Raw genomic sequence first — 136,861 nt, 5'->3', positions numbered from 1 at the left:
AGTAAGCATGTATCGTTTTGCCAACTTTGACTTTACCTGCATTGCCAGTATATACATAAGACCTGAGACAGTGTTTAATGGGTAGGGCGAATATATGATTCTATGATTTATGCAAATACTGGGCACAGTATTTGTTGGATTTTGAACAAATGGCTGACGACATTAATTGTGAGAACGGGCGAGAGTCTATCCATGCGACTGAATGAGACGCTCGTTAAAGGTGTAAACCTTATCTTCATATTAAAAATTATAGCGACCAAAACGTGATGAATTATCTGAATTTCACACAAATAGGAGTCAGAATTCTTGTCACGACGCGAGTTTTTTCAACCTGTAGGTCTGACTAAACTAGTGGCCAGTCAGTGTCTCCAGTTACGTCTGGTTCATGCACTGAACCAATGATAATAAAGACACAGGGCTTGGTTGGTTACAAACTGCATATTTAATATAAGGCTAACAAATGCCAGAGACTGCACAATTGCCGTCAATGTTTTCAATGTTTGTTATGTGTATATATTTGAAATAAACAACTTTACAGTAACTACACTGAGTGGCATTTAGAAGTTGGTGTGATGGATCATGAGGAGAGTTCTATGTGTAGCGGCACAAAAAAAATATATTCCCGTGCTGGGATTCGAACCGCATATCTGATCCTACAGTCGGACGCCTTGTCCACATGACCAATACATGGCATGCCATCTGTGGGATGACTCCTGATACATACTCTCAATATCAACAAAAGACACATCCCGGGCCGCATAGTAGGATACTGAGACTTATTTTGCTCAAATTTTATTTAAACGTGTTCAGCCCCACGTTGGGCGCCAATGTAGCGACATAAAAAGTCCGAGTCCCCTATTGGGATTCGAACCACGGATCTTCCGAAGTCGGATGCCTTGTCCACACAACATGCAAGGAGGTTATAACCCCGTCAGCAAGCTGAGACGGTAAGGATGTCATCTGCGTCAAGGGCGTCCTGCTACGTTTGGATATACAAAGTTTTTATCATTAACATGTGAGCGACGTTTCGGCGTATAGGCAGGTGTCTGGTAGGTGTCTGGTAGGTGTCTGGCAGGTGATAATGTAACTCATATTAATAATACAGAATTTCTATTACCATAGAACTCTCTCCGTTGAACAATTACAGTTTGGACGAATTTGATAAGGCTCACATACTTTTTTATAAGCCCGTGAACCATGTTAAAATAACTTATCACCACGTGGCTTTCAAGGTTTCAATTAAGTCAAGGATACGTTTGTGCGATTGTTTGTTCGATTGTTTGTTCAACGCTCACTCCGCAATATTACATCTATATGACAGCGGTCTCTAAATATTTTAATCTGGACTGGATAGTCCAGTGATCAACAGAATGAGCATCAACCATCGTCAGTTAGTCGCATCTTACGAGATGTACAGGTTGCAAGAAGACCATGGTATGTACATGTTCTTTCGGGTATTCAAGGCGATAAACATCTACTATCTGGGTGAAGTTTCCTAACACACGCCTTGCTAAAACGCCGGCTCTGTTGGGAGAGCCTGTGAATCCTTCCCACACACTTGTTTACGGATCAAGAGCATTTCAATGCTCATCTACAGCCCATACGTTTTCAATACTCAACTTCAGTCCATGTTTCAGGATTGAGAAGGTATGATCCACAGACGAAAAAACACCTGCTCAAAGGCAAATGTAAAATGAAATGAAAGTATTTTATGAAAACGGATGTAGTATAATTGTATTCATTTACAACACCGAAATATAGCAAACGTGTAAACGTGAGGCAGTAATGGTATGAGACATTGCAAATTTATTATATGAATAACTGACAAATACAGATTCATTGCTTGGTCATTTGACTTATAATAATGGAGGGTTTGTTTTGGGGGTTTTTTTTGTTTTGTTTTGTTTTGTTTTGTTTTTGTTAGTGTTAGGGGCGGGGGGGGGGGGGTAGGACTCGGGAGTAGTTCCTTTGAAGGATGAGATTTTATGTAATTACTTGGTCAAATTCTCCGCCCAAATGACAATAAATTCGTCGCAAACTTAACGCTTGAAGGGAGATAACTGCTGCTCCAGCGTGAACAGGTGCTGGAAGTGTAGAGGAAAGTGTGTCACATCTACAGTTGATGTTTGCAAATTAGCAGGATCGTACCTGAAAGGATATCATCTGATACACTTCCTGCAGACTTTCACCGAAGTATCGACACACGACATCAGCACCATGTCGACGGCTGGCAGCAAAAAGTTAATCAATGACGTTGGTGCAATATTCCTGCTGAAAACCATAAAATATGGCGCTGGTCGGTCAGGACAATCCAGTGATCAACAGCATGAGCATCGATCTACACAATTGGGATATGACAGGTAAGGGAGACAACCACCCATTCCAGTTATTCAACTCTAATGACAACCATAAGTTGATGTTCAAGACAATTCTAATAGTGGTATTTGGGAAGCTCATGAACATGCTGAACATCGTATACCCACCTAACTTACATGTGCAAAATATCGGAATTCCAACATTGAAGTTGAAATTAAATCTCCAGCAACATACAATATATGATGGGTCAGGTTAGGATACCTGGTTGATTGCACTGTCTAGATAGAGTGAAAGGTGTTCATGGTTTCAATCACTGGATTGTCTAAGTCTAAGAATTAGTCTACCAGAAGTTTTAGGAGAGCAGTATTAAGTAAAGAAACAAAACAAAAACCAAATGCTTGTTAGTGTAATTAATGTCAACACATGAAAGTTATGGAGAATGCCTTAGGTTAGGCCTTAGATTTATCATTCACATCCCATTTGAATCCAATTTGGTAAATGATTACTTCAACCAAGTTTATTAGTCCAGGTAATTCCACACGATCAACATGAGACTTCACATGTAAATCCAAGGTGATCACCAGGTAGAATCCATGTCATGATTTCTATTTACTGAAGTCTTTCATAATTAATAACTGTCTAATAATTTCGTGTAATGCAACATTCTGCATAGTACCCTGCCAAATTTGATCTCTCACCGAAATTTTGGAAGATTGTGCACTAAACAGATTTCAAAATGCTAAATATAGGATTCAGTAGTAATACATACTTCAGTAAAATGTGTGCATGATGTCGTTGTTTCAGGATACATCGGTGAAGGAATGCTGAGTACTGCTATTGCTGGTGCTGTGTTTACATCCCCACCCCCCAACAGCATCCAAGCTGCAGTGAGAGCTGTCGGCAAAAACAACCCAGGTGAGACACCAGGTGTAATGTGTTGAAACCTAACCATTTGACTCATCCCTTGATTATTGTAACAAATAACACCTGAACCAGTAGGTATTGACAAGAATTGTAGATTCAAAGCCAAATAAGGAACAATGGCAAAAAAGTCACTTTTAGTGACTAGTAGCTGATTGCTTAAGGCACAAATATATGAGAGCACAATGCTCACAGCCCACATCCCATCACTGGTTAGGAAAACTGAAAGTAGTGCAAGGATACCTGTCATGCCTGTTTGCCTACCTTTAACTTTGAGAAGATAGACAAAATATGAAGTTGTCTATCTGAGGGTGAAATAAGTTGTACATGATTCAAAATCTAGAAATTATAGTTGCTTGAATTGTACTCCAAAGGTATCTGGTTGGGACCAGTAACTAATAGCGCTGCAAAAATTCTTTTGAATTAAACAAAAATCGTATCTGACTCCTTCGTTTCGAATTTTTATAACGATTATCACTATTTGGATATTTGAGTGGTGTTCTTTGTTTTGACTTCGTATTTCATTCGTTTGAGAAAGGTTACATCATTTACGTTCCTGATTTCCAAATCAGATATTGGAAAAAGGTTTCAATGTGATATGTTTTGTTTAATAAACCTTTAAGAGTTAAATAAAATCTGATTTTTTTACCCACATGAAAAATTGATTTAAAAATGACCAAATGAAGGGTCCAATATCAAAAACTCAATCGAATCGAGGTTTGGGTGAAGTTTTGCAGCATTTGAACTTATATGACAATGTTTTAGTTGTCTGTAGCTAATCACACACATCATGTGACAGGGGGAGTACTGATGATTGTGAAGAACTACACAGGGGATCGACTCAACTTCGGACTAGCTGCCGAGAGGGCTAAGGCAGAGGGCATCAGTGTTGACATGGTGGTGGTGGCAGAAGACTGTGCCCTCACATCCACGGATAAGACAGCTGGTAGGAGGGGTCTGTGTGGGACAGTCCTCATGCACAAGGTAGGAAGTTTCTTATCAACCATTGTTAGTGCTGACTGTTTGGAAATCACTGATAGGAAGAATATGTGGAACTGAACACAGACCTGTAGGTGTGACAAGTAAACACTGTAATCACCACACTGTAATCACAGTTGAATGCAGAGTGATCTCCCTTGATAGTTTTCCTTGGTTATTCTGAATTATTGATGCTTCTATTTTATCCTATCTACATAGTCTGTCTCACAGTCCCTCAGCTGCTAAATTTTACATTCCTCTAAACTCTCTCTGCAATGCTTAAGATGTAAATGAAGCTAATCTAATTTTCCTCAGGTCCTGAATCATCCATCTCATTGCCGCTCCTATTCAGTTTAAAAGAAATTATGTGTTTCAATCAAAATCTCTCTCTTTCTCTCTCTATATATATCTTCAGAGATTAAGCATCAGTCAACCATTTACTTAGTAATACAGACCCTAAAACAAGTATATCCAAGAAATCCCATGCATATTTAGAATATGTGGCAAGTCTAGATTTCCATAGTCTCTGAAAACAAAGAAAGTCTCTGGCTCCTGTTCATAATGTTTGTTCTTGTCATATGCATGGACTCATATGACTATTTTATATGAACCATTTTTTCTGTTAAATATGTTCACTTCAAAGACTACTTTGTGAATGGTTTTATCTGAACCAGGTTTGACCTTGAAGCCTTCATATTTATGTGATCATAAATTGTTCCGAGTAGATTGTGTATTCTCTGTTGTAGATTGCAGGTGCTCTAGCTGAAGAAGGGAAGACATTGCCAGAAATTGTCACCATTGCCAGAGATACTGCCACCAAAATGGGTGTGATAATTAACCTGTGTTTACATATTTGCATCACTGAACTCATTCTTTCAAGGGATTATTTTTTTGTGGATTTTCTTTTATTCAGTATTCAGATTTGATATTCATGCATTTAGCCAGACCAGTTTAATTGTAAAATGTTTGTTTGTTAAGAAATTCAAAGAGAAAAATAATTAATTTCAAGAATAAACTAATAAATTGATAGATTGTTAATGTCAGTATGATCATGATAAATGTTTTCTCACTCAAGAACACATACTGCATAATTTTTGTAGCTAAATAGTAGCATTTAAGCAGATCTGACATAGTCCTGTCAATGGTGACTTGATACTCCTCTGTGGTTGTGACATGTCACATGTCACATGTCACATGTTTCTGTAGGGACTATTGGGGTGTGCCTGTCCCCCTGCAGTGTACCTGGCTCTGGACCTTCCTTCTGCATCCAGGATGACGAGATGGAACTCGGCCTGGGTGAGTACTGTCCTGTCATTTCCTTTGCTTATGCCTCAGTTAGCCTAGTGGAGCTGCAACATGCTGTATAGTTGTGTCCCTTTATTGTACTTTGATTTTGTCACCCTTGGGCGGATCTGCTGATCTGTTTGGATCCATTCCCTGTAATCGTGTTTTAGCTTCTATGAGCACTCCAGCATTAATTTTCACCCAAGACTGTGACCTCATTCCTAGACTTGTATAGATGGTGTCCTATTGAAAAACATTTGTTACCTAATTATTATCTGCAACGTTCAAGATGTTTTTGTAATGTAGAGCAAATATGCAAGCTTGAACAAAATTGTTGCATTTTCCAATCTTTTTCTACCCTGTTTAACACTGGTGGAGTCAAATATTTAAGGTTGTCTTATATGTTGACTAAGTTGACTGTATGTCATCACACCCAAATTGCTTATATCAACCACTGGTTGTCTGATCAATTTGATTATTTAGATGGTGTTTTATAATACTATTTGAATATTGTTGTGGTGTAGAACTACAAACAAACAAAACATCAGTACCAAGTTACTCCAAGTATGTTGTTGTATGTGTCTGTTTTCTCAGGTATCCATGGGGAGGCTGGAGTGAAGAGGACCAAGGTAGGGATCCCTTCATTCACTTTGTTACAAAAAACATATTTTGTTGATCTTAGTAGCATACATATAAGATAAACGTACAGTGTTAGAAAATCAGAGGTATATAGTGAAATTATTATGGCTCAAAATTTCATTTAAAACCAAGCGCTTAGTATGAGGTTTTAAATTAAATATTTTAGAGCTATTATGATTTTGTTACATACCTCTGATTTTCCAACACAGTGCGTTTAGCTACATACTACCATAACCGTGTAGTAAAGGTTTAAAAGAAATATATGCTGTGTTGAAAAATCAGTGTTATGTAAAGTGATGATATACCTCTGAATGACTTTAATTATCCAGTCACAATCCTGTATTTACTGAAGTAGAATCTGATATGTACAAAGTATAAACAGCTGAATAGACTTACACTAAGTATACAATACACTGCATATCCTGATCAGATTACAAGAATCTGCAATCCCTGCATAAATGAACCATGATCTGAAGCGTTGTGATCATTATTGCTTACAAACATTTTCACAGACCTCTCATAGCTTTTAGATAATACAATGAAAGAAGTTTCACTTTTTTGTTGGTATAAATCTATTATTATTGTCTTACATATCTTGGCTAGTGGATAATTGTGATGGATTTGAACCTGGAATTCTGACATAACTCCACACAGTAATATACAACTGGGCCACCTCAGTACATGGTCTGGTGTACATGTATGTTTCACGAATCTGGTATTTTCAATATGCTTGGTACAGCTGGTGAGTGCTAAGGAGGCAGTCAAGATGATGCTGGATCACATGACCAACCCAAAGACCACCACACATCTCAGCGTGTCTGCAGGTAAACCATGATTCTGGCCCCAGTTGTAAGTTTTTCTTTGTTCTTTACACCACACTCAGCAGTCTTAAAGCAATATATTGTGATGATTTGAAAATAATCAAGTCTGGACCAGACAACCCCATGACCAACAGAGTGAACGTTGATCTATGCTGTTTGGATATGATGACATGTCTGAACCAAGTCAGGGAGCCTGACTTGCTGTCATTGTCAGAAACAGTGTTACAAAAATATGTAATCGTTTGAGAATTAATTGACTAAGATTCCTTAAGCTGTCCCACCATTGATCATTGATTGACTCTGGCCTACATTTTACCTGCCTGTCATCTGCATTATACAGGTGATCGTGTGGCATGTATGGTGAACAACCTCGGAGGAACATCAGTCTTGGAGCTCAACATCGTTGCACGAGAGGCAGTCTGCTACCTAGGTAGGGTTGATAAATAAAATCTCACCTCACTGGATTTTTAGATTGAATTACAGCAAAATACTTTGAATCCTGTAATGTATATAGATATCATATAATGTTTCACTTCTGTCATTGTGCCATTGTGTTTCTGTTGCAGAGGGTCGAGGACTGAAAGTTGATCGCATGTACTGTGGAACGTTCATGACATCGCTGCAGATGGCAGGCGTGTCCATCACCTTGCTCAAGCTGGATGACACATTGTGTCGCTGTCTAGGTATGTGACACAATGTCTCCATGTACACTGACACAATGTCTCCATGTACAGTGACACAATGTCTCCATGTTCAGTGACACAGTGTCTCCATGTGTTAGTATATTTTAACACCCGAAGGTCATGAGCGGCTGTATATGGGAATCTCAATCCAAATTTAAAAATAGCAGTCATATTGAAAGAGCTATTTACATAACATAATCAGGGGTTCAAAGTTTATTTAAGAGCGACTTGCCACAGGGCAAGTGACTTCAAGAAAGTAACTTGTCTAGACTAATTTCCCATTTGCCCTGATTTTTATGATATAATCATGATGATGTAATTATGAAAGAATAAATCAACATGGTATTTGATTTTAATGTTTAGTGGACTATTTATTGAGGAATGATAAATAGTAAAGAAAGATAACTGTCATTGTGAATACAATAGCTTCATTTTGAGTAGATATGACCTGAAATCCAAGCCTATTCGCAGTGTGAAAGCGTAAGCAGAAATGTTCTAGTAGTCCACATATAAGTACGATACCATTATTTGATTGACAAAAATGAAAACTTACTTGTCCCACTCATCAGTCGATGGGATTTTTGAACCCCTATAATGTGTGATTCTTAGGAGTTGTATCAATCCAAGAAAAATAAGGTGAGGACAGATTCTCAAATCCACAGATGCAGATTACGCTAACTCTGAGTCTAAAAACAGATTTTCCTGAATGCCCATCAATGATGTATTACACATAGATGTGACTAGTTAAAATAATTGTGTTTGCCAGATGCTCCAACATCTGCTCCTGGGTGGTCAAAGCCGTACCTGCCTCGAGGAGTGACAGACAGACAGACACCAGGACAGATGACCATTGATGATTCAAGCACAGATACAGTGGTCAGTGGAGATGGGTCAGTCACCTTGTCACAAGGTATGTACACTGAGGGAGAAAGAATTTCACGCTATCCATTATAAATATGTTCTTATTAATCATCAAATGTGCTATTGTGTGATATGTACTTGAAATAATTGGATGAAATGTTTTCAACACATTTTGGTCAACAAGAATTACTGCATTTGAATGAATAAATCAATGAATGAATGAAATATGAATGAATGAATGAATGAATGAATGAATGAATGAATGAATGCATGAATGCTTTATGCTGCCTAAGCAATGTTAAAGCTGCTCAAGTGTTTGTTGATAATGGGTCCAACTTGTTGAAAGGAAATATTTTAATCGATTGACAGAAAATGCAACAGAGCATCTTGTCATATATTATATAAAATCCCTTATTTGGAATAAATTTTATATCATGCCATTAAAGTGCATTCTTCCAAGAATGCAGGAATCTTGTTGCCTTGAAACTGTGTAGAGAGTGTGTTCATTGCAGGAGCATTTAAGTATTTATGAGGCACTGAAGCTGTATTAAAACAGTCTTAAGGAATGTGTTTCATGATAATCTGACATTGACAAGAAATGGATATTAGTACATGAATGTGAGAGAAAAGTGTTAAACTTTGTCATGACAGTTGATAATACATATCATGTCAATGAACCATATATCCTTTAAACTCTTAAATTGTCACCATATCCCTAGATACATGGTATTGGTTTGCATGCAGGATTAGCAACAAAGTCGTTATGTTTCAGTCATAATTTATAGGTTATTGAACTGGATCAGAAAGTAGAAAGGGTATTGTGCTCTGACCTGCTTTGGATCATTTTGAAACATCTTACTGTATGTGGAAGTCTATGAATAATGAATGTTATTTTCTCTAACAGTAATGTGTTAACATGGTGATTGTTGCTTTTTGGCACATCTAGCCGTAGGTCCCTGTTCAGATCCCAGCTGTGTGTGATACCACGTCCAGGGGTTCACATAATGATGTAGTGGACCTAACCCTTCTTGCTGGCTGGTTTCAGAGGACAGTGTCCGGCTGTACAATGTACTGTCTGCAGTGTGTCTTTCTCTGGTGGCAGCGGAGGGTCAACTCAACTCTCTGGACCGTGAGGCAGGAGATGGAGACTGTGGAACAACAGTCAGCCGTGGAGCTAAGTGTGAGCCTTAAGAAGTCTTGAGATGTGATTTAAGTTGTAGGTTAAAGATAATCCAGGTGCGAAGGGTGGGTTTTGGAGTTCATTACAGCTACTTGTGGGTCCGATGGTGAGTCTAGGAAGGGATTTTGATTCTGAGACTGTTTATCAGTCACAGGTGGATTCTCTAGGAGGAGATGTAGGATGCGAGTCAGTCTATGAGCTGAAGGTGATTCCTGTAGAAGACAGAGAATGCTGGACAGGGTCTGTCTCACATCGTCAGATGAGTTTAGGAAGTGCATGGAGTGAATTAGCCAAGGTCAGTTGAAGTCCTTGGGACCAAGACTTTGGGACAGGGATTCTTGGAGGTGATGAATATATATGATTGGACCATAGTCAGTTGGGGGCAAGCAGGATGGGCAAATGTTGTGTTAGAGGGGACAAGGGGATGGGATGGGGAAATTAGTCTCTAGTGAGTTCTGCAGGGGAGGTCTCTAGTGAGTTCTGAAGGGGAGGTCTCTAGTGAGTTCTGAAGGGGGAGGTTTCTAATGAGTTCTGAAGGGGAGGTTTCTAGTGAGTTCTGAAGGGGGAGGTTTCTAGTGAGTTCTGAAGGGGGTGGAGATTTTTGGACATAATTGGTGAATGTTAGAGGTGTGGATGTGCATTAAGAACTGAACATAACACATCAATACATGTGAATGTATTATTAAGACACCACGATGTGTATCTATTTCCAGCCATCCTTTCTAAACTTGGTACAAAGGACAACACAGGCTTACCAGTGACGAACCCATCTTCCGTGGCCCTGTCTCTGGCCAACATAGTAGAGACAGACATGGGGGGCTCATCAGGAGCTGTAAGTGGAACCAGTTCCCAGATAATTGTTTGATCAGCATTCTTGTATTCCATCCCCAGATATCATTCCAACGTTGGACAAACAATGGGACAGCCTTATCATGTACCTCTTATCACCTCTTGTTACTCTTGATCTGAGTCAGTCTCATTATATTCTTGCTCTGAGCTACCATGATCAGAACATTAGGAACCAGACCTGATTACACTACAATTATATAGTGGTGCTGTTCAGTGTGCTTTCACTTAAGCTTCAGCTTAATATTATTTGCTCTCTCACACCCTGTTGTTGTTGATGAAAATATCATTATTTTACTCACATTGGTTAGTAAAATACATGTCATCTCCTTGAAGTTGAAAGGGAATAAAAAGGGAATTTTTTTATTCCAATTTGGGAATTTTTACAGGCATTTGCTTCAGACTTTGGGACAATTTACTTCCTCACTGCAGATCTTGATAAGTCCCAATATACCTTTTAAGCTGTGGTTTTAGTTTAGGTATATTTTATGTTGATATAATACACATAAGCCTGAACAGTCTCAGTCTCTTAAAATCAATTTGGAAAGATGGTTTTGTTTCACTGAAATAACGGAAGATTATCTATGTGAAAACATTTAAGACCTTGATACATCCATCTGATAATGTTGATTAGAAAGTGACATTGTGGTTTGAAACCTGATGGGCCCAATCATGAATGAGTCAGTTTGTTCAGTGTGATGGATAACACTATCCTGTTGCAGTTGTACAGCCTGTTCTTGACTGCAGCAGCAAAGTGCCTGAAGACATCAACGGCAGCTGCAGCATGGAGCATGGCCCTGCAACAGGGCATTCAGGCTGTCACCAGGTCAGTTTACCTGGGAGATTTCATGGCAGGATAGGAATAAACCCACTACTCTCTCATGCTAGCAGCTTGCTTGGACATTGCTTGAATATTGCTTACAAAGGTGAAATATCTCACTGTAAATTGTTAGCACATCAATGAATAAGTGACAAACTTAATTGATTTGTTTGGTCTGTAAATATACTGATTCAGAACCACTGACCAAATGTAGTTTCAGGATTGTATGTACTTCTGGTTTGTTAGCTTCCACTAACAAAGTATATTTCTGGAAATCTGCATACCTATATATATGTCCTGTTGTCGTCTGTGGCAGATATGGAGGAGCAGAACCAGGAGACAGAACCATGGTAGGTCCAAACATTCACCTCAATCCTGATGTTAAAAGCCTTTTGATGCTTGTCTGTCTGTCTGTCTCTCCGTCTGTGTTTACAAGCATGTCTGTGTTGTAAAATGGTTAGACTTGTGACCCATCAGTGTAAGGTGAAATCTGTGACCATGAAGGGAATGAATGCTGCAATAACAATTATTGTATAGATAGTGTTTTCTGTATGAAGATATAATAAGCTGGCTTGGTTACTCTTGGAACACGAAAAGAAGAGGGACTGTACTTGATGGTCCTGTCTTTATATTGCAGGGTATGAAATAATCTAGCCACACATCTGGGCTGGTAACTTCAAAAACCTCTAACATTTTTATCAGATTATCAAGATGGCTACCTGTAAATCTAGACCGTGTGAGAGAAATGTGATGTAGCATGATGATATACCGGCTAAATGTCAAGTTAGTGATGAAAAGGCATTCTAGGATTGCCAGTGGACCTGTTCTTTGTTCCCTCTTGAGGCATGTGCATGGGAAAATGTTATAACACGTTATTTTGTTTGGCTCCAGCTTGATGCCCTCTACCCTGCCAGTGCCACCTTGGAAAAAGAGCTGTCTCGGTTACCACCCCTGGAAGCGTTTGCAAAGGCTGTGGAGGTGATGTTTTAGCTGAATGATAGGGGTTTCTCAAAAATCAAGATAGTCTAGCAATTCACATCAGGAACCACAGTTTGGATACGATGACACGTGTCCCAGCCGATGAACTGAGTCTGACTACCCGAAATCTGTTAGTTGCCTCATACGACAAACGTGGGTCATAGGAGACCAATTCGAACCGGCATCATGATGACTCAGTGGGGATGGGTCACATTTTGTAGAGTGTTGTTATTGCACACACTGTTGTAGCAAGGTGGTACCGATGGGGTAGCCTAGTGGTTAAAGAACCCTCTTGATACAGGTTCTAATCCCTACGTGGGTACAATGTTTGAAGCCCATTTCCTGTGTCCCCCTGCTGTGATGTTGATAGAATATTGCTAAAAGCAGTGTAAAGCCATACTCACACACTTACTCACTCACTCACTCACTCACTCACTCACTCACTCACCCACCCACTCACTCTCTCTCTCACTCACTCACTCACTCACTCACTCACTTTTGTAGTAGAGTCAAGGGATGTACTTACCCGAAGATCAGTGTTGTGATGCATACATTTATTGTAAACATTTACATTTTGGACATCTACTGGTTTCCTAATTTTGACAATGTCTTTTGCCTATTCATGTGAAATGTTCATGCTGAAGACATAGACCCTTTCTTTAGTGATTCCATACACTACTGTTGACAATCAGCCTGATGTTGTTACAGGAGGCACAGAAAGGTGCAGATGCTACAGCTGGTATGAAGGCTGGGGCTGGGAGGGCCAGCTACGTTGGGGCGGTGAAGCTCAACCAGCCTGACCCTGGAGCTGTTGCTGTCACCATTTGGATGAAGGCAGCACTCGCCTCGCTCAAATCATAATCACACACACTGCACATTCTTGACTGAAGACTTGTGATATCAGATCCAGGATGTTTTTATCCAACAGTTAAAAAAGGGCTCAGTGCTTATTATTTCAATATTTTGGGACCCCTTGTATTTCTTGTTTTCATACCAAGGAGAAATCTGTACCAGGGTGCAATATGCCCAGTGCTTATCTGAGATTTAAAGAAGCACCAGATAGTGATCAGGCATCTATTGTCTTCACACTTGCATTTATTGGAGGAAATATGGTATGTTGCTTTTGATGCAATTGTCTATGTAATCAGTGGCATATTTTATCGAGCAGATCAATAATGGTCCAGTGCTTATTATATTGACATTTTGGGATCCTTGTATTTTCTGTGTTTCGTACCAAGGAAAATCTGTTCCATGGTATAATATATACAGTGCTTATTTGAAGGTTAAGAATTTATTTAATGGACTATCATTTACTGGAGGAAATATGGTATGTTATTTCTGAGGTTGGTGTCTTTAATCAGTATTGCTAGCCATGAGATACACAAGCAGTTACACAGATTACCATTTTACCATTTTTCAGAAAGTTGACATTTTCAAGTGTATTTTGAATATCAGTGACTTTAATGTACAATATTTTCCTTGTTTGTTTGTTTGTTTGTTTTGTGTAATGCAGTGCTGAGCAATATTCCTACGGAAGCCTATTAGGGCCACACTCTGCTATTTTTCGGCATCTTGTATCTTGAAAATTCAACTTAGTATGTTGAAAATTCAACTTGCTGTCTTGAAAATCCAACATAGTATTTTGAAAATTCAACATCCTCTCTTGAAAATTCAACATCCTATCTTGAAAATTCAACATCCCATCTTGAAAATTCAACTTAACATCATGAAAATTCAACATCCCATCTTGAAAATTAAACTTAACTTTGTTGAATATTCAAGGAAATGTCTTGAAAATTCAACTCGGTTTCTAGAAGATTCAACTTAATATCTTGAAAATTCAACCTACCTTTGTTGAATATTCAAGTAAGAATATTGAGCATTCAACTTAGTATCTTGAAAGTTCAAGATAATTAGTATTTAAGTGAAATGTTCTATGTTCACCATGTGCATTTCAATCTTTCCTTTACATGAACTATGCCGAAGTTGCCGATGACAATGGACCAAAGCAGCGATAGTATCATCTCCATGTAATTTTCTTTAGGATTATGTAACACTGAGATTTTATGCTTTCTTGCACAGTATCATGGCATGACGATAAGTATAAGGACATTGAAAAGGATTTCTTCCAAATGCAAACTTCACACTAGAAAAGGCTATTCTGATATCATGGAAGTGGCTTTGTTCATTTTGCAACAGTGTGACACATCCGGAAATTGTAATGGTTACAGGTGGATGCATCGTAAATGTCAGGAGAAGGGACTCGTAGTTTCAAAGGAAACCATTTTGATACTTATGAACCTAACTGACCCAGAAGTATTTCAGCTGGCCAAAATGCACTTGGCACGTGGACGGATATGTCCATTTTCGGCATTTTCGGCACAGTTCCGACTTTGATTGATATGCAGCAGAGAGGGTTTGAAATTTCAAGATAGCAAGTTGAATTTTCAACATACTAAGTTGAATTTTCAAGATACAAGATGCCGAAAAATAGCGGAGCGTGGCCCTAATAGGCTTCCGTATATTCCAGCAATATGGTGGTAGTCTGTAGATAATCCAGTCTGGACCAGACAATCCAGTGATCTTACATCATAAACATCGATCTACACAACTGTGATATATGACATGCGTCAACCATGTCGGCGAGCCTTGCCACCCAATGGATTACTGAAGATCAATTCTAAACTGGATCTTCATGAGTGCCTTAGTCTGCAAAGATGATGATCTAGATTTACTATTAAATATTGAAGTTAAGGATCTTTCTGTAGACATGTAACAGTTTTGCCAGATTGCAGTTTTATTTTTTTAGGGTGGCCTGTTCTTGTTGAACAGTTGTCTAACTTCATGTCTTTTCCGTACCTCAAGTGGATGGAAATTTGTATCAAGGACACGTTTCTTAAAACCTGAGAAAAGTGTTGTCATTTTCTACTTTTTTACTGAATATATAACTGATAATTATTCACTGAATATAAAGGCTGAATGAATCCATGTTCTGATTCAGGGTGTGAGAAGGAATCATGCTGCAAGATACTCTCGATGAATGAATGTGCTGGCCATCTTCTGATGCAATTATGGAAGAAGGATGGATGCATCAATTTTCTTTTGATTCATTGTACAATATAGTTGACCATCTCCTGATATGACTTTCAAAGTATGAAAACTGTCAAAATTCACATAATTGAATGTGTAAGAAGGATGAATGTGTTGGTCATGTTGCAGTTTAAAATATCTAAAGGATGCATTAGGATGCATGTGTTAGACTTCTTTTGATTTTCAATATGAGAAGTATATAATTATACATTTGCTGTCAGTTCACAAGTAGAGGGCATGAGTTTATGGAAAGGATGACTCCACCTTCTGATTCCATATTTTGAGATGGTTGTGTCCAATTGCATGCTGATTCAACATTTTATTTGTTTGTTTATTGTTTGAGGCTGTTCGCAGCAGTTGTGTCACAGTAGTTTGTGAATACTCAAGTCTGGACGAGATAATCCAGTGATCAACATCATGTGCATCAATCAACAGCAATAAGGATACATGATACATGTCCCAAATTGTTTGTGATTTTTAGGACAAATGTATCAATCTGTGGTTAATTCAGTATTAAAAATGGCAGTGGCGTGTAGTGGGCAGGAATGCAGTACATATGTGGTATTTTTTAATTTGCTTTTTTAAAATGATGGTTATTGGTAATATATAGTGGTTATTTTTGGATGCTTTGTGTTTTTTGTCAAATACTGCAGTCAGCAATATTCCAGGTGCTTGCACTAGACAGAGAGCTGAAAACGATAGAGTTTGTATCTGACAATCCTCTGATTTGCATCTTGAGAACATGCTATACAGCTTGGATACAAGGGTATGCATCAACTAAGTCAGCAAGCCTGACCAGATCTCATTTGACCACCTTTGTGACAAACACAAGATGGTGATCTTCAGAGATTTGTTTTCTTTCAGTGCTACACAAACGTTATCAGAAGAGTACACAAAGCCTAGTCTCCCAGTTGTCCCACTTCCATTTTTGTGGAAGTCGAGGTGGCTGAGCGAGTTAGGCAGCTGATCCTTGTGTGCTGGCAATTTGGTGCCTGACTCCGAAGGTGTAGGTTTGAATCCCAAACCAACAAAAAGTACTAGAATCTGTACTCTGCTGGGAAGTGTAAAGGAATTGAGTTCTCTTCCATGATAATAAAACTTCAATGACGTATTTTTGCCAATTTTGCAAGCTGAAATAGATATGTTCATGACAAAATAATGGGTTGGTTGTGAATGTTGAGATTGTAAGTTGTTATCAGCATTACAAAGCTATTCTTAAATAATCAGGTCAAGATCAGACCATCTGTGGCGCATAGCCTGACCAGTTTACTATGGTTCTGAGTTACAATCAGTCTGTCACGTAAGAGGTAGAATGTGTTTGTTGTTTTAAACTCGTGTATTCCTGCCATATGATGGCTACCCCCATATAACAGTATAATTACTGCTTGACAAGTATTAGATGAGCCAGCGCAGTGAACGCGTTTGTGGTAAGCAAGCTTGGCAGGTAATCTGGACGAATACACTTGGTTGCTACGGGTAGATTGGTAATTAAGCACGTGAAATACAAGCTGACCGTGGAATGAAATCAATACCGCTACTGTTTAACACGGGTCTCGTAGAGCGATTTAGTTCAGCAAAACACGATTCGCACAAGGAAATTGAACTTTTCAATATTTAGACGACAACCTGTTTCCCTATTGTTTCAAATGGGATGTTCTGGAGGGCGTCCCCATGTATGCAAAATGGGGTCATTTGTCAGGTCATGGTTCATCTTATATTTGTCAAGGAGTGAGACCAGAAAAGCCAGTGATTGATATTATGAACAAGGATGCAAGGTATCAGGGTATGACTACATGCAACACGCCACACTCCAGCCTGACCACCAAGGCGATTTAATCACATTTATTGATTGCTTTTAACCCCAAAGTCCTCCCAGATAGTATATTACAACAAACATGAGGTCTTGTTGGACCTAACCATTAACTCTGTTTGCTTCCTCTATTGAGGAACACTAATTTCACACATTGTTCTAGCTGGAATATCAAACAACAGACAAACCAGCTGGCACTCATGATATATATATATTGTTATGTAACAACCAGACAGAATACATGACAGTGTTATATAAATCATATGCTTTGTATATACTTGTGTCTTTGTTTTCCTTGTTGAACATCACACTCAGCAATACAACAGTCTTGCTGTATAACATCAATCTGTATGCATTCCCATCTGGAACAGATAATATGGTGATCGACAGCATGAGCATTCATCTTTGCATGTCGACTATGAAGTCATGACATGAATCAGATAAGTCTCTCGAATTTTAACCAGCATCTTCAACATATCAAGGTGTTTCCACAACATCAAGTTGTGTTTTACACACATCTTGGAGTGTTGAATTGATTGTCCAGCTGACTACAGCCTCTAAATGGCCAGGTATGAACAATTCAGTGATTGATAATATGAGCAATGACCCACTGTGGGTAGCTTCCGCCACGATGACAAACAGCATGGCCATCAGTATAAAGTTAGGCTCAGTATTATTCGTTAGACTGCTAAACAGTGGTAGAGTAATGCCCACGAGAATTCATGGAACGCTGAAGGGTTGACCTTGTTCTCCCTGAAGATTTACTGTTGTGTTCGTTTGTATACTAAATATCACTGAGACAGCTTGTAATCATAAGGTGTCATGTGTATAAGAGAAAAATAAACCTTTTCACTCATAATTTCATTCGTGAAATTATCGGTCTCTGATATTTTTTCTTGTCATTTCTCATGTTATTAACTAATATTTCCAACATTTTCTCATTATTTCAACTATTTTCTGAAACTTTTGTGTATATTTTCGTTGCATTAACCATTCTTTAAAGTAACTGTAAAATAAATAGTCGTAATCGGTAAAATAATAGAAGAGACGAGGAATATTGATTGAACAAACAGTGTAAGGTGCGGAAGTGGCTTTTGGCTTCAATATGGTCATTTCCTGAATGGTCCGCTTATTTTTTGTGATGAGCTTGAGCAGCCATTCCAGAACCCTGACTCAAGGAATGGCATCGTCTCATCCTCGTCCAGGGATGACCATCTCTTTCCTCTGCATGTCAGCAAGTTTATACAGGTTGGGATGGTGGTGTAGAAGACTGCGGTGACATACGTATAAAAGACATCCAACCACCTGCAAGGTGATGTCTCCGAAAGGGTTAGTCCAAAACTGGCCTTATCGTCACCATCGTTGAAAGGTTTAGACCTGGTGCTTAAAATTACCCCCTTCGGCTTCTTGTACCTCAGGAACAGATCTCTGCACCTGGGGATCTTGCTTGTACCGGTCAGCTAAGACGCAATCTTGAGTCTTTCTCCATATTGCCGCACTGTGGTGGAAGAAACGCCAAAGCATCGATGTCTGCTGCGAGTAGTCACCTTCCATTTCTCAAATGGCTGCTATTTCAAAGTTTGCCTGTAACTTAGCTGGTGACAACGGTCTTTAGTAAGTCAGCTATAATATATCTGTACGGCAAAGTGAAGATTCTGGCTTACATTGTTCGTTGGGTAGCAGGACAGTCTAAGTAAACTTAGACTCAGCATATTTGTTACGCTGCTATTCTGGGGTTAACAAGCCCTCGTAGAAGGTCGTATCAGCTCAACTTTTGGACTGACCAATCAGAACACAGTTTACCAAATCACGAAATTTAACATCCGCACGTACCTTTTGAACCTATACCTCAACCTTTACTGGGTAGCAGGGCGAAGACAAGAGCGTCCATGGTGTATCCACTACGGTCATATACAATATACAACTAGTTCTACACGTGACTAGAGCAGGGAAACAAGACATCCTTGTAGATAACACCAACAAGACTTCTCATCAGAGGAAAAGATCAGAATCTTGTCTTCTTTATCGTCCGCGCAGAGGAAGAATGTTTTGCCGCCTTTGGGCAGGCCAGGAAATTCCTTGTGTTGGGGGTAAGCATGGCCTGGTTGACCGGAACCACCCATCATTAATACAGTTTGCATAAACATTTGTTTCCTAACACCTTATCCAGAAATACTGTTGGAGTCCGCTGTGTGCATGTGTACAACTACAGAAAAGCAGTATCACCTACTTTTATCAGGAGGTATCCATGACTACCACCTCGACTGGACGTAGACATGCCTGGATAGCTACAGCCTTGGTGGAACACAACCTCAGAGTAACAACGTACACGCTCTAGCGACTCCTACACGCTTTCAGGTGTCGTTATAATCAAATTTCGGAGGAGAATAGGTCAGTACTTTGTGAATGCTCTGATATCGTTCACTTAAGAAATAATTTTCTCAGGGTAATAAAGAAGAAGCGCGAGGAAGGTTCGACCAAGTGTACTTGGACGAGACCTGGGTCAATGTCTTGCACACTGCCAGCAGTCAGTGGGTACCCGGTAGGGGTGATAAGGGGTTACATAGAAAGCTGCCTCTAGTGAAAAGAGAGAGACTAATCATTTTCTGTTGGTTGCTCCAGCAAAGGCTTTCTCCCAGGCTGCGACTTGGTATTCAGGGCAAAATCCACAGATAACAGAGACTATCATTCCGAGATAAATGGTTTTCCTCGATTGGGTTAAAACAAGTTGGTACCAGCTCTACCAGAGAAGTCTTTTATCATAATGGACAATGCCTCATACCACAACGTGCAGGACCCCGACAGTAAAGCCCCGACATCGAACAGTCGAAAAGGTGATATGATATCATGGCTCGACAAATTTCACATCGCACGACCTTCAAAGGCAACGAAGCCTCAGTTGTATGAGATCATGAAAACCTGGTGAACCTGATGGTGAACCTGTCTACAAAGTTGACAGTTACATAAAATGTAAGGGTCACGATATTTTGCGACTTTCACACTATCAATGTGACCTTAACCCCATTGAAATGATATGGATATTGTCAAAGGAGACGTTGCAAGGTCAAACACAACTTTTACATTACATGACGTAGAGGTTTTGGTTAAAGAATCACGACTGAAACTAAAGTTTTCACATATCAGAGAGCTGTTAGGTATTAGTTAATGATAAACATGTGTACTATTTATATTTATGTGGCAATTTTGTACAATGATAAAATGTGCAATTCATCGGTCCGTTTCTGACTCAAACGGTCTGTAATTATATTTAATTATACGTTAATTGGTTACTTATAGGTTAACGCTTTGGTCCCGTCGTTTCCGACGAGACGATTTGCTGTCCAAGGGGTCGAGGATTCGCATCCCATATTCGTTGTTATGTTTTCAGCGCCAGTGGTAAACGTCAACGCTTCAAAACTCGACGTTAACCCTATAACAAACTCACTCACTCATCAAGCTAGCACGAGCGCAAACAAGGAACTGTGCAGTATGAGCGGACAGGGCAGCAAGAAGTTGATCAACTCCGTGGAGCGATGCGTGGACGACATGCTGGAGGGCTACGTGGCCCTCAACCCTGGGGTGCGTCTACTACAGGGTCATCGCATCGTGATCAGGGCCGACGTTGAGGACTACGTGAAGTCCGGCAAGGTGGCTGTGTTGTGTGGAGGCGGGTCTGGGCACGAGCCAGCACAGTCAGGTAAGAACAATGGGAAGTATACTACCCAAATCAAGTTAAAGAACACCCGGAGTTGAATGGCTGTGTCTTGCAACAATTTTGTGGTTTTGTGGCACTCAACAATATTCCAGCTATATGGCGGAGGTCTTACCTCGAACCAGACGTAGGACACCTAGTGATCACCACTATGAGCATCGATCTACGCAGTGGGGATGCCGTTGGTCGCCTCTTACAAGTATCGGTTGTTAAAAATCAGATCTAACTTGCATCCCCACGGCTATCTGACGATAAAAGTCATATGAAATCGCGTCCGACGTTATTTAACTTTTTAAGTTCATGATATATAATAAACTTTTTTAAATCAAACAAGACAGCAAATAGCACACAGTGCAGTGGTAAACCAGGTAAAATGTAAGTACGAAACCGAAAGTGGCTTCTTCTCATTCTTAATGAAGGTGATACAATAATTTTGATTGATTTGTCTGTACAAGGGTATGTCGGGAGGGGTTACCTGACGGCATTTGTGGCTGGAGCGGTGTTCGCCTCTCCCCCTCCACAGGAAATACTTCCGGCAATAAGAGCTGTGGCCAAACGGAACAAGGGTACGTGTGGCGCTCTATCTTTGAAATTAATCACTGAAGTCGTTGTTGTAGGAGTTATTACTTTTAAAAGTAAAACCATCCGATATGGTTATTAGAATATTTACTTAGGATCTGTCTCTGTACTGCTTTTGATTCTACTTCTGAAAGTTCATGGAAGATGTTGCTATCACTTACAGTCATGTCTGGAGACTGGGATGAATCGGTTTTCTCTAAGTGATGGAGTAAAATAGTTTCTGTGCATGACTTGTAGGGAAACTGGGGGTTTACAACTATCGGAAGTCAGTGTTGGAATATCAAAATTACGCTAAGATCGACTTAGGACCCTAGCTGATCGTGGGAACGTTGATCTTTGTTCGAACAACCAACAACTAATTCAGAACCAGTAACACAAGGGAGACCGTCTTTCGAGTTGGAAATTAGATGTGACAGAATCACATAAGTTCCTGAGAAGGTAACTCCCATTCTCCATGTGTTGTGACTGTGTCTGTACAGGCGGATGTCTGTTGTCTGTGGCCAACTACACAGGAGATCGACTCAACTTCGGACTGGCCTACGAGAAGGCCCGACAAGAGGGGATCAAAATCGCCATGATAGTTGTGGGCGAGGACTGCGCCGTGACGACCAACGACCGCACTGCGGGTCGAAGAGGACTTGTTGGATATGCCGTTACAAATAAAGTAATTTAACGTTTTGATTTTAACATTCTGACCAACGTCAAAATATTCGAGATCACTATTCGTGGTATTTGCTTACAAAAGGAATCTTGCATCGAAATCGAATCGATTTTTTTGTCTTTTTACCCTTAATGCGTTCAGGAACACGAAGCCTCTGTGTCGACATTGGGCGGTGGGATAGCCTAATGGTTACAGAATTCATTCATCACGCCGAATACCCGGGTTCGATTCCCCACATGGGTACAATGTGTGGGACTCGTTTCTGGTGTCCCCAACCGTGATTTTGCTGGAATATTGTTTAAAACGTCGTAAAGCTAAACTTCATCACTATGACGGGGTCTGTGGTATAAGCGGTTCCGGTACCCGCGGTAACTTCCAGTCTCCCACTGCTGGTGCCTGTACAAAATTCGTTCACTGTTCGTTAGATTGCTGGAGCTTTGGCCGAGATGGGCCGGAGTCTGGAGGATATCGTTGAGATTACTACAGCTGCCACCAAACAGATGGGTAAGTCAAGTGTGAGGACATCCCCTGTCGTTTCTAAATAGGTTTTCACAGCGAAATAAACTATCTGGGGAAAAAACAAAACATCATACTGTTGAAACTTGGATTTTATGACATTTTCATATTTTATAACATTGTCGCTGATATGATGCTTGTCAAGATACCCGCATCATTGTTTCAACATTGAATCACCATCTGCTGTTTGCTTCATCTAAACATCGATGGATACATTTTTCTGGTGTTTTATACCAAACATTTCGCTGCCGTGCTCCACGCCCTGTAAGTGATCTCGGAGTTACGACTGACGTTATGTTTGTCTTAAGTCGACCTTAAAGTATGGGAGATAATACCGTTTTATCTCTAAGATCGCCGGTTCGCGTCCTAGATTTCTAGGCCTAGTGTTTCGAAGTTCTCTCAGTCTAAGTAAACTTATCATCAGTACTTTTCGTTACACTCCACTACTGAGTCTAACAAAACCTTATGGGAGTTCGCGTCAGGTAGGATTCTTAACAATCAGAACACAGCTTACCAAATCGCGAAAGTGCACATTCGCACATCCCTTATGAACCTTTCATCTCGAAAAGGTTCGTACCCAACGATTCCGAATGCTATTTAGCGTACGATCGCTTCCGGGTGATGCACACGGCTTACGTATAGCCATGACAACGGTGAGTAAACAGTCGCTGAAAATAATGTTTTGGACAGTATTCAAGGATCTTATCTTGCGGAAATATTAGCTAATGGTAACCATGTCATCAGAAACCCCAAAGCGTATATACTGCAGGTCAAATAGCTGTGTTATATGCAGATTTTTGTTTGTGGAGAGATCTGTGTCGGTGACCTGAATATTTTGAAAGTCCCTCCAATCCCTAAATATATAGTAGGTGTTGTCTGATTGGTTAAATCTATTTAACCGTCTCGCATTTGATTGGACTGTCATTGGTTGCTCAAAGGTTACCTGACGCGACCTTCTACTAGGTTTTGTTAGACTCAGTGGTGGAGTGTAACGAAATACACTGAGACGAAGTCCTGGGCATAGATTATCGAAGTTCTCTCAGCGCTAAAATAGACTAAGTTACTGTCAATGCATGGCACATACGCCTGTCTTAGCGCTAAAAGAGATCCTAAAAGCTAGGCCCTGGTGATTATGGTGTTTGGTCTGTCAGAGAGGTTTAAACTTCAGAGAGATGCGTCTCCTTGGGTATTATCCCTATTAAAATTATGACCAAATCCCTGTAAATTCCCGCTCCACCACTCCCCACTTCAGGGACTATCGGCTTGAGCTGGAGTGCGTGTTCTGCGCCAGGATCTGGACCGACGTTCAGCCTCGGGGACGATGAGATGGAGTTGGGTCTGGGGGCACACGGAGAGGCTGGCGTCAAGCGCATGAAGGTCTGGGTCCTTTTCGTTAACTGTATACGCTCAACAATTAGATGTCAAACTGACAGGAAACCTTTGTGCAATTACATGATCATTACGTGCCCACTTCATATACAACCTTGGTTAGTGGATGTGCAGCGTCTGCCCGAGGAGGGAATATCGTTGTTCGATCACCAAGCAGAGCCAAAACGAAAATAAGTTACTTGTTGCTACCTTGCCTGCTGCTTGGCGTTAAGGTGGAAAATCAAGTCCAGGTCCTCCTTTCACACAACACAAAGGTGATCGTGAATCACTAAGGTAAGGTTAAAGAATTGACGTTAAGGTTGACCTTGAAAGGAACCCCTGGTCGGCTTGAGGGCGGTATGCTGTGACTCGGTAGGGCATCTCCGTATCCTAGCACTATTAAACCTTCATAAAAGGCTGTACAGTCAGTCACACACCTACACAACATCATACGCTAATTTACCTTATGAGGTACGTTATTGTCCATGCCGTCAAATAGCATTCACTCTGTAGCATTAAATGCGGTTCCTGTTGGCAGATGACGAGTGCCAGGGAAGCAGTGAAGATCATGATAGACCACATCACCAACCCAGACAACCCAACATATCTCAAGGTCACAAAAGGTGAGGGTCACGACGACCTTTTTCCCATCCGTTACATAAAGGCATAAATACGTCTTGACTTTCCATAATTATTACTCGGACATTACCGTGATTACAATAAAACGTTTCGCGTCTGGGACACCTTTCATTTTAGAACTGCTGAAAATATAGCTACCTTTACAATGCTTATATGCATTATAATGCTTATGGGACTCTTCAACAAGATGGTGGTTCTCGTCTTTTAGGTATACAGCAGAAAACATACATAAATATTTCCGGAATCTTGTTTACAGGTGACCATGTTGCCATCTTCATCAACAACCTCGGCGCAACCACCGTCATGGAAATGAACATCGTCGTGGGAGAAGCTATATCGTACCTTGGTGAGACCCAATACTGGAACATGTCACTTAACGGGAGTTAGTGAGCTTAACGCCGAACTCAGCAATATTCCAGCTTCATGTCGGCGCTCTGTAAATATTGGAGTCTGGACCAGATAGTGTTGTGATCTACAGCATGAACAACAATCTACACATTTGGTATACGATGAAATGTGTCAACCAAGTCAGTGGCCTGACATGGGCGGTCCCAGAGGGAAGGGGGGGGGGGGGGGTCATGGGGTTCGACATACACACACACACACACACACACACACACACACACACACACACACACACACACACACACACACACACACACACACACACACACACACACACACACACTTTTTTAGATCACTTTTTCAAAAGGTTTATTGCGTTGGCGGAGCCAAGGGGGATCCAGAGGGTTCAAACCCCCAGGATACACACACCCTTTCCAAATTCCTGGATCCGCCCATATCTGACCACCCGATCCCGTTAGTTGCCTCTTACGACAAGCATGGGTTGCTGAAGACCAATTCTTCGCCGGGTCTTTAGCAATTTGAAAGAAGTGGATTGCCCTTAACGTGTTTCTACGAGGATGAAGATTATTATTTTTACTTTGACCTATATGCATGTGGTGTTTGAGACGACGTCCGTAAAACTTTGATCTTTGTCTTCAGTCAAATATGATGATCTATCAGTAAGAAAAACATTTTTTTATGAATGAACATCTTCCTGATCAAACATATTGCAGAACACATTGGGGAGTCGGTTGAGCGATATTACTGCCAGTGTTTCTTGACGTCCATGGAGATGGCGGGAGTTTCCATCATGCTGATGCTTCTGAATGACACTCTCACTCAGTGTCTGGGTGAGCTCGGGTGCATGGCAGCAGCATGACATCAGCATGTCACAAACATGATGCCTCTGAATGACGCTCTCACTCAGTGTCTGGGTGAGCTCGGGTGCATGGCAGCAGCATGACATCAGCATGTCACAAACATACAGTATTCATGCATTCCTGACAACCCCTATTACAACCTTTCTCGGTGGCTAAATGAATATTCCAGCCATGCCACGACGGTATCATCCTTCGGGGACAGACTATATATTGCTGACTGTAATATTAAACTAAATGCAGCCAGTATTCCTCCCGCCATGAACGGACGCAGGCTCGATTTCGTGTAAAGGCGCTTTGTCTGTCGAGAGCCCAGTCTCCAACAATGATCGACAACTTAGCCCACGTCAACGAAGTGATCTCAGCGCACGAATTACTTTAAGTCTGTGTTAATGTATGTGAATAACCATCGTCTTAGCGTATGACAAGCCGTTTTCACAATACTGATATCTTACATTATTTAGAGATCTCTTGAATGAAATTATAGGTATCTTGCATTGAAGATAACTCCTATTGAATTGAAGATAATAGAAAACAGAAAATTAATAAATCTACAATGACATCCATTATGCCGAGAAATGCAATTAAGATGTTAAGAAGCATAATAATGATATTTTGAAAAGTATGAAGGATGTCTTCAATTGAAATGGAGATATCTTGTCATATTAACTCACCCTGGTGCTTTCTTTGAGCGTTACAAGCTCCTGTGGTGTAAAAAACAGGACTGGTTATGTTCTCTGGTCACGATGGGTATACGAGAAGACACAGGTGCATATCTTGTGTTGCAGAAAGCATGGGTATGCATGTAGCTCGCGCCTACAGCAGCCGCTTTATAACCTCCATGGAGATGGCTGGCATCTCTATCACTTTGCTCCGCCTGGACAAGACACTAACACAGGCTCTCGGTAAGTCCGCATCTCACATCCTTGCTAATGCAGCGTATATTATTGTGCGATATGTAGCCAGTCTACCTTCGTCCCATCACCCCAACAACTTCATGTTGAACGCTGTTTAAAAATACTCAATTGAAAACAACTGTCCAATCAAATTGCTCCCATGAGCGAAAGAAAGGGTGAGTTGGTTTAGACAAGAACACGAAGCTTTGGTGATGAGGTTGAGAGTCTTTTAGAATAGTGCGAGAACATAATATACTGGGTAACAGTCAATGAAATTTGAGAGCAGATCAAAATCCTTCATGTAACATGATGGCATACCAACTGTAGGTTTCATTTCACGCACGCATTTGTAGGGGCACGATATATAATCTTTGTTGTAATACCTGCACCGTTCCCTTAGTGATATACATGTACTTTCTCATGTGTTAAAAAGAAAACTTAGATACTTCGAAAGCAGAATACGTAATGCGCTACTGGTTTTTTTTGTGTGTGTGTTTTGTGAGTTACGTGTTTCCACGAGGGAGTTAATGACTAGTAAGAGTATTTCTGTCAGTGCTGATAACAGCACTGATTTATATTGTTTCACTCATGTAACCGACCGTGACCTTCAAACATTCTCTCGTGCAGATTATCCAACTGATTCTCCACACTGGCCACGCCCACTTCTACCACATGGAGTGACTGACAGGCAGACCCCGCCTCGTTTAGTGCTGCATTATATTGAGGACACACCTAGTGCTACACTGGAGGGCGGTGCGAAGGTAGAATCAGGTACGTGATTGTATGATAATCGCAGTGTTCCAAATGTCATGACTTTTCAAAAGTGTTCAATATGATGCTCCAATAAGTCTTGAGTCGGGTCGGGTCCCTTTAGAAGTGATTGTGAAATCTCCAAGATCAGTATTTGTGGACATAATGGTTTCCCTATTCCAAAGAAAACTGCCGTCATTGAAAACCAGAATCCTAACACTATAAAGCTGGTGAAGGTCTAGTTCAGAATATTTTTTTAAGCTTTATTAAATAGTTTAAGATGTTATCTACGTTAGCTGAGATTCAGTATGGAAAACACTGTGGTTCAGGGACTGTGAGACAGACTAGACGAATGTCACTTCTCCACATTTCAGATTATGCAGGCAAACTGTTCGAGGTCATAGCGCACGTGTCCAAGAAACTGATTGAGAACGAGGCTCGACTGAACCAACTGGACACAGAGGGGGGAGATGGGGACACGGGCAGTACACTAGCACGAGGAGCTAGAGGTGAGCGTCTGAAACCCACAAAAAATGTTTAAAATAATACATAAAAGGTGATAATAGTTATTTTGGTCCCCTGAATTGGTGTCAATAATAAACCAGTGTCGTATAAGACAGGGTAAAGAGCGTTCCGCACCTGCAGATACAGTAGCCTTGAAATATACTGAGGGAAAAAATAAGGGATGTCTTGAAAGTGTTCCTATATTTTTTCCAAGGTTTCTTCACTACCTTTGTATCGCATAACTTGTGAAGAAACCTGCGAAAAAACACATGTGCTATTATGTGATCCCTTATTTCTGTCCATCAGTATATTTATCCCTTAAAGGTCACATGCAACCAAAAGAACAAACATAAATAAAACACAGTTATCACTTATTCATGATATATAAAATGTCTTGCCGATTACGAAAAAAATAAACAAAACTAAATGCGTATAATCGCAATACTTTATGTATAAGATCAATATTTTGTACTTTGGGGGTTTACGTCCCTCGAAACGAAACAGCCTCGATACCGAACCCAGTCAGAGTCGGTGGGTGAGCACTCAAGTGTAGCGAAGCATTTTCATTGGCAACTGGTTCATTTGAAAACGGCTCTATGTTTATGGCTTATAAGCTCGACAGGTGCTAACTTCAAATTGCATGTGGTCAATGATTGATTGTCATCAGCACACAGGAAGACAAAAAGGTGTCAATAAACAAGACACTGAGTTTTCTCTGTAACAGAGGCTGCTTATCACAATCAACATGTTTTTTTATGTAACGAGTAAATTATTCACGTGTTTGTGTACACATTCAAGCTTAGACTACAGCTCAGGACCTCATACTCCGGGCAGGCATACTGTTTGAAGCTCCGCGAACCTATTCACTGCACATGCGTTATGAGATCAGCACAGCATAACTGTTGAAACCACTAAAATTAGTGAATCGTTTGAACTCCGATTTCGCGGGCTTTTTTCATCGCAATTTTTTTCAACTTCATAGGTTGAATTGGAATTTGTGATGATTTGTTACGGTAAGTGCATACCGAAAGGTATCATAATCTACAAAGTTGTGTTTTACGTGACGTGTGACCTTTAAAGGAGGACTTGGCTGAGGCAAGTCGGCATTCCAAATAAATATGATTCAAATCATTCAAATACTTTTGTGAGTAGGTAAGTTGTCAGGTAATGCATAAAGAATTCGAAAAAAGGTATGATATTTGTCAAGCTGTACTGTTTCCTTTATTTTAGCCATTTTAAAGCAGCTTGGTAACAAAGACAACCCCGGTTTGCCTGTCGATAAGCCAAGTTCCTTAGTCCAAGCTCTGGCCACAACAGCTGAAAACCAGATGGGGGGCGCGTCGGGCGCAGTGAGTGGTTTAGTGTTGATGATTACAAATGCACCATTCCAAACGAAATCCCCGTCCATACCAAACTGGGTCCCGTTTCACAAAGCCCTCGAAGCTCTACAACTATCAGCAGTAAATATTACAGTATAGAAAGTACGAATACTACGAATGACAGACTCGAATGTCCATGACATATGTGACATGGATGGCCCATTTGTCTAAGGCGCCACTGTCACACTCTTGTAATCGTGGGTTCGAATCCTAAATCCTTATTATATATTTGGTTTGTTATTCTTAAATGTTCAAGTGAGGTTCACGAAAGTGGAATAGTTTTCATACCTCCATCACTTACTGAGAGTGAATGAGTGAGTGAGTTCAGTTTTACGCCGCCCCCAGCAATACTTCATCTATATGGTGGCGGCCTGTACATAATTAATCTTGACAAGACAATCCAGTGATCAACAGCATGAACTTCGGTCTTAGCAACTGGGAAGCGATCTGTAAATCAAGTCAACCCGATCCCGTTAGACGCATCTTACGACAAACATGGGTTACTGAAGGTCAATATTCTAATCCAGACCTTCATGGGTCTCGCTGACTGTCCTCATTCAACTTTAACCAGACGTGTCATGATGTAAACAGAGTAATGCTCACGGGGGTTTAGGGGTAGGCTAGTGGTTAAAGCTTTCGCTCGTCATGCCTAAGTCCCGGGTCCGATTTCCCATATGGGTATAACGTGTTAAGCCAATTTCTGGTGTCCCCCGCTACGATATTGCTGGAATATTGCTAAATGCGGCGTAAAACTAAGTCCACTCACAGCGTTAAAGCCAACTACCTTACTCATCCCATGACACACCTCCCTCAGCTGCACAGCCTTCTGCTGACGTCATCGTCGAGCTGTCTGAAGGACTCTGTGACGGTAACGGCATGGCGTGACGCCCTCTCACATGGGATTGACGCCGTTAGAAGGTGAGCCCTTCTTACATAACGTATTTTTCTGCTGATATAGTGGCTATGCTAAATGATGTACTTTGCTGATATTGTTTATATAGCTAAATGCTAAATGGTGCACCTTGCAGATATCCTGTGTATGGCTGAATGCTAAACGGTGTATAACATACCAATGTGGTATGTAACTAAACGCTAGATGGTGTATATTGCAGGTACGGAGGCGCTGAGCCCGGAGACAGGACGATGGTGAGTAGTGGCGCAGACATTTAAACGAAACTACTTCGTATCTGCTATATATCATCGGTCGTTCACAGTATACTTTTGTTATTTCATTTGAGCAATCGAATATCACTTTTGATTTCATTTGAATAGGAACCACATAGAGCCAAACTGTATGAACATCGGAGCATACCATAGTAGGCTTGAACAAAGTAAATATTAATTACAAAGTTCTTAAACTATCATTTTATACCTCGAAGGTTAATATATTACTAAGGATGTAGCGTCATGTTCATTTAATATATGAGACTTTGTGTGCAGTCTGACAGTGATACGACCAGCTGTACCACAGAATACAATAGTTTACCCAAACCAGAGGGAACGTGTAGCGCATCTATGCGTAAGTGAACAGCCTCTAATCCAATAACTTGTGTTGACATGTGGAAGTGATGACCGTGACTTACTGTTCACCTGACGCGTCTCTCCGCAGCTGGACCCTCTCTGTGCTGCGAGGGATGTTCTGTTATCTAGACTGTCAGAGACAACGCCCATCCAAGCCTTCACGGAGGCGGTTCAGGTACGTGACAGGGTAGCACATATCTTAATGGGGAGGCTACGTGTTGCATTCTTGACACTGCCATGCTTGTAACACAATTCAAGGTTCAGTTTCGGTCAAATAAGAAAGAAAAAACAAATATTACTCTTGACGAAAGCAGTTTTGAAAGCTACGGCTTTAGAGCCAAGCTAGTGTTGTGTTTGAGGAAAGTGTCCTGTTCCCCTTGAGTTGGAACTGCTGAAGCTAGTGCATCGTGTGGTCCTGAATCCGGTGCTCGACTTCGAATTCGTCAGAAGAACATCCACAGATCGAGATGTGTCGATTTAGGATTTGTATACTCATGACATCCACAAAACTAGTCATTTATGTTTAGGGTAACATATATATATTCGTGTGCTGTTATACCGTCCTGTCCACTGTAAGAGATATTTATCAATGGTCTGTCGCAGGCAGCACAGAAGACAGCAGAGGCGACAGCGACAATGAGGGCATACGCTGGACGGGCCAGCTACGTCAACCCAGACCGTCTAACCCAGCCTGACCCCGGGGCCACGGGGGTAGCAATTTGGCTCAGGGCCATACTTGAGAGACTGTAAGAGGCAACCAGGAATATATGAACTTTTACAGATTCACAGAAGAATGCTTGCGTCGCCAGTCAACATTTACGGAGTTCCCCAATACGGAAGATCGATCGTTCCGTTCCAAATGGACAGTATCCGCAGTGAAATATTGCAGTGTGACCTCTCTATGATGCCTCATCCTTGTTTCTGGTTGAATTATTATTGTAAATCGATTGATTTATGGTCACATATGGTCAATGCATATATATTTGTATAATAAGACACGCTAGCAATTATTCTAAAGGTTTGTTTCTTGTTTAACGCCACCCTCAGCAATTTTCCCGCTGTATACACATCAAGTCTGGGCCGGACAATCCAGTGACTGACATCAGGAGCATCTGTCTACACAATCCTGATTAAAAAAATGTGTCAACCAAGTCAGCGAGTTTGTGCACCCGATCCTGTTTGTCACCTCTTATGACAAGGATGGGTTACTGAAGTCCAATTCTAATCCTCAGGGATTCTATTCCTAAATAACCATTTTATTTTGAAATAACAGTTTTCCGGGTTATGGGTCCCACCAGAAATCGACTTTATATAAACGTAAGCCAAACTTAAATCACAAGCACACCTTAGTGCAAATGGGTTGCGCAGCATAGAGAAAATGACCAGTCTTCTTACATGTTTCGCTAGCATAGAAGAAGACTTTTCATATTCTATATGCTGCGCAACCCCATTTGCGCTTCAGTTGCCTGTAGAGAAGACGTTATCCCTGTATTATGGCTGGCGGGTATGCAGCTGTTTATCTTCCATAAACAATACTGGAATATGGTCCATGCTACATGCTACACGGAATACACCAGGAATGATGCTTGTAATAGTAAGGTTGGGTAATAAGACCTGTATAATTGTTTACTTATATTTATATTCCTGTGCCTGTGGCTGAGTGGCGTTGTCGTTGTTTGATGAAGTGTTCAATATCCGAGCAGTTTCACGGAGCAGTGTATAGAAATCCAGAATTTCTTTGTTTTGATCCGGGCCTCAAACGCTTAAATTAACTTTAATGCACTTAAGGTAACATATATTCCAAGTCAGTTTCATACCTCAATAATTAAATTTTTATTGTGTTCATTAAACTTCTGGCAATCTGATTGGTTAACTGGGAACATTTCTTTTGAGTTCATTTCCCAATTAATCTGAAAAAAAAATAAGCCACGCCCACCGAACCGGACTACTTTCGGACCTGAGGACTGTCGGGGAATACCTTTACACAGCGAGGGAATTCCCTTGTACTCGGGTACCTTAATGAACATTGGGTAAACACTGAGGTGATGCATTGTGGTTAACATAAACAAACAACTCAAAATTATCCGTGAACCTTAATAACGTTGCAACGCCTCGACAAGAGCATGCGCACGTTGGAACATCAGTTCATGGCATCGCAATCCCAGTCACATCACACCCTCTGTCAACTTGAGCAAATACTACAATCTCAGTTCCACTAACTTCATATCATCGGGCTTCATTTCCAATTCTCACTTTTCAAACTGTCTCTTTCGAATGTCACACAACAAACTAGCTGGCAAACGTTTGAACTTGAAACTTTGCCGATACCGCGACGTGTCACGTTGAGTTGTTCCACTCTGATTCGCCGACCGATGTTAGCTTGGTTGATTGACAGCTGTTCGGAGGTGCTCTATGCTGATTGGCTAATGGTTTGGTAGGCGTGTCATTTTATGTAAATGAGTCACCTGAGGCATGTCACGCCATTAAGGAATTCTGACACCGAAAATGTTAATCGGTGGTAACAAAGATATCTGTTTCGATGAATTTGATTATTTTCAAAGAAAATATTGTTGAAAGGGTATAGTATTTGTTGCTGAATTTAATTATAAGGATTGACTGTGTATTTCTTTCGTTGCATTGAAGTATGAAACTAAAAACCAATGTGCAAACTTTTGTAAGAATCCGCTACAGAATGTGAAAGGGTTCCCGTGTCTGAAAGAAATGAATCATGCATAAGCATCAGGAATCACATTTCTCGCCGATATAGCTTGGTTAAACAACAACGAGTAGGTGTGTTTTTCGGCCACTTTGGAAATATTCCAAAGACGGGCCTCAGAAGTGGGCATGAGACAGAGTATTTAACATGAACATGGCGTGCCAACACTTGAACAACTAGGCTACACTACCACTCCGTTTACATGCAGAAACCAGTATCAACCTTTCCCATCTATACCTAAATGACTGTGGCTATGCTTGTCGTAAGAGCCAACTAATGGGATCGGGTTGTTAGACTCGCTCACTTGGTTGACACATGTCATCAGTTCCCAATTGCGCAGATCGATGCTCATGCTGTTGATCACTGGATTGTCTGGTCCAGACTCGATTATTACAGACCGTCACCATATAGCTGGAATATTGCTGAGTGCGACGTAAAACTAAACTCACTCACTCACTGTTGAGGAATACTAATTTCACACATTGTTCTAACTTGAATGTCACACAACAGACAAACTAGCTGGCAAACATGATGTATATATATTGTAATGTAACAGACAGAATACATGACAGTGTTATATAAATCATATGCTTTGTATATACTTGTGTCTTCTTTCTTGAACATCACACTCAGCAATACAACAGTCTTGCTGTATAACATTAGTCTGTATGCATTCCCATCTGGAATAGATAGTATGGTGATCAACAGCATGAGCATTCATCTCTGCATGTCGAATATGAAGTCATGACATGAACCAAGTAAGTTAGCCTGGCTCTCGAATTTTAACCAACATCTTCAACATAATAAGGTGTTTCCACAACATCAAATTGTGTTCTTACACACATCTTGGAGTGTTGAATTGATTGTCCAACTGACTACAGCCTGTGAATAACCGAGTCTGGACAATTCAGTGATTGATAACGTCAGCAACGACCCACTGTGGGTCCCCTTTTGCTACGATGACAAACAGCATGGCCATCAGTATAAAGTTAGGCTCAGTATTATTCGTTAGACTGCTGTACAGAGTATAAACAGTGTAACGAATACACTGAGCCTGTGTCTACTTAGGCTGACATCACCATGTCGTGGTCGGAGAGTAATGCCCACGGGAACTCGTGGAACGTTGAAGGGTCGCCCTTGTGCTCGCTGAGGTACTGCTGTGTGTTTGTCTGTATGCTGTGATGTCGTGATCGGAGAGTAATGCCCACGAGAATTCATGGAACGCTGAAGGGTCGACCTTGTACTCCCTGAAGATTTACTGCTGTGTGTTCGTTTGTATACTAAATATTACTGAGACAGCTTGTAATCATAAGGTGTCATATGTATAAGAGAAAAATAAACTTTTTCACTCATAATTTCATTCGTGAAATTATCGGTCTCTGATATTTTTTCTTGTCACTTCAACTCTCGTGTTATTAACTAATATTTCCAATATTTTCTCATTATTTCAACTATTTTCTGAAACTTTTGAGTATATTTTCGTTGCATTAACCGTTCTTTAAAGTAACTGTAAAATAAATAGTTGTAATCGGGAAAATAATAGAAGCGACGAGGAATGTTGATTGAACAAACAGTGTAAGGTGCGGAAGTGGCTTTTGGCTTCAATATGGTCATTTCCTGAATGGTCCGCTTATTTTTTGTGATGAGCTTGAGCAGCCATTCCAGAACCCTGACTCAAGGAATGGCATCGTCTCATCCTCGTCCAGGGATGACCATCTCTTTCCTCTGCATGTCAGCAAGTTTGTACAGGTTGGGATGGTGGTGTAGAAGACTGCGGTGACATACGTATAAAAGACATCCAACCACCTGCAAGGTGATGTCTCCGAAAGGGTTAGTCCAAAACTGGCCTTATCGTCACCATCGTTGAAAGGTTTAGACCTGGTGCTTAAAATTACCCCCTTCGGCTTCTTGTACCCCAGGAAAAGATCTCTGCACCTGGGGATCTTGCTTGTACCGGTCAGCTAAGACACAATCTTGAGTCTTTCTCCATATTGCCGGACTGTGGTGGAAGAAACGCCAAAGCATCGATGTCTGCTGCGAGTAGTCACCTTCCATTTCTCAAATGGCTGCCATTTCAAAGTTTGCCTGTGCGTTAGCTGGTGACAACGGTCTTTTGTAAGTCAGCTATAATATATCTTTACGGGAAAGTGAAGATTCTGGCTTATGTTGTCTGTTGGGTAGCAAGACAGTCTAAGTAAACTTAGACTCAGCATATTTGTTACCCTCCTATTCTGGGGTTAACAAGCCCTCGTAGAAGGTCGTATCAGCTCAACTTTTGGACTGACCAATCAGAACACAGTTTACCAAATCACGAAATTTAACATCCGCACATACCATTTGAACCAATACCTCAACCTTTACTGGGTAGCAGGGCGAAGACAAGAGCGTCCATGGTGTATCCACTACGGTCATATACAATATACAGTTCTACACGTGACTACAGCAGGAAAACAAGACACCCTTGTAGATAACACCAACAAGACTTCTCATCAGAGGAAAAGATCAGGATCTTGTCTTCTTTACCGTCCGCTCAGAGGAAGAATGTTTTGCCGCCTTTGGGCAGGGCAGGAAATTCCTTGTGTTGGGGGTAAGCATGGCCTGGTTGACCGGAACCACCCATCATTAATACAGTTTGCATAAACATTTTTTTCCTAACACCTCATCCCGGAATACTGTTGGAGTCCGCTGTGTACATGCTCCTTGAAGAACTGCAGAAAAGCAGTATCACCTACTTTCATCAGGAGGTATCCATGACTACCACCACTGGACGTAGACATGCCTGGATAGCTACAGCCTTGGTGGAAGAACTACAGATGAATTACAATAGCCATGGCGATTTTCTTGAACATAAAATGCAAATGGCTGTGACCTGTTTTGACAGATACAAGTGGTTATTTCGAATTCGTTGAAGATTATATTTACAAACATTTGTGTATTGTCAATTTTATGTCCATTTACCATTTATTGCAACTCTGGATTATGCTGGATTCATTTTGAAATGTGAGGGACGTAAGTTTAAAGCGCACTTTTAACACACCCTAGTGGGCACCCTATTTTGGTCAGCAGAATACTAAAAAATACCACTTACTGATTCCGATGATTGGGCTCAGTGTCTTGGCTGATAGCGTGTCATCGTGCCCCCGATGGTTTGGACTGCTCCTCATGAGATCTATCATTGGTCAAGACTCGATTACTTCCAGGTCGCACCCATATAGTCAGAATGCAATAACATGCACACACACATTTAAGCAATGGGTCGCAAATAATAACTTAATAACTAATAAAGACGCCATCTGAATGCTACATCTTGTCAACTTTTAGCCATTTACTACCGAGGTGACGCTGACATGACAATGAATGTCAATGTTATCTGTACACAAGCTTAATTTTTTAAAACACACAACAAACTAGGACAGGCGCCTAATATGGTCTCGTTTGTCTCACTGACCTTGGACCCAGACCCGAGCTGAGACTTTGAGGTGCAGGGTACAGACACTGGGCTGCTGGAAGAGGGTACAGTGCATTGTGACTGGGCACAGACATCTAATTACAAAGTGAGTCGCCTCTCTCGATATTATGAAATATGACATTCTTTCACAACCTGAGCTCCAATGCAAGTGAGAATACGACTTAGGGTTGTCTTTTGGCAGTTGGACTGGACCTCATGCAATCTGATAGTTAGAACAACTGCTTATATATAGTATGACAGAGAAACTCACCACATTTGACAGAGAAACTCACCACATTTGACAGAGAAACCCACCACATTTGGCAGAGAAACTGGCCACATTTATCCAGTCCTGTCATCTGTTGTGCGCTTATTTGATCGACGACAGTCCAATATGGGTATCAATTCATATAGATTTCGTTTACACGTTATTGTCGCACGAAGTTATAATGCTACGACTGTCTCAAGTCTCTCCTGTACGTTAGAAGAGGAAAGAGTATCGCATTGATCAACATGCTGTTGCAATGCCGTATGAGTACACTGATTATCTCTCTAGTTAACAAACTACACGTGATACAAATGTTTACTTATTACAGTCCGTTAGAGTCAGAAACGAACCGATGAATTGCACATTTCATAATTGTACAAAATTGCCACATAAATATAAGTAGTACACACGTTTATCATTTACTTATACACAACATTTTTCTGATATGTGAAAATTTTCCTGATTCCACCAAAAAAGTTGTTTAAGAAACTATCAGCATTGAAAACGTAAAGGTTGTTCTCTGTCGCGGCGGGGTGAAACCTGAGAAACGGAACAGCCAGTATCTCGTCGTGCACGGGATACACATGCCTGATGAAAAAATGAAGTTGAATGCTGACGTGAAACAGTTGATGGTTAAAGTGTACGATTTTTTCCGTGCTAAAACCGAAAGAGTCAAACCATTTTGTGCCATTAATAACTTCCGTAAGCGGGCATCAAAAGCTTTAGGGGTATCAGCAAGGGTACTGACAGATGTTCTGGAACACTAACACTGCGAGGGTGATGCGAAGCAGGTAGGGTTCGTGTCAAAATCACACAAATTACAACATTTGGACATTCTTACAAAGAACCTTGTAAGACAGCCTATCAACGAGCTCTATTCTAAAAACAAAAAATACATGTCACTGAACATTTTTAAAAAGCATTTGAATCAAGAACACAACCTCAGAGTAACAACGTACACGCTCTGGCGACTCTTACACGCTTTCGGGTGTCGTTATAATAAAATTTCGGAGGAGAATAGGTCAGTACTTTGTGAATGCTCTGATATCGTTCACTTAAGAAATAATTTTCTCAGGGTAATAAAGAAGAAGCGCGAGGAAGGGTTCGACCAAGTGTACTTGGACCAGACCTGGGTCAATGTCTCACACACTGCCAGCAGTCACTGGGTACCCGATGGGGGTGATAAGGGGTTACGTAGAAAGCTGCCTCTAGTGAAAAGAGAGAGACTAATCATTTTCTATGCTGGTTGCTCCAGCAAATGCTTTCTACCAGGCTGCGACTTGGTATTCAGGGCAAAGTCCACAGATTACAGAGACTACAATCCCGAGATGAATGGTTTTCCTCGATTCGGTTTAAAACAAGTTGGTACCAGCTCTACCAGAGAAGTCTTTTATCACAATGCACAGTGCTTCATACCACAACGTCCAGGGCCCCGACAGTAAAGCCCCGACATCGAACAGTCGAAAAGGTGATGTGATATCATGGCTCGACAAATTTCAGATCAAAGGCAACGAAGTCTCAGCTGTATGAGATCATAAAAACCTGGTGAACCTGATGGTGAACCTGTCTACAAAGTTGACAGTTACATAAAAAGTAAGGGTCACGATATTTTGCGACTTCCATACTATCAATGTGACCTTAACCCCATTGAAATGATATGGATATTGTCAAAGGAGACGTTGCAAGGTCAAACACAACTTTTACATTACATGACGTAGAGGTTTTGGTTAAAGAATCACAACTGAAACTAAAGTTTTCACATATCAGAGAGCTGTTAGGTATTAGTTAATGATAAACATGTGTACTATTTATATTTATGTGGCAATTTTGTACAATGATAAAATGTACAATTCATCGGTCCGTTTCTGACTCAAACGGTCTGTAATTATATTTAATTATACGTTAATTGGTTATTTATAGGTTATCGCTTTGGTCCCGTCGTTTCCGACGAGACGATTTGCTGTCCAAGGGGTCGAGGATTCGCATCCCATATTCGTTGTTATGTTTTCAGCGCCAGTGGTAAACGTCAACGCTTCAAAACTCGACATTTACTCTATAACAAACTCACTCACTCATCAAGCTAGCGCGAGCTCAAACAAGGAACTGTGCAGTATGAGCGGACAGGGCAGCAAGAAGTTGATCAACTCCGTGGAGCGATGCGTGGACGACATGCTGGAGGGCTACGTGGCCCTCAACCCTGGGGTGCGTCTACTACAGGGTCATCGCATCGTGATCAGGGCCGACGTTGAGGACTACGTGAAGTCCGGCAAGGTGGCTGTGTTGTGTGGGGGCGGGTCTGGGCACGAGCCAGCACAGTCAGGTAAGAACAATGGAAGCATACTACCCAAATCAAGTTAAAGAACATCCGGAGTTGAATGGCTGTGTCTTGCAACAATTTTGTGGTTCTGTGGCTCTCAGCAATATTCCAGCTATATGGCGGAGGTCTTACCTCGAACCAGACGTAGGACACCTAGTGATCACCACTATGAGCATCGATCTACGCAGTGGGGATTCCGTTAGTCGCCTCATTCCGTTAGTCGCCTGTTACAAGTATGCGTTGTTAAAAATCAGATCTAACTTGCATCCCCACGGCTATCTTACAATAAAAGTCATATGAAAGTCTGTTATTTAAATTTTTAAGTTCATGATATATAATAAACCTTTTTAAATCAAACAAGATAGAAAATATCACGTACTGTAGCGGTAAACCAGGTAAAAATGTAACTACGAAACCGATAGTCGCCTCTTTATCATTCTTAATGAAGGTGATACAATTATTTGGATTGATTTCTCTGTACAAGGATATGTCGGGAGGGGTTACCTGACGGCATTTGTGGCTGGAGCGATGTTCGCCTCTCCCCCTCCGCAGGAAATACTTCCGGCAATAAGAGCTGTGGCCAAACGGAACAAGGGTACGTGTGGCGCTCTATCTTTGAAATTAATCACTGAAGTCGTTGTTGTAGGAGTTATTACTTTTAAAAGTAAAACCATCCGATATGGTTATTAGAATATTTACTTAGGATCTGTCTCTGTACTGCTTTTGATTCTACTTCTGAAAGTTCATGGAAGATGTTACTATCACTTACAGTCATGTCTGGAGACTGGGATGAATCGGTTTTCTCTAAGTGATGGAGTAAAATAGTTTCTGTGCATGACTTTTAGGGAAACTGGGGGTTACAGTTAGCGCTAAGCGTTTTTAATGTTACAACCATCGGAAGTCAGTGTTGGAATATCAAAATTACGCAAAGATCGACTTAGGACCCTAACTGATTGTGGGAACGTTGATCTTTGTTCGAACAACCAACAACTAATTCAGAACCAGTAACACAAGGGAGACCGTCTTTCGAGTTGGAAATTAGATGTGACAGAATCACAGAAGTTCCTGAGAAGGTAACTCCCATTCTCCATGTGTTGTGACTGTGTCTGTACAGGTGGGTGTCTGTTGTCTGTGGCCAACTACACAGGAGATCGACTCAACTTCGGACTGGCCTACGAGAAGGCTCGACAAGAGGGGATCAAAATCGCCATGATAGTTGTGGGCGAGGACTGCGCCGTGACGACCAACGACCGCACTGCGGGTCAAAGAGGACTTGTTGGATATGCCGTTACAAATAAAGTAATTTAACGTTTTGATTTTAACATTCTGACAAACGTCAAAATATTCGAGGTCACTATTCATGGTATTTGCTTAAACACGTCACAACTTAATTCTGGACTCACAAAAGTCCAGAAATTCTAAGCACTGTGGCCACTCTCTCACAAGGGATTTTTCAAAATTAAACATGTAGCTGTTATGTGTACTAGTATGTGCTAAGGATGAAAAAATGAAAAAAAGTTTTTTCGAAAACTCAAAATTCAAACTCGCTCGCCCATGGGCGAACAGTGGCCAATGTGCAGGCCCATGGGCGAGAGTGTTTAATTTCATCCAGAATGAATGTTTTGGAGGTTGTAAATGAATGAAAAAATGTTAATAAGTATCATGACACAAATTTCAGCTTGTTGTGACTTGACTCTGTTAACTGACAGCGATTTTAAAAAATCTCGCCCATGGGTGAAAAACATATTGGCCCATGGACGAGAATAATTACTTTCATTGAAAATACATGTTTTTGCCATGCTTTGCAGTTTTTAAGTAAATGAACGTGTATTTATTAGTAATTTCAAGCTTATTTTGACTTAATTCGGCTAATTTAGAGTGATTTTTCAAAAACATCTCGCCATAACATAAACAGTGTTGTGTTTAAACTGTATTAAAATATGTCTTGTCAATCCCACTGGCATTCGCCAAATGTACCTACCTAGTAGTTTTAAGTGTACCTAACCAGTTTAGCATGTTTCGTTTTAATAGTGTGGTCTCCATTTTTAGTAATTCCCGTTTGCCCGTCCCGGCTTTTCCTCGTCCGAGGTTTTATGGGGTATTCTCCTATTTGTCAGACCAGAAATAATCTACAACAGGGGTAGGTCACTCGCTTGTTTTCTTTACCATTTGTACTAATTAGTATGCGCCTCGTCATGCTCCAATGCACACAGTAACCTGGTTCGTTTCCATCGCAACTTACGCTGCGTTTAACAGTATTTCAGCCAGTTTACTGTATCAGTCGAAACCTTACAATGAATGAATGAATGAATGAAGAGCAAGAAGTATATGTGAATGAATGAAAGAAATAATAAAAGAAAGAAGTGCATGAGAAAGAAATAATAAAAGAAAGAAGTACATATGTGAATGAATGAAAGAATAAATGATACACCACGGCCATCCCTTCCAAAACATGCTAAAGAACGCAAAACTATCGTTAGATCACATGTGTTAACATCAGCTTGTTATTGTCTCCCTGGTCAGACATAACAATTGTCAGACAAGTTAAAACAACAAACTATCTGGTTGTCTGCACAGCTGCCTGTTGACGTAGTATACCCACATCACCTACTTTTCCTGCGTAACCTTCATCTACATCACCATCCTTAATATATTGAGCAGAGAGCACAGAAGGCCGTATAGCTGTAACCACTGAACCGTGGCGTCTCTCTGCTCCCAAGTTCCCAAGTGGGGGTGTCCTTTTCTACCTCTTCCATTAATCTTTAAAACATCTAACAAGTTCAACGCATGCAACTTGTTACTAAAATGTGATGTTATACATATCATAAGAGTATTTTTATGTATTATTCAGTTGATAAATTATCATTTCATGATACATATATGTACAATATTTTGCTTTGATTCTGTAACTACCCACATTATGACATTGAGACCATTCTGATTTATCGAGTAAAATACGATTGTATAGTTTTGAGTTTGAATCTTGGCATATTTTACCGGTTTGCCACTTTTAGATTAAAGGGGGCGTGCATATTTTGGTGGTTTTTAGTATTCCATCTATTCGTTTAGATTTATTAATTTATTTGATTTTGTTTTGTTTTGTTTTTTACTGCTAGTGGCCCTGTTAGTCTGCTTTGATAACTGTAAATTTATTCTGACGTTTGACGAGCGGAACATGAAGTGTTGTTATCATGTATGTTATGTAATTATATTATTGGTATGGAGTGGCATTGATATGTATGTTTATGCTTGCCAATCCAGTCCCGATTACTTGAGGAAATTAATTTAAACTATAGATTAACGTATCCATACTGTTAATGTGTAATCTTTATATCGGGCTATGAGGAATACGTAATATAATCAAGATTGATTTTGCGTTTACCTTTCTATTTTTTTGGTAAATTTTCACTATTTTTGCTACAGTCGAAAAGATTTACTTTGGCTTTCGTGATTGTGGTCTCTAAGTATTTTAGAAATTATGTTGTTGAGACAACTGTTGATCTGCAGTCTTTCAAAATTCATTTTCACGAGATACATTCTCCCTTTTTACCATTTCTCAAAAGGAACATATAACCGTTTACACAAAGGTATCTTCCCGTAAAATAGGTAAGACGAAACGTGAAGTATAGCAGCGCATTTGCCATTACTGAAGTTGTTAAAATGATAATGAAAACTGTCATTTCCAACATTCACCTTGCAAGCAAGTTTATCAAGAAACTAAATAACTCATTACTAATGGAAGGAGTGAACTGAAAGTCCATTTTATTAACTGAAGTCACTGGTTGAACTCGCTAACATCGATTCACTTACATTCTGGTACACGTGTCTTATTTCGTTTCCTGAGGACACACATTTTACTTTTTTTTATAGAAAACCCGTGTCTAATCCCATAAAACAACACCGTTGTCACTACACCAAGCGATTTTGACCTCGACCCAAAACAAAGGTTTAACTTACAGGACTACCCCGTAGACATCACTTTCTTGATAACGAGTTTAACAGCTACGCCGAAATGCTGCTTACCTTATAAGAAGTTGTATATCCATAGAACTTTCTCAGTTTTTGTTTCTCAAATTATCATGACCTGAACCAGGGAGCCTATATAGAGTATCCCTGCCTGAACAGATATTACTTTGTCAGAGACTTCATTAGTGATTTTCAAGTTCTAATCCACACACTGATTTCCACTTTTTCATCATTCTGAATTTTATCTCAGTTTGTTGAGTGAGTATCTCAGCATAACTCGCAAAGACAATGGAAACTGAGCGGAACGATGACGCTTTCTGTTTCTTCCGCGTTCACTTACGTAATTTCCGCAGAGCGCCTACGACAATCTGCGCCGAAAAAGTCGTGTCTCGTCCGCTGGTCTTCTTTATTGGAGTAAAACAGCTGCCGCTTTCAAGTGTATTTTACTTGTCATATACAAAATTCATCCATGGATCACATTAGGTCATTAGGGGACACCAGCTTTAAATGAACAGGTGTTCGTGAGTGTATATGGATGAAAAAGACTGATTGCGCAAGACGCGCAGCCAAATATCTCACATTCAAAGGAAATCACGAATTGATTGTTTTATAAGGTGTCGAGCTGACCAGTTGGTATTGGTGTTGTGTATAAACCTACTTTGCAAGAACTTTGTCAAGCATACCTGCTTTGTCCTTTTGCAAGACCTGCACATATTAGTATTTGAAAGACATTGACATTTATGCGCATGTGCTCTGGAAAATCTTGACCGGCACGATATTCCTTCCAATTTAGTTATTGTGTGCATGCTGCATTTCAATTTTGGGAATGTGCTTAAAACATATTTTGATTCTCAAAGAATGTGGTTTGTTTAGCAAGAAAAATATTGCTTTGATTAACACTTCACCAGTACTATACAATATTACAGAATACACAAAACCGGATACACAAAAACGACAAATTATAGCATTGTGATTAGGGGTATATGGGGTCATAGGAGTCCCTTTTTATCCACCGAGCCAAGTCCTACACGCCCTGGTGGGGTGTGGATTCGGGGGAGGGGGTAACGGAGGAGATGATCAAGCCCAGGAAGACACAAGTACTCCATACGCTATCATGGTCTTCCTTACTGCTTGAAGATCGACCTTTTCTCACTGTGGTCTATGATGACTTCGGTGAACGGAAAAAAAGAACTTATTCACTGTGAAAACCAGAAAATAGTTGAATCCGTTTTTATCATAAAACACAAAGCTTGATTTTTAATTTTTTAACAGGAAACTAATTAACTTTCTCACAAATGTTCAGTGTTTCTACAAAGAGCTAGTCAGACACAACAAACCATAACTCTATTTTTCATGTTTACTTATATGATAGTTGTATTTGATGTAATGATATGTATGCATATGTTATTATATGATAGTTCATATGGATGACGACACATGCTTCATTTATATTTTGTATTATATGGTGTATGGGTGAGGTACTGTAAAGCTTGTTCACCAGTCCCAATCACAGTTACAAAACACACAAAAATACAACAACATGGAGATGTGTGGAGAAAATAAAGACATATGGAGAACAGCAATATTTAATGTCATAACTGAACAGAAATAATTCCCTCTATTGGTGAAGGCCGTGTGGGATTAGTTAAACAAAGAAATCTAGTTGACCATGCCTCCTAATCCTCTTACTCCATAAACAAACAACTTGCCTGGGCAGTCTAAAATTGAATTGAAAATTTTGTAAATTTGATGTTTCGGGTATTGCGTAAGGAGGTAATCAGGTGTCAACACTATGGCGTTCGACGCTCCAGACATGAAGGAAAACAAAATACGTTATACAGTACAGTAATGTGGTCACTATGAGCGAGGTATAAAGTTCTTCTTTATTCTTTATTGTGGCCACTGTGTCACAATATGCAGTTTACATTGCCCACAGATCCTCGATTCACGATGATGCCAACTTTCTCGACTACTGTTCGTGCGACGACTATCATTCAGGAATTGGTTCCACAGCTCATTCTTTCACCGATGTCTTTGTGTATGTGTTTTAGCTCGTTAATTAGCGTAGACACGAGTCTTCTGCTATTCTCGGGCACAAGTTCTCCAAGGCAGTTGACGCTCCGGGTGTCATTAGAACAGTGTTGAGCACTGTCACACTCCACTGCTTTTCGACAGTCCTGTTGTGTATTTGATAAAACATTCGACAATCCGGGTGTGAACCAAAAGAGGATACCACCATTCTCATCGGTGGATGAAATGGGATGAAGAAACCCCGCATACTCCTCATCACATTGCTACACCGCATTTACCATAACGAATGTTTAAATATCACTTTATCTAAGTAGAGCATCAAAACATGCTGAAACCATGTATTATATTAACATGGTACTAACTATAGTCGATTCGAACCACTGCTTTACAGTTCTCTGACTGCCGTGGATGCATGCTTTTCCCACGTGGCGGGGTAAAACTTAATGATCTATTCTCCCTCGCAAGGCCACGTGAACCAATCAGAAATGGACATTCTTAAATGGGGTAAGGAGAAATGTGCCCTGTACGTTCTTATGTACCTTGACCTTTCAGGTACATTTCATCAGTTGTGTACAAATACTGGTCTAGAATAGTGTTTCAAACACTTTAGTCTTAAAATTGATGCAGGGGCTCCTTATATGTTCTTGTTTACGTCCCGCTCGTCAAACGTCAGAATAAATGTACAAGTATCAAAGCAGACTCACTAGCAGTAAAAAAAACCAAAACAAAGCAAAAACAGATAAATCAATTAATTTAAACAAATAGATGGAATACTAAAAAACACCAAAATATGCACGCCCCATTCAAAAAGATAGAGCGCTAAAGTGGCAAGATTCAAACTCAAAACTATTCAATCGTATTTTACTCGATAAATCAGAATGGTCTCAATGTCATAATGTGGGTAGTTACAGAATCAAAGCAAAATATTTTACATGTTTATGTACGATTTATTTAGCAAGGCCAGAAAAATCCCCGACAAACACGGCCGCTTCTCCTCAATATGTGGGTTTGTGAGAGTGAGGGTACTCCCTACAAGGTTCACTCCCATTAGTTAACAGGGCGTCCTCCCATTTTATGTATTTTTTATTCGATAGGTACGGAAAAATAATTAGGCGATGTGGGTATAGTATGTCATGATTGGTTGATACTTATAAATAGATCCTCATTCATTTACAACCTCCAAAGCACAGGAAAAGATGCATTTTGAGTAACAGTGATTATTCTGGCATACTTAAAAAAATCTTCCTGAATTCGCAAAATTAAGTCAAAATCAGTTGAATTTTGTGTCATGATACTCAGAATGGCACTTTCATTCATTCACACCCTCCAAAACATTACAAGAGATGTATTTGGAGTGAAAAGGAAATATTCTCGCTCATGGGCCCAATGTTTTTCGCCCATGGGCGAGATGTTTTTGAAAATCGGTCTCAATTAGCAGAATTAAGTCATAATGAGTTGGATTTTCTGCCATGATACTTATAAATATATCCTCATTCATTTACAACCTCCAAACCACAGGAAAAGATGTATTTTGAGTGAAGACAAATATTCTCGCCCATGGGCCAAAATGTCTTTCTCCCATGGGCGAGAGTTTTCAAAATCGCTCTCATTTAGAGGAATTAAGTCAAAATGAGTTGAAATTTCTGTCATGATACTCATAAATGTACTTTCATTCATTTACATCCTCCAATTATTGGAAAAGATGTGTTTGAGGTAAAAGGAAATATTCTCGCCCATGGGCCAAAATGTATTCGCCCATGGGTGAGATTTTGTTAAATAGCTGTAAATTAACGGAATTAATTCAAAATGAGTTGAAATTTGTGTCATGATACTTATGAACATACTTTCATCCATTCACAACCTCCAAAACATGGAAAAAGATGTATTTTGAGTAAAAGTAAATATTCTCACCCATGGGCCACATGGTTTTCGCCCATGGGCGAGACTTTTTGAAAAATCACTCTAAATTAGCCGAATTAAGTCAAAATAAGCTTAATTTCGTGTCACGACACTAATAAATACACGTTCATTTACTTAAAAACTGCAAAGCATGGCAAAAACATGTATTTTCAATGAAAGTAATTATTCTCGTCCATGGGCCAATATGTTTTTCACCCATGGGCGAGATTTTTTAAAATCGCTGTCAGTTAACAGAGTCAAGTCACAACAAGCTGAAATTTGTGTCATGATACTTATTAACATTTTTTCATTCATTTACAACCTCCAAAACATTCATTCTGGATGAAATTAAACACTCTCGCCCATGGGCCTGCCCATTGGCCACTGTTCGCCCATGGCCGTGCCCATGGGCGAGCGAGTATGAATTTTGAGTTTTCGAAAAAACTTTTTTTCATTTTTTCATCCTTAGCACATATACATAACAGCTGCATGTTTAATTTTGAAAAATCCCTTGTGAGAGAGTGGCCACAGTGCTTAGAATTTCTGGACTTTTGTGAGTCCAGAATTAAATTGTGACGTGTTCTTACAAAAGGAATCTTGCATCGAAATCGAATCGATTTTTTTTGTCTTTTTACCCTTAATGCGCTCAGGAACACGAAGCCTCTGTGTCGACATGGGGCGGTGGGATAGCCTAATGGTTACAGAATTCATTCATCACGTCGAATACCCGGGTTCGATTCCCAGCATGGGTACAATGTGTGGGGCTCGTTTCTGGTGTCCCCAGCCGTGATATTGCTGGAATATTGTTTAAAACGTCGTAAAGCTAAACTTCATCACTATGACGGGGTCTGTGGTATAAGCGGTTCCGGTACCCAGTCTTCCAGTCTCCAACTGCTGGTGCCTGTACAAAATTCGTTCACTGTTTGTTAGATTGCTGGAGCTTTGGCCGAGATGGGTCGGAGTCTGGAGGATATCGTTGAGATCACTACAGCTGCCACCAAACAGATGGGTAAGTCAAGTGTTGGGGACATCCCCTGTCGTTTCTAAATAGGTTTTCACAGCGAAATAAACTATCTGGCAAAAAAAAAATCATACAGTTGAAACTTGGATTTGATCTTTTATGACATACGCACTCATATGATGCTTGTCAAGGTACCCGCATCATTGTTTCAACATTGAATCACCATCTGCTGTTTGCTTCATTTAAACATCGATGGATACATTTTTCTGGTGTTTTATACCAAACATTTCGCTGCCGTGCTCCACGCCCTGTAAGTGATCTCGGAGTTACGACTGACGTTATGTTTGTCTTAAGTCGACCTTAAAGTATGGGAGATAATACCGTTTTATCTCTAAGATAGCCGGTTCGCGTCCTAGATTTCTAGGCCTAGTGTTTCGAAGTTCTCTCAGTCTATGTAAACTTATCCTCAGAACTTTTCGTTACACTCCACTACTGAGTCTAACAAAACCTTATGGGAGTTCGCGTCAGGTAGGATTCTTAACAATCAGAACACAGCTTACCAAATCGCGAAAGTGCACATTCGCACATCCCTTATGAACTTTCATCTCGAAAAGGTTCGTACCCAACGATTCCGAATGCTATTTAGCGTACGATCGCTTCCGGGTGATGCACACGGCTTACGTACAGCCATGACAACGGCGAGTAAACAGTCACTGAAAATAGTGTTTTGGACAATATTCAAGGATCTTATCTTGCGGAAACATTAGCTAATGGTAACCATGTCATCAGAAACCCCAAAGCGTATATACTGCAGGTCAAATAGCTGTGTTATATGCGGATTTTTGTTTGTGGAGAGATCTGTGTCCGTGACCTGAATATTTTGAAAGTCCCCCCAATCCCTAACTAGTAGCTGTTGTCTGATTGGTTAAATCTATTTAACCGTCTCGCATTTGATTGGACTGTCATTGGGTGCTCAAAGGTTACCTGACGCGACCTTCTACTAGGTTTTGTTAGACTCAGTGGTGGCGTGTAACGAAATACACTGAGACGAAGTTTACTTAGACTGGAAGTTCTCTTAGCGCGAAGTTAGTCAGAATTGTCATACATTTACATTAACGTCCGACAATCTTAGCGCTGGGAGAAAGTCCTGGGCATAGATTATCGACGTTCTCTCAGTGCTAAGATAGACTAAGTTACTGTCAATGCATGGGACATACGACTGTCTTAGCGCTAAAAGAGATCCGAAAAGCTAGGCCCTTCTGATTATGGTGTTTGGTCTGTCAGAGAGGTGTAAACTTCAGAGAGATGCGTCTCCTTGGGTATTATCCCGATTAAAATTATGACCAAATCCCTGTAAATTCCCGCTCCACCACTTCCCACTTCAGGGACTATCGGTTTGAGCTGGAGTGCGTGCTCTGCGCCAGGATCTGGACCGACGTTTAGACTCGGGGACGATGAGATGGAGTTGGGTCTGGGGGTACACGGAGAGGCGGGCGTCAAGCGCATGAAGGTCTGGATCCTTTTTGTTAACTGCATACGCTCAACAATTAGATGTCAAACCTTTGTGCAATTGCATGATCATTACGTGCCCACTTCATATACAACCTTGGTTGGTGGATGTGCAGCGTACGCCCGAGGAGGGAATATCGTTGTTCGATCACCTAGCAGAGCCAAAACGAAAATATGTTACTTGTTGCTACCTTGCCTGCTGCTTGGCGTTAAGATGAAAAACAAGACCAGGTCCTCCTTTCACACAACACAAAGGTGATCGTGAATCACTAAGGTAAGGTTAAAGAATGGACGTTAAGGTTGAGCTTAGAAACGCTGCCTCATGAAAGGAACCCCTGGTCGGCCTGAGGGCAGTATGCTGTGACTCGGTAGGGCATCTCCGTATCCTAGCACTGTTAAAACTTCTTAAAAATCTGCACAGTCAGTCACACACCTACACAACATCACACGCTACTTTACCTTGTGAGGTACGTTACTGTCTATGCCGTAAAATAGCGTTCACTCTGTAGCACTAAATGCGGTTCCTGTTGGCAGATGACGAGTGCCAGGGAAGCAGTGAAGATCATGATAGATCACATCACCAACCCAGGCAACCCAACATATCTCAAGGTCACAAAAGGTGATGGTCACGACGACCTTTTTCCCATCCGTTACATAAAGGCATAAATACGTCTTGACTTTCCATAATTATTACTCGGACATTACCGTGATTACAATAAAACGTTTCGCGTCTGGGACACCTTTCATTTTAGAACTGCTGAAAATATAGCTACCTTTACAATGCTTATATGCATTATAATGCTTATGGGACTCTTCAACAAGATGGTGGTTCTCGTCTTTTAGGTATACAGCAGAAAACATACATAAATATTTCCGGAATCTTGTTTACAGGTGACCATGTTGCCATCTTCATCAACAACCTCGGCGCAACCACCGTCATGGAAATGAACATCGTCGTGGGAGAATCAATATCGTACCTTGGTGAGACTCAATACTGGAACATGTCACTTTACGGGGGTTAGTGAGCTTAACGCCAAACTCAGCAATATTCCAGCTTCATGTCGGCGCTCTGTAAATATTGGAGTCTGGACCAGATAGTGTTGTGTTGTGATCAACAGCGTGAACACCAATGTACACATCTGCGATGAAACACACACACACACACACACACACACACACACACACACACACACACACACACACACACACACACACACACACACACACACACACACACACACACACACACACACACACACACACACACACACACACACACACACACACACACACACACACACACACACACACACACTTTTTGAGAATCAGTTTTTCAAAAGGTTTTAAATCTATTGCGTTGGCGGAGCCAAGGGGGATCCAGAGGGTTCAAACCCCCCGGACACACACACCCTTTCCAAATTCCTGGATCCGCCCATATCTGACCATCCGATCCCGTTAGTCGCCTCTTACTGCAAGCGTGGGTTGCTGAAGACCAATTCTACACCGGATCTTCGCGGGTCTTTAGCATTTTGAAAGAAGTGGATTGCCCTTAACGTGTTTCTACGAGGATGAAGATTATTATTTTTACTTTGACCTATATGCACGTGGCGTTTGTGACGACGTCCGCAAAACTTTGACCTTTGTCTTCAGTCAAATATGATGATCTACGTCAGTAAGAAAAACATTTTTTATGAATGAACGTCTTCCTGATCAGACATATTGCAAAGCAGATAACTTCCTTCGGGGACAGACTATATATTACTGACTGTAATATTAAATTAAATGCAGCCTGTATTCCTCCTGCCATGAACGGACGCAGGCTCGATTTCGTGTAAAGGCGCTTTGTCTGTCGAGAGCCCAGTCTCCAACAATGATCGACAACTTAGCCCACGTCAACGAAGTGATCTCAGCGCACGGATTACTTTAAGTCTGTGTTAATGTATGTGAATAACCATCGTCTTAGCGTATGACAAGCCGTTTTCACAATACTGATATCTTAAATTATATAGAGATCTCTTGAATGAAATTATAGGTATCTTGCATTGAAGATAACTCCTATTGAATTGAAAATAATAGAAAACAGAAAATTAATAAATCTACAATGACATCCATTATGCCGAGAAATGCAATTAAGATGTTAAGAAGCATAAAAATGATATTTTGAAAAGTATGAAGGGTATCTTCAATTGAAATGGAGATATCTTGTCACATTAGCTCACCCTGGTGCTTTCTTTTAGCGTTACAAGCTCCTGTGGTGTAAACAACAGGACTGGTTATGTTCTCTGGTCACGATAGGCATGAAAGAAGACACATGTGCATATCTTGTGTTGCAGAAAGCATGGGTATGCATGTAGCTCGCGCCTACAGCAGCCGCTTTAAAACCTCCATGGAGATGGCTGGCATTTCTATCACTTTGCTCCGCCTGGACACGACACTAACACAGGCTCTCGGTAAGTCCGCATCTCACATCCTTGGTAATGCAGCGTATATTATTGTGCGATATGTAGCCAATCTATTATGATAAACACCTTCGTCCCATCACCCCAACAGCTTCATGTTGAACGCTGTTTAAAAATACTCAGTTGAAAACAACTGTCCAATCAAATTGCTCCCATGAGCGAAAGAAATTGTGAGTTGGTTTAGACAAGAACACGAAGCTTTGGTGATGAGGTCCAGAGTCTATATTAGAATAGTGCGAGAATATAATATACTGGGTAACAGTCAATGAAATTTGAGAGCGAGCAGATCAGAATCCTTTATGTATCATGACGGCATACCAAATGTTAGGTTTCATTTCACGTGTGCATTTGTAGGGGCACGGTATATAATCTTTTTTGAAATACCTGTACCCTTCCCTTAGTGATATACATCTACTTTCTTAAATGTTAAAAAGAAAACTTAGATACTTCGAAAACTTAATACTTAATAGGCTACTGTTTTTGTGTTTTGTGAGTTACTTGTTTCCACGGGGAAGTTAATGACTAGTTAACAGCATTTCTGTCAGTGCTGATGACAGTGCTGATTTGTATTGTTTCACTCATGTAACCAACCGTGACCTTCTAACACTCTCTGGTGCAGATTATCCAACTGATTCTCCACACTGGCCACGCCCACTTCTACCACATGGAGTGACTGACAGGCAGACCCCGCCTCGTTTAGTGCTGGATTATATTGAGGACACGCCTAGTGCTACACTGGAGGGCTGTGCGAAGGTAGAATCAGGTACGTGATTGTATGATAATCGCAGAGTTGCAAATATCATGACTTTTCTTAAGTATTGAATATGATGCTCCAATACGTCTTGAGTCGGGTCCCTTTAGAAGTGATCGTGAAATCTCCAAGATCAGTATTTGTGGACATAATGGTTTCCCTATTCCAAAGAAAACTGCCGTCATTGTATACCAGAATCCTAACACTATAAAGCTAGTGAAGGTCTAGTTTAGAATTTTTTTTTCAGCTTTATTAAACAGTTTAAGATTTTATCTACGTTAGCTGAGATTCAGTATGGGAAACACTGTGGTTCAGGGACTGTGAGACAAACTAGACGAATGTCACTTCTCCACATTTCAGATTATGCATGCACACTGTTCGAGGTCATTGCGCACGTGTCCAAGAAACTGATTGAGAACGAGGCTCGACTGAACCAACTGGACACAGAGGGGGGAGATGGGGACACGGGCAGTACATTAGCACGAGGAGCTAGAGGTGAGCGTCTGAAACCCACAAAAAATGTTTAAAATAATACATAAAAGGTGATAATAGTTATTTTGGTCCCCTGAATTGGTGTCAATAATAAAGCAGTGTCGTTTAAGACAGGGTAAAGAACTTTCCGCACCTGCAGATACAGTAGCCTTGAAATATACTGAGGGAAAAATAAGGGATGTCTTGAAAGGACAAGTGTTCCTATATTTTTTCCAAGGTTTCTTCACTAGCTTTGTATCACATAACTTGTGAAGAATCCTGGGAAAAAACACATGTGCTATTATGTGATCCCTTATTTCTTTCCATCAGTATATTTATTTCTTAAAGGTCACATGCAACCAAAAGAACAAAATAATAAACAAAAAAAAAATAAATAAATAAACAAAACTAAACGCGTATAATCGCAATATTTTATTTATAAGATCAATATTTTGTACTTGGGTTTACGTCCCTCGAAACGAAACAGCCTCGATACCGAACCCAGTCAGAGTCAGTGGGTGAGCACTCAAGTGTAGCGAAGCATTTTCATTGGCAACTGGTTCATTTGAAAACGGCTCTATGTTTATGGCTTATAAGCTCGACAGGTGCTAACTTCAAATTGCATGTGGCCAGTGATTGATTGTCATTAGCAGACCGGAAGACAAAAAGGTGTCAATTGGAATTTTTGATGATTTGTTACGGTAAGTGCATACCGAAAGGCATCATAATCTGCAAAGTCGGCATTCCAAATAAATATGATTCAAATCATTCAAATTCTTTTGTGTGTACGTAAGTTGTCAGGTAATATATGGTAATGCATAAAGAATTCGAAAAAAGGTATGATATTTGTCAAGCTGTACTGTTTCCTTTATTTTAGCCATTTTAAAGCAGCTTGGTAACAAAGACAATCCCGGTTTGCCTGTTGATAAGCCAAGTTCCTTAGTCCAAGCTCTGGCCACAACAGCTGAAAACCAGATGGGGGGCGCGTCGGGCGCAGTGAGTGGTTTAGTGTTGATGATTACAAATGCACCATTCGAGCCGAAATCCCTGTCCATACCAAACTGGGTCCCGTTTCACAAAGTCCTCGAAGCTCTGCAACTGTCAGGATTGAATATTACAGTATAGAAAGTACGAATACTACGAGAAAAAATACGAGTTCTAAGGCTTACGGGTGGTTTGTTAAACGAAGCCTTTATCCCTAAAAGCAAATAAATTTATGACTGAGTGAGTTTACTTTTACGCCGCACTCAGCAATATTCCAGCCATATGACGGCGATCTGTAAATAATCGAGTCTGAACCAGTCAATCCAGTGATCAACAACATGAGCATCAATCTGCACATTTGGAAACCGATGACATGTGTCAACCAAGTCAGCCGTTAGTCGCCTCGTACGACAAGCATGGTAGTGGGTATGAATTACTGAAGCCAAGTGTTCGCCGAGATGAGACCCTACCCTGCTCAATAAGTGTTTCCTTTGGGAAAAGCCAATAGTTCAGCTGAATAAACCCGCTGGAGTATATGGCACAAATGAATATGGGGAATTGCATCAGACATCATTTGGGCCATTACCATAATCACATGAGATAAGCCGTGTCCCATTCTCTTCCCTGTCATATCTTACGCCTGTCATATATTCCTCCGAACCTCTGTTCTACTACGGCCCTTTCATGGCGCGAGTGTTTAGGATTCGTGATTGGTTGCAATCAGATTTAGTTATCCAATCAGCGACGTTGTTTCCAAAGTGATCATTCGCACGACATGAGTCATACCTTTAACTGCATGAGACCTCTGCACAACTGATCCTTCAATATGCAACGAACTGTCTGAAACTAATGAACGTCTTTATGGAATATCTTAATAGTTTAAAGGTCGAAGTGCAAGGACAGTGCTTTACTTGAAGGAACACGTTACAGAGTAATATATTTCAAGCTGTACTAAAAGATCGCACGAATGACACTCGATTGTCCATGACATATGTGATATGGATAGCTCACTTGTCTAAAGCGCCATTGTCACACTCTTGTAATCGAGGGTTCGAATCCTAAATCCTTATTATATATTTGGTTTGTTATTCTTAAATGTTCAAGTGAGGTTCACCAACGTGGAATAGTTTTCATACCTCCATCACTTACTGTGAGTGAGTGAGTGAGTTCAGTTTTACGCCGCCCCCAGCAATACTTCATTTATATGGTGGCGGCCTGTAAGTAATTAAATCTGGACAAGATATCCAGTGATCAGCAGCATGAGCTTCGATCTTAGCAACTGGGAACCGATGTGTAAATCAAGTCGCATCTTACAACAAGCATGGGTTACTGAAGGTCAATATTCTAACCCAGACCTTCATGGGTCTCGCTGACTGTCCTCATTCAACTTTAACCAGACATGTCATGATGTAAACAGAGTAATGCTCACGGGGGTTTAGGGGTAGGCTAGTGGTTAAAACGTTCGCTCGTCACGCCTAAGGCCCGGATCCGATTTCCCATATGGGTATAACGTGTGAAGCCAATTTCTGGTGTCCCCCGCTACGATATAGCTGGAATATTGCTAAATGCGGCGTAAAAGTCCACTCACAGCGTTAAAGCCAACTACCTTACTTATCCCATGACACACCTCCCTCAGCTGCACAGCCTTCTGCTGACGTCATCGTCGAGCTGTCTGAAGGACTCTGTGACGGTAACGGCATGGCGTGACGCCCTCTCACACGGGATTGACGCCGTTAGAAGGTGAGCCCTTCTTACATAACGTATTTTTCTGCTGATATAGTGGCTATGCTAAATGATGTACTTTGCTGATATTGTTTATATAGCTAAATGCTAAATGGTGCACCTTGCAGATATCCTGTGTATGGCTGAATGCTAAACGGTGTATAACATACCAATGTGGTATGTAACTAAACGCTAGATGGTGTATATTGCAGGTACGGAGGCGCTGAGCCCGGAGACAGGACGATGGTGAGTAGTGACGCAGACATTTAAACGAAACTACTTCGTAACTGCTATACATCTTCGGTCGTTCGCAGTATACCATTGTTATTTCATTTGAGGAATCGAATATCACTTTTGATTTCATTTGAATAGGAACCACATAGAGCCAAACTGTATGAACATCGGAGCATACCATAGTAGGTTTAAACAAAGTAAATATTCCAAAGTTCTTAAACTATCATTTTATACCTCGAAGGTTAATATATTACTAAGGATGTAGCGTCATGTTCATTTCATATATGAGACTTGGTGTGCAGTCTGACAGTGATACGACCAGCTGTACCGCAGAATACAATAGTTTACCCAAAACAGAGGGAACGTGTAGCTCATCTATGCGTAAGTGAACAGCCTCCAATCCAATAACTTGTGATGACATGTGGAAGTGATGACCGTGACTTACTGTTCCCCTGGCGCGTCTCTCCACAGCTGGACCCTCTGTGTGCTGCGAGAGATCTTCTGTTATCTAGACTGTCAGAGACAACGCCCATCCAAGCCTTCACGGAGGCGGTTCAGGTACGTGACAGGGTAGCACGTATCTTAATGGGGAGGCTACGTGTTGCATTCTTGACACTGCCATGCTTGTAACACACTTCAAGGTTCAGTTTCGGTCAAATAAGAAAGAAAACCCAAATATTACTCTTGACGAAAGCAGTTTTGAAAGCTACGGCTTTAGAGCCAAGCTAGTGTTGTGTTTGAGGAAAGTGTCCTGTTCCCCTTGAGTTGGAACTGCTGAAGCTAGTGCATCGTGTGGTCCTGAATCCGGTGCTCGACTTTGAATTCGTCAGAAGAACATCCACAGATCGAGATGTGTCGATTTAGGATTTGTATACTCATGACATCCACAAAACTAGTCATTTATGTTTAGGGCAACTAATATATACTAGTATTCGTGTGCTATTATACTGTCCTGTCCACTGTAAGAGATATTCATCAATGGTCTGTCGCAGGCAGCAGAGAAGACAGCAGAGGCGACAGCGACAATGAGGGCATACGCTGGACGGGCCAGCTACGTCAACCCAGACCGTCTAACCCAGCCTGACCCCGGGACCACGGGGGTAGCAATTTGGCTCAGGGCCATACTTGAGAAACTGTAATAGGCAACCAGGAATATATGAACTTAAACAGATTCACAGAAGAATGCTTGTGTCGCCAGTCAACATTTACGGAGTTCCCCAATACAGAAGATCGATCGTTCCGTTCCAAATGGACAGTATCCGCAGTGAAATATTGCAGTGTGACTTCTCTATGATGCCTCATTCTTGTTTCTGGTTAAATTATTATTGTAAATCGATTGATTTATGGTCACATATGGTCAATGCATATATATCTGTATAATAAGACACGCTAGTAATTATTCTAAAGGTTTGTTTCTTGTTTAACGCCGCCCTCAGCAATTTTCCCGCTGTATACAGATCAAGTCCGGCCGGACAATCCAGTGACTGACATCAGGAGCATCTTTCTACACAATCCTGATTTAAAAAATGTGTCAACCAAGTCAGCGAGTTTGAACATCCGATCCTGTTTGTCACCTCTTATGACAAGCATGGGTTACTGAAGACCAATTCTAATCCTTTGGATTCTATTCCTAAATAACTATTTTATTTTGAAATAACAGTTTTCCAGGTTATGGGTCCCACCAGAAATCGACTTTATATAAACGTAAGCCAAATTGAAATCACAAGCACACATTAGTGCAAATGGGTTGCGCAGCATAGAGAAAATGACCAGTCTTCTTGCATGCTTCGCTCGCATAGAAGAAGACTTTTCATATTCTATATGCTGCGCAACCCCATTTGCGCTTCAGTTGCCTGTAGAGAAGACGTTATCCCTGTATTATGGCTGGCGGGTATGCAGCTGTTTATCTTCCATAAACAATACTGGAATATGGTCCATGCTACATGCTACACGGAATACACCAGGAATGATGCTTGTAATAGTAAGGCTTGGTAATAAGACCTGTATAATTGTTTATTTATATTTATATTCCTGTGCCTGTGGCTGAGTGGCGTTGTCGTTGTTTGATGAAGTGTTCAATATCCGAGCAGTTTCACGGAGCAGTGTATAGAAATCCAGAATTTCTTTGTTTTGATCCGGGCCTCAAACGCTTAAATTAACTTTAATGCACCTAAGATAACATATTCCAGGTCAGTTTGATACCTCAATAAAATGTGCAGTTGTGTGCATTTGGGCCTTTTATTTCACAGAAAGTTCAACCAACATCACAACCTTCAAAACATCCTCTAGTCACCTCCTGAGAGTTATCTACCTTTCCTCTGCGGCATGCTCGCCTTGCCATACCGCTAGAGATACTGGAGTGATCTCCCTTACATCAAATGCTTGACTAAATACTATACATACTGTACAGTATCTATTACCATCTTTCACAAAAACAAAACAACAACCCACATTTGAGTAAAAAGTGGAAAAAAATCATTGAAAATATACTCTTCTCTTCTATAAATAGGCAGTATTTCACAGACATATAACCTCCTGTGAGATTCACTGAGGCAGTTTGTAAGATAAATGTATAAGAGAAAAAAAAACTTTTTCATATATTATTTCATTCGTGAAATTATCCGTCTCCGATAATTTTTCATGTCACTTCAACTCTCCTTTTATAAGCTATTATTTCCACTATTTTATGAAAATTTCGAGTATATTCTCGTTGCATTAACATTCTTTAAAGGCACTGTAACCTGCAAAATCGGGAAAATAATAGAAGCGACGAGGAATTTACATTGAACAAACAATGTATGCTACAAAAGTGGAAGGTTTTGGCTTCAATATGGTCATGATGTGGTCATTTCCTGAATGGTCCACTCCTTTTCGTGATGAGCCTGTGCAGACACTCCAGAACCCCCGACTCAAGGAATGACGTCGATCGTCTCATCCTCGACCAGGGATGAAAAAATCTCTTTCGTCTGCATTTCCGCAAACATGCTCAGGTTGGGATGGTAGTGTAGAAGATTGCGGTGACACACGTATAAAAGACGTCCATCTACCTGGTGATGACTCCAACAGGTTGAGTCTGAAACTGGCCTTGTCGTCACCACTTTCGGCCAGGCTTCTTTGACCCCAGGAACAGATCTCTCCACCTGGGGATCTTGCTTGTACCGCTCAGCTTAGCCATGAGTGTTTCTCCATATAGCCGAACGGTAGTGGAAGAACACCTAGTTCTACACGCGAGTACAGCAGGGAAACAAGACATCCTTGTAGATAACACCAACAAGACTTCTTATTAGAGGAAATGAATCTGGTCTTCTTTATCGTCTGCGCAGAGGAAGAATATTTTGCCGTCTTCGGGGTAAGCAGGGCATGGTTGACCGGAACCACGTGTACCCATCATTAATACAGTTTGCATAAACATGTGTTTCCTGATACCCCATCTAGAAAAATCGTTCGAGCCCGGTGTGTAAATACTCCTTCAAGAACATGACAGAAAAGCAGTATCACCTAGTCTTATCAGGAGGTATCCATGGCTATCAGTTCGACTGGACGTAGACATGCCTGGATAGGTACAGCCTTGGTGACAGAACTACAGATGAATCACAATAGCCATGACGGTGTTCTTGGACATAAAATACAAATGGCTGTGACCTGTTTTGACAGACACAAGTGGTAAGATTGTAGTTATAAACATTTGTGCATTGCCAGTTTTATGTACATTTACCATTTACTGCAACTCTAGATATATAGATTGTGTTAAGCTGGGTGCATTTTGAAATTTAAGGGACATAAGTTTTAAGCGCACTTCTAACACACCCCTGTTGGTAGTCTTGGTTATTTGGGTCAGCAGAATACTATACCTGTCGGAAAATACAAAAATCAGATGGCTGGGCCAAGTGTTTTGGCTGACAGCGTGTCATCGCGACTCCGATGTTTTGGACTGTTCCTGATGATGTCAATCACTGGCTCAGGCACGATTATTTCCAGGTCGCGGCCATATAGTCAGAATGGAATAACATGCACAGACGCACACGTTTAAGCAGTGGATCGCTTAATAACTAATTAAGACGCCGTCTGAATGCTACATCTTGTCAACTTTTAAGGTATATGTACTACCGAGGTGACACTTACATGACAATGAATGTCAGTGTTATCTGTACACAAACTTAATATAAGATACACAACAAACTAGGCCAGACGACTAATATGGCCTCGTTTGTCTCGCTGACCTTGACCCAGACCCGAGCTGAGACTTTGAGGTGCAGGGTACAGACACTGGGCTGCTAGAAGAGGGCACAGTGCGTTGTGACTGGGCACAGACATCTAATTACAAAGTGAGTCGCGTCTATCGATATCATGAAATATTACATTCTTTCACAACCTGAGCTCCAATGCATGTGAGAGTACGACACAGGGTTTGCCTGTTTGCAGTTGGACCGAACCTCATGTAATCTGATAGTTAGAACAACTGCTTATATATAGTCTGTTATTTAATCTGTATAGAAATGACAGAGAACTGGCCACATTTATCCAGTCCTGTCATCTGCTGTGCGCTTATTTGATCGATGACAGTCCAATATGGATATCAATTCATACAGATTTCGTTTACGCATCATTGTCGCACGAAGTTATAATGCTACGACTGTCGCAAGTCTCTCCTGTGCGTTAGAAGAGGAACGAGTATCGCATTGATCAACATGTTGGGGCAATGTCGTATGAGTACACTAATTATCTCTCTAATGTGATACAAATGTAGTCAGAAACAGACCGATGAAGTGCACATTTATCATTGTACAAAATTGCCACATAAATATAAATAGCACACTTGTTTTTGATGTACTAATACACCACAGCTCTCTGATATGTGAAAACTTTCCGGACTCCACCCAAAACAGTGTTTAAGAAACTAACAGCATTGAAAACGTAAAAGTTGGTATCTGTCGCGGCGGGGTGAAACCGCAGAAACGGAACAGCCAGTATCTCGTCGTGCACGGGATACACATGCCTGATGAAAAGTTGAATGGTGACGTGAAACAGTTGATGATTAAAGTGTACGATTTTTTCCGTGCTGAAGCCGAGAGGGTCAAACCATTTTATGCCATTAGTAAATTCCGTAAGCGGGCATCAAAAGCTTTAGGAGTGTCAGCAAACATTGCGAGGGTGATGCGAAGCAGGTAGGGTTCGTGTCAAAATCACACAAATTACAACATTTGAACATTCTTTCCAAAGAACCTGGCAAGACAGTCCATCAACGAGCTCTATTCTGAAAACAAATACATGTCACTGAAAATTTTTTTAAAGCATTTGAATCAAGAACACAACCTCAGAGTAACAACGTACACGCTCTGGCGACTCCTACACGCTTTCGGGTGTCGTTGTAAGAACATTTCGGGAGAGGATAGGTCAGTACTCTGTGAACGCTCTGATATCGTTCACTTGAGAAATAATTTTCTCAGGGTAATAAAGAAGAAGCGCGAGGAAGGGTTCGACCAAGTGTACTTGGACGAAACCTGGGTGAATGTCTCGCACACTGCCAGCAGTCAGTGGGTACCCGATGGGGGTGATAAGGGGTTACGTAGAAAATTGCCTCTAGTGAAAAGAGAGAGACTAATAATTTTCTGTTGGTTGCTCCAGCAAAGGCTTTCTACCAGGCTGCGACTTGGTATTCAGGGCAAAATCCACAGATAACAGAGACTACCATTGCGAGATAAATGGTTTTCCTCGATTCGGTTTAAAACAAGTTGGTACCAGCTCTACCAGAGAAGTCTTTTTATCATAATGGACAATGTCTCATACCACAACGTGCAGGACCCCCACAGTAAAACCCCGACATCGAACAGTCGAAAAGGTGATATGATATCATGGCTCGACAAATTTCACATCGCACGACCTTCAAAGGCAACGAAGCCTCAGCTATGTGAGATCATAAAAACCTGGTGAACCTGATGGTGAACCTTTCTACAAAGTTGACAGTTACATAAAAAGTAAGGGTCACGATATTCTGCTACTTCCACCCTATCTCAGTGACCTTAAGCCCATTCAGATGATATTGGTATTGTCAAAGGAGATGTTGCCAAATCAAACACAACTTTTGGATTACGTCACGTGGAGGTTTTGGTTAAGGAATCCCTTAACAAAATCACGACTGAAACTTAGCAAAACTGTGTCAACAAGGTAGCTAACGTCATGGAACAAAGTTTCTGCTGTCGGGATGACTTACAACGGGCAACTGTGGCACCACATGTCATCCCTTTAAATCGTGACTATGACATTACGACAGAAGAGGAGCCGACAGCTCTCCCGGAATAGATTTTGAGATGTACCCGTATTGATTAGCTGTTCCGTTTCTCAGGTTTCACCCCGCCGCGACAGATAACAACTGCGTTTTCAGAGATGATAGTTTCTTAAACAACTTTTCTGGTGGAGTCCGGAAAGTTTTCACATATCAGAGAGCTGATTGGTATTATTAAATTATAAACACGTGTACTATTTATATTTATATGGCAATTTGGTACAATGATAAAATGTGCAATTCATCTGTCCGTTTCTGGCTCAAACGGTCTGTAATCATATTTAATTATACGTTAATTGGTTATTTATGGGTTATCGCTTTGGTCCCGTCGTTTCCGACGAGACGATTTGCTGTCCAAGGGGTCGAGGATTCACATCCCATATTCGTTGTTATGTTTTCAGCGCCAGTGGTACACGTCAACGCTTCAAAATTCGACGTTAACCCTATAACAAACTCACACATTCATCAAGCTAGCACGAGCGCAAACAAGGAACTGTGCAGTATGAGCGGACAGGGCAGTAAGAAGTTGATCAACTCCGTGGAGCGATGCGTGGACGACATGCTGGAGGGCTACGTGGCCCTCAACCCTGGGGTGCGTCTACTACAGGGTCATCGCATCGTGATCAGGGCCGACGTCGAGGACTACGTGAAGTCCGGCAAGGTGGCTGTGTTGTGTGGGGGCGGATCTGGGCACGAGCCAGCACAGGCAGGTAAGAACGTTGGGAACTATACTACTCAAATTAAGTTAAAGAACACCCGGAGTTGAATGGCCCTGTCTTGCTATATGGCGGAGGTCTTTGAATAATCGAACCAGGACCAGGACACCTAGTGATCACCACCATGAGCATCTATCTATGAAGTGGGGATAGGATGTCAACCGAGTCAGCGAACTTGAACACAGTATTCTGTTAGTCGCCTCTTACGACAAGTATGTGTTGTTCAAAATTCTAACTTGCATCGCTTCGGCTATCTTGCAATATAAGTCATATGAAACAGCGTGTGTTCTTTAACTTTGTAAGTTCATAATATAATAAATATAATACATATAATAAACGTTCTGCTACAACATTCCTAAATCAAACAAGATAGAAAATATCACGTACTGTAGCGGTAAACCAGGTAAAAATGTAACTACGAAACCGAGAGTCGCCTCTTTATCATTCTTAATGAAGGTGATACAATTATTTGGATTGATTTCTCTGTGCAAGGGTATGTCGGGAGGGGTTACCTGACGGCATGTGTGGCTGGAGCGGTGTTCGCCTCTCCCCCTCCACAGGAAATACTTCCGGCAATAAGAGCTGTGGCCAAACGGAACAAGGGTACGTGTGGCGCTCTATCTTTGAAATCAATTACTGAAGTCGTTGTTGTAGGAGTTATTACTTTTAAAAATAAAACCATCCAATAAGGTTATTAGAATATTTACTTAGGATCTGTCTCTGTACTGCTTTTGATTCTACTTCTGAAAGTTCATGACAGATCACAGAAGTTCCTGAGAAGGTAACCCCCACTCTCCGTGTGTTGTGACTGTGTCTGTACAGGCGGATGTCTGTTGTCTGTGGCCAACTACACAGGAGATCGACTCAACTTCGGACTGGCCTACGAGAAGGCCCGACAAGAGGGGATCAAAATCGCCATGATAGTTGTGGGCGAGGACTGCGCCGTGACGACCAACGACCGCACTGCGGGTCGAAGAGGACTTGTTGGATATATCGTCACAAATAAAGTAATTGAACGTTTTGATTTTAACATTCTGACCAACGTCAAAATATTCGACGTCACTATTCATGGTATTTGCTTACAAAAGAAATCTTGCATCGGAATCGAATGGAATCGAAACAATTTTGATGTTTACAGTTAATGCGCTCAGGAACACGAAGCCTCTGTGTCGACATTGGGCGATAGGATAGCCTAGTGGTTAAAGAATTCGTTCATCACGCCGAATACCCGGGTTTGATTCCCCACATGGGTACAATGTGTGGAGCCCGTTTCTTGTGTCCACTGCCGTGATATTGCTGGAATATTGTTTAAAACGTCGTAAAACTCCATCACTATGACGGGGTCTGTGGTGCCTTACAAAATCGTTCACTGTTTGTTAGATTGCTGGAGCTTTGGCCGAGATGGATCGGAGTCTGGAGGATATCGTTGAGATTACTACAGCTGCCACCAAACAGATGGGTAAGTGAAGTCTGGGGACATCCCCTGTCGTAATAATTTCAAAATAGGTTTTCACAGCGAAATAAACCATCGGGCAAAGGAATCATACACTTGAAACTTGGATTTGATATTTTATGACATACTCACTGATATGATGCTTGTCAAGATACCCGCATCGTTTCAACATTGAATCACCATCTGCTGTTTGCTTCATCTAAACATTTTTCCTGGTGTTTTATACCAAACATTTCGCTGCCGTGCTCCACGCCCTGTAAGTGATCTCGGAGTTACAACTGACGTTATGTTTGTCTTAAGTCAACCTTAAAGTATGGGAGATAATACCGTTTTATCTCTAAGATCGCCGGTTCGCGTCCTAGATTTCTGGGCCTAGTGTTTCGAAGTTCTCATAGCGCGAAGTTAGTCGGAATTGTCATACATTTACATTAACGTTCGACAATCTTACCGCTTAGTCCTGGGCATAGATTATCGAAGTTCTCTCAGTGCTAAAATAGACTGCTAAAGTTACTGTCAATGCATGGCACATACGCCTGTCTTAGCGCTAAAAGAGATCCGAAAATGATCATGGTGTTTGGTCTGTCAGAGAGGTGTAAACTTCAGAGAGATGCATCTCCTTGGGTATCATCCCTATTAAAATTATGACCAAATCCCTGTAAATTCCCGCTCCACCACTCCCCACTTCAGGGACTATCGGCTTGAGCTGGAGTGCGTGCTCTGCGCCAGGATCTGGACCGACGTTCAGCCTCGGGGACAATGAGATGGAGTTGGGTCTGGGGGCACATGGAGAGGCGGGCGTCAAGCGCATGAAGGTCTGGGTCCTTTTGGTTAACTGTATACGCTCAACAATTAGATGTGAAACTGACAGGAAACCTTTGTACAATTACATGATCATTACGTGCCCACTTCATATACAACCTTGGTTAGTGGATGTGCAGCGTCTGTCCGAGGAGGGAATATCGTTGTTCGATCACCTAGCACAGTCAAAACGAAAATAAGTTACTTGTTGCTACCTTGCCTGCTGCTTGGCGTTAAGGTGGAAAATCAAGTCCAGGTCCTCCTTTCACACAACGCAAAGGTGATCGTGAATCACTAAGGTAAGGTTAAAGAATTGACTTTAAGATTGACCATAGTAACACTGCCTCATGAAAGGAGCCCCTGGTCGGCTTGAGGGCGGTATGCTGTGACTCGGTAGGGCATCTCCGTATCTTAGCACTATTAAACCTTCTTAAAATCATGTACAGTCAGTCACACACCTACACAACATCATACGCTACTTTACCTTGTGAGGTACGTTACTGTCTATGCCGTAAAATAACACTCACTCTGTAGCACTAAATGCGGTTCCTGTTGGCAGATGACGAGTGCCAGGGAAGCAGTGAAGATCATGATAGACCACATCACCAACCCAGACAACCCAACATATCTCAAGGTCACAAAAGGTGAGGGTCACGACGACCTTTTTCCCATCCGTTACATGAAGGCATAAATACGTCTTGACTTACCATAATTATTACTCGGACATTACCGTAATTACAATAAAAGGTTTGCGGCTTGCAATTGGACACCTTTCATTTTAGAACTTCTGAATACATCTTTCTTGATAAAACATATCATGATGCTTATGAGAATCTTCAACAAGATGGTGGTTCCCGTCTTTCAGGTATACAGCAGAAAACATGCATAAATAATTCCGGGGTCTTGTTTACAGGTGACCATGTTGCCATCTTCATCAACAACCTCGGCGCAACCACCGTCATGGAAATGAACATCGTCGTGGGAGAAGCAATATCGTACCTTGGTGAGACCCAATACTGGAACATGTCACTTTACGGGGGTTAAGGAGCTTAACGCCGAACTCAGCAATATTCCAGCTTCATGTCGGCGCTCTGTAAATATTGGAGTCTGGACCAGATAATGTTGTGTTGTGATCAACAGCATGAACACCAATCTACAAATCTGGGATGCGATGAAATGTGTCAACCAAGTCAGTGGCCTAACATGGGCCTACCCAGAAGTAGAGGGGGGTGGGAGGGTTCCTGGGGTTCGACAACACACACACACACACACACACACACACACACACACACACACACACACACACACACACACACACACACACACACACACACACACACACACACACACACACACACACACACACACACACACACACACACACACACACACACACACACACACACACACACACACACACACACACACACACACACACACACACACACACACACACACACACACACACACACACACACACACACACACACACACACACACACACACACACACACACACACACACACACACTTTTTGAAAATCAAGGTTTTAAATTTATTGCGTTGGCGGAGCCAAGGGGGATCCAGAGGGTTCAAACCCCCGGACACACACACCCTTTCCAAATTCCTGGATCCGCCCATATCTGACCATCCGATCCCGTTAGTCGCCTCTTACTGCAAGCGTGGGTTTCTGGAGACCAATTCTACACCGGATCTTCGCGGGTCTTTAGCAATTTGAAAGAAGTGGATTGCCCTTAACGTGTTTCTACGAGGATGAAGATTATTATTTTTACTTTGACCTATATGCACGTGGCGTTTGTGACGACGTCCGCAAAACTTTGACCTTTGTCTTCAGTCAAATATGATGATCTACGTCAGTAAGAAAAACATTTTTTATGAATGAACATCTTCCTGATCAGACATATTGCAGAGCAGATATCTTCCTTCGGGGACAGACTATATATTACTGACTGTAATATTAAATTAAATGCAGCCTGTATTCCGCCCGCCATGAACGGACGCAGGCTCGATTTCGTGTAAAGGCGCTTTGTCTGTCGAGAGCCCAGTCTCCAACAATGATCGACAACTTAGCCCACGTCAACGAAGTGATCTCAGCGCACGGATTACTTTAAGTCTGTGTTAATGTATGTGAATAACCATCGTCTTAGCGTGTGACAAGCCGTTTTCACAATACTGATATCTTAAATTATTTAGAGATCTCTTGAATGAAATTATAGGTATCTTGCATTGAAGATAACTCCTATTGAATTGAAGATAATAGAAAACAGAAAATCAATAAATCTACAATGGCATCCATTATGCCGAGAAATGCAATTAAGATGTTAAGAAGCTTAATAATGATATTTTGAAAAGTATGAAGGATATCGTCAACTGAAATGAGATATCTTGTCACATTAGCTCACCCTGGTGCTTTCTTTTAACGTTACAAGCTCCTGTGGTGTAAACAACAGGACTGGTTATGTTCTCTGGTCACGATAGGCATGAAAGAAAGACACAGGTGCATATCTTGTGTTGCAGAAACCATGGGTATGCATGTAGCTCGCGCCTACAACAGCCCCTTTAAAACCTCCCTGGAGATGGCTGGCATCTCTATCACTTTGCTCCGCCTGGACACGACACTAACACAGGCTCTCGGTAAGTCCACATCTCACATCCTTGCTAATGCAGCGTATATTATTGTGCGATATGTAGCCAATCTATTATGATAAACACCTTTGTCCCATCACCCCAACAGCTTCATGTTGAACGCTGTTGAAATAGCACTCAGTTGAAAACAGCTGTCCAATCAAATTGCTCCCATGAGCGAAAGAAAGGATGAGTTGGTTTAGACAAGAACACGAAGCTTTGGTGATGAGGTCCAGAGCTTTATTAGAATAGTGCGAGAATATAATATACTGGGTAACAGTCAGTGAAATTTGAGAGCAGATCAAAATCCTTCATGTAACATGATGGCATACCAAATGTTAGGTTTCATTTCACGCATGCATTTGTAGGGGCACGATATATAATCTTTGTTGAAATACCTGTACCGTTCCCTTAGTGATATACATGTACTTTCTTATATGTTAAAAAGAAAACTTAGATACTTCGAAAGCAGAATACGCAATGCGCTACTGTTTTGGTTTTGGTGTGTGTGTGTGTTTTGTGAGTTACGTGTTTCCACGGGGAGTTAATGACTAGTTAACAGTATTTCTGTCAGTGCTGATGACAGTACTGATTTATATTGTTTCACTTATGTAACCAACCGTGACCTTCTAACACTCTCTCGTGCAGATTATCCAACTGATTCTCCACACTGGCCACGCCCACTTCTACCACATGGAGTGACTGACAGGCAGACCCCGCCTCGTTTAGTGCTGGATTATATTGAAGACACGCCTAGTGCTACACTGGAGGGCTGTGCGAAGGTAGAATCAGGTACGTGATTGTATGATAATCGCAGAGTTGCAAATATCATGACTTTTCATAAGTATTGAATATGATGCTCCAATACGTCTTGAGTCGGGTCCCTTTAGAAGTGATCGTGAAATCTCCAAGATCAGTATTTGTGGACATAATGGTTTCCCTATTCCAAAGAAAACTGCCGTCATTGTATACCAGAATCCTAACACTATAAAGCTGGTGAAGGTCTAGTTTAGAATATTTTTTTTAAGCTTTATTAAACAGTTTAAGATTTTATCTACGTTAGCTGAGATTCAGTAAGGACAACACTGTGGTTCAGGGACTGTGAGACAGGCTAGACGAATGTCACTTCTCCACATTTCAGATTATGCAGGCAAACTGTTCGAGATCATTGCGCACGTGTCCAAGAAACTGATTGAGAACGAGGCTCGACTGAACCAACTGGACACAGAGGGGGGAGATGGGGACACGGGCAGTACATTAGCACGAGGAGCTAGAGGTGAGCGTCTGAAACCCACAAAAAATGTTTAAAATAATACATAAAAGGTGATAATAGTTATTTTGGTCCCCAGAATTGGTGTCAATAATAAAGCAGTGTCGTTTAAGACAGGGTAAAGAGCGTTCCGCAGCTGCAGATACAGTAGCCTTGAAATATACTGAGGGAAAAAATAAGGGATGTCATGAAAGGACAAGTGTTCCTTTTTTTCCAAGGTTTCTTCACTAGCTTTGTATCGCATAACTTGTGAAGAATCCTGGGAAAAAACACCTGTGCTGTTATGTAATCCCTTATTTCTTTCCATCAGTATATTTATCTCTTAAAGGTCACATGCAGCCAAAAAAACAAACATAAGTAAAACACAGTTATCACTTATTCATGATATATAAAATGCATTGCCGATTACGAAACAAATAAACAAAACTAAACGCGTATAATCGCAATACTTTATTTATAAGATCAATTTTCTGTACTTGAGTTAACCTCCCTCGAAACGAAACAGCCGCGATACCGAACCCAGTCAGAGTCAGTGGGTGAGCACTCAAGTGTAGCATGTTCATTGGCAACTGGTTCATGAAAATACGCTTAGGCGGCTCTATGTTTATGGCTTATAAGCTAACTTCAAATTGCATATGGCCAGTGATTGATTGTCATTAGCAGACAGGAAGACAAAAAGGTGTCAGTAAACCAGACACTGAGTTTTCTCTGTAACAGAAGCTGCTTATCAACATCAACATGCTTTTTTTATGTAACGTGTAGATTATTTACGTGTTTGTGTACACAAACAAGATTAGACTACAGCTCAGGACCTCATACTCCTGGCAGGCATACTGTTTGAAGCTCCGCGAACCTATTCACTGCGCATGCGTTATGAGATCAGCGCAGCATATAGCTGTTGAAACCACTTTTTTCCCCAACGCTGGGGGAAAATTAGTGAATCGTTTGAACTCCGATTTCGCGGGCTTTTTTCATTGCGTTTTGTTTTCAACTTCATAGGTTGAATTGGAATTTGTGATGATTTATTTGTTACGGTAAGTGCATACCGAAAGGTATCATCATCTACAAAGTTGTGTTTTACGTGATATGTGACCTTTAAAGGAGGACTTGGCTGAGGTAAGTCGGCATTCCAAATAAATATGATTCAAATCATTCAAATTCTTTTGTGTGTAGGTAAGTTGTCAGGTAATGCATAAAGAATTCGAAAAAAATATGATATTTGCCAAGCTGTACTGTTTCCTTTATTTTAGCCATTTTAAAGCAGCTTGGTAACAAAGACAATCCCGGTTTGCCTGTTGATAAGCCAAGTTCCTTAGTCCAAGCTCTGGCCACAACAGCTGAAAACCAGATGGGGGGTGCGTCGGGCGCAGTGAGTGGTTTAGTGTTGATGATTACAAATGCACCATTCGAAACGAAATCCCTGTCCATACCAAACTGGATCCCGTTTCACAAAGCCCTCGAAGCTCTGCAACTATCAGGAGTAAATATTACAGTATAGAAAGTACGAATACTACGAGAAAAATTCTAAGGCACGAATGACAGACTCGAATGTCCATGACATATGTGATATGGATGGCCCATTTGTCTAAGGCGCCACTGTCACACTCTTGTAATCGTGGGTTCGAATCCTAAATCCTTACAATATATTTGGTTTGTTATTCTTAAATGTTCAAGTGAGGTTCACCAACGTGGAATAGTTTTCATACCTCCATCACTTACTGTGAGTTCAGTTTTACGCCGCCCCCAGCAATACTTCATCTATATGGTGGCGGCCTGTAAATAATTATGTCTGGACAAGACAATCCAGTGATCAGCAGCATGAACTTCGATCTTAGCAACTGGGAAGCGATGTGTAAATCAAGTCAGCGTGCCTGACAACCCGATCCCGTTAGACGCATCTTACGACAAGCATGGGTTACTGAAGGTCAATATTCTAACCCAGACTTTCATGGGTCTCGCTGACTGTCCTCATTCAACTTTAACCAGCCATGTCATGATGTAAACAGAGTAATGCTCACAGGATTGTAGGGGTAGGCTAGTGGTTAAAGCGTTCGCTCGTCACGCCTAAGTCCCGGGTCCGATTTCCCATATGGGTATAACGTGTGAAGCCAATTTCTGGTGTCCCCCGCTACGATATAGCTGGAATATTGCTAAATGCGGCGTAAAAGCCCACTCACAGCGTTAAAGCCAACTACCTTACTCATCCCATGACACAAATCCCTCAGCTGCACAGCCTTCTGCTGACGTCATCGTCGAGCTGTCTGAAGGACTCTGTGACGGTAACGGCATGGCGTGACGCCCTCTCACAGGGCATTGACGCCGTTAGAAGGTGAGCCCTTCTTACATAACGTCTTTATCTGCTCATATAGTGGCTATGCTAAATGATGTACTTTACTGATATTGTTTATATAGCTAAATGCTAAATGGTGCACCTTGCAGATATCCTGTGTATGGCTGAATGCTAAACCGTGTATAACATACCAATATGGTGTGTAACTAAACGCTAGATGGTGTATATTGCAGGTACGGAGGCGCTGAGCCCGGAGACAGGACGATGGTGAGTAGTGACGCAGACATTTAAACGAAACTACTTCGTATCTGCTATATATCATCGGTCGTTCACAGTATACTTTTGTTATTTCATTTGAGCAATCGAATATCACTTTTGATTTCATTTGAATAGGAACCACATAGAGCCAAACTGTATGAACATCGGAGCATACCATAGTATCTTTGAACAAAGTAAATATTAATTCCAAAGTTCTTAAACTATCATTTTATACCTCGAAGGTTAATATATTACTAAGGATGTAGCGTCATGTTCATTTAATATATGAGACTTTGTGTGCAGTCTGACAGTGATACGACCAGCTGTACCACAGAATACAATAGTTTACCCAAACCAGAGGGAACGTGTAGCGCATCTATGCGTAAGTGAACAGCCTCTAATCCAATAACTTGTGATGACATGTGGAAGTGATGACCGTGACTTACTGTTCCCCTGACGCGTCTGTCCACAGCTGGACCCTCTGTGTGCTGCGAGGGATGTTCTGTTATCTAGACTGTCAGAGACAACGCCCATCCAAGCCTTCACGGAGGCGGTTCAGGTACGTGACAGGGTAGCACATATCTTAATGGGGAGGCTACGTGTTGCATTCTTGACACTGCCATGCTTGTAACACAATTCAAGCTTCAGTTTCGGTCAAATAAGAAAGAAAACCCAAAAATAACTCTTGACGAAAGCAGTTTTGAAAGCTCCGGCTTTAGTTAGTGTTGTGTTTGAGGAAATTGTCCTGTTCCCCTTGAGTTGGAACGGCTAAAGCTAGTGCATCATGTGGTCCTGGATCCAGTGCACGACTTCGAATTCGTCAGAAGAACATCCACAGATCGAGATGTGTCGATTTAGGATTTGTATACTCATGACATCCACAAAACTAGTCATTTATGTTTAGGGTAACTAATATATATTCGTGTGCTGTTATACAGTCTTGTCCACTGTAAGAGATATTTATCAATGGTCTGTCGCAGGCAGCAGAGAAGACAGCAGAGGCGACAGCGACAATGAGGGCATACGCTGGACGGGCCAGCTACGTCAACCCAGACCGTCTAACCCAGCCTGACCCCGGGGCCACGGGGGTGGCAATTTGGCTCAGGGCCATACTTGAGAAATTGTAAGAGGCAACCAGGAATATATGAACTTAAACAGATTCACAGAAGAATGCTTGCGTCGCCAGTCAACATTTACGGAGTTCCCCAATACAGAAGATCGATCGTTCCGTTCCAAATGGACATTGTCCGCAGTGAAATATTGCAGTGTGACCTCTCTATGATGCCTCATCCTTGTTTCTGGTTGAATTATTATTGTAAATCGATTGATTTATGGTCACATATGGTCAATGCATATATATTTGTGTAATAAGACACGCTAGTAATTATTGTAAAGGTTTGCTTCTTGTTTAAGGCCGCCCTCAGCAATTTTCCCGCTGTATACACATCAAATCTGGGCCGGACAATCCAGTGACTGACATCAGGAGCATCTTTCTACACAATCCTGATTAAAAAAATGCGTCAACCAAGTCAGCGAGTTTGAACACCCGATCCTGTTTGTCACCTCTTATGACAAGGATGGGTAACTGAAGACCAATTCTAATCCTCAGGGATTCTATTCCTAAATAACTATTTTATTTAAAAATAACAGTTTTCCAGGTTATGGGTCCCACCAGAAATCGACTTTATATAAACGTAAGCCAATCTTAAATCACAAGCACACTGTAGTACAAATGGGTTGCGCAGCATAGAGAAAATAACCAGTCTTCTTACATGCTTCGCTCGCATAGAAGAAGACTTTTCATATTCTATATGCTGCGCAACCCCATTTGCGCTTTGAACAGTTGCCTGTAGAGAAGACGTTATCCCTGTATTATGGCTGGCGGGTATGCAGCTGTTTATCTTCCATAAACAATACTGGAATATGGTCCATGCTACATGCTACACGGAATACACCAGGAATGATGCCTGTAATAGTAAGGCTTGGTAATAAGACCTGTATAATTGTTTACTTATATTTATATTCCTGTGCCTGTGGCTGAGTTGCGTTGTCGTTGTTTGATGAAGTGTTTAATATCCGAGCAGTTTCACGGAGCAGTGTATAGAAATCCAGACTTTCTTTGTTTTGATCCGGGCCTCAAACGCTTAAATTAACTTTAATGCAACCCGCCGACATATTTCCAAACCTTGTGACTCCAGCACTGAAATGATTTTCATGTCTTCACGCCAAGACACCAAGGGCACCTTGACTATAGACTCTAGTTTGTGTAGTAGGAGAGAGGATGTGAATAGTTCGAGGTCCAGTCGCGGAGGAATACATTCTCTAGTTGTTGGCGTAAGGACAGCGTGTCGTTATCAGACTTTGGCTCTTCCATAATGAAACCTATACCCGCCGTGTACAAAAAGTAGTCCCCTGACCAGTTTGAGGTTCCTGTAAAGAAAGTTGACTTAAGAGTGCGGAAATGTTGGCAGAAATCGGAATACAGTTTAATGTACTTCTACTAATATCAGAACCCATGGTTATACTATGATTGGTCGTATTTTCAAACGAAACATATCTCTACCGACATTGACGAATCCATAATTTTGTGCCAGTTTAAGTCTACATCTAGACTTTGTATTTAACTTTTAACGTGTGAATTCACTGAAACCACTTTCCTGGTCTCAGTGGTCTACCGTTTAAATGGCACAATTCAATGTCCCGATGCTCAAAGTAGTCGTAACGTTACGACCGGTCGTAACTCTATGGTGTATCATAGGTTTTCGAATGATGTAGTGCTAACGCTTTGTGGATCTGGGCTCTTATTCTCGAAACGTTCGTAGCCCTACGAATTCTTAACTTTGATCGTAGTCTATGTGTTAAGAATGACCTTAAGAAGTTCGTAGGGCTACGAACGTTTCGAGAATAGCTAGCCAGGACCCAGACTTGGATACAGAGGCGAACGCAGAGGGGGCTGTGGGGGTGCGCTCCCCTCCTTTGGTCCTGGAACTTTGTTACATGACCATTGAAACTCGGGTGAAAATGAAGTGTCAAAAAGAGCCGTATCCGCCCCTGGGATGTGTAGTGACTCTTTCATCGTAACAGGCAGGTTTAGTTGAGCGAACACGCAGTCCTTTATAGGAGCAAATGTTCTAAGTAATGACATTATCTGCGAATCTATAAGTCCACTTTAAGACTAGCGCTCTCACCTATGTAGGCGTGTCTGTCTGTGACCATGTACTTGTTGTGGTTCACTCGTGTGTATGGAACCGGTTCCTGCTTATGGGTGGTTGGAAACTCGAATACTCTCTGCAGAAAAGAAACAAGTTGGAAACACATATAAAACACTGTTGACTGTGACCGTTCTGGGTCTTGTATATGCCTTGTGTAATTTCTTCGAGTATTTTCAGATTTGCTGTATCTGAAAACTGGTATGGCCAGGAAAAAAGAAAACCTTTACAATATTATATTAATTTTGCAAACATCTTATAGAGCCAAACCCCAAAACTACTATAATGGATACTTTGCTGAGAACGTGCCATCCCAAATATAACATGTTACAAGCCAAAGCCCTAACGTTCTGCAGGATGCTAACACACGCACTCACAAATAGTGAATAATAAAATTGATTAAATTTAAATTAACTTGCAATATTTTCCCACTAAACAGCACACTTCCCACGTTTACGCCAATTAGAGAAAATGTTGGGAGGCATCATTGTTTGTCGAAGAGTCTCTTTGATTACCATATGATTTGAAAAAAAAAAAATAATTAAGTGCGGAATACTGAGGCAGAACTACTTATCGTCTCGGCTTGCAAATCGCGTCAGTGTTTTTGACAATAAAACCTAACCTATTGAAGTGTAACTGCCACTTTCTTCTGCGTAGATGATGCTTACGTCATTGTAGAACTTAGTTGCGTCTTCGTAGACATTATATTACGTAGATCGTAATTGTATTACAATGCGTCACTAATGTCAGTGTCAGTGAGTTTGGTTTTACGCCGCTTTTAGCAATATTCCAGCAATATCACGTCGGGGGCACCAGAAAATGGGCTTCACACACTATACCCATGTGTGGAATCGAACCCGGGCCATCGGCGTGACGAGCGAACGCTTTGGCAACGAGGCTACCCCACCGCCCTGTCACTAATGTAACTGATCCGTGAAGGTCCGGGGTAGAGCAGGCCTTCACCAACCCATGCTTGCCATAAAAAGGCGTCTATGCTTGTCGTAAGAGCTACTAACGGGGTTGGGTGGTCAGGCTTGCTGACTTGGTTGACATCGGTTCCCAATTGCGTAGATCGATGCTCATGCTGTTGATCACTGACCGCCGCCATATAGCCGGGGTAATGCTGAGAGCGGCGTAAAACTAAACTCACTCATTCATTTATGTAAGTAATAGCAATGCGCTTCTTTACAGCCAGATTAACTAAAAAGGTGATCACTCACGCTTGCTTTCTTGTCTTGCCGGACATAAAGTTCTGAACTTATATCATGGTGGGGACAAACGTAGAAGAATACGGCTCACCACTTCCACGTCCACCGGTGTTTGCACCGACTGGCCAAACATCTCAAGGGAGCGCAGGTACAGCAGCATGTCGGGGTGGGAATGGTTCCAGTGACTGGCCATGAGGTTGATGGTGACGTTACGGTCGTAGGCTGCAGTCTTCAGGGCGTCATTCAGGACCGGCCAGTATCTACAAGGGCGAATGTTTGCTGTATGGGACCAGATATGCCAGTGAGCGATAGAATGACCAACATCCCTCGACAAACTGGTACTCTTTCAGAAAATTAACCTAGTCGCGGGGTCTGACCGCCAGATCCACGAAGTCGCCTCTTACGATTGGCCTTGGTTTGCGGAGACGAGCTCAGACAAAGAATTCATTGGTTCTGTATTAGTGTCATGCATCATGCCATTTGAACGCTTAAGGCGGTGGAGCAGCCTAGTGGTTAAAGCGTTGGCTCGTCATGCTGAAGACCCGGGTTCGATCCCAACATGAATACAGTGTGTAAAGCCCATTTCTGGTGTCCCCGGCCATGATATTGAAGGACTATTGGTAAAAGCGATGTAAACCTAAACTCATTCAGTAATTCATTCATTTGGACGGTTAATTTAGTCTTCGAAATCAGCTGCAGTGATTGAAAGTAAGAATATTTCTTAACGTCAAATCTTATCCTTGAAAACACTCATGTAGTCGCTCATTACAGTCCTGATAATGACATACATTTGCGAGACAGAATCATGCAATCCTGCTAAGAACTGGTCTTCTCCACCCCATGCGTAAGACGGTGTCGTAAGAGATGACTAAAGAGCGGGGCCTATATTTCCGAAGCTCTCCTAGCGCAAAGATGGTCGTAAGTTAGTGTTGATAAAAGACACTTACGACTATCTTAGTGGCAAGAGAGCTTCGAAAATCTAGGTCCTTGTTTATTTGATTGGTGCATGTCATCCTATACGGCGGCTTCAAAACAACATACAACCATGAAACAACATTTTAGACAGAGCACAAGGAACTGTCCACAGTCAACGCCCGCTATGGACACGGTATCCTCCCACACCGATATTTACTGATCATGTCAATTCACCTCCTGGGTGCGTTCAGATATATGAAGGGCATATAATCCATGACGGCGATGTAGATGAAGTTCCTGGCCTTGCTGATGACGTCCAGGATGGCGTCAAGGTCAGCTGTTCGTCCTTCAGGGCAAAATGAAGCCGGCGAGCTCTGGAGGAGAAAGATTGTATGTCATAAATAATTTGTTCAAAATCTATTTTGTTATTGAAAGCTATTTGAAAGCTATTAATCCAAGAAGATTACATTATTATATCAAGATTCTATTGCACTATGGCATATTCCATATGCAACGTCTCTTGTTACTATATTCTTGTTACTCGTTCTCACTACTGACCGAAAGATACACCGTTCCCGTGTCAGTAACAAATGGCATATCCATCTTGTAGGCAGGTGAGAAGTCATGTGACCACGAGGCGGGGACGCTGGCGTCCTCTGATGCTAGCTGCCAGTACACCTGGAAGATCTTTTCCATGTCGTCTGCGAGACAGCTACAGTTTTGCACCAACACTCCTAACTCTTTCACCTACAACACTCACGGGAAGTCCAGTCAAGCAGTGCCAAATCATTTTACACTTCCGTAAACATCAATACGAATTTGATAAATATCTACTCCGTTGCTGTTTCATCATCAGAAATGAATTGCCTTCAAGAATTGCCTTCATGTTTCCAGTAATATTGATTTCTGACTTTCCATAAAAATGGCTCGTCAACACTGGAGGTCCTCGTGAATGTACCTGGGTGTAGGATCTCCAGTCGATGTTTGCGCTGCCCACATAGAAGTGTTGTCCGTCCACTAGCCACATCTTGGTATGGAGTACACCGCCCCCAACCAGCCGGGTGAAGTTCATGCTCCTCACATCGGCCCCTTCAACACACACATCACCCCCAGTACGACAACCTGCTCTAGAATGTCCTTTTAACTCGTACTCCATAAGCGCAGACAGTTCTCTCTTTGTCAAGTAAGGGCGTCAGGTTTGGGTCTGTAAGCGCTTCACATTTAGATAAACCTTCACTCTTGTTGCGAACAGCTTACAGAGGGGGCTGGGAAGAAGGGTGAGGATTCCCAGTATTTCTCGTCCACCCAGCTATACCGTGTAACCCTTTACAACACTCAACCCACTTTTCTCAATCTCTTTCTCTGAGTTTTCTGAACAAGTCCAACTGATGACACAAAGGGAAAGTGCGTTGGCCCCGTGTAAACCCTTCTTATCGAATACCTCGCCGGTACAATGTTTCAAGAGAATTAATGACGTCCCGCTCCTGGTGTGACTAGAATATGGCCTAAAACACTCCCAAACATAAACTCACAACCAAAATTTCTACAGAGAGTCTTGTTTTCTCTCCTTGACGTAAGACAACGTTTGCCAAATATTAGAAACCATCAGGATACTCATCAGCATACTCTAATGCATACTCATCAGCGTTGAATATGAAATCACTAATGCATACTCATCGGCGTTGAATATGAAAGGTAATCACTAATGCATATTCATCAGCGTTGAATATGAAATCTCTAATGCATACTCATCAGCGTTGAATATGAAAGGCAATCTCTAATGCATACTCATCAGCGTTGAATATGAAAGGTAATCTCTAATGCATACTCATCAGCGTTGAATATGAAAGGTAATCTCTAATGCATACTCATCAGCGTTGAATATGAAAGGTAATCACTAATGCATATTGATCGGCGTTGAATATGAAATCTCTAATGCATACTCATCAGCGTTGAATATGAAAGGTAATCTCTAATGCATACTCATCAGCGTTGAATATGAAAGGTAATCTCTAATGCATACTCATCGGCGTTGAATATGAAAGGTAATCTCTAATGCATACTCATCAGCGTTGAATATGAAAGGTAATCTCTAATGCATACTCATCAGCGTTGAATATGAAAGGTAATCACTAATGCATACTCATCAGCGTTGAATATGAAGGATAATATCTAATGCATACTCATCGGCGTTGAATATGAAATCTCTAATGCATACTCATCGGCGTTGAATATGAAAGGTAATCTCTAATGCATACTCATCAGCGTTGAATATGAAAGGTAATATCTAATGCATACTCATCAGCGTTGAATATGAAGGATAATATCTAATGCATACTCATCGGCGTTGAATATGAAATCTCTAATGCATACTCATCAGCGTTGAATATGAAAGGTAATCACTAATGCATACTCATCAGCGTTGAATATGAAGGATAATATCTAATGCATACTCATCAGCGTTGAATATGAAATCTCTAATGCATACTCATCGGCGTTGAATATGAAAGGTAATCTCTAATGCATACTCATCAGCGTTGAATATGAAAGGTAATATCTAATGCATACTCATCAGCGTTGAATATGAAGGATAATATCTAATGCATACTCATCGGCGTTGAATATGAAATCTCTAATGCATACTCATCAGCGTTGAATATGAAAGGTAATCTCTAATGCATACTCATCAGCGTTGAATATGAAAGGTAATCACTAATGCATATTCATCGGCGTTGAATATGAAATCTCTAATGCATACTCATCAGCGTTGAATATGAAAGGTAATCTCTAATGCATACTCATCAGCGTTGAATATGAAAGGTAATCTCTAATGCATACTCATCAGCGTTGAATATGAAAGGTAATCACTAATGCATACTCATCAGCGTTGAATATGAAAGGTAATCTCTAATGCACATTCATCGGCGTTGAATATGAAATCTCTAATGCATACTCATCGGCGTTGAATATGAAAGGTAATCTCTAATGCATACTCATCAGCGTTGAATATGAAAGGTAATCACTAATGCACATTCATCGGCGTTGAATATGAAATCTCTAATGCATACTCATCGGCGTTGAATATGAAAGGTAATCTCTAATGCATACTCATCAGCGTTGAATATGAAAGGTAATATCTAATGCATACTCATCAGCGTTGAATATGAAGGATAATATCTAATGCATACTCATCAGCGTTGAATATGAAAGGTAATCTCTAATGCATATTCATCGGCGTTGAATATGAAATCTCTAATGCATACTCATCGGCGTTGAATATGAAAGGTAATCACTAATGCATATTCATCGGCGTTGAATATGAAATCTCTAATGCATACTCATCGGCGTTGAATATGAAAGGTAATCACTAATGCATATTCATCGGCGTTGAATATGAAATCTCTAATGCATACTCATCAGCGTTGAATATGAAAGGTAATCTCTAATGCATACTCATCAGCGTTGAATATGAAAGGTAATCACTAATGCATATTCATCGGCGTTGAATATGAAATCTCTAATGCATACTCATCGGCGTTGAATATGAAAGGTAATCACTAATGCATATTCATCGGCGTTGAATATGAAATCTCTAATGCATACTCATCAGCGTTGAATATGAAAGGTAATCTCTAATGCATACTCATCAGCGTTGAATATGAAAGGTAATCACTAATGCATACTCATCAGCGTTGAATATGAAATCTCTAATGCATACTCATCGGCGTTGAATATGAAAGGTAATCTCTAATGCATATTCATCGGCGTTGAATATGAAATCTCTAATGCATACTCATCAGCGTTGAATATGAAAGGTAATCTCTAATGCATACTCATCAGCGTTGAATATGAAAGGTAATCTCTAATGCATACTCATCAGCGTTGAATATGAAAGGTAATCACTAATGCATACTCATCAGCGTTGAATATGAAATCTCTAATGCATACTCATCAGCGTTGAATATGAAAGGTAATCTCTAATGCATACTCATCGGCGTTGAATATGAAAGGTAATCTCTAATGCATACTCATCAGCGTTGAATATGAAAGGTAATCACTAATGCACATTCATCGGCGTTGAATATGAAATCTCTAATGCATACTCATCGGCGTTGAATATGAAAGGTAATCTCTAATGCATACTCATCAGCGTTGAATATGAAAGGTAATATCTAATGCATACTCATCAGCGTTGAATATGAAGGATAATATCTAATGCATACTCATCAGCGTTGAATATGAAAGGTAATCTCTAATGCATATTCATCAGCGTTGAATATGAAAGGTAATCACTAATGCATACTCATCGGCGTTGAATATGAAAGGTAATCACTAATGCATATTCATCGGCGTTGAATATGAAATCTCTAATGCATACTCATCAGCGTTGAATATGAAAGGTAATCTCTAATGCATACTCATCAGCGTTGAATATGAAGGATAATATCTAATGCATACTCATCAGCGTTGAATATGAAATCTCTAATGCATACTCATCAGCGTTGAATATGAAAGGTAATCTCTAATGCATACTCATCAGCGTTGAATATGAAGGGTAATATCTAATGCATACTCATCAGCGTTGAATATGAAGGGTAATATCTAATGCATACTCATCAGCGTTGAATATGAAGGATAATATCTAATGCATACTCATCAGCGTTGAATATGAAATCTCTAATGCATACTCATCAGCGTTGAATATGAAAGGTAATCTCTAATGCATACTCATCAGCGTTGAATATGAAAGGTAATCTCTAATGCATATTCATCAGCGTTGAATATGAAAGGTAATCTCTAATGCATACTCATCAGCGTTGAATATGAAAGGTAATCACTAATGCATACTCATCAGCGTTGAATATGAAAGGTAATCTCTAATGCATATTCATCAGCGTTGAATATGAAAGGTAATCTCTAATGCATACTCATCAGCGTTGAATATGAAAGGTAATCTCTAATGCATATTCATCAGCGTTGAATATGAAAGGTAATCTCTAATGCATACTCATCAGCGTTGAATATGAAAGGTAATCTCTAATGCATAGTCATCAGCGTTGAATATGAAAGGTAATCACTAATGCATATTCATCAGCGTTGAATATGAAATCTCTAATGCATACTCATCAGCGTTGAATATGAAGGATAATATCTAATGCATACTCATCGGCGTTGAATATGAAATCTCTAATGCATATTCATCAGCGTTGAATATGAAAGGTAATCTCTAATGCATACTCATCAGCGTTGAATATGAAAGGTAATCACTAATGCATATTCATCAGCGTTGAATATGAAATCTCTAATGCATACTCATCAGCGTTGAATATGAAGGATAATATCTAATGCATACTCATCGGCGTTGAATATGAAATCTCTAATGCATATTCATCAGCGTTGAATATGAAAGGTAATCTCTAATGCATATTCATCAGCGTTGAATATGAAAGGTAATCTCTAATGCATATTCATCAGCGTTGAATATGAAAGGTAATCTCTAATGCATACTCATCAGCGTTGAATATGAAAGGTAATCACTAATGCATACTCATCAGCGTTGAATATGAAAGGTAATCACTAATGCATACTCATCAGCGTTGAATATGAAAGGTAATCACTAATGCATACTCATCAGCGTTGAATATGAAAGGTAATCTCTAATGCATATTCATCAGCGTTGAATATGAAATCTCTAATGCATACTCATCGGCGTTGAATATGAAAGGTAATCACTAATGCATATTCATCAGCGTTGAATATGAAATCACTAATGCATACTCATCAGCGTTGAATATGAAAGGTAATCTCTAATGCATACTCATCAGCGTTGAATATGAAAGGTAATCTCTAATGCATACTCATCAGCGTTGAATATGAAAGGTAATCTCTAATGCATATTCATCAGCGTTGAATATGAAATCTCTAATGCATACTCATCAGCGTTGAATATGAAAGGTAATCTCTAATGCATACTCATCAGCGTTGAATATGAAAGGTAATCTCTAATGCATATTCATCAGCGTTGAATATGAAAGGTAATATCTAATGCATATTCATCAGCGTTGAATATGAAATCTCTAATGCATACTCATCAGCGTTGAATATGAAAGGTAATCTCTAATGCATATTCATCAGCGTTGAATATGAAATCTCTAATGCATACTCATCAGCGTTGAATATGAAATCTCTAATGCATACTCATCAGCGTTGAATATGAAATCTCTAATGCATACTCATCAGCGTTGAATATGAAAGGTAATCTCTAATGCATACTCATCGGCGTTGAATATGAAAGGTAATCTCTAATGCATATTCATCAGCGTTGAATATGAAAGGTAATATCTAATGCATATTCATCAGCGTTGAATATGAAATCTCTAATGCATACTCATCAGCGTTGAATATGAAAGGTAATCTCTAATGCATACTCATCAGCGTTGAATATGAAAGGTAATCTCTAATGCATATTCATCGGCGTTGAATATGAAAGGTAATCTCTAATGCATACTCATCAGCGTTGAATATGAAAGGTAATATCTAATGCATATTCATCGGCGTTGAATATGAAAGGTAATCTCTAATGCATATTCATCAGCGTTGAATATGAAAGGTAATATCTAATGCATATTCATCAGCGTTGAATATGAAATCTCTAATGCATACTCATCAGCGTTGAATATGAAAGGTAATCTCTAATGCATACTCATCAGCGTTGAATATGAAATCTCTAATGCATACTCATCAGCGTTGAATATGAAATCTCTAATGCATACTCATCAGCGTTGAATATGAAAGGTAATCACTAATGCATACTCATCAGCGTTGAATATGAAATCTCTAATGCATACTCATCAGCGTTGAATATGAAAGGTAATCTCTAATGCATATTCATCAGCGTTGAATATGAAAGGTAATATCTAATGCATATTCATCAGCGTTGAATATGAAATCTCTAATGCATACTCATCAGCGTTGAATATGAAAGGTAATCTCTAATGCATACTCATCAGCGTTGAATATGAAATCTCTAATGCATACTCATCAGCGTTGAATATGAAATCTCTAATGCATACTCATCAGCGTTGAATATGAAAGGTAATCTCTAATGCATACTCATCAGCGTTGAATATGAAGGGTAATATCTAATGCATACTCATCAGCGTTGAATATGAAGGATAATATCTAATGCATACTCATCAGCGTTGAATATGAAATCTCTAATGCATACTCATCAGCGTTGAATATGAAAGGTAATCTCTAATGCATACTCATCAGCGTTGAATATGAAGGATAATATCTAATGCATATTCATCAGCGTTGAATATGAAGGGTAATGGGACAGAGGTCCAACATGCCGCAGGTTGTGGTCAACTGATGGCCAGTAGTTTTGTTCCGACAAGTCATGACAGAATTTTGAATCTATCAACTAAACATGGGGATCTTGGCGCGCCCCGAGATCATAGGGGCCATGTTAACACTGATGTATACGAAATAGTTTTCCAGTATTGAGGGGATTTACACTAAATTAAGATAACCTTGGTTCTAACATACCTGCTGCTGCAAGCCTCTCTGTGTCGACATCTGGAAACACCGCCGATGGCTGATTCTGCACAATTTGAATTTTCACTTGACCTTGACTGCTAACGTCAAACAGGGCGTCAAACACTTCTTGTCCCTGTAATGACGAAGATGAGCTCAGACACACGAGCATATAGAATAGCACAAGTCATTAGGGGAATCCGGGTGGAGAAACTTCAAGCAGACCAATGCTTCTTGAAAGAGGGAACTGAAGCAATCTACTGACTAAACGCTGCAATACTAACCCGGCAGCATGGGACCTCAGTCACTGACTGATTACCATGAAAAGGTTGGAATATAGCTGATTATGCAGGTGGGATATAATATCGAGTCTTTATGCAGGTATATGGGAGGTCGTTCTCAGGAGAAAGTCAAGAACCTGGGCCCTTATTCTCGAAACATTCGTAGCCATAAGAATTCTTAACTTTGATCGTAGCCAAGGTGTTAGGTATGGGTTTAAGACGTTCGTAGGGCTACGAACGTTTCGAGAATAGCTAGTCAGGCTTGGGGTTCACAAGGCAGCGTCACTCGCACACCTTAACATAGACTTACGACATTCGGAGTACTAAGATCAACCTGAGAAACAGGAACCTAAAATCAAATGTCACAATTCACAATGAATGACTGGCGAAAGCTTTGAAGTCGAAAATGTGTGTCTCTACGACTGAAGCCCGGTAGCAATGGCGTGATATGCATTTGGTTATATATCTGCCCTTGTTTGTTCACCTGTTGAGAACTGGGGTCAGTTGGTGTGGTGTCATTCATCTGCAAAGTCCAATAAAAAGATGCCACAGATATCGTCTGCTCTGCGTTCCGTATCAGGTCCAAGATGGCCGGACCCGTGCGTGGGTGTACCAGTTCCTCGTCTTGGTAATGGAGACTGTCGGGAATGGACTCTACCAACGTAAATCTGTAACGTTTCCATAATTTCTTAAAATGATTATAGTTTAAAGGAGGCTTTGCTAATACTACCCGTGTACAATTCCCACAAAATGTCCCTATCATGAAGGATCTCCTTTTGTAATAAAACTGTCAGATGGCCATGGACTTTCTATATTTTCGAGCTCCACACAAGGTATTATCATTAAACTTAAAAGAAATAATGGTGGTGCCTACCCAGTTTAAATGGTTCCATCAAAAACAGGTGATAACCTCGTGCAAGTTATGACTTCAAATACACATCCACTGAGATATCAGTACTTGTTCGTTTCGTTTTCAGCACTATCAAACATGGGTATTTGATATACTTGACTGGCGGTATATTTGAATTTTTCGTCTCGACATCAGTCGAATCATGAGACTGGGATGGATGAATGAAGTACTTGCACACATCTGTCTCTGCAGCCTATGTCAGGATGTGTAGTAGTAGCCACCTCGGCCTTCTGGCTGCTTCCGTTGTGGAGATCCTGCAGAGACTCGGGATGAACCTACACAGACAAAACTATACATGTGGTCGCCGTAAAGACTCCGGCTGGAAGAATGTGTACACGCACGCACGCACGCACGCACGCACGCACCCACGTGTACACTCTAATTCACCTACCGTACTATGTGCACCTAGTTCGTAAAAACACAAGTACCCTTCAGATTTAGAAACATTCATGGATGCCTTATTGGACCAGAGAAAATTAACACCTGCACAGCTATGTATGGATTCTGTGGGACCTACTCACCTTGTCCTGGTGGGGTGGCATGAGGAAGTGGACAAGAATTCTGTGGGATCTAGTCACATTGCCCTGGTGGGGTGGCACGAGGAAGTGGACAAGAATTCTGTGGGATCTACTCATATTGCCCTGGTGGTGTGACACGAGGAGGTGGACAAGAATTCTATGGGACCTACTCACGTTGCCCTGGTGGGGTGGCACGAGGAAGTGGACAAGAAGACCAGCAGTGAAAGCAATACACAGGATGATCGCCAGTGTCAGGAACAGCACCACCTTCTGTGACCGTGTCATGGTCTTCACCAATTCACTCCGCTCCTTCTGATGTCTGGAAGTGGCGGTGGGTGTCGCACCGTTTGCAGGTTCCTCAAGGCTGTAGTTCTCCTGTCGACCCATGGCTCAGTAATGGATCCTGGTTGAATAAGTGAATGTTCGTTTTTGCCACAACACCAACCAAAATGTATGGTGATCTGTAATCGATCATGTATGTCCCAGACAAGATGGTTTTGGTGGAATGATGGGACGTGTGACATCGGATAAACCGGAGGTGTTCTTTAAATGTCCGACACCAAGATTATCATGTCTGGTGTAAAGATATGTGACAACCGTGTAAAGATATGTGGCAGGAATGTTGCGAGTTTCAGCGTTAAACAACCAAACTCACACAGTTATAACTTCCCCTCTACTTAATCTCATCACAAGTTAAGTTTTTGTCTGTTTCCTTTTTGCTTAACGTCGCACTGAGCAACAGTCAAGGCGGTCTGTAAATAATCCAGTCTTCACCAGACAATCCAGAGATCAACATCATGAGCATCGATCTATGCAAATGAGATACGATGAAATGCTTCAACCAAGTCAGCGAGCCTGACCACCTGATGCCTTTAGTTAGACTGCCACTTACGACAGGCGTAATGTTACGATCGCTTTATGGAACAGTTCCTGAGCCGTTATTTCCGAAGCTATCTAAGAGCTAAGATAGCCGTAAGTTAATGTTAATGTATGGCACCTACGACTACCCTACCACTGAGAGATCTTCGAAAATCTAAGCCCAGACCTTGTAGGGACAACGTAAACTGCTTGTGTGGACCACTCATGCTGCCAGCGAAGACACACCGACTGACATAAGTTAACCTTTTTGATAGCTGAAGTGTCTGACTATGTGTGCTACATCTTGCATTGTTACAGCTGGCGTTAGTAAAGAGTATCACAGATACACTTTCGCTTCAAAAGACAACTATAATTGTTATAGTGGGACGTACCTTCAGTCTCGTCTAGATCTGTTCAATATCCACGCTACAGCTAAAGACACTTGACACTGACAAAATCTCCGTGGTGTTATCTTAGTGGTACAGGTACTAAACTACACAGGTATACAATAGCTGATAACATGGTGACTATCACACGTGGTATGACAGGAGGATAAACAGAACTGAAGAATGTACAAGTACTCTGCCCTCTGGTTTTGATATTCACAAATTATGTATTTAAGACGAGATGAATTGTGTTTTACGCCCGTTGAAAATTATGTATTTCACTTTTAAAGTTTCGTGCATGCACGTGTGTACGTGCGTGCATGCGTGCGCCTGCGAGCTGCTGCTTGTACTAGACTGACCTCACGTAGTTAAACATGTGTACCCACTCAGACAACTCGGAGTCCACATGTCTTTAAAGAACCTTTTTTCCGAGCGCTATGCATGGTAATTACTAAGACTACACATTTGTGTATGACACATATATCTAACACCACATAGTTTGAGCCCACGCCTTCACTCCACATGTTGCAGCGGCCAGGGAATAACCATGAGTGAATGAGTTTAGTTTTACGTTGCACTCGTCAATATCCAAGCTGTATTGTCTTCGGTTTGTAAATTCTCTAGTCTGGACCAGACAATCCAATAATTAACAGCATGATCATCGATCTGCGCAAATGGGCTGAGACTAACCAAGGCTGTGCCAGGTAAACCTAGACTCCATTCCACAAAGCGATCTTTCCTTCAAAGTGATCGATCAAGGTTTCGAAGAGTTCATCTGTTGACTTTATGACTTTGCCGTAATGCAATTTTTACAGGACATGAAAATTTGGCATAAAGTTCACTATATACAGGTTACAACAAAACTGAACTGTTAGTACCTTGTTGGATAAACGAACAGTTAACATCAGTTATATCAGTCGCAATTTCCAGTAGTGGGTGAAAACAGATTTCAACCTTGGCAACCCAGTGGCTGACACTATGAAGACCATCATACAACGTCAACATGATGACACCCAATAAGCCATGTCCTTCCAATACAGACACCACTTAAATGTAGGTCACATGGACCAAATAGATCCCCGAAGATAACATATTCCAGGTCAGTTTCATACCTCAATAAAGTGTGCAGTTGTGTGCATTTGAGCCTTTTATTTCACAGAAAATTCAAACAACATCACAACCTTCAAAACCTTTAGCCACCTCCTGAGAGTCATCTCCCCTTCACCTGCGGCATGCTCGCCTTGCCATACCGCTAGAGATGCTGGAGTTATCTCCCTTACATTAAATGCTTTACTAAACATACATATTGTACAGTATCTATTACCATCTTTCACAAACACAAAACAATAACCCACTTTTGAGTAAAAAATGGAAAAATTTATTGAAAATATACTCTTCTCTTCTGTACATGGATAGTATTTCACAGACATATAACCCCCTGTGAGATTTCAACATGGAAAATGATTGGTCATGACAAGAAGGCAGTCTTCATATCACAAATAACCAGTTGACTTATACTGATCTACACTCACCCGGTGAGACCCACAAGACTCGTACTCACAAAAATAAAAGTAAACTGACAAAAACATAAGTACATGTAGTCTGATAATACAAGAAATGGCATTTACATGCCAAACATACATTGGTGACACATGAAAACACATATGCCTGTGAAGCTCCTAAAGATACTACAAAACCTGGACCAACATAAATATTTATTATTACATAACCATGCAAACTTAGGATAAAACAGGAGTGCTGCTGAAGTGGTCAAATTATGTATTGCAACCCAGTTTTCACACTGAATCATTGGTTCTTCTTTCCCCAAAGCTCATTAAAAACAAGTTAATGTGACACAAGAGGGTATATATAACGATTATAAAACATCACACTGGTGCATCTGTATGCTCGCCATAAATGAGAAGATGTCATTGGAGCAGAGAAATGAGTTTGCAGAACATGTTGTTTCTCTGCTCCCATGACATCTCATTCAATACAAAACATCCACTAGTATGATGTTCTGTATATGTACATACCACTATCTATACACAGGTAAGAACAGGCAACATGTTGTGTCAGGTGCTACAAAACCTGACATCCAACAAACAACATACCTCCTTGAGCTATCAGCCATGCTGGGAAGATATGCTGTGGACAAAAGCACAGTGTATTCTTTCATTTTGGCACTCTCAATTATGGGTTATCATAAGGCAAATATTAGCAATGGAGAGTCTTCTTATACACTCACTCTCAGCAAAATCTCAATTAAATGATGGTGGTCTGTAAATAAACAAATCTGGACCAGACAATCAAGTGATTGACATTGTAAGCAATGATCTTTGAATCTGGGTATGATGACATATCATCAACCATGTTTCCGAGTGTGACCACCTGATTCCGTCTGGCCAACTTTCATGACCATGATTCTTTACTTGGGACCACTTGAAACCAGTGTGCAAAATAGTTTAGCTGCTAACCAGTCATGCTAGCTCTGTCTGAAAGTTACAAGCCCACAAGGTAATTCACTGGCCCAAAATCTGAGTGTACAAAATCAGGAAAAGATTACACAAAGTTAAGCTGCTAAAATGAACATTTTTATCAGGCCATACTACTGCAAGATTTAAAAGTGTATCAAGACTTAACAAGTCAGAAAAAGTGTTATCCTTACAAAATGGAACAGCATTTTATTGCTTGAATAAGTTATACAAACTGTGGAATGCCATTGTGATAGTCAGATAACTGCACTTAACATCAACTGTGTAACCATGTCACAACTGTTGAGTATATAGGTATATCTCCAATACCAAGGAAGGCACTAAGTAATCTATGAGGTAGAATCTAGTCCACTATATTTAAAATACATGTATAATGTATAAAGTCTTTCCATATTTTCTTCAAAAATGTATCAAATGAGAATCTCCTGAGGAATACTAGCACTTTGAGACGTATTTCCACTCCAACACTCTCATCATCCAACACAGATCTCCACACCAACTGTCTGATCAAGCTTTCTCCTTCGCCAGCCCTCAACTGTGGAACTCTCTCCCATAGGAAATCAGGAACACTTCATCGAAACACACGTTAATCTCTTCTAAAGACCGATTTATTCACTGCTGCCTTTCCATAAAAGGTAATGAACGATTTCCTTCCTCATTATTGTCACAGCGCCCCTGTGCAGCATCCGGACCCGAATATCTCTTACTTGTCTTTGGAGGATATTCAGCATTTTATGAATACATTATTATTGATAATAAATATGCAACACAAAGAACAACCAATGGGTATTTCAATGGTAAGTCACAAAAACCCTTTTCACACATAAGAATTTGGGTGTTGTCATTTTGTTACGGCATTAAGAGATTGGCGGGCTATATACTCCTCACAAAAATTAAGCAACAAGTATTGTCAGTGTAATATCGTTATCAATTTCAACAGCAATTTTGCTGACATGTTACAGAAAGGTAAATATTCAAAGAATACATAGCCTTTAGTGACTTAAACTGATTTATCTGATTACACTGGCAACATCACTCGAACACAACCGCCCACAGAAACAATATGCAGAATATGGCATGAATGTGCTCCACTCTCCAGGCACGAACCCTGATCGGTGTACACCTACTTGTAATCAAATCTCTGATACAACAAGTGGGTCCTAACTTCATTTTTCTGGATGATAATGCCCTTCCATGGATGACAATGCCCGAGAAAGAGATGTGAATGATAAAAGGGTGACGTTGAGAGTTGTTAATGGTGTTGTTTAGATCAACAACATCACACATATATACTGGCCTGCAAGGTGACTTGATCTTAATCCAACTAATCATGCTTGGAGCATTATTGGAATTTGTGTTCACGGTCTCCATGTTCACCCCCAGACTTGAGCAGGAGAGAGTGGCAGATTGAATGCCTTGATTTAAATACCATAGCCACTGTAATGGCTCATTTGGTCAATGCAAAGACATGCAGAAGCTTGCACTTGTGCTCATGGTGATCAAATGTGTTCCTGAACATATCACTGTCCAAAATTGACTTGAACCTTAATGTTAGCATTTTGCTCCATCAATGCAGCATATTTTGCATGACTGTTTCACAAGGAACATGCTTGTGATGATTTGTAAGTCTATTGTTGCTCAATACCATTTCATTTCATTTCATTTCATTTCGTTAATCATGCATACATGTCTCACCTTCCTATTGCCACTAAAAATTTGTGTTGTTTAATTTTTTGTGAGGAGTATATAGTGGAGAGGCAAGGTAATATTCATCTGAGATGTCTTAAAAAAAATTACATGATGAAAAACAATTTACTGTCCCTTCCTCCCTCTCACCATAACAAATGAATAATTCTGTATAATGTTTATACAGAAGACCAAATTACTTAAACAATACTCAACATGGATGACAATACCAACTCCACTGTGACAAACATTCACTGGTATTCAAGATTTTGAATTTGTGTTAATTTTTCATTAAATATGAACACCTTATCTCTTGGGTTATTTCACAAATTGTTACATGTGTCTGGTGTCTCTAAGTAGTTTATCAATTTTTGTGCAGAAATTGACTTTGAAAATAAATTTTATTAGACTTCTAACTGAGACAGTTCCATCTGGATACTTCATTTGCCTAAGTGACATGAGATGTTATCAGATTGAATGCCACATTCTCAGTTATTGCACATTGTGACAAGTGTTGGAGTCTTTATACCAGTGCGAACAAATGACGCATTGAGGGTGTTGGTTGAACATGAAATACCATTTTGGGCACTGTTTCACAAAGCTCTCGTAACTTTAAGATCTCATAACTTTCCTCGTAGCATTTGTACCTCCTGTTGTAACATCGGAGGTAATAATGCTACAAGAAGAGCAGGATGTCATGTATGCTTCTATTTGTTCCTCTTTAACATTTTCATCAGTCCATGTGTAAAAACTAAAATCAGCCAATATGACAGTACTGAAATAAAGAAGCTCAGCCTGAGTCAAAATCCATGGGATCAGGTTACAATGTCCGCTTGTGTCCTTCAACATCTAGGGTCTGAGCAGTTTTTCGTGGCAACGCCCTCCAATGGTTGAGCATACTGGGAGTTCCAGTCTCGGATGAAGACGTCTTCAAGTTGCTGGCGGATGTCGTTGCTGCTGCTCGCGTTGCTAGGAGATAGGACAAAACCTATACCTGCAGTATACTTGAAGTAGTCCCCGTACCAGTTGGATGTACCTGAGGGAAAAAGAACCATCACATTATCAGAACTCAGATGCAGAGGGACCTGTGAAGGTCCGGGGTAGAACAGGCCTTCTGTAACCCAGCTTGCCAAAAAAGGTCACTATGCTTGTCGTACAAGGGCACTAACGGGGTTGGGTGGTCAGACTTGCTCACTTAGTTTACACTAACTGGTTCCCAACTGCACAGATCGATGCTCCTGATGTCAATTACTGGATTGTCTGGTCCAGACTCGACTACTTACAGACCGCTGCCATATAGCTCGAATACTGCGGAGTACGGTGCAAAACTAAACTCACTCACTCAGATGCAGTGGAATATTACTTAAGGGTGCAATGCCAACACTAGTGCGATGCCATGACATCTGGTCATAAACATCCAGTATAGAGATAGTCCTCAGCAACCCATGCATTTGTAAGAGGTGACAAATCAGATGGTCAGGTGGTCAGGTTCACTAACTTGGTTGACACATGTTATCATATCCCAGCTCTGCAGATCGATGTTCATGTTTATCTTTGGATTGTCTGGTCCTGGCCCATTTATTTACAGACCATTGACATATAGCTGGAATATTGCTGAGTGCAGCGTTAGACAACAAACAAACATCACAGGGCATGAAAACCATCAGATGACTGATACATGCTGGTATCAAACTGTGGTTGACATACCTATATGGGCATTCTGGTCTGTCACTGTGGGGTACACTGACCCATATCAAACTGTGGTTTACATACCTATATGGGCATTCTGGTCTGTCACTGTGGGGTACACTGACCCATATCAAACTGTGGTTTACCCACCTATATAGGCATGCTGGTCTGTCACTGTGGGGTACACTGACCCATATCAAACTGTGGTTGACATACCTATATGGGCATTCTGGTCTGTCACTGTAGGATACACTGACCCATATCAATCTGTGGTTTACCAACCTATATAGGCATGCTGGTCTGTCACTGTGGGGTACACAGACCCATATCAAACTGTGGTTTACATACCTATATGGACATTCTGATCTGTCACTGTGGGGTACACTGACCCATATCAAACTGTGGTTGACATACCTATATGGGCATTCTGGTCTGTCACTGTAGGATACACTGACCCATATCAATCTGTGGTTTACCAACCTATATAGGCATGCTGGTCTGTTACTGTGGGGTACACAGACCCATATCAAACTGTGGTTTACATACCTATATGGACATTCTGGTCTGTCACTGTGGGGTACACTGACCCATATCAAACTGTGGTTGACATACCTATATGGGCATTCTGGTCTGTCACTGTAGGATACACTGACCCATATCAACCTGTGGTTTACCAACCTATATAGGCATGCTGGTCTGTTACTGTGGGGTACACTGACCCATATCAAACTGTGGTTGACATACCTATATGGACATTCTGGTCTGTCACTGTGGGGTACACTGACCCATATCAAACTGTGGTTTACCCACCTATATAGGCATGCTGGTCTGTCACTGTGGGGTACACTGACCCATATCAAACTGTGGTTGACATACCTATATGGGCATTCTGGTCTGTCACTGTAGGATACACTGACCCATATCAATCTGTGGTTTACCAACCTATATAGGCATGCTGGTCTGTTACTGTGGGGTACACAGACCCATATCAAACTGTGGTTTACATACCTATATGGACATTCTGATCTGTCACTGTGGGGTACACTGACCCATATCAAACTGTGGTTGACATACCTATATGGGCATTCTGGTCTGTCACTGTAGGATACACTGACCCATATCAATCTGTGGTTTACCAACCTATATAGGCATGCTGGTCTGTTACTGTGGGGTACACAGACCCATATCAAACTGTGGTTTACATACCTATATGGACATTCTGGTCTGTCACTGTGGGGTACACTGACCCATATCAAACTGTGGTTGACATACCTATATGGGCATTCTGGTCTGTCACTGTAGGATACACTGACCCATATCAACCTGTGGTTTACCAACCTATATAGGCATGCTGGTCTGTTACTGTGGGGTACACTGACCCATATCAAACTGTGGTTTTCCCACCTATATAGGCATGCTGGTCTGTCACTGTGGGGTACACTGACCCATATCAAACTGTGGTTTACATACCTATATGGGCATCCTGGTCTGTCACTGTGGGGTACACTGACTCATATCAAACTGTGGTTTACCCACCTATATAGGCATGCTGGTCTGTCACTGTGGGGTACACTGACCCATATCAAACTGTGGTTTACATACCTATATAGGCATGCTGGTCTGTCACCATGTATTTGTTGTGGTTGACTCGAGCAAATGGTATCTTAGCCTGGGCGGGTGTAAATGCTGGGACTTCAAACATTTTCTGAAACATTCACAGTCATCATCATCATCATCATCATCATCATCATCATCATGGAATGCAAATAGTGACTGCCTCTTAGCCAGTGTTATTCAGAATACTATGACTGGAATATTGAGCAAGACAAGATATTATATATTAATCTTTTCATGAGTTGTGCTTCCGTATCTCATCACTGTTCATGCTATATTTCCCTCTCCTCAGCAATGTCCGTGCCTACCACTTCCAGCTTGATGTCAGGGCAACACACGTCGCCGACACTCTGCAGCGACCTGAGGAAGGTGGGCATGTCCTCGTCAGTGTGGGCCCACTTACTCCCAAGCATCCGGACCGTCACGTTACGGTTAATGGCTGCATAACGAAGTGCATCATCAATTATCGGCCAAAACCTGCAGACCAAAACATAAATAGTTCTTTGAAAGGTACAACAGCATTAAGAGGCAAATTAGAATCAGTACCCATAGCAACCAGATCAATGTACAATAATGTTGCTAGACTGAAGTAACAATCTCAAAAACCTCAGTGAGTGAGTGAGTTGAGTTTTAAGCCATACTCAGCAATATTCCGTCTATATGGCAGCGGTCTGTAAATAATCATGTCTGGACCAGACAATCCAGTGATCAACATTATGAGCATCCATCTGCACAATTGGGAACCCTGACCCTGAGCCTGACCACCTGATCCAGATTTAAATTTGCTGAGTAGTGCTGATGGCCACAAAGAAACAAATGTTCAATTCAACAAACACACATATCAATAACATCCTGTGTGACGGAATACATAACTAAACACAGTCACACAACTCATAATAATTATTGTATTAGATTTATGTAACACAAAATATCAATGCCAGATAATGATCTGTGTCGTATATCTGCAGAAACAGTTTCAATAGGCCATAAAAAGTCAAAACTGCGACTAAAATTATATGCATTGATCCAGCTGTTTGTAATCAATTCTGATTTCACACTATATAGGATTAAGAACACAGTAACAAAGAAATATCTCCTTACTTTCTAGGTTTACTGTATGCAATCATGGGGAGATAATCCATGACAGCAACATACACAAATCGTTTTGCTGCACTGATGACTGCTAGAATGGCGTCGATGTCTACAGTACGACCAGCAGGACAGAACTGAGGCGGTGAACTCTATACAAGAAGAGACAGACACAATTAGAAACCATACCCAAAAATCAGAGTCTAAGTAGACTTAGTTTCAGTACTTTTCATTAAACTCCACTACTGAGTCTAACAAAACCTTATGGGAGGTTGCATCAGGTAACCTTTGAGATTGACCAAGCAGAACACAGCTCACCAATTCGTGAAAGTGGACATTCGCACATTCTGAACTTTTACCTCAGAAAGGTTTGTACCGGAACAATTCCAAATGCTATTTTCCATACGATCACTACCAGGTAATGCACATGGAGCACGCTACAACACTGTCAACAGTGAGTAAACAGAAAATAGCGTTTTTTGTCAATATTCAAGAATGTCAGCTTGCTTGTAAGTTAGCTAATTGTTTGTCAGTTACCTAATGGTAACCATGTCATCAAAAAGTCCTAAGCATATATACTGCAGGCCAAATACGTGTGTTTTATGCAGATTTTCATTTATTGAGGGATCAGCGTCAGTGACTAGCGAAAGTCCCGCCAAACCCTAAACAGTAGCCGTTGTCTGATAGGTTAAATCCATTCAGCCTTCTCGCATTTGTTTGGATGGTCACAGGTCGCTCAAGAGTTTCATGACACGACTTCCAACCAGGTTTTGTTAGACTCAGTAGTGGAGTGTAACAAAAAGTACTGAGACTAAGTTTACTGAAAATATCCAATAGCATACAAACGTGGCATGGCGTAAAATTCATGAAATCAACTTTGTGTGCACACTACAATACACAACCCTAAGCACTTAAAAGAACCAACCAATTCATTGGTAAATGAGCAGATGGTGGTCCCATGAATACGTGCAAACACCTAGTTGCTGGTACAGCAATGTGCAGTAAACTTGGACAGAGTACGGTGACTGTGTGTCCCACACCACACAGCTGAGAATGGGTACCTCAAAAGGGTGAGAAAGTCACATTAACTCGGTGCACCTAGTGGCTGCAAGAACAGTATGATCCCCAGGGAGTTGAGACTGATAACATGATCTGCGGGTGAGATTGACATCCAATGATTGAGGGAAAAACAAAGATGCATTTTGAGCATGAAAGTGGGATGGACCATAGTGCTATATAAATACCAATATAATAATCAAAAATTAACAATAATAAATGAACGTTTCTGTTTTTTACTATGCAAAGCAAGTAAAGCACAGCAGAATCTTTCATATCTTGACATGACTAGATCTCAACTAAAGAGCTCATCGCAGGGATGATATATTATCTCATAGTGTATGTGGCATATGTGTGTGCATGGAACTGTAAGCAGACAATATGGTTGTTGTTGCTGGCAGTCAAGCTGACTTGCAAATCTCTAATGTATGCCAACCCTCAGGAACTTCTACTCACAGACATATACACAAGAGCTCTGGTATCATTGCCACCGTTGTAGGCAACCACTTCTGGGGTGACAGCGTTGACGACAGTGTTGTATGACTCAGGCCAGGTACCAGGTATTGTCACATCATCCTGTGCGAGGTACCAGTAAGCATCGAATATCTTACCGATGTCTGTCGCAAGACAGCTGCAGTTCTCTACCAGAATGCCCATCTCTTTCACCTGAAGCATAGGAAAGAGGGAGTGAGTGTGGATTGATGAATGAGAAATGGATTGAGGGACTGAAAAGAGTGGTGGAAGGAGGGAAATGTGACTGATGAAAGAAGCTGAGAATGAGTGATGATTCAGTGAAGGAATGAATGAATGGGTAGTGGCTTGGTACAAATACATAAATAATTTGTTAGCATCGTCATAAATGAATCCCCAACATTAAAACTACTCATTTCGACATTTAATTACCTTAATTCAAACTTTTTGACAACAGCGCACAATTCTTTCCCATGAACTAAATTTCAAAGGGGCACGTCTAAGTGACATGAGGTATGGCTACCTGGGCTGTTGTAGAATTCATGTGCATTTCCAGGTGTACATTATCTTGTTTACAGGTTTGTCTAAACCTGAAATCGTGACAACCGTTGTGAGAAACTGGCAACTTCACTCGTTGTCATAACCATCACATAAATCTTTCTGTTACAAGATGTGTCATGCAAAATCCTTTCGGTCATGATTTAGAAACATATTTAACTACGAGTAGGAAGTTTTGATTTTTTTAACTTGATGAAAACAAACCATTATCTCATTCTTGAACTGACATCACGAGTCAGTGCTGCCCTGTCGCGAACATCCAACAGTCTGAGAATAAATGTTATTTAGGATTGTTTTCACCAAATTACAAAATCAAAACTAATTTCTGTTGGTAGTGAAATATGTATTTGGTTGATGGACATAGGGATTTTGCACTACACAGCTTATAACATAGCTTAAAACATAACAATTTCACGAAACGAGATGGGTGTTAATATATTACCACTCTTAATATTATTGTCACTTCAACCACAACCTCGTTTCCGAGGAAGAAATTGTAATGTTACTTTTGTAATGTAATCCTTTTGGTCATCAATCATTTACTACAAATAGTAAGTAGTTTTTATATTTAACTCGATGAAAACAAATCTGAAAAGCATTTTCTATCTTGGAAGAGAGTTAAGGGTTGAGCCATTCAATTCATTATATACCACACGCTTCCACAACACTTGCTGTGCACTCACAAACATAACCCATTCAGCATGAACTGACAAGTCTGGAGGAAATCTCTGCATGGTGACACCATCACCCATACCCTTGGAGCAAATTGATAGCAACGCTAATTTCGGCATGTCTTTGCTGACATCAAGTAAATCAGCAGAATGATGAATTATAACATTATATATAAACACTGTCTATATACAATTGAGAAAAAAATCCCTCACATTACATCACTGTGGTTTGCTGCAATGTTCTGGCAACAGAGTTATGTAACCTGTCTGTGGTTTCATTGGCGGGCGAGAGTGAAACAGACAACCTTTTCGCAGCATTTAATGACTCGATATTAATTAACCACATGCTTTATAAGAATGAATTTGGTGTTCTGCTTAAGACAAACCACAAGTCTTTCATATTTAATGGTTAAAATAGCACAAAAACCAAAAGTTTTTTGTTCTTTAAGGAGGGAATAATGATTGTGTGAGGGTATAGATGATGGGCTGAGTTATGAAATAAGTAATGACAGAAAAAGTGACTTGTCAATTTAGTAAGTTGTTTGAAGAAGTGAAAGATGGACTGAGGGATTGACTAAGTTGTTTGAAGGAATGTGATGGATTGAGGAAGTGAGCGATGGACTGAATGTGTAAAAGATTGATTTAGAGAGTGAGTAAGCGATGGATTGAAGGAAGGAATTAATTATGCACTAAGGGAGGGGTGGGGGTGTAATGGATTTAGGGGAGACTAAAATCCCCAGAGGTGAGATGTCTAATGCCGTCACTAAACCATGGCTGTCACCAGATCTGAGACCAATGCACCCTGCTCAGGATCACAGCCATCAGCCACCATATGTTAGAACAGCAAGAACACTTATTGTAGATCAGCTGGTAACATTTTCTGAAAGTATGACTATATTAGTCCTGCCCACCTGTGTGAGTGACCGCCAGTCAGTGTTGGCGCTGCCCACATAATAACTCTTCCTGTCAATCAGCCACATCTTTGTGTGAAGAATTCCTGCCGACACCAGACGGGTCACGTTGATGTTCCGCACCTCCGCATGTGCTGGCAAAACAACAATGTAAACCCATAAACCCTGCCTTCAATTTCCCTCATTAGAAATGATCTTCTTATGAGTACAGGTAAAGTAAACTGTTGAAAACGGGTGAGTTTGTTCTTTCACAAATGAAACAGTGTTTTACTTAAATGGGGACAATATTCTTTGCAAATTATTCACCTTTGCAAATCTATGTTAACATGGCCTCAACCTCTATAACTATATGGTTCTCTATCCCCAAACTCTCCCTGTTCATCTGTGTGAGTGTATTTCTTTATGGCTGAAATTCCATGTTCCACAGCAGTCTCTTGGTTTGTTTTTGTTAAACACCACTACCGACTATATTATTGTAGTAAATAATCGAGTGCACACGAGACAGTCCAGTGATTAATGGTATAAGCATCAACCTACGCAACTGAGAAATGATGACATCTTTAGCCAAATCACAGGTAAAGTGTAGTGCAAATAGGGTTGCATGACAAAGACAGAATATCGCCACCATCAAAGGTAGACACCCATTTCCTCACAGGGTTGTGTCCTCAAATTTCCAACCCCATATTAAATAATTAATCATATAAAACATATCTAATTCAAGACAAGCATGGACTGATACAGACAAATTCTAACCTGAATCTTCACAGGTTGTCACTTTCTCTCTGCTACTTGGGAACCATGATGACAAAACAGTCTGTGTTCATTGGCTATTGACATAAAGTCAGTCTCTGCATTATCGGGTACTGATTGTTTATTTTAATATATATTCAACAACAAAAGTAAAGGACCACCCCAGTTTTCAATATTCAAGCATTCAATAGTTCATACCATGATCCATATCAAACTACTGAATATTGACATGATTGAGGCGGTCCTAAACGCTTTTCGTTGAGTAGTATGCATTACATAAGCAAACAACATTGCAGAATGCCTTGAATCAAACTTTCCAGGACTGCCACATATGGCTTTAAATTGCCATCAAGACATTGCATCATCAAAACTGCCAACGCACCATACTTCTTGAGATACTCAGAATCATGTTGAGGGTAGGATGAATCAGCAATATTCTGTACAATCCTGATCTTCACCTTTTGTTCCTTTCCAATTTTCAGCAGTGTGTCAAACAATAACTGACCCTGAAATAATAGCAAAAACAATACTATTATCAACCCCTTCTGTTTTAAAAGTAGATGGACAGATGGAGACAATGAGCCAGACAGAGGTCGAAGGGATGAAGTACGGAGAGAGAAAATTTATTGCATTTGCTTGTCTAGACAACTGGACCTTACAATCAATTTGGGATTTTAGTGTTAATTACTAGTTTTAAATTGAAATCTGTGATATACTAGTCCTTTGTTTTCATAATTTACCTTTCTTTATTGTTACATCATTATTTGTTTGTAGTCATGATATGGTTGGAATAATGCCAATGTGACTTCAAATCTTAACTCACTCACACTACCTAATTTCTATTAAAACACCACAATGTGGCTGATACATAACTTCAGGCACTTCCCAGCATGCCCCAGTATCTCTCACCACTCTGCTGCTGTTGTCATGATCTGGCAAGTCCTTTGTTCGGAGGGACCAATAGTAAGCCGCTATTTCGATAGTCTCATTAGCGCTAAGGATCAGCTTCATCAGAGCCTCTGCTGTGGGCATATGGATCGTCTCATTGGCTGCATACGTCAGGTTCTCCGGAATGCTCTCCACCAGTTGAAATCTTGGAACAGAAGAACACAGCAATATTATTGCTCTTTATATAGTGACTTGCCTGACAATATGTGTGGCTGCATGTACCAACCGAGAGTATGCTAATTTTTACATGTTACAGACACCTGGCTGATGTTAAACATGGATAATCCACCTAGCATACTCACTCCCAGCAGATCTGTCCTTGTTTCATTCACTCCCCTTTGTGGGTAGAGCAAGGCAAAGAAGCAACAAGTACCATCTATATATGTCTTTGAGTCAATGAACCTGAAACCTTCTTCTCCTTGGGAAGATGCTCTGATGCCTCTATAGCACAGAGGCAGGAAGGGAATGAGTTGACGTTTAAGCCACTTTTAGCAATACTCCATCAATATTACAGGGGAAACCCAAAGAAATGGGCTTCAGACATTGTACCCATGTGGTGAATCAAACTCAGGAAACAAGCGACCACTTTAACCACCAGGCTACCCCACCACTCCCACAGGCAGTAAGAGGACATTTACCCACTTCTTATATTACCTGCCTTAACAATGCAGGAATATTAATAAAACAGGGGTTAAACAGAACTCCTAATCAGCTAACCCATCTTGGATGTGTACCAACTTGAATCAGAACCATACACAACACTGTTTGTGTTATCATACAGGAAAGAGGGAACAGGTTTAACACTCCTTTGATATGAGAATATCAGTCATGTCATCCCGATCATGGCATGCCTACTAATCATGGAAGGAAAACCTGAAGTGATGCAGCTCTCAGACATTTACAAATCTCAACCATTTACTAAAAGTCGAATGAAGTTCTCATCAGGTGTAAACAAGCTCAAAATATCTCACAGCACCTTTTATCTGACCAATCAGCACATATCTTACTGGATCAGTAAGGACGCAATCAAAAGGATTTTTCAAACCAGTCAATCTCAAAAGGGAGAAGGAAGTGTATTCTTATAAAAAAATTATGTTTTGCTTGTGAAAACTGCTTTCTGAGAGACTAATGTTGAGCTTCCTGTTTTTCTCTTCAGTAGTCAGTGAAAGTTCACAAAAGGTCAAAAGGACGTCATTAGACCTTTGGTTAACTGTATCACTATCAACATGATCAAATGTGAAGATTTCAATTTAACATGTTGACTGCCTATTACGAGTACACTCGTAGTATCAATTCTGGCCAAATTTGCCACTACGAGTAATCTTGTTGCCAAACAAGAAACAAACATCACCTAGCATACTTTGTTACTGACAGGAGATTTATAGTCTGCTTCTTGTGCAAGTTTGCCAACATGTGAAAACTTGTTTTAAAATACCACTGATGTAGTTATGACATAACTCACAGAGTCAAATTAAGCCACAAGTGATCCTACAAGTATACTCATGATAGGCAGTCAACGTGTTAATGGGTAAGGGGACTACAGATGTTAACCAATTTGGAGAAACTCAAAAACTTGGGCATGGTGCTGACAATAGTGACACTAGTGACAATCAGAGTGAGCATAAGGCAGGACTCAAACCAACAATCACAGATATCTGGATGCATGGGAAGAAAATGGAGAAACAGATACACTCCGTTTTCCTCAATTCTGGCAACAGAAAGCTTGCTCACCTGCACTGGTCATGGCACACATTGTTGACGTCATGTTCAAACCAGGTGTACGTGATGATGAGGCCAACTCCGATGGAGGCACAAAGCAGCAACGCCAAGATGAATATAAGGCAGACCTTGGCAAATCCACATTTGGATTTTTCGCCTGGGTATGCAGCATTCCGTTTAGGCTTGGAGGCAATAAGAGGTGCTGTTTCCTGCTGTACATTCATTGTACCCTTTTTTCGATTCCTGGTAATAACACAAAATACATGTAACTTTAATTTACTTAAATATTCAGAATGTAAAAGGACACAAGTGATGATGTTATAAATACATGATACAATGTAAGAAATGGTCAGATGGAATGTCTTATATTTAGGAATACCCTTTCTCTGTAAAGTACAGATTCTCGTACATTTCCAGGGAGCTTGAATTCCCTCTGGGATTAGAAGCCACACTCTCAAGAGTCAGGGTCAGGCATTAAACTCTAAACTGCCAGCACAGAAAGTAAACTATCCAACAAGATCATATACTTTATGAAAGCTTCAAATGTAAAACTGCCCTTCTCCCATGGCTGAATGTCAAACTTGGTTTAAATTTGCGAGTAAACAAAATGTCCCCAGATGTATATGACATCCTATTTGATCTTTACATATGTACAAATGTGTGACAGGAAAGAAGCACATACAGTTAATTAGTATGGTAAAGGCAAACTATGAATGGATGTATGTTACACTGACAGCATGAATTAAACAAGCAACAAATGAAGGTACGAATGGAAGTGAGTGAGTGAGTGAGTGAGTGAGTGAGTGAGTGAGTGAGTGAGTGAGTGAGTTTAGTTTTACGCCACACTCAGCAATATTCCAGCTATATGGCGATGGTCTGTAAATAATCAAGTCTGGACCAGACAATCCAGTGATCAACAACATGAGCATAGATCTGCGCAGTTGGGATCCGATGACATGTGTCAACCAAGTCAGGGAGCCTGACCAATCGATCCCGTTAGTCGCCTTTTGTGGCAAGCATGGGTTGCTGAAGGTCTATCCCACCCCGGGACCTTCACAGGTCATGAATGGATGAAATACACTTGCATGCTTACATAAAATAGCAATGAGAATGCAAACAGTAATGGAACAAATATTAGCATGTTTATCATAGATTATATCCAAACCAGCTAGGATAACAATGTTTACAGAAATAAGGTCACTGGTCACCATCATGATAAATTAACAGAATCATGATTACTATCAACACCTTTCACTGATTGTAATGAGTGAGTACGGTTTTATGGTGCTTTTAGCAATATTCCAGCAATATTATGGCAGAGGAAACCAGAAATTCTTCACATATTATACCCATGTGGGGAATCCAACCCAGGTTTCTATTGAGACAATACTTTAACCACTAGTCTAGGCAAACCCATCACTGATTACACAATGTCATTTAGAGAGTGGTCAAATGTAAAATGTTATATTTCAGATTACACTCTCTTAGGAAAGTACAAATTCTGTTACCTTTTTTTGCATTGAGTCCCAATCGGTATATCGAACCCACACCCTCTGAGTCAGGCAACAACTGAATCGCAAACACACAAAGTCAGACGCCTGACTAGCTCAGCCACTGTAACTTCCACTAAAATGGAAGTTGGATACCTGTTAGTGTGGACTGTGCATTTTGTGTACAAAGGCCCCCACTGCAGTAGACTAACAGCTTGTCTCTAAAATGAACATATTTTACTGATAAAACGTTCATAGTGAAAAAAAAATAATATAATGAAATGGAGCCCTGAGACTTTCTTCATTTTCATTTTCCTGAAGCTATGGAAATCTCGACTTGCTACATTTTCAAGACTTGTGTGGGCTTTCTTGGATATTTATACTTCAGGGTCTGTACGACAGATTACCACTGCAGGTAAGAAAACCAATAAAGTAAGTTCTGGTTTACTATCCAGGTCCCTTGTTATATATACTTGGGAGGCTGGAATCAGTACAGTGAGGCTGGGTTTATTGAGTTTGTGACCTAAAGGGTCTATGTTTGTGTACCCATCTGATGGGACTCAACTCAAAAAGGTACAAGAACTTGTACTTTACTAAGAAAGTGTAATCCCAAATATGACATATTTTAACCTCACCACTTCTTGCAGAATCATATGAATGATGTGCTGACGTTTAATTTCTGATTCAAACTGAGTAAAATGACTATGTAATGTGCTGGCGTTTAACTTACTCAAACAGCCAAAATGTCTATAGTTTACCCAATAGTCACAATGTGATTAGATTCATATTAGATTCATTGCACTCCTAAACGATACCTCTGTTTAATCGCCATGCCAGCTTCATATGTTGTCTACTTCAGGCAATGTCGGTTGTCGTGTCTCATGAAACAGTTTACCACGAAGACTGGGTGCTCTGTTGGTTCCTAATCGCACATCAATGTGCTAACTCTCAAAACATCACTCACTACGAAACCAGTCAATGTCAATGATGCCGGTATCAATGAAAACTAATGGTGTTGGATTACACTACCCCAACGTTATCATCAAACAATATGTCAGGATTGATCCTATACTGTAGACACACAACCGTTTTATCTCCACATCACACATTGTTTATCCTTCGGTGAATTTTGTCAACAGCAATCGGTGTTTAGCAGAATGATTCATACGGCGACTTCGACACACGGAAATTGGCAATACGTGAAGACGCTTATCGCAAAGACGTCAATGTAGCTACGTTCAGCTCACTAATATAGTTACTCTAAATCAGTATAAAAAAGAAGCAGTCATGTCTATTCATAAACTAGATAAAGCTTACCGATAAGACCGAGGTAGCAGCTAGTGCAACAGCTGCACAAGCAGGGCTGTCACGAGACACTGTCAGAAGCTAGCCAAGCGAGTTCGCCTACAAACGGTCGGCTGAGTCCCGTCTCTTGATGTTACATAGATTGCGCACACTGACGACGCGCAGAGAGAGCTAGGAACCAGCCTTCAAACAAGGGGAAGCACGCTTATGATGTCGCTTTACACGGATTGAAGCGCTTTGGGGAGCCAGCATAGGGTGTCTTTGGCAATAACTGTAACTATGACCAGGATACAATATATCGATCAGCAAATTACAAACGATTGTCTTATCAGTGTGTGCAAATTTGAAAGACATTTTGTCACTCCACTAGTGTTACATGATATCAATAGTTGGAAGATGAAAATCCGACGTTGACGGGTATACAAAATATTTTTAAAAAGTTATATGGGTCCATATCAGTCACTGATTTAGCCTGTTGTATTGAGAGTTGTGTTCTGTTCAAACATGTCATCGTTTCCTAGTTGGGTTGATCGATGCTCGTGGTGTGTCAGTTAAATTGCGAATGGATTGTCAGAAAATTGATAAGAGCTGCGTAAATCAACAAACAAATATTGCGGAAATAGTTTCTGCAGTACCTTTGTACATAACGCATATCTCGAGTTTTATATTATAAATTGAAGTCCTGTTCGTCAATTTATAGTCGTAATAGTTTGTGAAAATATTTCTGGTGACCACAGGAAGACTCTGTGTTGTAGATTATCCCTGGTGACAAGCACGTAGCAAGCCATTATTTCGTGTAAGCGCGACAGGTTGAAACGCTTTTTTATTTAGACAGTTTTGGGGGCTTGTCCAACTTTCAGAGTGAAATCTTGTGTAAGCCCGGGTTTTTAAAATATTAAATGGCAGATACACCCCTAGTGTGGTGAGGACTACATAGACCAAAGTAGAAAGCCGTCACCGGTCAGATATTAGATGAAGGGTAGACTGACAAATTTGATTCGAGATAATGTAACAGTGTTAGAATAATTAAGTTACCTTCCCTTCTTGTTTTGTTTATATTATTATTACAGCAACCAGTGAAGGTCCGAGTTAGAACTGCATGGTCTTCAGCTACCCATGTTTGTCATAAGAGGCGACGAGCGGTATTGGCCCCGTTTCTCGTAAGTTTTCTCGTAGCTATTATACCATTGAAGGAGCTACGGATGTTACGAGAATAGTTACGAGATCTTAGGCTTACGAGAGTTTTGTGAAACGAGACCCAGACTCGCTTACTTAGTTGCATTATATGTAGTTATCTCAATCTCGAATCAAAATTACGATGCTACCCTTCAGCTACCATATCCAACCGTTGAAGGGTTTAGCTGGCATTTTTCCTGAAACCCTCTTTCGATGGGTCGTTTTGTCATGGTTCAGTATAATCTCACCGCCTCACCCTCATCTTTTTTTTAAGGGGTGGTGGGGCAGCCTTGTGCTTGGAGCGTTTACTCGTCACGCCGATGATCTGGGTTTGATTCCCCACTTGGTGTCCCCTGATCTGACATTCCTGGAATATTGCTGTAAGCGGCCATAAACCAAACTTACTCACCCTTTCATGAATGAATCGTGAATCGACATTATGTGAATATGTAGCCCACGCAGAAAAAGGACATATTCTAATTTCTACTTGAACCTCTAATTATGACAAAAAGAAATAGAAAAATTTAATTTTGTATATGATAATATAGTAAACGTTGCCTACCTGAGCAAATATACAGCGAATTCATTTATCAGCCACTGTTGTGTGACTGTGCGGCGTGTGTATCTATAACATTTCTATAGCTATTCAGCATATTATCTCATTTTCAGGAAGCAATAGCAACAAAACTGTTTCGATTAACATGATCAAAACTCTCATAAATATAGTCATGTGCATAAACACATTGTGCGAAGTAAGCGCTTCGATTAATGTATAATATGTCTTTATGAGTGAAGTTTAGTGTGCTGTACGCCGTTTGGTGAAACAAATATATACCCAATGCACTCCATGCAAGTGAAGAATACATGGCAAGTCTCATTCTCTTCCCACAGTGGTTATTACTTGTCATATCTTCTTACGTAGGTACAAAACTCTGTGGGAAGAGAATGGGCAAGTCTAGATTACCATAGTTTTAGTTCTGTCAGTGAGGAAAGTCTCGGGACTCCGTTTTGTTTTGTTTTAAAAACTTTTTCCTGTGAAATATGTACATTTCAGAGATTATAGATGTTAATCTAGCCGCCTAATGTTACCGTTATTCGTGACGATAGTTGATTGTATGCTGCACGCTCCCTGGTATGTAGGGTTTCACCAAATATTGCAGATATATAATGAAACTTTAAATACAGGAAAAATGCACATTCATTTACCTAAACTGGATTGGATCAGCACAAGAGATACTGCTTCTGTGTTACGTCACTATTAGTTTTCTGGTAAACACCGAACTCCGCGCAATATTCTAAGTACATGGTGTAGTCTGAAAATAATCTGTAATAACCAGGCAATCCAGTGACTGACATCAGCAGCGCCGGTGTCTGCAAGCCTGACCATTCGATTCCGTTAGTTATCTCTTCCATATGTCAATGAAACCACGTTACAACTTGGACATTCATCAGTGAACCAGTTTGCGAGAATACCGTTAACTTTCTTTGATCTGACCATAATAGACGAACTAGCTCCCTTGTCACGGAAAAAATGAGCAACATCCGACACATTTATTGTTAAACCATGTACAAGGAACCGCGAACAACACTTTCCTTACGTGTAGCCGTTTGGCCCCATGTTAACTACAACAAACAATATACGCATCATGCACAAAGCAGTAATACACTGAATAATGCGACACGTTAAATACGCATCATGCACAAAGCAGTAATACACTGAATAATGCGACACGTTAAATACGCATCATGCACAAAGCAGTAATACACTGAAAAATGCGACACGTTAAATACGCATCATGCACAAAGCAGTAATACACTGAATAATGCAACACGTTAAATACGCATCATGCACAGCGACACGTTAAATACGCATCATGCACAAAGCAGTAATACACTGAATAATGCGACACGTTAAATACGCATCATGCACAAAGCAGTAATACACTGAATAATGCGACACGTTAAATACGCATCATGCGCAAAGCAGTAATACACTGAATAATGCGACACGTTAAATACGCATCATGCACAAAGCAGTAATACACCGAAAAATGCGACACGTTAAGTCCGAACCATTTGGGCTAATAACGCCCAAATAAAAAGTGGCATCCAGGTATGTACTGTCACTGACGGTAAGGTGCAAAATACGGAATGAAATGAATATAAAGAAATTTAAAAATACATTTATATAGTGCTAAAGACCCCGTCAAATGCCACAGGCCCATTTGACCCAGACCTTTACTTGTTGACACAATACTAAATAAAAGCATTCAGCACATACACAAGAACAACAACACATGGAAACGTGATGGACGAGAGTGCGCATTAAAATTGTCATGAAAACAATATTTTTGCGTTTGAGGATTTGCATAGGACAATTATTTAAGAAACATGTACCTTCCAATACACAACTGCGCCAGTAGATTTGTTTGGGGTTTTTATTTATTGTTTAAGACAGACTCAGCAATATTCCAGCTACATGGCGGCGATATGCAAATAATCGAGTCTGGACCAGACATTCCAGTGATCAACATCATGAGCACTGATCTGCGCAATTTGAATAAACATTTCGCCTATTATGTTACATTTATTTGCGTTTAAAACATAGGGTAATAAACACGACATCCAAAATGTTACGAATAGCGAATAACACACAACCCTTAACAGAAAAAGTGTGTGCCAAAATAACATATTTTGGCCTACTTTTAGAGTACAGCACCAAAAACTTAAAACAACACGTCATAATACTCGTTTACGTAATTGTAGGTGATTAGGGTTAGGGATAGCTTAGGTTAACCTAACCCTAACGTCCTCACGAGAAGTTGTGGTGCTGTGTTTTAAAGGTGCGCCCATATTTTTTAATCTTTGAGAATTTAGCCATTTAATTGTTTAATTGTTTGTGATCGGAATCCATTTGAACTACATATAGTATACAGATGACTCAAATGACCAGTACCCATTGACGTTAATACTATGCCAAGATTCATTTGCATTCGGTCCCCTCGTAACTTATAGGACTGGTTTAATCAGCTGAGCGCCCCGCACCCTTCCACTAATCAGCAAATCCCCGTTATTCGAGTTAATCCTGACGAACGTCATTCACAGTGATATTACCGAACACTTGCAAGTGGATACATGAAATCGTTCTTGAAGTCTTGTACACGTGGTAGAAGTATCCAACGGTAATTATCCCCACTTACCACACGGTTTATTATTATCATTATTTTTTTTATATATAATAAGCAATATTTCGTTTCCTCGTCACTATCTTCCGGTCACATTTAGTATCAACCGGAAACTACTGGATGGCGTCTTTGGTTTCGGTCGTGACATGCCCACAAGGTGGGTAAAACGTGATTTGCGGAGATGTTTTTTCCATGTCTTTTAATTCTGAACCACCAAATGTTTTTGGTCATATCTAGAAAGTAGTTGTTACAGTCTAATAGGCACGGTGAATGATTTTGATGCAATGAAAATACTACATTTTGGAAGTCTCATTTTGAGTTTGAGAACTCGAGCATTGTACCTCGATGACACAGTAATGTGCTCCGATATTACATGTCTGCAAAAAACACATAACCTCCCGCATATGTGTATTGTAGTTATGTTTTCAAAATAAATTAGTTTCTGGAGATTCACATTCATTAGAATAATTGCTTCCTCGCCCCAAGCGTTCAGCTTATCATCATAATCCCAGTTTCATGCTTATCCCAAGTTCTAAATGTAAAATCAATAACACGCCCACATGGGCTGTCAATACACTTAGGTGACCACTGATCAGACATGTGTGGAGGTTTTGGTACCTGCTCCGTGTATTGGTATAGTAAAGAGCCTGTATGATTTTCATATACACAGAACCTTTTGTAAAACAATAGTAAAAGCTTAACCTGAAGTTGCAGTCCAGGAGATTAACTGTTTAAGTTGTGAAGGGCAATAGGGAATATTTGTTTGAAGAGGAATGTTTAATTTACATTTAATTTGTGAATATGTGAAATGTGTTGTTGGAAGACTAAACTACTATAATATTATTATCATTTTCCTTGAAGTTGAAATTATCATGATTAACAAATACCATTCATTGCTTCGGACTTGCTTAAATACCCACGATGATTGGGATTGGGATTGAGTCATCATCATATGATAATTGTTTAGATCAATGACAGCTGTCATACAGCTGGAATATTGCTGAGTAGCGCATATTTGCCATAAGAGTCGAGTATCAGGATGGGTGGTCATCCTTGCAGACTTGGTTGACAACAAGTCATGTATCCCCGTTGTGTAGATTGATCTGCCTACTGTTGGTCACAGGATTGTCTGTTCCAGACATGAATATTTAAAACCAACCATCTTTTCAATTGGAATATTGCTTAGTGCAGTGTAAAAATGAACTCACTCACTTGAATATTGTTGAGTGCAGCATTAAACAAGAGACAACAAACAAAAGACATGGTCGCACATGGGAGGTATTTATAGCATGCAACTTTTTTTGTTAATTGTTTAGTAACAAGGTGAATAATGCAGTTGTTTATATAACTTATTGTTTCCTCTTTCAGCAGGTTAGATGTGGATGTAAGAGCAACAAGAGTTGTCTGGGACAATGTCTGAAGATACAGCTGAAGGTGAGGGGCAGTTGTTTGGAGAGAGCTCAGTTGATTCCATACCTGCCACAGAGGCTGTGAGTGGAACAAATGAAGAAGAACAGATTCAAGAGTCGGTGTCAGAAAACAGGAAGCAGACTAGTACTGTAGAAGACTTTCAAACCAGTAGCATGCAAGATGATGACAGTGAGTTCCGTAGTCAGAGAGAAGCTTCAGAGGGGGCTGCTGATGATGTTGGAAGAGTTGAAACTGCAGATGGAGCTCAGTGTAATGGCAGTGATGTGAGAAGCACAACCACAACGGACGATGCTGATGAGCTTGATGATGATTTTAGTCAGTCAGTGGCAACCAAGGGAGCTGAGGCACTGCCATTTGGGACAGGAAGTGAGGAATGTGAGGAAGGAAGTGCAGTGGATCCACCACAACCCAAGGATGATAAAGAGGCAGCAGCTACTTCAGAGGCTTCAACACAGAAGGAAGGAAAGAAGAAAAAAAAACATATACAAGCAGTCATTGACAATGGTATGCTTGTTGCTTTACCAAATTGATGTTCTTGTTTACAATGTTAGTATGGTTAATCATTGTTTATTTCAGTTTTTGTCACTAACTATGGTTAGTTGCAAAATTATGACCATTATTGTGATGATGACACTCTTCATGGTTGTCATGCATTTTGTAAATCTTTGTAGAAAATGTTTAGTTTATGTTCCAGAAATTATGCACATTTTGTCCAAATCCAAACTTTTAATTAAGTCATTTTTTTCACTTTAATCGTTGATTATTTTATTTGAAATTATGAAAACTAAAATTGTCTCTTGAGACATTTCTCTGCAAGTTGCAAAAACCTGTGATCCGTACTTAGATGATGAAATGTCACACATTTTTTGCCTCCTACCAGAAGTACCATTTATCTACTGATTAGTTGGTCTACATATTTATCGCTTGTATTTTGCCATGTTGTAGAGTCACTTGAAAATATAATAGTACCACCATCTTCCTAACAAGATCGGCAAAGCAGTTCTAATATGACCCTTCTTTTGTGACGTTTTCTTCTATGAAAAAATGAAAAAGTACTTTGTGTCCTGTATCTGTTTAGAATCAAACTTAACACATGTAATGAAATATCAGACATATCAAATATCATGACAAGACACCAAACCTTTACAATCATGAGACAGCCTAACATTTTCTACACTGCTGAGTCAATGTTTGCTTTTGTTCCTATTACAAATGTCTTGGTTTGATATCACAGATGAGGAAGTAAATGTTGGCGATTTATCCCAACTGACAGAAGATTCTCGTAACATTCTGTTTGGCCGCGCCCTAGTGTACGAACGTGACAGCAAGAAGAATTGTGCCCTAAAGTGTTACCTGGCTTGCCTGTCTCACCTAACTCCTCAGTCCAACTTCGTTCTGCTGCCACAGTGTCTCAGAAACGTCAGTATACTTTGCTTCATTTCTGCATGTTTTGATTCACTACGATTTAACAGTCGTCATCTCTAAATCAGGTAAATGTGCAGGGATATTGTCTTTTGATGAGTCAGCGTTAGCAGATCTATCTACTAGTGTTTCTGCTAGCTTTAACAGACAGCTGGACATTGCAACCAGGTCAAGTTATTGCACGTGTCTCTTCATGACATAACTAGGCAGTTCTCTTTCAGATGAAGTCCTCCTTGGGGTACATATATAGCATTAAAATGTCTATTTTAAAATGCTTACGACAGTTACAATATTTCAATAAATATTTTACAAAACAAAAATCTCGTTTGTGTCTTGTGAGACTGGGCCACCACACAGCCAAGAGCAGGTAACTCTCGCTGTCTACCTCGTACCTCACTTTTCATGTTGTCAATATCACGAACAGTCATCCATTCCACAGTCTTCATAATAGGAGCTTGCGACCTTGATAGAGAAAATAAGGGAGAAAGCATCTAATTCTGTATGTATGGTTCCTCTTTTAACGCATGTTTGCTATTACTAATCTACATATCACTCTTTTCATTCATTATATGTTGTACCTTTGTGTGGTGTCCGCTGTTTCCAGCCATGTGGCTGGTAAGAAGGTGGTCGGCATGGTCTTCATGGTCACTTTTTCCAGCTTTCTAAGCGTTGATAGAGGGCTTACTTTACATGCTTGCTTTATCATCTCATGTTTTGCAGTGAGATGTTGGTAAATTTCTGTTGAGTACTGTGTTTGTTACTTACGTATCCTTTACAAATTACTCTAGTTTGCGTACGTATAGTTGCAATTTGTTCCTTGTTAGGAGTAATAGCTTTAATTATTTAACAGTTAAATACCGCCTGTGCGAACTATTGTTTCTGTTGAATATTTGTGTGCATTATATAGGTTAAAACGGACCTTGCTACTAGCCATAGCGCGGCTCTGTTTTTTCCAGTTCAAAGGTTGTGCCACATGTAGCGCTATGCTGCCGCCTCAGGACAGGCATCAAGCATGCCTCAGATGTTTGGCAGAAGAGGCTCAGGGCTGTGAAATATGTCCGGCGGTTTCTCCCAGTACCTTAAAGACAAGGCACACGGATTTGATATTTTACACGTCATTGATCCAGGCAGGGGGGATATGTTCTCAGGGGCAGGGATGGGGTGTTCTAAGCCAGCAACGAGTGCTCCAGTTCCCCCTCCTGCGGTTGCGTCCACATCCACTGCACCCCCTCCTGAAATAGCACAGCCGTTATCTCTTGAACTAATATCTACTTTCAACATATGTCAGGCTAGGTGGCTGACTTGTGTGCTGGCGATTAGATGCCTTGAAGTCGCGGTGGCTGAGCGGGTTAGGTGGCTGACTTTGTGTGTTGGCGATTAGGTGCCTGACTCTGAGGGTGCAGGTTCGAATCCCGGATGGGACTCGACCAAAAAAGTACTAGAATTTGTACTTTACTGAGGAAGTGAAATCTCAAATATGACATATGTTGCATTTGACCACTTCCTAAATGGCATCGTATAATCATAATATCTACTTTGCTCCAACAGCAAATGGCTTCTAATTTCAGGTGCTATGTCCGGTCTCCAGTAGGAGATTGGTATCCATTCGGAGTCTGGAGTGTCTCCTATTTCAGTTTCCAGTGGAATCCCCAACCAAGCCATGGGCTCTGGTGTGGGATATCCACAGGGGGTGAACCGGTACTGACTACTTTCAATCGGTAACCGACCACTCTGTGGTTGCTGGTACTGGTTTGGCGGGTGCTATCCCTGCGGTTGGGTCTAGTTTGCCCCTCATGGTGTCACCTTCGATGCCGGCTTTACTGGCAGTGTCCACACCAGGGGAGTTGTCGATTATCTGCCACTCTGATGCTCAGCTCTGCTCAAGCCACTCTCTCTCTCACCGGTGTTCCCACGACTGATTTCCTGGAGCTGTCTCTTGACATGGAGACGTCGCTGCTGGGGGATTGAGTTTAGGAGACCATGGAGGAGGATGAGTCTCTGGGTGGGCTAAGCGAGTCATTTTTCTCACTCGGTGTTTCACTGAGGCAGGTTCAGGAGCGATACGCTCCTGAACCTGCCTCAGGTTGCTTGGCAGCACCGGACCCCACAGAGTTCAGGCTCCTGGGCGAAGCGTTCGCTCCGGCCAAGGTGGCAGATACTCGGCTCTGTATCTTACCTTCCATTTTGGCCGAGGTTGTTAACAATCTCCTGTCAGGTCCCAGGTCCAGGTTCAATCTACCCAAACTAGACCATTGGTATCTGATCTCGGGTTATACAATCCTCCAGTGGTTGACGACTGCATCTATGCATCTATGCAGTACAATAATGCAGCTCAGTGCCTTAAAGTTACCATCCACACGGCGTACACGTCGATGTTGCAGCATTAGTGGATTGGGGCGGGGCAGAGGAGGAGTTTGCCTCCTCGACCCTTGCACAGCAGCTGACAGAGGTCCACTCTCATCTGGTGCGGGATTCTATCAGGTCCTTGGCTTGCCAGATGATGTCAGCTGTTATGGGCCTCTGTCATCTCTGGCTTTCGGTGGTATGCTATTCATCCGCCACTCAACAAGCTCTACTGGCGCCTCCCTATAGGATGTGGTCTACCCTTTTTCCTGGGGCTGTGACAGTAGTCCGAGAGGCCGCGGGGCTGTCTCTACGTGTAAGGATTCTAATCCTTTACTGGAGCAGCCTCACACGTCTTGCGAGCGCCTCCTCTCCTCGGTGTATCCTTCGGTTTCGGTCAAGGAGACTGCCAAATGGTCGCAACCATTGCAGACATGCAAGGGCAAGGCTGTGGCACCCCAGCAGTCTTTTCTGAAGAAGGGGAAGTCGGCCCCCGGGTTCCCAATAGTAATTCCTCCAGAGCCGTTGTTGACCCCAAATCAAGCAGTCGGTTTACTGCTGAAGTCGGGGGTTCATTGCCTACTGCCACACATCCCTGTGGGTGGCTGTCTGTCTCTCTTCCTGACTGAATGGGAAAAAGTCACCTCCAGTCCCTGGGTCCTATCCACAGTCAGGCATGGCCCCTTACCACAGAGGAAGTGAGACCCACCTCCCTTTTCCAGGATCTGTTGCACTCCAGTGCAGGGTGTTCTGGAGAAAGCAGAGGACCTTCGCGCTGAGGTCCAGTCATTACTGGTCAAGGCGGCCATCGAGGTGGTTCCGACGGGACAGGAACAAGAGGGATTATACTCCACTTATTTCCTAGTCACCAAAAAGGGTAGGATGGAAGGTTCAGGCCTATTCTAAATCTCAAAGGCCTGAACAGCATGCTGCAGGTACCCTCATTCAAGATGGAGACACTACGGTCGGTGATCTCATCTGTCGAAAGAGGAGACTGGCTCACATCCATCAACGTCAAAGACGCATACTGCACGTTCCGATGCATCCCGAGTTAAGGAAATACCTCCGGTTTTCCTTCAAGAGGATATGGTATCAGTTTTGGGTGCTTTCTTTCGGCATTGCTACGGCTCCGAGGGTGTTCACCAAACTTATGTTAATCCAAGCACAAGTGGCCAGGGTGGCTAATTCCTCATTTACGGTGGTGGACGGTGTTAGGGAATATATCCAGGGGTTTGAAAAAGTGGTGGCCGGACTTGAAACATTTGGGCCACTAAAGAGTTTCTGTCTCTGCATCATTAATAACTGTTTATAACATGTTAATTGACAACCGCATTATCGTACATTGTTATGTTTATTATGCATTTAATTACCAAATATAATTTCATATTGTATCTTTTCAGTTGTGCCATTTTTTGTGTATCATTTGAGTGTAGCAATACTATTATATTACTCTTATAGGATATTTATAATAGCACACATATCCATGCAACTATTGCTTGCTCAAGGCACTTGTATTTGTTTCCCTCGATCTCAGCATCACATCATATTATCAATCTCAACTCACTGGGGAGTATATAACTCTTGCTGCCACTAGGTGCACCAAGTTTATTGTGGCCCTTCTCATCCTAAGGAGATACCCAATTCACAGCTGGATGGACAGTGACACATAGTCACAGTATATGCTTATATATGCTTACCTTTTTCAACTGCCTGAGAAGTATACTGCCTTTGAGTGCCTGAGGGCTGTACATTTCCTGTTGGCTGAACAGAGGTATACTTGAACTAAGTCACTTGCGTTGTGCGTGAAAACATAAGGCTCATGTGTATGATCTTGTGTTTACAAGACCCTGTGTAGATCCACAGATGATGTGTATTCATATGTCCTTGTTTTATGGAAATCAAAATTAGAAATTTCAAGCCTTTAAAAGATGTATATTTAATGAAGTACATGTTATAAATTTTGGGGTGGATATAACAATTATTTTGTCTCTTGCAGATTGCTGATCTTTACTACAGAAAAGAAGAATGTATCCTTCGAACTAATCACTATACTAAATGTAACTACATGTATATACTACATACATAGAATCTTGTCGACATGGCTGAAATATTGCCGATGTGACGATAAATTGTAACTCACTCACTCACTCACTCACTCACTCACCCACCCACCCACTCACATACTCACATACTCACTCACTCACTCACTCACTCCAGAATCTTGGAACCTGATGTGTACTTAATGTGTGCCTTGCTCCCACACCAAATTTGATCAATTAATTTTTCTTGGTAATCATCAATTTCATGATTCTTAATCTTGTTATCTACCTTTTCACTGACCATACAATTATCCTTAACTAGTACACAGATGAAAAGGCAATATTGTTTATCCAAGCAGAGAAGCTTTTCTATGAAAATGCCTTGGTTGATACAAATGAAATACAACAGAAAATAGGTGAGTTGTTTTTGTATCATCATTATCATTACTAGGATGTTTCTGTTTTTTATTATTATATATACATTTGTGCATTGCAAATATCCATCTTAGATGCTTAAAGGCAGCTTTGATTTTCACTCAGTCATTGGATGTCAAACTCAAACAACACATCATCAAAGAAATTCCAACTCTCTGGGATCACAAATGTGATCAGTTTTTAAGATATAGGTATTAATATCATGAGGAGATATCAGTAAGAATCATCTAGTATCAAAATGTTTGCGATGGAGTTATTTTAAAAAGTACTGCCCCTTGCACAGAAATTGGAAAGTAATGCATTGAGAAATGGCAATTCCTATTTGAGAATTTTGACTGCCATTCCAGGCTATCGTAGACCAAGTGGGTCTATGATTGGAATGAACAAGTATGATTTTAGCATTGTTCTAACCATATCACAACAGGGGACACCAGAAATTGGCTTTACACATTGTGCCCATGTTGGTAATCAAACCCGGGGGGTCATTTCATGAAACAGCTAATGTTAAGGTTAACGTAACTTCCTTTCTTTAACATTGCACTACGGTTAGTGCATTGTGAAAGGAGGCCCCTGTCTGCAGCATGATGAGAGAATGCTTTAGCCACTAAATTGTTACCCAGGCGCCCTACATGAATGTGTTTGCTGGACCCTGTTTCCATGTTCATAGCAACTGAAAGAGCTGACCAGCATTTCATCCTTGTCCACAGAGTCGTTGCGACAAGGGGACACCACAGATACATCCAGGTCTAATGAAGATGCTAAGATTGCTGCTGACTCTCTGCGAGCAGATGAATATGAACATCTGGCCAAACTGTGTGTAGATAAAGAACAGTGAGTATGGTGTAGTATACATGGTATAGACACACACCGCCCTGTTACAACCGCCATCTGGTTGTTTTGTAAATTTTGTAAACTACTGTAAATCTCAAAATTTTTGCAAGTTTAATATTTTTGCAAAAATTGCAAATGAGATATGCTGGTCAAACACAATAAACAATCAACAAATAACATATCTCATCATCTTCATATAATCAACAACAGATCTGGACAACAGCTCAAGCTGATCCACAGCTCAAGCTTCATACAGTGATTACCAGAATTGATAGTCCCAAAATTTCATTTGGAACCGAACACATAGCCTAAACGACATTTCCTGTCACTGACTATTTGCTCCAGAGTGATCCCTGTGTTAGATGACTCATAAGCTGGAACTGAACTTCTCACCAACTGATGTGTGCTTAAACAAGCGTTAACTGTCATAATGTTGAATGCTCTACTCTGAGCTAAATTGTTATCCCCTGTTTTGCGCTAAACTCAGGGCGGGGGATAGCATATACTATGTATGAATGCTCTACTCTGAGCTAATTTGTTATCCCCCGCCATGCATTATATAGTATAAGGCTCCGTCCGTCCATACATACATACGGATTCGAATATCTTAAGAATCATTAGCTACATTTTTTTCATATTTGGTATCTAGGTTTATCACAGTAAAAGAAAGGTCCCAATCAGGTTTGGTGACCTTGACCTTCCTCAGGTCACAAGGGGACTTTAGCATTTTACCTTGTCAGCAAGATATTTCAAAAACTGTTCTCTGGATTTTCTTCATATTCAACACCAAGCTTTATCTAGGGAAGATGCAGGGCCTAGTCACTTTTGGTGACCTTCAGTTAATTTTCAAGGTCACAGCAACACTTTGAAGATTTCAGCACTTAAGCTGCATGTTATGCTTGTCGGCGAGATATCTCAAGAACTGTTCCCTGGATTTTCTTTATATTCAGCACCAAGTTTTATCGAGGGAAGGTGCAGGATCCAGTTAATTGTGGTGTCTTTCAGTTAATTTTCAAGTTCATGGCGACTATGTTTTGTAGGAGTTTCATACACTGGTCAAGGTCTAAGTGACTCCTCAAAATATTTTTGTGTTTGGACAACTACAGTGCAAGGTATCAAGAGAGTTGGAGAGTAATGTTTTTGGTGACATTTTACATCATCTTAAACTACAACCTTCACTTTAATTTCTTTTTAAATTTGATTTGATAATATGCATGGAATTATGTCACCTAAGTGACAATGCTTATTTTGTTTTTCAATGAGAACTATCATGTAACTAGATTAGTCACAGGATTGCAGGAGGTGTTGTGTTTGTCCACAATCTCAGTTATTAACTGAACATGAACAGAAAGATTTGTTTTTCAAATAATGTAGTTGATGGTGAGGGGTAATAGAATCAGATCATGCATTCAGAGTTTTCTGCAGCTGACTTATTGAAAGCCAACTTCTTGCTGAAAGTCAGCGTTATCCATAAATGTTTATGCTTTATCAATATCATTTACTCACCAACTTCTAGAATGCTGATCAAACAAGCAAGAGAGTTCAGAGGGAGTTTTGAGTATATTACTCGCCCATGGAAAATACTGGAGTGTAATGTTTTATGGCATTATTGACCTAGTGTAATACCGCTAGACGTCATGATGGTTCAGTTTTGACGTCACAGTGCTTAGGCTGCTGTCACAATGGTATGAGACCTTGCTTGATTCGTGGAAATGGAGAGTTCTCACACCGCTGGCAATTTCGGCACAGTGTTTGTCATTTTATGTTGGAGAGTAATAAACAGAAAACTAAACTTGTTTTCATGAAATACCATTTTTATTTATAAAGTTGTAGAGTGAAACAGTTTGAGAGTATTTTCCTTCTGCTGTGGTTTATAAGGATATGGTGCGTATGCATATACGTTGTTATGTCTAAAGTGTTATTGATTGCCTTCATTTTCAGGCCCCAACTGGCCCTTGAGTATGCTGGAAAGGTGAGTAAAACCTAATGAGCAAATGCTCTCACATACGGATGTGATATGAAGAGCTTGTGTAGCTAAACATTCCAGAGTTTGTAGATACATTAAGTCTTCAGTGATTGATCAACATGGCCTTAGAGACAAATATTTGAACCCAGACCTGTGACAAATGACAGAAAACATTCCTTAACTGGAAATAATATAAGTAAACATAAATCTCATATGTTTAACTAATGTCTTTGCTCAGAGATGCACTGATATCATGACCAGTGACTCATGAAGGTCAAGTGGTAGAATAGACCTTCAGCGATCCATGCTTGCCATAAAAGGTGACTTTTCTTGTCATAAGAGGTGACTAACAGGATCGGTTGGTCAGTCTTGCTGACTTTGTTGACACAGGTCATCGGTTCCCAGTTCCGCAGATCGATGCTCATGTAGTTGGTCACTGGGTTGTCTGGTATAGACTCGATTGTTTTCAGACCGCCACCATATAGCTGGAGTATTGCTGAGTGTGGCATAAAACTAAACTCACTCACTCACTCACTCACTCACTCACTCACTCACTCACTCACTCACTCACTCACTCACTCACTCACTCACTCACTCACTCACTCACTCACTCATGACCAGTAATCATGGTATGTTTTTAATTAGTTTTGATTTAATTGGTTTGATGAAGTGTGTGGAAACTAGTATAGAACATTCTTTTTTCTAAGGCCACAAAGCTGAGGCAGAAGATCTATGGAAATGACAATCCCATCACCAAAGAGAGTCTGGACTTCTTTGCCACGTTATATGCTGAGGTTGGCAAGCAACAGTACTCAGGTCAGACTGTTATTATAAATTATATAATGTGGTGGAGATGCTGGTCAGATGGCATGGGTTTTTGGGGGATACTGGATTAGTTTTGCCCCTCTAATCAAGCAATATCGCCCCCATTCCCAGAATTCTCTACTGATCATCAACGATGACTCAATACCCTGATTGTGAACACTGATGCTTACAATAAATTATTGGATTGTTGTTAGGCCTTTACATTAAGCGTTAATATTGCTAAGTGTTTAGGAGAAAAGCATACTAGTAAAGATAGGATCAGAAAACGAGTTCCAGTTAAAATCATTCCGGACCAGTTGATGTACAATGAACATTTTAAATGGTTATCCACATGTGAAATAAGGGGATATTATGAACATTTTAGTCTGATCAGTGTTTGAAATTACAGAGGGTTTTGTGGTCAGTGATGTTTAGTACTAGAGTATTTATATCTAGGAACTACCTGAAGCTTTGATTTACGCGATTAGGGATCGAATACCTTGACTTTCATATTTAATTCATAGCACATATGTTTGCAAAAATGAGGTTTATAATAGTCTTTTGTGTGAGACTTACAGCTTGTACAGTGTTTGATATACTTATCCAGATTCTATGACACAACTGAATGATGGTGATGGAAGTGATGGGGCTTCTGTAAGTCCAGCAGTCACCCCATCAATGGAGCGCTCTCCATCCTCCATTCTGCGCCAGAGAAGAGCAGGAGATGGTAAGCAAATAAGATGGACATTAATTCATTCAAACACCATTGAAGATAATTTCTAGAAAACATATACAGATAAGACACAGTAATAAATGTCGGTTCTTTTCTTCCATTTTTGTTGTAAATCATGTTTGCAGTTGCTTGCTTAAATTTCATTAAGTTGAAAAATATCAAACAGTGCAGTGTATAAGCCTGAAAAGTTTCACACATGTATTACGTCTGCTGATTTAAGAGACAGTCGGTGGTCTTCTTTCAGACAAAGAGAAAAAGCAGGTTCGGTTCCAGGAGCCTGAGGGAGGTTCATCTAGTCCAGGATCTGACAGCACCAGGGAGCAAGGTATAAAGCATAAAGAGACGCAGTCTAAACATATGTATGGATGTAGATGAGGTATCCGCAGCACTGTGGGAATGCCACGTTAGCAGGGTAGCCTAGTGATAAAAGCATTTGCTCATCATGCCAAACATCCAGGTTCGATTCAATATGTGAATCCCATTTCTGATGTCCCACTGTGACATTGCTGGAATATTGCTAAAAGAGGCTTAAAACACCAGGTTCGCAAAGGTCCCTAGCAGCTGATCCTGGTAAAAAGAGATGACCAAATGGTTCAGATTGGAAGGTCTGCTCACTTGATTGGTTTGCTCTTTGTAAACAGATTGCATATTTTTTGTTCACAGTATTGATCACCAGACTGTTTGGTTCAAGCTTAATTATTTACTGGCTGGAATCGGATTAGCTATTGCATAACGCAAACTGAAACATGCGGAAAAGTCTTCATGTTAATGCTATCAATGGCATCCTCTAGAACAACAGCAATTCGAGAAGTGTAATATGATGTCAGTCCAGACAGTTTTCAGGTGTGAAGTAAATGTGCTGCTCCATAATTCTAGATATAAGGTTACTATTTTTACCCTAACTGATAATTTGCAGGCAACCATTTTGCGTTGTTTCTGTTTGACAGAAGAGTTCATATCCCATACTCTGCTGTGGGTGCTGTTTGCCATCTGCTTCCTGTTGCTGTGCATCCTGGGACTGTGGCTCCTGTGTTCTATGTCAGATGCCCTGGCTTGTCAGTGGGTGAAGGGAGAGCTGCACTATTTTTACATGCGTGTGAAGTACTATTACTACCAGTACGCCTCAACCAAGAAGATCAAATATGCTTGACCTCGTCAAGTTGGGATGACTGCCAATGAGTGGTGAATCAAAATATTTTCAGGTCATGATACTTCTCAGAATTTTGGAACTATATGAATGATATATACCATCTTTGAAATGGCTCCTGATCAAAATTTTACAACTACTACAAGTTGATTAGATGCTATTTTAATAATGACAATTATTTGTGACAATTGTATTGATGACAAAGATGTTTTACATTAGGTTAGCGGGTATGCATATATTTCTTCGTATTCAGTTGGTGTCAGATTATTAGCTTCGGGTGTTTTTGTCATGTCCCGCATATGTTATATATGAAATATTTATTGTATTTTGCAAACTTTAGTAAGCACAAAACAAAATGTTGTTATTCCTAATATATGACAAATATGATAATGAAACGTGTTGGACACTAACATTATATTACATTATTTGTGAGAATGATGTTGGAACGATACAGCCTATGTTTCATGTATTAATCGTGTCAAGTATATATCTGTATGTCCAGTCACCCATGCTATGGCTCTGGAAATAACTCATCATGTGAAGCATATTTTATATGTCTTTAACATATGTGTATTTTGTTTGTCATAAGCCTCCAAAGATGTGACTGTTTTATTAAATCATTTCTTGCAGAAAATGTATGTGTGAACATGTGCAAATGTGCTCTACTTGGTCAGTCACAATGTTCTGCAAGCAGTAAACTGCTTCACTTCAGCAGAACACATCCCATTTCCGTCTACTATGATGTACAGACGACTTTTGACGAAATTGTGATGTTTCAGGTAGTCGTTCATTTTGTTTCACTTTTATGCTGGTGGATGAACTCTTAAAGGACATACACTGCATACTTGATTTCTTTTGTACTGTAAACCATGGTTGCATATACCTTGACAATCTGAATGGTGGTTGGGTAGCCTAGTGGGTAAAGTGTTCGCTTGTCCCAGAGGCCCAGGTTCGATTCCCTACTTGTAAACCGCCACATGAGTACAGTGTGTGAAGCCCAATACTGGTGTTCCCCTGCATGTTGTGTCAGGAATATTTACAGGGGCAGTGGAGTAGCTTAGAGGTTAAAGAGTTCACTCATCACGCCAAGGACCCACGTATGAATACGCTTACGGATTACAATGTGTGAAGTTTTGGCATTCCCTGCTGTCATATTGCTGAAATATTGCTAAAAGCAGCTTAAGAATATACTCTCTGACTCACTCCATTCTCTATCAAACATTCCTACAAAACTAATTTATCAAAATGTTACTAGTAATGAATGCTCTGTGTGATAATACCAACAGTATTTGAGAATGAAATATTTTTATATGCTTGTAGTTTTGCAGTTACTCTATTGTTATCCAGTGATGTTTTACATACTGCCTTAATGTATCGTTACCCATGTCCTGTTCTTTGTGACTTGTTAAAATGGTGACATTTACAAACCACAGTTTATTAACTTCGTGGAGCATAAGATTTTCTTTTACCCAGCATTCATAAAATTATTTTGGAGGTCCAGACCAATTTATTGTTCTAATTCATGGAAAAAGATGAGCGTCAGGAGGAACAGCCTGTCATATCTTTACAATCTTAGGTTCAAGAATCGATGGAAGGCTAATTCAGTCATAAACATCTATAGTTTGTATTTCTGATCTTACTGATCTCAGTGGTGAAATCAAGACACTATGAAAATAGTGGCGCTTAACTTTTGTGCATGTGTATATATTATATGACTGCTGACTATGCTGCTATCTCTACTTAAATACAGCTGTGATGTCACTGTTGTCTGTACTGCAGGTTATAGGTCATAGTATATCATCAATGCATTGATGTATTTTCTGCAATGCATTTTTTAGTTCAATCGTTAATTCTAAGCAGATGCATTATGAATGTCATTTTCTTCCCACAGAGGTTACTTGTCATATCTTCCTATGAACCTCTGTTCTAATACGGCCATATTTCGCGACTCTCATAAAATCTCCTAGCGGCAAAAAATGGCAGCAGATTTATCTCCCATTTTTCTCTCCAATCAGAACACATATTACATCGATCTAGATTCAACTTGACAAATGCAAGCAATGTGGAGAAACAAATACGACATGACTGAGTTCTGTCTAGAAGAAACATTTGAGTAGCGCGCTCGGGAAAAGGTTCTAGTGTTCACGATGCATTCGGAAATTACTGAGATCTTGCGAACGATCACTTTTGAAACAAGGTCGCTGATTACACAACTAAATCTGATTGCCTCCAATCACGAGTCTTGAACACTCGCACCATGAAATGGTCGTATTAGAACAGAGGTTACGTAGGAAGATATGACAAGTAACCTCTGTGGGAAGAGAATGTATGAATGTACTGGCTACAACAAACCTGTCCCACAAAATGCATGTGCATTCAAACTTGCAAGCTTTGTGAAATGCAGCACAAAGATTCTAATGTATATTTGTGTGGTATTTATTTCAATTTATATTTGTTTCACTATCAGGCTGTATTTTTAATTTAGTGTATGATTCATACACTATTCCTTTTCTCTGATGCTATTTAAAGTTAGGAACACATGTGAATCTGGACAATCATTACAAATGATGCTTGCCAGCCAACTGCCTCATGTTATATGTGAAGCATGTCTGGGTACAAGCACATCATCTTCTACAGAATGGCTTATCCATATTTATCTCTGTGGATATACTGCTTTATGGTAATTCTCATCAATATTCCTTTCTTTATGTTCAAAGTTACAAAGTACAATGCTGGGACGTCCCAAAAACACTCACACCAGAGATAGTTTCCCACCATCACTGTGTCTAACATTGAAACCAGTGATCAGAGGGAAGAACAGTTATGCAGTTGAATTACATACATAGTTTCTTTTATGTCCATATCAGTAATTATGAAATTCTGTTATTTGATAAACGATGATGCTTATTTGGATGTGATTTTGCAGTTCGGACGTTCTTGCATTGAAACTAACACTTTGTTGTTTTTTCCAGGTTTTATCTGTTTTTAAGCTATTATTTTAACAATTATATTGATCAGAATGGTATCATTTAACAGAATGTGTGTTTAAAATAAATGTTTAAATTTCTTTGACTTGTGAGGTGTTCAGCAGTAGGTGTTTTGTCAAAGGTGCCCAACTTCTATTATATGTTATGTAGATAGGTATATATAAGTATATATAATACTTATATGTATGTTAGAGTTGGGCACCTATGTGTTTTATGTGTTAATCATGTTTACAATATTGTTCTAAATGTCACATCTCTGAGGAGATGTACCGTATGCATCTGAAACAAAGAATCTGTAACATTGAATTCAAGGTTGTTTCACTTTCCAATATGGGACCTTTTATCGTACTCAATCATTTATTGATATTTTTTCAGTTCATTTAAGATATGTGTTAGTGTATATTTTGCTCAAGTCATATAGTAGACGTGTGAAACATTTACTTTTTTCCAGAGATGTGACAGTTTGTGTATGTTCAGCAATTTGACAAATCAAACTTTTGCATTTTGATGCTTTTACTTGTGATTATATTTTTGGGGGATGTCAGTGTTTAAGCTGACAGTTTTTATATACCAATTTGTTGTTCAATGTGTCTCAACTTAGTCCCATGTATTTGGTGGAGGCTTTATATATGCGCACACACGCACACAATTTGTTGAAATGATATTCCATATAAAATTTGGGTGATCTACAAAATATTTCACTTCATATGTATCATTCAGTCCATTCAGAACAGTTTAAAAATGCAATTCAATTTATATTTTCTCTATCAACCATTTCTTCTTAAAAGATGATAAGTTCCTTATTTCAGATGTGCACCATTTTCACTTAATATATGAAGTTGAAGTTTGTGCCCAGCCCAAGCTCTGATATTTTGGACATTTCAAAACTGCTGCAATTTCTTCCTTGATTTTTATTCTTCATATATTCCTTTTCAGTATAATCTTTGAACAAGAATGGTCAGTTGTTCTTTAATTCATGTTTTTCATATGCCTTTAACTGTTTCAGTCCCAGTTCTGTTATTTATTTACTGTCTGCCACTTTGTCAATAGTCCAAAACTTGAGGCTAGTCTGATTTTTTTAATCAAATTACCTGTCCAAGGTCCTATATCAAGGGGATGCTGTCTACCACGACAGAACATGTAAGATTTATACACAAGTTCAGATATGCTTTTATATTTAAAACAAGGACCTGGTAATATTAGTTGTGAAGCTTGTATCTATATCTATACATAGAAAACACTTTACATGTTTTTACAGAAATTTGATGAGTTTCATAAATATCATTGTACTTTTATTTTCTGTATTATTCTGACCAAACTGTTTTGTAGATCCTTTTGTATGTTAAAAATGTTGTTCCTGGATCATTAGTCTGTTCACTGGTTTAGTCAGCTACTCTGACCAGTTTCAAAGCTTGAATATTTGTGAGCTGAACTGTCACTGGTTGGTCATGTGGAGCTATTTGAGGATGTATCTCGCATGTTGTTGATGCTTTAACGACCCTGCTTGTGTTGAAAAGTATTATACACTTGTCTGACACAGTGATGCTACCGGGCTGCAGGAAGCTGGTCTTCTGAACTGGTGTGCTCCTTCTATTTATTTTGCTTCAGAAATAAACTTTTGAAACACAGAGTTAGAAACATTTTATTAACAAAATATTTTCAGTACATCACTCGAGACATGATCTGAGTTTTACTCGACCCACAAACATGGAGGGTCCCAGGGATCTGTGAAGTAACAGTGTAGAGAAGTATACATTCTTGATAATTTCTTTAGAACCTGGAATGAATCATTCATCATGTGGACAGACGAATGAAATGATGCACATAACTGCTCCAAAAGAAACGACCAACTGCTTAGCACATGCAAAAATATGTTGTGGGTACAATGAATAATATGCATCCCTGTGGGCTCGATGAATTGGTTTCTGCATCAATTTTCTAATTCATTAATACAACCCTGCATGTTTTCATAATCGTTAACTTCTTTTGAGTATATAGAAACATCACAGACAGTGCTTTTTGTCCTTCCAAGAAATCCTTGGAGCACAGGAATGAGTGAGTATGTTGTGTGTCATGCTCCAAGAAATACTGCAGGTATGTTGACTTGGGGCACCAGAACTTAATAGCCACAGCAATGATGACATAACACCATCATTAATATGAGGTAGCTGCATTGTGACCACCCAACCTCCTTTTCTTTCCTTGAGTCTCCACAGAACCACTGATATGATATCCCAGTATACAAGCAAAACTTTGGCCAAGTTTCTGGTAACCATTGCACTTCTTTATGAAACATGATGAGTTTGTTGTTAAGCTGGACTGTCAGTTTCCATATGCCTTTGCTAAGGAGGGTGACAGTTTGAAGGCCTTCCTGTAGAGTTCAGCTGCTTCCATACACTCTCCACAAGCCTGAAATATAGGTTCACACTCATCATTTGAAACATTTTGACAGGGAAAGAAACTCCCAAAAATTTGAGCCAGACCACAAGACTGGTTAGATATTAAACTTGCCAGCCCTGTCCAAAACTTGCCTGTCCGCAAATAAGTTAGGTTTGACAAGTGATGAAGTTAATCATCCAATTGGAATTCATCATTTATTTTTAATGAGTGAATTAATGATCATTTGTTATCCTGTATCAGTTCATTCTGATCCAGGATATCCACTCTCCATACTTAACCTGACATCTATCAAGACAAACTCATGCAAATGAAGGCCAGGCACAAAAAGAATACAGAAATTATGTATGAACAATTACCACTCTGATTTCAGTTAATTCTTCATCTATGTATGACTATGTTGCAATGATAACAAAAATATAAATCACCTAAGCTGTTTCAACAGCAGGCATAGACATTTACTAGCAAACAAGGACCTGACAATTTACCCACATTAGTATGTAGGTGTGCTGCCCACAGGCGCTTTGCCATTGTGAGCGAAGCGGACCCAGGTTGTCCCAAATCAAGTGAAGTGCAATGGGAGAAGCGCCTTGCCTATCTGACCTAACTCCTATGCGCAGAATCAATTTTATCGGCATGCACTGCCCGTGCTTTAGCCTACATCTGTTCTACCTTTCACAAACCAAATGGTTTGCTCATTGCCATGCACTGCCTACTTCTTGTAAACACATTCTCTGTGCCCGGTCCAACTTACCCTTGTTTGCCAGTGATTTCACATTGTACACATGAAGAATGTTTAGTGAACCACCACCTGAGTCTTCTGAGTTTACAACTGAAGCTGCTATCCTTAATATGTATATGTCAAGATTACTTTGCTGGAGCATCTCACCTCCTTGCGTTCAGCATCCTGCAGCATCAACAAGGCTTTCTGGTCAGCCTCGGAAGAGGCACTTGGACTCACATTGCGGAACATTATATCAGTCCTCAGAATATACTTCCGTCCATCACTAAACAACAGAGTACCAAGAGTTACCTTTTAGAATTCCATTGATCATAATAATTTTGGGAATTTTATTTCTCTACATGTTTGAATACACGTTCAGTGTCACAACAAGCTCATTACTGATTATTCTCTCACAAAATACTGTTCCAGCACTGAAATAAAAGTTCCTCTCCTGATACCTACAATTATTTCATAGTTCAAAGCAGCTTTCTGAGAAAGTTGTTTGTAGTTTAACACCGCACTAAGTAATATTCTGGCTATATAACAACAACTGTCTTTATCTTATCTTCATATAAATTACATGTACTTTAATTTCATTGGTCAATGATGCTTGAACAAGTTTTCGTGTCATGACAACTGTAGAAAATATTACCTGCTGCCATGGTAACCACTAAACTCTCTACCAAGAAGTTGTATCGCTAACAATCACACGTCATAATGGTGACACATACAGTATCTAGTGTTTTCAAAATCTGTTTGATTTCGAGTTCACTTTGTGCTTTATTTAAACTATTTTATACATTGAGTCATTTGCACACTCATGTTAAACATAATAAACATTTTTTTAGTAATTTTTACCTTGTCAAAATATCGAGGCCCATGGCTTGATGTACCCTCGATGTTTGTTTATGTTCCCTTCGGGCTGAAGGAACACAAATATTGAGGGTACATCAACCCATGCCCCCCTTGTGACCGGTGAACATCTTGTATAGTTGGTAGTCTTTGACATAAAATAATTTGTACATTCAACAAGGCAGTAAGATAAGTGTGCTGTATGCTTCTCCCTGAGGTAATACGGTTTAATATATGCTTTTTTGAAACAGTATCATCCTTCACCTACCAGCCCAGGTGATACTGCTACAAAGAGGCACACATCAGACCATACTATTCCCGAAAGTATATGAGTGAGTCTGGTCCAGGCAATCAGGTCAATGACATCCAGAGCATTGATCTGTGCATACAATGACATGCATCAACCAAGTCAGCAAATCTGACCAGAGTACTCTGTTAGTCACCTCTTATGACAAGCAGTGGTCGCTGAGGATAAATTCTAACCTGGATCTTCAGAGGCTGAGATCAATAGATGGTAAATACAGGCACCTGTACAAAGTGTATGTGTTTTGTGACTCTTTTGGTTTAGCATTCACTAAATAGAATGTATATATGAGATACAAATGTATGTATAGTGTATGAGCAAAAACTGAAATCATCAAAGAGGAATCTGGTTCTATTATAATCTACAGCTCTCCTATGTCCATCTTTTCTGAGGTCAATATTTAGCATATCACTAACCCTAGTTTCTCCCCTTCATGCAGCCGGTGATGGTTGAAGACAATGGCCATCCCAGGCTCAGGCTGGATACGATACAGGACATTTTTCTCCTCCGCGCAAAACTTGCCATTCTCATCCTGAACATAAACACATTTAATCTAACTGTGTTACGCTATAAACAACAATCAAACACTGAAAACACTTTGTACATAGATCTTTTTGAGGGGTATACTTCGTGTACGAGTTCTTACCTACCTTGTACAGAACTTGTTTCTCATCCACAAAGTTGGTGCTTCCCCCAATGAAGTCTCCATTGAGGTAGAGCATCAGTGTCTGGAGTGACCGTTGGTCTGTGCTGGCTGAGAAGTGGCCATCGAAGTGGGGACTGAAGTGTCCCCCAGGCAGGTAACGACATAGTCGGAACACCTGGAACAAAAAAGTAAATGAGAGTGACTTTCCAAAATGTTTTCCAAATACTGATCAACACCCATACCACTTGATTGCTTATTTGTATAAAAAACACAGAATTATTTAAGATAAATGACAACAGACTGTCAATAATAGTCTGGACATGACAATCCAATGGTCAGTACATTCAACAATGACATACACAGGCTATGACATACCCAAATTTCAGCCAGACCACACGGCTCATTCGATATAAAACCTGCCAGCCCTAACCAAAACTGACCTGTCCACAAAATATCTTCATATACAGTATATGTCTAAAATTTAACCCCACTGTCAGGCAGGTGAATATGAGAATCAGGTAGTCCGTGTTGAACCTGGGTGGTTGTGCAGGCATGTATTTCAAAAGCTGATATACATTAAATATGGTTTCACACAACTTTTGGCAACATTCCATCCATATCATGGTGGGATCTACGTTGTCAAGGTCATACAATCAGTCAAGTCACTTTGTCTGACATCAGATCCAGTCCATTTCATCGACTCATGAATTGAGCCACATGTGAATCGTTGTGAAAGTCAGTTTAATGTCATATCATTTAGCTCAGTTTGGGATAATTCTGTTATCTAGTTCAAAACGTGTAGACCTAGAACCAACAAAGTGGTCAGTTTGTTTACACATCTTTGAACAATATTTCAGCTACATCATAGGTGATGCCAGAGGGGGTGTGCAGGATGCAAATTCCCCCTTTTGTCCAGAAAGTTTGTGAAATGACCATTGACACTCAGGTGGAAATGAAGAGTGCACCCATCCTTTTCTCAATAGTGTGCATCCCCCTTTCTCAAAAAGCTGTGTCCATCCCAGTATATCATGGCATGTCAGACCCTTGAGAGGAAACAAAGATGTTTATTTGATGAAACCATCAAGATGGAAGTTTGGTGCTGACAAACCTTGGATCAAACCAAGGTAAATCTGGGACTCGAACCCATGATCATGGATTTCCTGCAGGTCCAATGGCCCTAACGGTGCAGAATGTCAGGCAATGAGTCTGATACCTTGATCACCCATGTCCACAGATCAGGCAGTATGAGGTAAATCTTGACAGTAACTTGCCTCCAAAGTAATGCAACTACTGGCTCCTCGACAAATGTGTCACTCATTATTACTGTGTCTTCCCACCAGCCACAGTGTTGTTATATGTAGATATAGAATCTGTTCTGTGAGATTTACGGATAATCATAATCCTTCCTATAATCCCACTTTCACCAGGTGAGACTACGGCCAGTGACAAAGTCTTCTTAGATGCTCAAACACTTAAATCAATAATACACACCATGCACAACAACAATGGCAAACGGAAGCAGTCATAGCAAATTACACTTTCAAGACAACTTCATAAAATAAAAGCCTCTGCTGACACTCTTTTTTTTAAACATTTTTGCAAAGTATAATAAGGGACCCTTCATAATTTATAGCTACGAGGGGTGATGATGATTTATATAGAGTTGCATGTACAATGCAATGTGAATGACCCCCCAAAATTAATGTGCAAATGTGTGGATAACCCTCTTAAAATCATGACCACCACCCCTGGCCATAAATTATGAATGGTCCCTAGTTACAAAGAAACTTTTTATTTAATTGACTGTCACATTAATATATTTACATATCTGCAGGTTTTCAAAGTTTTTCTGTTACACATATCCTCTAACTGACCGGATTGAGTCCCAGTGGCTGCCATGTTCCCTGGAGGAGGAAGTCAATGCCTTGTATATGTTGCAGTTTTGGGTCACCATTGATGACTATAGTGGACAGGAATGGCGCCAGCCTTGCCCACAGAAGGTCTGCCAGCTCCTGGCTCCTGAAGGAAACTCTAGGAAAAAGAAGATATATTTAACCATCTTGAAAAATACTTGCCCACAACTTTGTTCCCAAATAATATTTCTGGTACAGAGACATATTCAGTTAATGATCTTGATGTCACATTTCTTATAAATGTATTTTAAGTGAAGTTAATAGATAGCGCACTCAGAACCACGTTTCCCTTTCTAGAGTAATTCCAAACAACATAGTAACATGGAAACATCATGTAACATGGAAACATCATAAGAACTTATATTTTCGTTCAAATCATGCCGATAACAGGAAACAGATATAACGGAAAGACAAAGCAAAAACTGAACCAATTAATAATCCAAATAAGGGAATGTTTGTTTATAATTAATACGTGGGAATGGATGATGTGTGACATCCCCACCCCTACCCCTACCTGCATCTGTACAAAATTGATGGTCACACTCACCACATCCTCAGAACAAAATGGGTGACCCCGGCACCCCCATCCCCCACCTGCCTGTCAAAATCATCATGCACCATCATCATTATAGAGCCCCTACCCCACCTCCCTGATTATGATCAGACCCTAACCACACTTTTTTACTGACTAGAAGTCATCACCTTTGAAACGGTTGGTTTTGACAATACAATACTATTACTAATATTAGTCACATAGTGATGGGATAGGGGTTAATAATGACAATATCACCGTGCATGTTTCATACGTCGCCGTTTAACCCTACAGTACCGATGGCAGCTTCTGTATTCTTCCTTCACGCCGAAGAGGGGCTCAAATCCAACTTCTTCCCCCTTGTCAATATAATGTCGACACTCCTGAGGTGAGAACAGTCCGTGAAGCAGGAACCCCTCGTTCCCGAAGTCCAGGATTTCTGTCCTGTTCACTGAGTCCTGGGCAAACCCGTCACCCGATGGACAACTAACATTCTTCAGTTCGCCAGCATCGTGTAGAATCTCACCCGCCTTGTTGGCACCAACTTCAGTCTCCGCTACAAACTCAGAATTCATGTCTTTTGCTTGAAATAATGTCACTGTACGTTACCGAGATTACATACTGGTGATGCATGAAACTTAGTTGGGATTGCACAACCCAAGACAGTGTGTTTACATGCAGCTTCACAACAGACTAGAGTTATCTCCCCTTCCCTCGCATCCTCTTTGACAGCTCAATCGTACCGAGAAGCTTAAATTACTTGCCAACTCCTTCCTGCAATAATCATAATAACGAATGAGAGCAATGCATAGTGTATATTACACAGGGGCGTGATTAAAAATGTCATGATGAGACAAAGCAAGAATATTCCTTTTTATTACATAAAACAGTTGTACACGCTGTTAGCGTTGATGTTCCTGAATCACCTAAATTCTCCTAACCAAGTTCTCTTTACTGAGCTGGGCAACGTCTGTTTTTGGTATACTGAGGATTCCTTCCAATCATTTTAAGGCAATATGTGGACATAAGATTGCATACAAAATATTCAATGTTTTTATACATGTTTTAATAGTAGTATGAGCGGATTCTCCTTTATGAATACTACAAAGCTGCAGGCCCGCGAAGGTCCGGGGTAGAACAGGCCTTCACCAACCCATGCATGCCATATTGAAAGACGACTATGCTTGTCGTAAGAGGCGACTAACGGGATCAGGTGGTCAGACTCGCTGACTTTGTTGACACATGTCATCGGTTCCCTATTTCGCAGATCGATGTTCATGCTGTTGATCACTGGATTGTCTGGTACAGACCGCCGCCATATAGCTGGAATATTGCTGAGTGCGGCGTAAACTAAACTCACTTCCTCACTATAAGGCTACATAGTGTGAGCTCCGGGCGAATGTATTGTCTGAGGACGAATGCACTTTTGTACAAATTCCCATTCATACATAAACCCCCGAAACAAATGGTGAACAATACAAATTTTCTATCATCAACTATAAATACTTACAGATTCAGATTATATAGTACACACATAAAAAAATTATAAATACTTCAGATGTCTAAAGTACATCTTTCATAACTGTCGTATCTAGTTTCCACATCTAGACGATATCGCTCTGGGCCTATATTTTCCATGCTCTCTTGGCGCCAAGATAGTCGTAAGTTAATGTTAATGTATGGCACTTACGGTTATCTTAGCCCAGGTTCATATCCGCCAAAGATCCGGGTCTTCAGCAACCCATACTTGACACGTCATCGTACCCCACTGGCGCAGATCGATGCTTATGCTGTTGATCACTCAACAGTCTCGTCCAGACTTCATTATTTAATCACCACCTGTATGTAGCTGGAATTTTTGCTGTGTATGGCATTAAACAACGAACAAGCACACACAGCATCGGGACTCCTTGCAAGCCATGGTAGTGTTTCGATGGCGTTGTGAGATGACAACTTTAGGAAGTTGTCATCTTGAGAAAGTTGTCATCCATGAATATCGAACAGCTATCAACGGGGTTGTCTTCAAAGTGTGGCACGCGATTTCAGTACTTCCTGCCGATGCCGCTAATCATGAGATCCAACTTGCAGTCACATGAAAAGCAACCCAACCCATTCACTAAGCCGCTTCCTCCAGAGGTTCGGGCTGTCAGTGATATGCCTCGTTGCGACGTCTCCATGTGCAACACCAGCGATCGGCAGGATGAAAAAGACCAAGGAATCCTACATCTTGTCCTCAGCTTTTTGCGGAGCTTTCTTCGGAAGCCTGCACCATGAATTACGTTCATCGTGTGCCT

General features: G+C 40.6%; 8 protein-coding genes across 13 annotated transcripts; 5 read left to right on the top strand and 3 right to left on the bottom strand.

Moving 5' to 3' along the window:
- The first annotated feature begins 2,065 nt into the window (after nt 1-2,065).
- LOC137294286 (triokinase/FMN cyclase-like) lies at nt 2,066-17,500 on the top strand. The gene is made up of 16 exons (XM_067825292.1): nt 2,066-2,385; nt 3,121-3,231; nt 4,037-4,221; nt 4,962-5,040; nt 5,422-5,511; nt 6,094-6,128; nt 6,878-6,962; nt 7,300-7,389; nt 7,526-7,642; nt 8,409-8,552; nt 9,549-9,683; nt 10,397-10,515; nt 11,252-11,355; nt 11,666-11,699; nt 12,241-12,327; nt 13,036-17,500. The coding sequence occupies exons 2-16, from the start codon at nt 3,138-3,140 to the stop codon at nt 13,186-13,188; spliced, it is 1,551 nt and encodes a 516-aa protein (XP_067681393.1). The 5' UTR covers nt 2,066-2,385; nt 3,121-3,137; the 3' UTR covers nt 13,189-17,500.
- A 2,420-nt stretch (nt 17,501-19,920) lies between these two features.
- On the top strand, nt 19,921-31,985 carry LOC137294593 (triokinase/FMN cyclase-like). Of its 2 annotated transcripts, XM_067825644.1 has the most exons (16): nt 19,921-20,061; nt 20,616-20,924; nt 21,395-21,505; nt 21,998-22,182; nt 22,605-22,683; nt 23,948-24,072; nt 24,602-24,686; nt 24,959-25,048; nt 26,714-26,830; nt 27,449-27,592; nt 27,946-28,080; nt 29,306-29,424; nt 30,269-30,372; nt 30,567-30,600; nt 31,064-31,150; nt 31,579-31,985. In XM_067825644.1, the coding sequence occupies exons 1-16, from the start codon at nt 19,992-19,994 to the stop codon at nt 31,723-31,725; spliced, it is 1,941 nt and encodes a 646-aa protein (XP_067681745.1). In that variant the 5' UTR covers nt 19,921-19,991; the 3' UTR covers nt 31,726-31,985. The 2 variants fall into 2 exon arrangements, with proteins under 2 accessions (XP_067681745.1, XP_067681746.1); XM_067825645.1 differs by lacking the exons at nt 19,921-20,061; nt 26,714-26,830 and adding an exon at nt 25,782-25,898 and having other exon boundaries at nt 20,717-20,924; nt 31,579-31,725.
- Nucleotides 31,986-37,075: 5,090 nt separating this feature from the next.
- Nucleotides 37,076-58,939, top strand: LOC137293871 (triokinase/FMN cyclase-like). The gene is made up of 16 exons (XM_067824646.1): nt 37,076-37,245; nt 39,419-39,727; nt 40,209-40,319; nt 40,839-41,023; nt 48,551-48,629; nt 49,967-50,091; nt 50,625-50,709; nt 50,982-51,071; nt 52,424-52,540; nt 53,169-53,312; nt 53,661-53,795; nt 54,649-54,767; nt 56,392-56,495; nt 56,690-56,723; nt 57,183-57,269; nt 57,704-58,939. The coding sequence occupies exons 2-16, from the start codon at nt 39,520-39,522 to the stop codon at nt 57,848-57,850; spliced, it is 1,770 nt and encodes a 589-aa protein (XP_067680747.1). The 5' UTR covers nt 37,076-37,245; nt 39,419-39,519; the 3' UTR covers nt 57,851-58,939.
- A 1,958-nt stretch (nt 58,940-60,897) lies between these two features.
- On the top strand, nt 60,898-76,269 carry LOC137293432 (triokinase/FMN cyclase-like). Of its 2 annotated transcripts, XM_067823965.1 has the most exons (17): nt 60,898-61,036; nt 63,396-63,704; nt 64,203-64,313; nt 64,533-64,717; nt 65,091-65,169; nt 65,851-65,975; nt 66,521-66,605; nt 66,875-66,964; nt 68,499-68,615; nt 69,255-69,398; nt 69,748-69,882; nt 71,127-71,245; nt 72,102-72,205; nt 72,400-72,433; nt 72,897-72,983; nt 73,405-73,547; nt 73,838-76,269. In XM_067823965.1, exons 2-17 carry the CDS (start codon nt 63,497-63,499, stop codon nt 73,899-73,901), a joined length of 1,830 nt encoding a protein of 609 aa, XP_067680066.1. In that variant the 5' UTR covers nt 60,898-61,036; nt 63,396-63,496; the 3' UTR covers nt 73,902-76,269. The 2 variants fall into 2 exon arrangements, with proteins under 2 accessions (XP_067680066.1, XP_067680065.1); XM_067823964.1 differs by lacking the exons at nt 60,898-61,036; nt 73,838-76,269 and adding an exon at nt 62,424-62,550 and having other exon boundaries at nt 73,405-73,818.
- On the bottom strand, nt 74,037-88,405 carry LOC137293433 (5'-3' exonuclease PLD3-like). Of its 2 annotated transcripts, none has more exons than XM_067823966.1 (11): nt 88,255-88,405; nt 87,179-87,407; nt 86,661-86,761; nt 86,061-86,244; nt 85,308-85,431; nt 78,715-78,845; nt 78,315-78,503; nt 77,991-78,130; nt 76,933-77,101; nt 75,613-75,712; nt 74,037-74,854 (listed from the first exon to the last, which is right to left on the bottom strand). In XM_067823966.1, exons 2-11 carry the CDS (start codon nt 87,389-87,391, stop codon nt 74,682-74,684), a joined length of 1,524 nt encoding a protein of 507 aa, XP_067680067.1. In that variant the 5' UTR covers nt 87,392-87,407; nt 88,255-88,405; the 3' UTR covers nt 74,037-74,681. The 2 variants fall into 2 exon arrangements, with proteins under 2 accessions (XP_067680067.1, XP_067680068.1); XM_067823967.1 differs by having other exon boundaries at nt 87,179-87,379; nt 88,255-88,306.
- Nucleotides 88,406-89,603: 1,198 nt separating this feature from the next.
- Nucleotides 89,604-106,832, bottom strand: LOC137294757 (5'-3' exonuclease PLD3-like). 2 transcript variants are annotated; one of them, XM_067825863.1, is made up of 10 exons: nt 106,713-106,832; nt 103,918-104,148; nt 102,148-102,331; nt 101,621-101,744; nt 100,489-100,622; nt 98,334-98,543; nt 96,834-96,973; nt 96,041-96,209; nt 95,721-95,823; nt 89,604-93,465 (listed from the first exon to the last, which is right to left on the bottom strand). In XM_067825863.1, the coding sequence occupies exons 2-10, from the start codon at nt 104,127-104,129 to the stop codon at nt 93,272-93,274; spliced, it is 1,470 nt and encodes a 489-aa protein (XP_067681964.1). In that variant the 5' UTR covers nt 104,130-104,148; nt 106,713-106,832; the 3' UTR covers nt 89,604-93,271. The 2 variants fall into 2 exon arrangements, with proteins under 2 accessions (XP_067681964.1, XP_067681963.1); XM_067825862.1 differs by lacking the exon at nt 106,713-106,832 and adding an exon at nt 106,211-106,643.
- Nucleotides 106,833-111,153: 4,321 nt separating this feature from the next.
- On the top strand, nt 111,154-128,827 carry LOC137294239 (uncharacterized). Of its 2 annotated transcripts, none has more exons than XM_067825236.1 (11): nt 111,154-111,218; nt 112,433-112,996; nt 113,727-113,911; nt 118,254-118,284; nt 118,626-118,712; nt 119,439-119,562; nt 121,504-121,534; nt 122,236-122,344; nt 122,940-123,059; nt 123,310-123,390; nt 124,013-124,568. In XM_067825236.1, the coding sequence occupies exons 2-11, from the start codon at nt 112,474-112,476 to the stop codon at nt 124,213-124,215; spliced, it is 1,494 nt and encodes a 497-aa protein (XP_067681337.1). In that variant the 5' UTR covers nt 111,154-111,218; nt 112,433-112,473; the 3' UTR covers nt 124,216-124,568. The 2 variants fall into 2 exon arrangements, with proteins under 2 accessions (XP_067681337.1, XP_067681336.1); XM_067825235.1 differs by having other exon boundaries at nt 111,160-111,218; nt 112,430-112,996; nt 124,013-128,827.
- On the bottom strand, nt 128,826-135,284 carry LOC137294240 (uncharacterized). The gene is made up of 6 exons (XM_067825237.1): nt 134,865-135,284; nt 133,997-134,153; nt 132,127-132,297; nt 131,893-132,008; nt 130,486-130,603; nt 128,826-129,608 (listed from the first exon to the last, which is right to left on the bottom strand). Exons 1-6 carry the CDS (start codon nt 135,140-135,142, stop codon nt 129,522-129,524), a joined length of 927 nt encoding a protein of 308 aa, XP_067681338.1. The 5' UTR covers nt 135,143-135,284; the 3' UTR covers nt 128,826-129,521.
- Nucleotides 135,285-136,861: the final 1,577 nt, after the last annotated feature.

The sequence above is a fragment of the Haliotis asinina genome, chromosome 8, assembly GCF_037392515.1.
Source record: "Haliotis asinina isolate JCU_RB_2024 chromosome 8, JCU_Hal_asi_v2, whole genome shotgun sequence".
In the NCBI taxonomy this organism is placed as follows: Eukaryota; Metazoa; Mollusca; class Gastropoda; order Lepetellida; family Haliotidae; genus Haliotis; species Haliotis asinina.
Note: the sequence above shows the minus strand (reverse complement) of the source record. Positions and strands in the feature narration are given on the sequence as shown.

Bases quoted from the DNA above. Each gene is read 5' to 3' on its own strand.
- LOC137294286 (XM_067825292.1), top strand. From the start codon at position 3,138: ATGCTGAGTACTGCTATTGCTGGTGCTGTGTTTACATCCCCACCCCCC. The intron at 7,390-7,525 runs GTAGGGTTGATA...TTTCTGTTGCAG, and splicing joins AGAGGCAGTCTGCTACCTAG to AGGGTCGAGGACTGAAAGTT. The intron at 11,700-12,240 runs GTAGGTCCAAAC...GTTTGGCTCCAG, and splicing joins AACCAGGAGACAGAACCATG to CTTGATGCCCTCTACCCTGC.
- LOC137294593 (XM_067825644.1), top strand. From the start codon at position 19,992: ATGGACAATGCCTCATACCACAACGTGCAGGACCCCGACAGTAAAGCC. The intron at 25,049-26,713 runs GTGAGACCCAAT...CTTGTGTTGCAG, and splicing joins AGAAGCTATATCGTACCTTG to AAAGCATGGGTATGCATGTA. The intron at 31,151-31,578 runs GTACGTGACAGG...GGTCTGTCGCAG, and splicing joins CCTTCACGGAGGCGGTTCAG to GCAGCACAGAAGACAGCAGA.
- LOC137293871 (XM_067824646.1), top strand. From the start codon at position 39,520: ATGAGCGGACAGGGCAGCAAGAAGTTGATCAACTCCGTGGAGCGATGC. The intron at 41,024-48,550 runs GTAATTTAACGT...ACTGTTTGTTAG, and splicing joins GATATGCCGTTACAAATAAA to ATTGCTGGAGCTTTGGCCGA. The intron at 50,092-50,624 runs GTCTGGATCCTT...TCCTGTTGGCAG, and splicing joins CGGGCGTCAAGCGCATGAAG to ATGACGAGTGCCAGGGAAGC.
- LOC137293432 (XM_067823964.1), top strand. From the start codon at position 62,481: ATGGACAATGTCTCATACCACAACGTGCAGGACCCCCACAGTAAAACC. The intron at 65,976-66,520 runs GTCTGGGTCCTT...TCCTGTTGGCAG, and splicing joins CGGGCGTCAAGCGCATGAAG to ATGACGAGTGCCAGGGAAGC. The intron at 69,883-71,126 runs GTGAGCGTCTGA...CCTTTATTTTAG, and splicing joins ATTAGCACGAGGAGCTAGAG to CCATTTTAAAGCAGCTTGGT.
- LOC137293433 (XM_067823966.1), bottom strand. From the start codon at position 87,391: ATGGGTCGACAGGAGAACTACAGCCTTGAGGAACCTGCAAACGGTGCG. The intron at 86,245-86,660 runs GCAAGTACTTCA...GAAACGTTACAG, and splicing joins GGCTGCAGAGACAGATGTGT to ATTTACGTTGGTAGAGTCCA. The intron at 78,846-85,307 runs GTATGTTAGAAC...TGTGTGTTGAAG, and splicing joins AGAGAGGCTTGCAGCAGCAG to GGGCCGATGTGAGGAGCATG.
- LOC137294757 (XM_067825862.1), bottom strand. The intron at 96,974-98,333 runs GTGAGTAGAAGT...CTTCTTGTATAG, and splicing joins GAGCTCTTGTGTATATGTCT to AGTTCACCGCCTCAGTTCTG. The intron at 96,210-96,833 runs GTAAGGAGATAT...TTTGGTCTGCAG, and splicing joins GCATACAGTAAACCTAGAAA to GTTTTGGCCGATAATTGATG.
- LOC137294239 (XM_067825235.1), top strand. From the start codon at position 112,474: ATGTCTGAAGATACAGCTGAAGGTGAGGGGCAGTTGTTTGGAGAGAGC. The intron at 118,285-118,625 runs GTATCCTTCGAA...ACTAGTACACAG, and splicing joins TTACTACAGAAAAGAAGAAT to ATGAAAAGGCAATATTGTTT. The intron at 123,391-124,012 runs GTATAAAGCATA...TCTGTTTGACAG, and splicing joins TGACAGCACCAGGGAGCAAG to AAGAGTTCATATCCCATACT.
- LOC137294240 (XM_067825237.1), bottom strand. From the start codon at position 135,142: ATGAATTCTGAGTTTGTAGCGGAGACTGAAGTTGGTGCCAACAAGGCG. The intron at 130,604-131,892 runs GTTAGTGATATG...TCTGTTGTTTAG, and splicing joins CATGAAGGGGAGAAACTAGG to TGATGGACGGAAGTATATTC. The intron at 129,609-130,485 runs GTGAGATGCTCC...CCTATATTTCAG, and splicing joins AGGATGCTGAACGCAAGGAG to GCTTGTGGAGAGTGTATGGA.